Source organism: Dipodomys merriami, unplaced genomic scaffold (assembly GCF_024711535.1).
Source record: "Dipodomys merriami isolate MVZ:Mamm:240054 unplaced genomic scaffold, mDipMer1.0.p SCAF_490, whole genome shotgun sequence".
Lineage (NCBI taxonomy): Eukaryota > Metazoa > Chordata > Mammalia > Rodentia > Heteromyidae > Dipodomys > Dipodomys merriami.
In genome coordinates, this window is record NW_027206058.1 from 259,548 (window position 1) to 403,726 (window position 144,179).

Genomic DNA, 144,179 nt, shown 5'->3' on the forward strand with positions numbered 1-144,179 from the left:
TGGTCTGAGGCATCCAGTCTCTCTCCCAGGGAGCCTGGTGAGTCAGAGAGTAGCCCTGAGCTTGGGCAGGGGGTTGTGACCTTCAGCAGATCCTCAGGATGCTCCGGGACAGAGCCATTTGGAAGGCCATCCAGGTAAGCCCAAGGCCCTGTATGCATTGCCAGTGGAAGGGCAGACCGTGGTGTGAACTTCCTGGGAAGCTCTGCACAGAGCTGGGGGCCTGTGAGCTGGGTCCAAAGGGGCAGACTGGACGTCTTAGTAGGGGTTACTTACAGAGCAGGAGACAGCTATGAGCCCCTAGCCTGTACCACCCAGTGAGTCATCACGAGGACCCTGGAAGACAGACACACATATACTACTACCCCTAAATTCTCCTGTGACTCTGTCTTTAACAGAATCTAGGTCAGAGCACCACCTAGTGTCAAGCCCGCAGAGTAGCTGCAGGTGGAATATGGGATGGCCTGCTTGCACCCTGCTTGCTGTCACCCAGGATCCAGCCAAGGGAAGGAGGTCTTGTGTGCTGCAGTTCACCTGGTCCAACAGCTAAGTAATGACTTGCTACAAGATGGTGTTACTCCAACTCCAGCAAGGACAGGACCTATACACCTAGAGATCAGTGCTGTGACCTGGAGCTCAGCACTCCTCATGGATAAACAAACCCCTAAGGGTTCACCTAGCCTCACCGAACAACCTCTCTGGGAAGAGAAGGCTGGATGGTGAACCCAAATTCAGAGGTGCAAGATAAGCAGAGCTTAGTTAAGGTCATGCCAAGGACATGACTGCAGTGAGTCTAGATTCCTTCCTGAAACCCATCTGCAAAAGGGGAGAGGGGCTGAGCACATCAGGGCACACCTTTCATCCCATTTACAGAGAAGACATAGGTAGAAGGATCTCAGTCGGAGGCTGACACTGGGCAAAATTGCAAGGACTTTCTGAAAAAGTATCTATAGCAGCTGGGCACTGGTGGTTCAAGCTTTTCATTCTAGCCAATCAGGAAGCTGAGATCTGAGGATCACGTTTCAAAGCCAGCCCGGGCAGGAAAGTCCGTGAGCTCTTAACTCCAATGAAACAACAGGAAGCCAGAAGTGGTGCTGTGGCTCAAGTGGTAGAGTGCTCACCTTGAGCTGAATAGCTGAAGGACAGTCCCCACGCCCAGAGTTCAAGCCCCACAACTGACAAAAAAAAAAAACTTAATTAAAACTGTTGCTGGTGTGCCAGTGCTTCCCGCCACCATCCCCAGACTTCACCCCACCAGTCCCTAGAGAGATACCAATTATCTCCCCGGGGGATATGAAGTGTTCAACACGCTCTCTCCTAAATGACACGAATCTTTAACATATTATACCTAAAAAATAAATTCATATAGCACTTTTCTGAGAAAAAGAAATGCTCCAAGTTTGGATGGATGGATGGATGGATGGATGGATGGATGGATGGATGGATGGATGGATGGATGGATTGTGGACAGATGGAGGATGAATTGATGGATGAACGGATGGTAAAGAGGAGGATCAGGGATGGAGGGTAGAAAGATGGATGATAGATGAATTGATGAGTGGGTGAATGGATGGATGGGTGGATTGTGGATGGATGAGCATGGATGATAGATGGATAGATTGAGTGGGTGGATGGATGATGTGTAGATAGTGGATGGGTGAATGGATTTTGGATGACTGATGAGTAATTGGGATTGGATTAATGATGGATGGATGGGTGGATGGACAGATGGTGGAGAGATGGATGAGGGATGGATGGGTAGATATATGGATGATGGATGGATGAATTGACGGGTGGTAGGTGGAAATATATTTGGTCTTTGCTCCTCTTAGCACAGAACTTCAAAAATCTTCTTTAAGAAGATATTAAAGTGAATCATGTTTTGAGGGTGAGATTCTTGCTAAGCCATCTTGACAGGATTCTTGCTAAATCTGGGTGATGTAAAGATGAGCGAGCCACCTGGAGAGACTTCAGAAAAGCCCCTAAACTTTGGTGCCATTGGGTTATTATGGGGGAAGACTGCCCCCTAGTGTCCAAAGAGCTGAACAGCAGGAGCCTGAAGAGACCATGAAATGGTCAAAGCAGATTGGTTGCCCCCAAAAAAATCTAATGAAATCTAATGATACACTTCTTGCCATGTTGTGTGTGTGTGTGTGTGTGTGTGTGTGTGTGTGTGTGTGTGTGTGTGTGTGTGTGTGTGTGTGTGTGTGTGTGAGTTCTGAACCTTGAATTCAGGGCATGTTCCTGAGCTTTTGTGTTCAAGACTAGTGCTCTACTACTCAGGCCACAGCTCCACTTTCAGCTTCTTTGGGTGGCTAATTGCAGAAGAGTCTCACAGACGTTCCTGCCCAGGCTGGCTTTGAAAAGTGATCCTCAGATCTCAGCATCCTGAGTAGCAAGGATGACAGAAATGAACCTTGCTTTTGCCACCTTTTAATATTTGCAACTGGTTATATTTTTTATTTACTTTGTTAATTTAGAGATGATATACAGTGGGATTACATTTACATTCGCCAGGTAATAAATACATTTCCTTTCATAGAGTATCATCTGTTTCCCTCAGCCTCTCCCATTCCCTCCCTTCTATCTGCACCCATGAGTTGCATAGTTGGCTTTCATCCATGTTTAGGACACTCCACTGCCGCACTTTTTCACCCTTTTCCCTCAGATTCTATGCTCTCCCCTCCCTTTCCACAGATGTTCATGTGAATACACTATCTATAAGGTAAAGAACACAGAGTCATCATATAAATAAAAAAACTAAGAAAAAAGTTAGTTATTTCCATATCTTTGGAGTTCATTTCAGTATGTGTATTATATAAATAAAAAGGGGTGCTTGGGTATTACACCTTTGTGATTCTCTCCTAAGACGATCCTCTTTTGGTCTCACTGTATGTGAGTATCTAGATTTCTGTATAATTTGTCATATACCAGTGTGTTTCAGATCTAACCCACATATCAGGGAGAATATGCGCTATTTGTCTCTGTAATCTTGGCTTACCTCACTTAACATAATTTGTTCTAGTTCCATCCAATTCCCTGCAAATGATATTTTCTTCTTTCTAATGGTTATGTAAAATTCCATTGTACACACTTTCATTGTTGTTGGTGGTGGTGGTGGTGGTGGTGGTGGTGGTCATGGGGCTTGAACTCTGGGCATGGATGCTCTTCAGCTCAAGGCTAGCACTCTTACCACTTGAGCCACTTGAGCCAAAGCATCACTTCCAGTTTTCTGGTGGTTTATTGGAGATAAGAGTCTCATGGACTTTCTCATGGGCTGGCTTTGAACCATGATCCTCAGATCTCCGCCTCTTGCATAGCTAGGATTACAGGCATGAGCCACTGGCACCCGGCACCACATTGTTTTGATCCATTCATCTATTGTGGGGCATCTGGGCTGTTCCCATATCTTAGCTATTGTGACTAGTGCGACAATAAACATGGATATGCAGGTGTCCTAATCATGATGTTCAGGGTAGATGCTGGGTATGGCTGGGTCATAGGGAAGGTCTACATTTCGTTTTTTGAGGAACCTGCAGATAGTTTTCCAGAGTGGTTGTATTAATTTACATTCCCACAAGAAATACAGTAAGGTTCCTTTTTCCCCACATTCCCCCCACCCCCGCCCCAGCATTATTTGTTGTCCAAATTCAGAATATTGGCCAGTATAACCAGGGGTGAGATGGTATCTTGTTTTTTGTTTTTGTTTTTGTTTTTTGTTTTTTGGTCAGTCATGGGCTTGAACTCTGGGCCTGGGACTGTACCTCAGCTCTTCAGCTCAAGCCACAGTGCCACTTCTGGCTTTTTCTGCTTATGTGGTGCTGAGGAATTGAACCCAGAGCCTCATGCATGCAAGGCAAACACTGCCACTGATCCACCTTCCCAGCCTTTAGGGTTGTTTTGATTTGCATTTCCTTTATGGAGGGGGATGATGAGCATTTTATCTATGGACAGAGATGATAAGCATTCCTCCTGTATTTCTTTTTATTCTTACCTCTTCTGAAATTCCCTCTTTTGCTTCCTTGCCCATTTAGTGATTGGTATATTAGGTTTAACAGAGGTTGGTTTCTTGAGCTCCTTGTATTTTTTTGGCTATTAAGCCTTTGTCTGATGTATTTGGGGTAAAGATCTTCTCTCAGTCTGCTAGCTGCTAGTTGTCTTTCTAGGTGAATAACTATGTGCAGAAACTTTTTTATTTTGATGTAGTCCCACTTATCAAGTCTCTCTCCTCTCTGTTGTGCCCCTGGGACTTTATCCAGGAAGTTTCTGCTGTACCTGTAAGTTCTAATCTGTTACATTTCTTTAAAGACCCAAGCAAAAGGCTTTTAAAAATACATACCTTGTCCTTATTTTCATTTTGTATTTTGAGAGGATGTTTTGTTATGTAGTCCAGGCAGGCCTCAAACTCATGATCCTCCTGCCTCAACCTCCCAAGTGTTAGAATTTCAGACGTGCCCACATCCAGCTCCCCAGATCTTCCTAGGCAGTACAAGTCAGTTGTTTAGAAGGAGGTCTCTTGATTTGGGTTTGTTTGGTGGTTTCACAAAATATGAAACCAGGCATGGTGGTGCATGCCCATAATCCCAGGAACACAGAGGTGGTGGGAGGAATTTAAAGCCAGCCTGGGGGCTGGTAATGTAGCTCAGTAGGAGAGCACCTGCCTAGCATGCCTGGAGTTCTGGGTTCAATTTCCAGCACCACAAAAAAATAGATAAAAAAGAGATCTAAGTGTTTGCAATTAGAATGTGTCTTAAAGTTTTAAAGTGCTGGCCTTGTGCACAAAAGCTCAGGGACAGCACCAGGCCTCAAGTTCAAGCCCCACAACTGACTAAAAAATAAATAAAAACAAATCAAGCCAGCCTGGACTAACATTTCAATCCAGTTTCTATACCCCAGTTGGGACCAAAAGGTTTGTTGGGTTTTTTGTTTGTTTTCTTTGTTTGTTTGTCTTTGCCAGTCCTAGGGCTGGAACTCTGGACCTGAGTTCTGTCCATGAGCCTCTTTGTGCTCAAGGCTAACACTCTACCACTTGAGCCACAGCACCACTTCTGGCTTTTTCTGAGTGGTTTATTAGAGATAAGACTGTCAAGGACTTTCCTGCCCAAGCTGGCTTCCAAACATGATCCTCAGATCTCAGCCTCCTAGAGTAGCTAGGATTACAGGATTGAGCCACTGGCACCTGGATTCAAGGATTTTTTGTTTTGTTCAATGAGATTGCATAATATCCAGAGTGGTAGTACATGCCTGTAGTACCAGCAACTCAGGAGACCAAGGAATAGTAATATTTAAGCTCAAGAATTCCACGACCTAGCCTAGACAGCATAGGAAGACCCCTTCTCAAAAGAAAGAGCTTGTGCAGGGTGTACCCATGTCTGACACTGGGTGTGGAATGAGCCAGGCTGGTTAGCTGCATGGATGGTGTGTGCCTGCTCTTCTAGACTCACTGCCCCTTCCCCTTCATTTCATCCTGGAATGCAGGACAGCATCCAAAGAGGAGTTCCAAATGCTCAACATCAGAAAGTCCTTTTTTGTGCCAATCCTGGGGCTTGAACTCAGGGCCTGAGTGCTGTCTCTGAACATTTTTTTTTTTTGCTGGGGCGCTACCACTTCTGGCTTTTTGGTGGTTGATTGAAGGGAAGAGTCTCACTTTGGTGCCCCAGCTGGCTTCGGGCCATGATCCTCAGATCTCAGCCTCCAAAGTTGTTGGAATTCCAGGAGTGAGCCACCAGCTCCGGACTGAGACACTTCCTCTCCTAGGGGACTCCCTCACCAGATATTAGCTGTACCCCAAACCAAGCAAGCAACCCCCATTCATCCCCCTGTATGCGCCTCATAAAGATTTTAGGGAGCTGTTCAATTGCAGAACGATGCAGGCAATTAACCTCCATCCTGGTTTTATTAAGAAAAGATGTTGCAATTGCAAGAACAGAGCCAGCATCCTTGGTTCAGAAGGCAGGGCCACCGAGCCCAGGGGCCAGGCTGAATGGGTACACACAGGCCGGAGGCTCGTGGCTAATGGGCTGCTGGCATATGGCCCTCAGAAGGCTGGCACGCAGCCCTGGGGAAGGTTCTGGACAAGCTGGACTGAGCCAGCTCCCCATGTATGATGGGTGAAGGCGAGTTCACCCCGAGTGGGGTTTGAGTCATAAAAGTCTGCCTTGTTGCCTTTCTGGCATAAACTCGTCCTGGCACACATGGCTTCCACCCATGCACATGCAACTTCATGTCAGATGTATCTACAAGGAAGGGGAGGGAGAGGGAGAGAGAGGAGGGGGGAGAAAGGTGGAGAAGTGGAAGGAAGGAGGAGAGAGGAGAAGGGAGGGGAGGGAGAGGAGAGGAAGAGAGGAAAAGAGGGAGAGGGAGAAAGGAAAAGAGGGAGAGGGGAGAGAGGCAGAGGAGGGAGAGGGAAAAAGGAAAAGAGGGAGAGAGGGGAGAGAGGCAGAGGAGGGAGAGGGAAAAAGAAGGAGTGAGAAAGACAAGAGGGAGGGAGATAAAAAAGAAACAGAGAGAGGGCGAGGGAGATAGAGGAGAGGGAGAGAAGAGAGAGGGAAAGAGGGAGGGAGAAAGAAGAGAGAAAGGGAAAAAGAGAGGGAGAGAGGAAGAGAGAAGAGAGGGAGAGAGGAAAAGAGGGAGGGAGGAAGAGAGGGAGGGAGGGAGAGAGAGGGAGGGAGAGAGAGGGAGGGAGAGAGGGAGAGGGAGAGAACGGGAGAGGGAGGGAGAGGAGGGGGGAGGGACAGAGGGAGAGAAGGAGAGGGAGAGGAGGAGAGAGGGAGGAAGAGAGAGGTAGATGAGTCCCTGGAAAGCTGAGCTCTGACGTAGGCCAGCTGGGAACCCTGCCCCTCTAGCTGTAAATTGCATAGGTCTCCGGTTTCCTAGCAATGGTCTCTGATTGGCCCCAGCCCTGTCTGTCTGCCCACTGCCCGCCCCTTCCCTAGGGCGGGGCTAGTAAGGGTGATTGACACCGAAGCTGGGAGGCCCAACCCCGCCCCAGCGTCCTGGACGCAATCACCATGAATCCTGCCAATTCTGAAGGGTGCAGCACCTCCTCCCAGCTGCCTCCTTTTGGTGAAGCAAGGGTCTGGATGTGGGGGGAGGGAGGCGCCTCCCATCTAGCGGGGCCCAGGTTGGAGTGAGGCTGAGTTTGGGAGGCCCAGCAGGGAGGCTCGGCCAGGGAGGCCTGGTGAGGGGGAGGGGGGAGGAAGGGGAAGGGAAATTTGCTGGGGTTCCAGAGGGAGAAGTCCAGGGCTGGACTCCCACCACACCCCCGACCTGGGAGGAGCTTGTGAGGCAGTGACAAGCAGAACCAGGACCACCAGAACAGGGGCAGTGGACAAGGAAGGTCCATGTCAAAGCCCCTCTTGACCACCTCTTCCCATCAAGCCAAGGGCACGTTGGAAGTAAGGGTGGGAGCTCAGCATGAGACACTTCCCCCAGTCCAAGACAACTAGATGCCTATCTGCTATTAGAAGTGTGTGTGTGTGGGGGTGGAATTCCCGGGCCGAGCTTGGTAACACATGCATTTAATCCCAGTTACCATTGAAGAAAAGGGTCCTAAGGCTCCCCAGGAAAAAGCATGAGACCCTATCTGAGAAAGAATCTCAAATAAAAAAAAGGGCTGGAAGCATGGCTCAAGTGGCAGAGCACCTGCCTAATAAGCAAGACATCCTGAGTTCAAACCAGCAAAGCAAAAAATAAAAGTCTTTCAAACATGCTCTCCTGGCTCCACTGACTTCTTACTCTGCCAACCCTTCCCTGATGCAGCTATATAGTCCTGGAGTCCAAGAACACAGCTTCAGCACCCAGAGAAGACACAAAGACACTGGCTGTGTTCAAGGCCAGCTGCCAGGTGCTCATCTAAATCCACAGTTTGGAAAGATGACCACAAGCCATCCTTCCTCCCTGAAAGTGGCTGTGGGGTTGCTGTCTGCTCAGAACTGTCTGCAGTTGAACAGACCCATGCCACACTTAAGACACAGACCACTGCTTTCCCTTCAGGACTTGCTGGCACCTGGCACTGCTTTTTATTTACCTTGTCCAGGACCCAAGTCCCAGGCTGGGAATTTAGTCTCTTCCCATCTCTTCCTCAAAAATTGGTCTGACCTGAAGCTTTGAAACTATTAGAGGAAACACTTCAAGACCACCAGGTAGGTGTGGTGGCTCCTGCCTGGAATCCTAGATACTTGGAGGCTACGAACAGGAGGACTAGACAGAAAAGTTCAAGATATCCTACCTTAACCCATAGCTGGGCACAGTGGCATATGCCTGTCATCTCAAGCTACATGAAAGGCTGAGATTGGGAGGATCATGGTTCCAGGCCAGCCAAGGCAAAAATAAATAAATAAATAATATAAATATCCTCAAAACTTCATCTGTACAGAGGGAAGTGGAATGGGGCAACCTGTTCCTGTGGTTCCAACAACAGAGCACCTAAAGCAGCCAGGACATGGGGAATGGAAAGCCTGCCCTAAAAACAATAAGCAAGGAATAAGGATGGAGGTGTAGCTCAGCAGTATTATGCCAGCTTAGTAAGTATGGGACCCTGAGCTCAAACACAAGCACAGAGGAGGAAGGGGAAGATGTAGGCACAGGCAATAATTTCCTAAGAAGGACTCTAATAGCTCAGGAAATAACTAGCAAGAACTAGCTAGGTACCCGGTGGCTCACACCTGTAATCCTAGCTACTCAGGAGGCTGAGATCTGAGGATCACGGTTCAAAGCCAGCCCAGGCAGGAAAGTCCCTGGGACTCTTATCTCCAACTAACCACCAGAAAACCAGAAGTGGTGCTGTGGCCCAAGTGGTAGAACGCTTGCCTTAAGCTGAAAAGCTCAGGGACTGTGCTCAGGCCCAGAGTTCAAGCCCCACCACCTACAGACCCCCCTTCCCCCAAAAAATCAAGGACTAACAATTGGGATTGCATCAAATTATGAAGCCATAGAGCTGGTTTGTTGTTGTACACCTGTAATCCCAGTACTCAGGAGACTAAGGAAGGATTGGGTAACCTAGTAAGATCCTGCCTCTAGAAAGAGGTAAACCTTCAGAGCAAGCAAGGCCTGCTGACACCTGGTTTGAACAAAGAATAAATCTCTGTTATTTAAAGTCACCAAGCCCATGAGAATTGGCTGTGGCAGGCTAGAAAAGTAGTACCATCCCCATACCGTCTCCCTCTCCTCAGGTGTCATGCCTTGGTTGATTCTCTGTGTCACCTTGACTGGGCCACAGGGTGCCCAGATATGTGGTTTCTGGCCTCCCTGTGAGTTTCTGGATGGCATTGGCATTTAACTTGGTGGGCAGAGTCCAGCCAGGTTGGGCTATGCAGGTGGACGTCATCCAACCCAAGAATAGAGCACAAAGGTGGAGGAAGCTTGATTCTCTCAGCCTGCCAGCTGGAGCTGACACCTTGCTCTTCTCCCCTTGGACTGGGACTGTCACCTCTGGCTCTTCCAAGTCTCAGAGAATCTGAACTCAGGCTGGAATTCACACTCTGCCTTTCCCAGGTCTCCAACTGACAGATGGCAGACTAGATTTCCATAACTCAGAAGCAAATTGCTGACGATAACTCTTACTATATACAGATGCTCCATGCACAGCCTAAGCCCCGACTTCCCATAGGGTTACATCCTAAGTCTCCTGTCAAACATTTTGACAGACTGTAAGTCAAAGATGCCCTTCATCCACCTACCCTCCCAGCCATTGTTGCTTAGCAACACAGCACACCACAGAGGGTCCCGGGGACGTGTAAGCTCACTGTCACCACACAATGTCATGGACATCACTAGCCAGGGGACCAAGCAAGACCTGCTGAAAGTGAACTGTTCTTGTGTTTGTCCCATGGTAGGATATGCCATTGAGAGTTCAGCCATCATAAATCAAGGACTGTCCACTCACCTACAGATCCATCCCTTGCATCACCAAGGAAGATGCCATAGATCTCATCTAAACAACAAACACAACTGCTCCAGCAGGGAGAGGGCCTGCTCTGTTCCCCAGGAGGATGGCTGTGGCGGAGCCAGTTCATGAGGGTAGAGGCAAATGAGAACTTGCGGGCCCCTGGAACAGAGGCCCATGCCATTACTTAAGGCTCCTCCTAGTGGCTCACTCCCTAATATCACCATTCTGGATTCAATGTCAACAGATAAATTGGGGGAAAGAGCATGTGGAGGCCCTGCCTGTGCCTGTCACACTAGCCAGTGGCTCTGAACACTGAGGTCAAGGTGGATCTGCAGACACCAGGAAGGTAGGGCTGGATGGAGGTGACCTAGAGCTACTTGCTCTTTGTATTTGAGGGACAGCTTATAGCCGAAGACCTGTGCTTTTATTATTGGTGTGTGTGTGTGTGTGTGTGTGTGTGTGTGTGTGTGTGTGTGTGTGTGTGTGTTTGTGTGTGTGTGTGTGTGATTAGTGCATGCACACACACTGGTTCCAGAAGCTTGAACTCAGGGCCCCACTCAGCTGCTTGGCTTTCTTGCTCAAGGCTGGCACTGTAGCACTTGGAACACACCAGGCCCACAGGCGACCCACCAGGCCACACATGGATGGATCCTTTTCCACTGCAGAGATGGGCCTGCGCAAGAGGCAGAGGCCCGTTTACTCCTTCACCCCAAGACAAGGAATGTCTGTTCTGTTTCTTGCACCAGTCACCTAAGACTTGAGGAACACAAAATTGCCTGTGGGGGCTATAAATCCTTTGATGTTCCTCTCCCATCAACATGTAGTGAGACAAGGCCCCTCCTCTTCTCTCTCTCTCTCTCCTCTCTCTCTCTCTCTCTCTCTGTCTCTCTGTCTCTCTGTCTCTCTGTCTCTCTCTCTTTCTCTCTCTCTCTCTCTCTCTCTCTCTCTCTCTCTCTCTCTCTCTCTCTCTCTCTCTCTCTCTCTCTGCCTCTCGGTCTCTCACTCTCTTTCTCTCTCTCTTGTTGGTCATGTGGCTTGAACTCAGGGCCTGGGCACTGTTCCTGACCTCTTGCTCAAGGCTACCACTCGGCCATTTTCAGCCACGAGATCCACTTACACTTTTCTGGTGGTTTATTGGAGATAAGATACAAAGGGACTTTCCTGTCCAGTCTGGCTTTGAACTGTGATCTTCAGATCCCAGCCTTCTGAGGATTACAGGTGTGAGCCAACTATACCCAGCTATGTCCCATCCTTTTGAGCCTAGGCTAGCTGCAGCGCCAGGTCTGTGCAGGGCAAAGCCATGCTGTGATGCACTGCTAACTCCAAGTCTCCTCAGAACATGCGTACTGCAGCCCTGTGCTGCCCTGAAGACCACGTGCTGGAAAGAAACACACACACACACACACACACACACACACACACACACACACACACACACACACACACACACACACTGCGTATGACCTGAGCCAGCACAGCATGGCAGATGGCTCCAGCGGTTCCACATGCCTCCACCTCCACCCCCAGCCAGTTCCAGCCCCTTGGGGCCTGAAGCAGGTGGCAGAACTACGTGAAAAAGCACCTCTGGGATCCTGGCCCACACAAGTAAATTGGGGTTACACCACTCAAGTTTGGGGCTGCTCTATGGGAGCAATGATGCTCTCTTTGAGTTCCCTCAGTAATCAAAATTTCAACTTGACCTTCTCAGGGTCACAAGCAAGGCAGGAGTTTGCCTCTGGAAAATTCTAGAACCTTTTATATCATCATGGATCATGGGATCAATGGGACCATGTGACAGAGAGAGAGAGAGAGAGAGAGAGAGAGAGAGAGAGAGAGAGAGAACCAGTTAAACACAAAGAGAATAAAAAGAAGAGCCAGGCACTAGTGGCACATGCCTCTCATACTAGCTGCAACTCAGGAGGCTAAGATCTGAGGATCAAAGTTTGAAGCCAGCCAAGGCAGGAAAGTCCATGAGACTCTTATCTCCAATGAACCAACAAAAAATGGAAGTAAGGGATGTGACTCAAGTGGTAGAATAACAGTAGAATACCAGTGTAAAAGCTAAAAGACAGTGCCCAGGCCCTTAGTTCAAGCTCTAGGACTGACAAGAAGGGGTAAAAGTAAGAGGGAGAAGGAAGGAGAGGAGAGTGGAGGGGAGGGGAGGGGTGGAGGTGAGGAGGGGGAGGGAAGAGAAGGGAAGGGAAGGGAAGGGAAGCTGCAGCTCTGCGGGACAGGGGCAAATGCATTATGCTGACCACAAAGGGCAAGCCCTGGAGGCCAGAGGCAGCCAGAGAACTCTGTGAAGCCTGTCCCAGGAGGGAAGGAGAGGGGAAGGGAGGGAGGGGGAAGGGAGGGAGAAAGGAGAGGAGGGGAGAGAAGGGAGAGGAGGAGAGAGGAGAAGAAAGGAAAAGAGAGAGGGGGAGGAAAGAAGGGGAAGAAGGAAGAAAAGGGAAGGGGAGAAAGAAGGGTTATAGGAGAGGAGAAGGGAGGAAAAGTGGGGAAGAGTGTAAAGGGGGAGCAAAAGGGAGAGAAGAAAAGAATGTAGGACAGAAGGACTGAGTGGCATGAAGGGAGCAGATAAGAGGAAGGAGAGGGTGGGGCTGCAATGATGGAGTCAGTGGCCTTAGAAGAAGAGACACAGTTCAGGCATGGTGGCTAGTACCTGTAATCACAGCTGTGTGAGAAGTGTAGGTTTAGAAGATCTCAATCAAGCAAAAGGGTGAAACACTATCGGAAAGAAAATAAGAAAGGAAGGAAGGAAGGAAGGAAGGAAGGAAGGAAGGAAGGAAGGAAGGAAGGAAGGAAGGAAGGAAGGAAGGAGAGAGAGAGAGAGAGAGTGGGAGGGAGGGAGGAAGGAAGGGAGGGAGGAAGGAAGGAAGGAAGGAAGGAAGAAAGAAAGAAAGAAAGAAAGAAAGAAAGAAAGAAAGAAAGAAAGAAAGAAAGAAAGAAAGAAAGAAAGAAAGAAAGAAAGAAAGAAAGAAAGAAAGAAAGAAAGAAAGAAAGAATATCCCCCTCCATCCATCTCCCCCATCACTGAGCCCTTCTTAAAGAAATCTCAGGCCCCAGGGTTGTGAGTTTCATCTGTAATTCCCGCTACTCCGGAGACTGAAATCTGAGGATAGATGTTGGAAGCCAGCTGAGGCAGGAAACGCAAGAGTTTCTTGTGTCCCATTATCTTAACAATAGAGCTCCATCCTTAAGCAGAAAAAACAGAGTTACAGGCCCTGAGTTCAAGCACCAGTATATACAAAAAAAAAAAATAAATGTGGTCTAGGCTAGCGAAAATCACAATCCTATCTCAAAAATAACTATAGCAAAAGTCAGTATACACTGTGGAAATTGAACTGTGTAACTTGAAGGCAGGCTGGGAGGGAGAAACTGAGGGAAAGCAAAGAAAAGATTGAAATGTATTCATTGCCTGACTTATGAAATAGTAATTTCTTTGTATAACACCTTAATAACTGAAAAAAATAACCACAAGCTGGGCACTGGTGCCTCATGCCTGTAATCCTAGCTACTCAGGAGGCTGAGATCTGTTGATCATGGTTCAAAGCCAGCCTGGGCAGGAAAGTTTGTGAGGCTCCTATCTCCAATTGACCACCAGAAACCCAAAGTGGCATTGTGGTCAAGTGGTAGAGCACTTGCCTTGAGCTGAAGATCTGAGGGACAGCACCCAGGCCCAGAGTTCAAACCTCACGAAGACCATCCCCCCCCCCAAAACAAAAAGGGTTTCCTAGGGGCAGGGAATGTGGCTCAGTGGTAAAGTGCTTGCCTAGCATGCATGGGGCCCTAGGTTCGATTCCTTGGTACCACATAAGATTAATGAAGAAAAAGAATCATTAAAAAATGTTTTTCCTAGAGTTACAAGGATTTTCTCTTATGTTTCTCTCTGGATATATGTATTTGATCCTAGGGCTTGAACTGGGCCTGAGTGCTGTCCCTGAGCTCCTTTTCTGCAAGGCTAACACTCTACACTTGAGCCACAGTGCCATCTCCAGCATTTACTGTGATAAATTGGAGGTAAGAGTCTTATCTCCAAAGTCCAGCTTGGCTTTGAACTGCAATCCTCAGCTCTCAGCCTCCTGAGTGGCTAGGATTACGGGAGTGAGCTACCAGCACCCGGTTATATTTTATTTTTAGTTTGCCTTTAATTCTGTGATCCATTTTAAGATCACTGGTCCAATTATGTAAGCTTGGTTACTGTTGTTGTTGATGATGATTAAGCAGATGTTTCAATGAAGTGTTTATCTTCTCTTCTGAATTTCCTCTGTCCCTACAGCCACACAGCTGTGCATTTATTTCTAATTTACTAACTTCTAATGCATGAACAGCAGGATAAAGATTTACCTGCTAAGAAGAAAGGAAGGAGAATTTAGATACAGAAAATTGTTGAATTTTTTAAACAAATATTCCTTGGGTGCCAGTGTCCAAAAAGAAATATAGTCATTACCTGACTTACATAACTGTGACCCCTCTGTACATCACCTTTATAATAATAGAACAATTTGTAGGCACCATGACTCATACCTGTAATCCTAGCTATTCAGGAGGCTAAGATCTCAGGATTGCAGTTCGAAGCTAGCCTGGGCAGGAAAGTCTGTGAGACCCTTATCTCTGATAAACTACTCAAAAAAAGCTAGAAGTGGAAGTGGCACTGTGGCTCAAGTGGTAGAGGTCTAGCCTTGAGCTCGAGCTGAGCAATAGTGCCCAGGCCCAGAATTCAAGCCCCACAACCAATAACAACAGCAACAAAAAATCCAATTGTAGACTCCTTATGGGTCTGAGACGGTGGCTCAGTGATAGAGTGTTTTGCCTTGCATGCTTGAGGCCCTGGGTTCAATTCTTCAGCACCAAATAAGCAGAAAAAGCTGAAAGGGTTCTATGGCTCAAGTGGTAGAGTGCCACCCTTGAGCTGAAGAGCTCAAGGGACAGTGCCCAGACCCAGAGTTCAGGCCCTAAAACTGACCAAAAAAAAAAAAAAGCCAGAAGTGGCACAGTGGCTCAAGTGGTAGAATGCTCACCTTGAACAAAAGACACCTGGAGGCGACAGCACCCAGGGCTTGTCTCCAAGCCTGTGGGCAGACAAAAAAAAAGCAAAAGAGTAAAAAAGAATAATTTTTAAAATCCACGTATTTCAATCATGCTGCTATTGTGGTCATGGGACAGAGATAGGACATTTATCAAGAAATGCCCTCCAAACAAGTCCATGGAGAATTATTGAAAAAACTTGGCCAGATGCTGGTGGCTCACACCTGTAATCCTAACTACTCAGGAGGTTGAGATCTGAGGATCACACGTCAAAGACAGCTTAGGCAGAAAAACCCTGAAAGACACTTATCCACAATTAATCAGCAAACTACTGGAAGCAGAGCTGTGGATCAAGTGGTAGAGCAACAGCCTTGAGCAAAAAGGCTCAGTAAGAGCACAAGGCCCCAAGTTAAAGGAGATGGAGGGAAAGAAGAAAGGAAGAAAGGTAGGAAGGAAGGAAGGAAGGAAGGAAGGAAGGAAGGAAGGAAGGAAGGAAGAAAGGAAGGAAGGAAGGAAGGAAAGAATGAAGGAAGGCAGGCTTATCAAATGTCTTCCTGAACAGAGAGCCAGGCAAGGTGGTGTGTGTCTGTAATCCCAGCAATCAGAAGGCAGGGGCAAGAGAATTATAAGTTCCAGGCCACCTGGAATGCCATAGCAAAACTTGTTTCAAAGAACAGGAGAGGAAGCCAAGTCCTGGTGGCTCCCATCTATAATCCTTGCTACTCAGGAGACTGAGATCTGAGGATCACAGTTCAAAGCCAGCCAAGGAACAAAAGTCTGTGACACTCATTTCCAATTAACCAAAAAGCCAAAATGGAGCTCAAGTTGTAAAGTAACAGCCTTGAGTGAAAAAACTCAGGGACAGCACCCACTCTCTGTTCAAGCCCCAGGACTGGCATGAGTGTGCGCATGCATGCACACATGCATGCATACACACACACACACCACCACCACCACCACCATGACCACCACCATGACTACTACCATCCAAGCTCCTCGCCAGGCAGACAATTCAGACAGCAAAATGAAGCGGCCATCACTATTGCTTTCTCTGAAATCCACATTGCTAAGTGGCTGGCTGTATTTTCCAAAGATGGCTAAAAGAAAAGTTTCACCTATATACTTTTCCTTAGTTTGTTTTGATTTTGAAACAGTGTCTCACTATATAGCCCAGACTGGCCTGGAACTTCTGTTTCTCCTGATTGCCAGCACATACCACCATACTTGGCTTTGAATATTTTTTAACCAAGACCCATATTAAGAAATGGTTAGGCCAGGCACACACCTGTAATCTTAGCTACTCAAGAGGGTGAGATCTGAGGATCATGATTCAAAACCACCCCAGGCAAGGAAAGTCCAAGAGACTCTTATCTCCAATTAATCAGCAAAAAGCCAGAAGTAGCACTGTGGCCCAAATGGTAGAGAATTTGCCTTGAGCTGAAGAGCTCAGGGACAGAGTCCAGGCCCAGAGTTCAAGCCCCATGACCACCACCAACAAAAACACATTTAAGCTAGGCAATGGTGGCTCCCACCACCTATAATCCTAGTTAGTCAGAAAACTAAGGATCTGAGGATTGGGGTTGGAAACCAGCCCAGGCATGAAAATCTATGAGACTCTTATCTCCAATTAACCACTAGAAAACTGGAAGTGGAGCTGTGGCTGACAAAAAAGAAAGAAAAAGAAAGATGGATGTTTAGGCCAGGTGCTGCTGGCTCACACCTGTAAATCCTAGCTACTTAGGAAGCTGAGGTCTGAGGATCATGGTTCAAAACCAGCCCTGGCAGACAAATCTGAGATTCTTCTTTCTTTCTTTCTTTCTTTCTTTCTTTTTCTTTCTTTCTTTCTTTCTTTCTTTCTTTCTTTCTTTCTTTCTTTCTTTCTTTCTTTCTTTCTTTCTTTCTTTCTTTCTTTCTTTCTTTCTTTCTTTCTTTTGCTGGTCAGGGGTCTTTCTTTCGTGTATGTGTGTGCATGTGTGTGTGTGCTGGTAATAGGACTTGAACTCAGAGAATGAGCTTTTGCTTGAATTTTCTGCTCAAGGCTGGCATAGCACAACTCAAGCCAGAGCTGTACTTCTGGCTTTTTGGTGATTAATTGGAGATAAAAGTCTCAAGGCCTTTTCTTCCCTGGCTAGCTTGGAACTACGAGTCTTACTTCTTACCCTCCTGAGTAGCTCAGAAAACAGGCATGAGCCACAGGCACCCAACTAGCTCCATGATATATTTATCTATTTGGACAGTTTATGATGTTTCCAGGTTGGTTTTTGTTATTTTATTTTTTTGCCTTTTAAAAGAATCTGAAATAGCACAGTTGTAGCTCAGTAATGAAAGCACATGTGATTCTTTCTACAGGGTGATTTCTTAGTGGTAGAATTTCTAGGCTAAAGGAGCAAATGCTTTTCTTTTTTTTTTTGGGGGGGGGGCGTCCAGTCGTGGGCCTGAACTCTGGGCCTGGGCGCTGTCCCTCAGCTCTTCAGCTCAAGGCTAGCACTCTACCATTTGAGCCACAGTGCCACTTCCGGCTTTTTTCTTTTTGCTTATGTGGTGCTGAGGAATCGAAACGAGGGCCTCATGCATGCAAGGCAAGCGCTCTACCACTGAGCCACCTTCCCAGCCCCAGCAAATGCTTTTCTTAAACAAACAAACAAATTTATTTTCTGCCAGGCACCACTATAATCCTAGCTACTCAGGAGGCTGAGATCTGAGGATCACAGTTTGAAGCCAGCCAAAGCAAAAATGTCCGTGACTCTTGTCTCCAATTAACCACCAGAAAACCCGGAGTGGTGCTGTGGCTCAAGTGGTAGAGTGCTAGCCTTGAACTGAAGAGCTGAGGGACAGCACCCAGGCCCAGAGTTCAAGCCCCATGTCTGACAAAAAAATTAATAATTCTATACTCTTCAGAAACACACACATATACATATAACCTTACAATTTCAAAAGGGTGTTCTCATACTGTCAGTCACTAGTTCGTTCAATGCTCATGACTCCTCCAGAGGGAGGAGACCATTATGAATTGCAACTTTTCAGAGAAAGCAAAGAGGTTTCATTAAGTGAAGCCATTCGCTTAGTGTGACACACACAACCAGCCAGTGGCTGAACCTGCCTGCCCTTCATGTCACCTGTTCCACACCCCTCCATTCCACCACCTCATGTCCACTCCTCACTTCATAACATTCCTGTGATAGAGACCTTCTAGACCCTTCTAGATCCACAATGGATGGCTGACCTTGCCACCACCATGAATGAAGCAAGAACGGTTTCTGTAAGAGCAAGTGGATCTTGGCCAATTTAGTTTTGTAGGATGATGTTCAGGGGCTCCATTCAGCAAGAAGTAGATAATTTCTGGGGCACAGATGGTTCTAGCACTGCTTTCAAGGAGCCCAGAGAGATCCCTTTGGGCAATAGATCCTTGTCAGTTCACTAGTATAAATTAAAAATTCCACCATAAGATTTATTTACTTATTTATTTATTTTTCCCCAAAGACAATCATTGTGATTCTGGTTAAAATGCAAACCTGCAAAAAAAGTCAGAGTCTGAACACTTGCTTACATGCCTCGATCTCCTAGCTGTCTTGGTTTCCTGACTGTCAATGCTACAGCATTGCAGTGCAGGTGTAGCCCTCAGCAAGGTGCTCACGACAGTCCCTAAGTGCTAAGTAAAACCAGGTCTTCTGGGTGCTGCTTGGTTTTGGTAGCTGCTGGGGAAAGGAGCTGCAGAGGGTCAGGACCGAAGAAATAGCAGTGCACCTGGGAGGAGCAGCTCATGGGCAGAGGAGGCCCTGGCCATGTGAGAAGGGATGTGGCCCTGGTGGGAGGTGGGGGCTGGTAGAGAGGATAGATGGATGGTTGAGAATTCCAAGTACTCTTGTCCTGTTGTCTGGGAAACCCATAAAGGTGACAGACCAAGGCTGCTTTCCTCTTTCCTTCCCATCTCAGCAGGTGGGGCCCACCCTGGGTGGCTGGGGAAGAGGGGGAGGAGGAGGAGGAGAAAGGCAATCAGGTTCTGGATAAGGGTGGGTTCACACTCTCCAGGGAACTATAACATTGGCTCTAGAACAGTCTGGTTCAGAATTTGGAGCAATGTGGCCAGACGGGGCGCATGGCTGTGTATGATGGCAGGCGTGGGTGTTTTATGGCTGTGGTGATGCAGGTTTGCCGGTTTATATGACTTGCCTTTTAATGTTCTGCATCTCAGGCATTGTTTTTGCAGTGCTCTCTCTCTCTCTCTCTCTCTCTCTCTCTCTCTCTCTCTCTCTCTCTCTCTCTCTCTCTCTCTCTCTCTCTCTCTCTCTCTCTCCCTGCTCCTGTCATCTTTCCTTTGTTTCTGATCTTTTGCAGAGACATCACATAGAAGGGCAGAAGCAATGCAGTTCCTATGGCGTGCACCACACGTCTGTACACACAGGTGACCATTGTGGCCCACTTCATCCTGCAGCTCAAGGATATCCACACACATAGGACCAAGGATCAGGCTTTGTTAAAGCAGGAAGCAGGCAACTTGCAACTCAGACTTTGCCCTTCACCCTTCTCTCCACCAAAGATCTATTAAATGTGCAGACACAGAAATATGCTTATGCTGGCAATGAGGCTTGAACTCTGGACCTCATGCTCTTGCTTAGCATGTTTTGCTCCAGACTAGTGCTTTACACACCATTCGACTGACCTCTCCAATTTTGACCTTTTTCTGGTTAATTGGAGAGAAATTTTCCATGGATTTGTCTGCCCTGGCTGGTTTTCAACCTTGATCCTCAGATCTCAGCCTCTTGAGTGGCTAGGATTAGAGACATGAGCTATTAGCACTAATGTGAGAAAAAGTCTTTTCTATCAAAGGAGTTTTCTTCATTTTTGTTAATATTGAGAGATTTTCTTTTCTTTTTCCATTTTGTCCACTATGGGTCTTTAACTCTGAGCCTGGGAACTGTCTCTGAGCTCTTCAGCTCAAGGTGAGAGCTCTACCAATTGGGCCACAGTGCTTCTGGTTTTCTAGTGGTTTATTGGAGATAAAGAGTCTCATGGACTTTACTGCCCAGGCTGGCTTTGAACTGTGATCCTCAGATCTCAGCCTCCTGAGTAGCTAGGATTACAGGTGTGAGCCACCGGTGCCTGGTGAGAATTGTTTTTCTGAAGGGTTCCTGCTTTGGCCAGGTGGCTTGGCCCTCGTTAAGTACACTTTACTTACAAACTTCCTTTTCCTGAGCACCTGAGAAGCTCTTTGAATATTAATTACATCTACATCCCTTTCCACATTGTGAGCCTGAGCTCAGCCAATGGGAGCAGAGGGGTGGTGCCTGCTGGATCATGGATAGAAAGGGAACAGCCAGCCTGCCTGCTCTGTGTAGTTGCTTGCCAGCTTTTTGACTGATGGTGCATTCTTCTGTAGAAATAAACTTAGTCTTGATGAGTTCCGTTTGAGATACCCAGGAACTGAAAATCCACTTTACTGTACAAGTCCTTAACCTACACAACCTGGAAGTCTGCATGCATACAGAAGAGGTAGGGCTTGCTGCCTGTCCTGAGCACACCAAGGTTGCTCTATAATTGACCATAATGCACTTGTACTGAGACAGGAGACAGCATGGGCTAGACTAGAATCTCCATCAGCTCTGTGACCTTGTCTCTATCTCCTGGCTGTTCATTTGCCCATTCAAACAATGGAGTTCCTGCTTAGCAATCTCTATGTTCTTCTCCAGTCCCGTTGGCCTTGTCCTCTTGCTTTTCCCAGGCTCCTTCTTCTCTACTATATATTTAAGACATTTTTTTTTTAATTGTATTTTATTTTATTTGAGAACATACTGTACAGAGGGGTTACAATTACATGAGCAGGATAATGCATATATTTCTTACCAAGCATTGCAGCCTCCTCCTTTGTTTACCCTTCACTTCCCTTCCCCGCCTCCCCCCTCCCCCCACCCAATTTTACCCCCCTCCCCCCACCCAATTATACCCCCCTCCCCCCCCACACCGAAATTGTAAAGCTGGTTTTGACATGACATTTTGTACTTCTCATTGTTGCAACAGGTCCCCCTGAATCCTTAAACGACTTGTTTGTCCCCATCTCCTCCACATGTTATACTGACCTCAAATATAGTGAAAGCGGGGGTTACACTGTGGGGGAGGGACATACAAAGCAACAAAGAAATAATCTTATAAATGCATTAGAAACACATGCATGAAAGAAACAAAAACATTAAAATACATATTTAAGGGTTCATTTTCCTAACATCACAATATCTGGCCTTTTCCGCTTGACTCATACCTATACTAGATATTGCAAATAAGGGAAACCATGGGACCTATGCTTCTTTGGGCCTGGCTTACTTCACTTAATATAGTTTTTTCCAAACCTTTCCATTTCCTAACAAATTATTTAAGACATTTTTAAAATTTGTTTATTCCTGGTGCCAGTTATGGGACTTGAACTCAGGACCTGGGCACTGTCGTTTATCTTTTACTCACAAGGCTGGTGCTCTACCACTTGAGCCACAGCCTCACTTTTGGCCTTTTGTTACTCATTAATTGGAGATAAGAATTGCACAATCTTTTCTGTCCAGACTGGCTTTGGATAGCAAGCCTCAGGTCTCAGCCTCTTGAGTAGCTAGGATTACAGATATGAGGTATTAGTGCCCAACAACCAATTATATCTCTAAATGAAGTGAAACATACATAAAATATTAATTTCAATGTTGGACAATAAAGTGCTATAATGAATCCTCCATCTTAGACTGTCTCTTTGTCAATCATATAACTTTCTACTCTGTCAAGTCCCTTAATAATGGCAGCCCTTATGGCCAAATGGTTCCTAACAGGTGACAGCCCCCTCCCCACACACCAGGGAGGGACTCGAGGGAGAAACATATTTTGTAAGACAGACATTCAGACAATGGCACTCAATCATCCCCCTAAACTCATGTCTTTTCTACTTTCAAAACACATTAACTCACCTGGCACCAGTGGCTCACACTTGTAATCTTAGCTGTTCAGAATGAGATCTGAGGTTCGTGGTTCAAAGCCAGCCCAGACAGGAAAGTCCATGAGACTCTTATCTCCAATTAACCACCAGAAAACCAAAAGTGGTGCTGTGGCTCAAGTGATAAAGTGCTTGCCTTGAGCTGAAGAGCTGAGGGACAGTGCCTGGACCTAGAGTTCATGTGCCATGACCACCAAAAACCCCCAAGAAAACAAAATAGACACATTAACTTCATCGTAGTATTCCCCATCCCTCCATCCACAAAAAAGTAAACTTTGTCATTTATTCCAGCATCAACTTTAAAGTCTAAAATCCCCAGTATGACCAAAGTCACATACAGACAGCTTTAAATAATGCTTCCTTCTGAGTTTGTACACCAGTGGAATCCAATGTATAGTTCTAAAACACAATGGCGAATTGGCATAGAATGGACATCCCCATTTCTAGAGGGCTACATAGAACAGAAGAAAGGAATAGCCATTAAGTCTCCCAAATCCAACAGAGTAAGCAACATTAAATCTCAAGGATGGAGATGTGTCATCTTAATGAAATTCCATTTCATGGACACTTAAGGCCTCAGGAAGACTTTCCTAGGTGATGCTCAAGTTTCTGCTCATGCTGAAATTTCATGCCTATGACTTCTTTAGGTTGAGGCTGTACATTGTGGCTTTGTGCTTGTGTGTGTGTGTGTGTGTGTGTGTGTGTGTGTGTGTGTGTGTGTGTGTGTGTGTGTGTGTGTGTGTGTATAGCCTGGTCTTCCATCAGTCCTCTCAATATTGTCGTAGCAGAGATCTTGATAAGACTCCAGTGTCACAGCCTGCTCTCTATAGCAGTTCTATGATAAAGTGCTTGCCTTCAGCTGAAGAGCTAAGGGACAGTGTCTGGACCTAGAGTTCAAGCCCCATGACCACAAAAAACCCCCAAGAAAACAAAATAGACACATTAACTTCATCCTAGTATTCCCCATCCCTGCACCCACAAAAAAGTCAACTTTGCCACTTATTCCAGCATCAACTTTGTCTAAAATCCCCATTGTGACCTAAGTCACATACAGACCAGTTTTAAATCATGCTTCCTTTTGAGGCTGTATGCCAGCAGAACCCAATGTATAGTTATAAAATACAATGGCAGACTGGCATAGAATGCACATCCTCAGGCTGGGAAGGTGGTTCAGTGGTAGAGAGCTTGCCTTGCATGCCTGAGGCCCTGGGTTTGATTCCTTAGGACTACAAAAGCAAAAAGAAAAAAGCCAGAAGTGGCACTGTGGCTCAAGTGGTAGAGCACTAGCCTTGAGCTGAAGAGCTGAGGGACAGCACCCAGGCCCAGAGTTCAGGCCCCATAAATGGACCCCCCCCAAAAAATAATGCACATCCTCATTTCTAGAGGGTTACATAGAACAGAAGAAAGGAATAGCCATTAAGTCTCCAAAATCCAACAGAGTAAGCAACATTAAATCTCAAGGCTGGAGATGGGTCATCTTTATGAGATTCCATTTCGTGGACACTCAAGGCCTCAGGAAGACTTTCCTAGGTGATGCTCAAGGTTTCGCTCATGCTGAAATTTCATGCCTATGACTTGTTTAGGCTGAGGCTGTACATTGTAGCTCTGTGCTTGTGTGTGTGTGTGTGTGTGTGTGTGTGTGTGTGTGTGTGTGTGTGTAGCCAGGTCTTCCATCAGTCCTTTCAATATTGTCGTAGCAGAGATCTTGATAAGACTCCAGTGTCACAGCCTGCTCTCTATAGCAGCTCTGTCCCTGAAGTAGGACCCTGCCTGGTCATCAAGGCTTTTGCAAGCATCCTTTGAAATCTGGCAGGAGGAAGCCATGCCTCCATAACTCCCACCTTCAAATTGCCTGTGGAATTCACTGTATGTGGACACTATACAAACAAGGCTTGCATTGTGCTGGCCTGAGGCAAATCTTGGCCCTTGGAGCCACAGCTGGGGGTGTGGCAGAGGAGTGCTGTGGTAGAATGTAGGTATCAGACACAAGAACACCTCTGGGCAAGGAGCCCCGTAGGTCCCACAGGTACTCTGGGCCTGTGAGGGGATGGGTAACCCTAGAAATCTCAGACATGCCTTCTAGAAGCTTCTTTCTAGCCTTTGCTAATCTCCATATGATTACTTGTTCACAACTTTGCTTTTCTGTCCTCAGCACACTTTGTGTATGTGTGTGTATGTGTTTGTGTGTACATGCACACTTACTTGTATGCATGCATGTGTGCATCCTGGTCTTGGGGTTTGAACTCAAGACTTTGTGCTCTCCCTTAGCTATTTTGCTCAAGGCTGGTGCACTGGAGCCACACCTCCATTTTTGGCTCTTTGCATGGGTACTAGGACTTGAACTGAGGACTTTGAACTCTTGCTTAGCTTTTATGCTCAGGGCTGGTGCTCTAACACTTGGGCCACATCTCCACTTCTGGCTTTGCTTTTTGGCTTATTAGATGAAGATAAGAGTCTCATAGATTTGTATATAACCAGCCTTGCTTTGAATCGTGATCCTCAGATCTCAGCCTCCCTGAGTAGCTAGGATTACAGGTATGAGCCACTAGTGCTCAGCTTGAACATTCTTTTTTGACTCTTTACATAGACCGTCTCAGAACTTTCCAGATCTTTCCATGCTCATTCCCTCCTGAGTGTAAATACTGGGCTTCAGATCATTTGATAATTCCTCTTTTCTTGCATTTTACAAGAAGCTATTCAGAGAAGCCACATAGATTCATGAACCTTTGCTGCCTGGAGAGATTTCTCCTGCCTGATTCCAGAGCATCACCCCACACATTCTGCCTTCTATAGCTTCTGAGGAGAGGGACAGAATTCACCCAGCATCTTTGCAAGGTCACAGCAAGGCTGGCCTTTCCTCTTGTTTCTTTCTCACACTTTGCTCAGCACGTCTAACTGAGGGTCCATTTCAGCTGATTCTAAGTCCTGACTGCAACTGCTGAGAACACAGTTGTTTTCCCTCCCTACCACTTTATTCTCACAGAACCCATTGCCTAATGCTTCCTTTACAAAAAAGCAAGACTCCTCATGGCATTCATCTCCAAACCCTTCTAGCTTGGGCCCTGTATCCAGCTCCAAACCCACTTCCACATTGTTAGATATTTAGGAGAGCCACCACAGTGTACCCCATGGCTCTGGGCTCCATCTTTTGTTGTTTTAGTCCATTGTTATGACTATAACAAAATACCAGAGGCTATTAACAAGAGAAACTTGTGTTTTATTGCCTTGAAAATGGAGACAAGTTCATGGCCCAGCTGTCAGAGGCTCAATTGTCAGATGATGCTACACTTGGCTTCCAACATGGTGCTTGGAACACAGCATCTTTGGATGGGGACAGACACATGCTGAACATGGACACCAACGGTCAGACTCCCCTTAGATTCCTTTCTGCTAGCATTAATCTCTCCACAAGGTCAGAGCCTTCCTGGCCTAAACACCTTCCCAAGTCACCACCTTCTAACACTGAGAGAATGGGGATTAATTGTTCAGCATGTGAACTCGTGTGTGTGTGTGTGTGTGTGTGTGTGTGTGTGTGTGTGTGTGTGTATGTGTGTGTGTGTATGTGTGTGCACTCAGATCACAGTGATCTCACTTTCTGCATCTCTGATATAAAACATTCTGAGTGCTAAACAAGTATATTCAGGACTTCCATGTGAAATCATATGAGCACCAGGAAACATGCCAGGAACTTTAGATAGAGGGAGAAGGGATGATGGTTAGGATTTTTTTTTTTTTGCCAGTCATGGGGCCTGAACTCTGGGCTTGGGCGTTGTCCTTGTACTTTTCAACTCAAGGCTAGTGCTCTACCACTTGAGCCACAGCACCACTTCCTGTTTTTCTAGTAGTTTTTTGGAGACAAGACTCTCACAGACTTTCCAGCCTGGGCTTGTTTTGAATCGTGATCCTCAGATCTCAGCCTCCTGAGTATCTAGGGTTACAGAAGTGAGCCACCAGCGCCCGCCTTTTCTAGGATTTTTATCCCTTTTTGCTGAATAGAATTAAACACACTGTGAACAAAAGTGTCAGTTTGTCCTCTGTATCTTGGTATTATTTCCAGGCCACCATTGTGATTTCTGAGAACTGGGATAAAAAGATTCATGAAGCCAGCTTTCCAAATATATAGCTTGGAGCTATATTTGGTGATGTCCATTCAAACAGCATAAGCTCGTTTATGAATTCTAATTTGTATTTCACTCAGGAATCACATAGAATTAGACACCAGACTAAGGTGAGCTATATGGAAATGAAATGGACAGAACTCGAGACTTCAAAATTCTGTTGGTCAGCCAGGCCCTGGGGGCTTATGCTTGTAATCCTAGCTACTGAGGGGGCTGAGATCTGAGGATTGCAGTTCAAAGCCAGCCCTGGTAAGAAAGTCGATGAGACTCATGAACCACCACAAAACTGGAAGTGGTGCTGTGGCACAAAGTGGTAGAGCACTAGCCTTGAGCAAAAAGAGCTCAGAGACAGCATCTAGTCCCTGAGTTCAAGCTCCACAATAGACCAAAAAGAAAAGAAAAAAAAAACAAGACCAAGGATACTAGCCAGGCCCTGAGTTCAAGCCCCAGGACAAGCACAAAATAATAATAAAAATAGATGCAATCATGGTTCTAATGTCTGAATTAGCTCTTACTTGTTTGAATTCTCTTTATGAAGGGATTGAGCTACTAGGGGATACTGTGAGGAGGTGAGGAGTACAGAAGTCAGGCCATTCTCAACGTTTTTGTGTGACCCAACACTCAGTTCCATAACCTTGATGGCTGAGTTGTGGGGTGAGTTTTATAGTCCTTGCCTTCCCTCTCAGGGGTGCAAAGCATTCATTGAGTTCTTCAGGTAATGATGGTAGTGTGCATGCTCTTAGGAGGTCTCCTCATCTCTATCATCATGTGAATTAGAAATGGGGTTTACACAGCCATGCAAAACCACCTCCACCAGCACATTGACCCTATGGGAAGGTAAATATATGGGCATACTAACACTCAGGCTGAGTCTGAAGCAGTGAGACAGATGGCTTGCACCATGAACAGCTCCTCTAGGGTGGAAACCTGCAAGCTGGATTTCTATCTCTATCAACAAAATACTTGACGTCCTACAGGGTCTTCTCATGACAGACAGGGTTGCACCTGGCACCTGTAGGATCACAGATCAGCTCCACAACACTGATTGATGGTTTATAGTGGGTCTAGTAAAAAAAAGAAAAAAAGGAGACAAAGCATTCTCCTCCCTTTCTTCCTTTCTTCCATTTCTCCCTTCCCCTTTCATCGCTCCCTCCCTTCCTCTTTCTTCCTTCCTTTCCTCCCTCCCTCCCTTCCTAGCTTTTCTCCCTTCCCTTCCCTCCCTTCTGCTATCCCTCCTTCATTCTTTCCTTCCTTCTTTGTTTTTCCTCTTCCTCCTCCTCCTTCCTCTTCCTGTTTCCTTTCTCTTTTTCCTTATTTCTCCTTCCTCCTTCTTCCTTCTCCTCCTCCTTCTTTTTCCTCCTCCCACCTTTCTCTCCTTCCTCTTCTCTCTTACTCCCTGCTCCTTCTTCCCCTCTTTTGTCTTCTCCTCCTCCTCTTCCTCCTCATTTTCTTCTCCTTCTCTTGTTCTTCCTCGTCATCTTTCTTTCTGTGTGCCAGTCTCAAGGCTTGAACTCAAAACCTGGGCCTTGTCCCTTCATTTTTTTAACTCAAGGCTAGTGCTTGCCACAGCTCCCCTTCTTGTCTTTTGGGTTGTTAATCTGTGATAAGTGAGTCTCACAAACTTTCTTGCCAGAACTAGCTTGGAACCATGATCCTCAGGTCTCAGTCTCCTGAGTAGCTAGGATTACAGGTGTGAGCCACCAGTGCCTAATTCTCACATTAACTTTTAGCCCACTTAAAAAAAATTGAATAAAGAATTTGGAATTCTCTCACATCTATTTTCCCCCTCTGTTTTCTCCCAACAGTGGCAGCTATGTGCTGCCTTAAATCAACGCCTTGTTACAGAGTCCTGGGAGAGAAGATGAGGTAACCTCCTGCCTGCTTCTATGCCTCTGGTCTCCATGCACCTTCCAGTCATAAGCTGAGCATGATTGCCAGACTCCAGTTTCTACAGCTCCCTCCCATCCTTCCTCCAAAGTATTCAATAACTCCCTATTGCCAGAATGAAGAGTGAACTGCAAAGGAAGTGCATGCCAGGTTCCAATGTCTATCTCTAATTTTCAATTTTTCATCTATCTATCTATCTATCTATCTATCTATCTATCTATCTATCTATCTATCTATCTATCTATCTATCTATCTATCTATCTATCTATCTATCTATCTATCTATCTATCTATCTATTTATCTATCTATCTATCTATCTATCTAATCTATCTATCTATATTGGTTCTGGTATGAGGACTTGAACTCACGCCCTAGACACTGACTCTGAGCTTTTTCACTCAAGACTTGCATTCTACCACTTGAACCACAGTTCCACTTCTGGCTCTTTTGGTGGTTCAATGGACATAAGAATCTCACAGACTTTCCTGCCTGGTCTGGTTTTGAACCAGGATCCTCAGACCTCATCTTCCTGAGTATCTAGGATGACAGACATAAGCCACGGTTCCCAGTAGATAGTATTCATTTCCATTCTTACCTATAAATAGATTTATTGACTGTAAGATGGGACATAGAGCATTGTCTTCAGAGTAATGGCTTTGCCAAGATCTAGGAAATGATGGAAGCATGGCCTCTGCTAGCCAGCCTCTAAAGAAAGCCCTTCTTCTGGCTTGCTCACACTAGAGATGAGAGTAGAGGAGCTCGGAATGCTGCTCCAGGAAGGACGCCATCATGTTCTTCTGTGAGGGGAGAGATGTGGCCCTCCATTGGGCTGTGTCTTCATGGGAGGAGAAGATTGTCTGGCCCAAAGCCCAGGTAAACATCTACTTCTCCCACCATGCATCATTCTTGACTGACAGCAGCTTTTATGAGTGAATAGCTAGGTGTGGTGATAGTCATGGGAAAGCCTGGGAGAGCAAGTGAGGGCCTTTGGCCTTGTGTAGTCTAACCCCCATCCCCTTCTGATGGGGAAACTGAGCTCCTGAGAGGTGCCTCTGTTCTCTCATCTTCTCTTTTCTTAATCTGAGGCACTGAGGGGTTGAGATCACCTTGAAAAAGCAGAGGGCTGTGTTGATCTGCTCAGCCAGGGGCAGAGAACATTCCAGATATACTCCTAAATCCAAGGAGAGCAGAGGCAGAGAAGAGAATAGGAGAGGAGAGAATAGACATGCCTCTGTTTCAGAGAAATAGAATGCAATCCCAGAGCAGAGACAAGAACAGGAGAGACTTCAGAACCTATGTGGAAACTTCCTCGCTTGCTTGCTTGCTTCCTTGCTTTCCTTCCTTCCTTCCTTCCTTCCTCCCTCCCACCCTCCCTCCCTCACTCCCTTCCGTTCCCTACCTTTCCCTTCCTTTCTGTTCCTTTCACTCCCTTCCTTCCTTCCTTCAATCTTTCTTTCTTTCTTTCTTTCTTTCTTTCTTTCTTTCTTTCTTTCTTTCTTTCTTTCTTTCTTTTTTTCTTTCTTTCTTTCTTTCTTTCTTTCTTTCTTTCTTTCTTTCTTTCTTTCTTTCTTTCTTTCTTTCTTTCTTTCTCTTTTTCTCTTTCTTCTTTTTTTTTTGGGTCAGTGATGGGGCTTGAACTCAAGGCCCAGGCTCTGTCTCTAAACTCTTTTGTTCAAGGCTAATTAGCACTCTACCACTTAGAGCCACAGCACCACTCTGGTTTTTTGCTGGTTCATTGAAGATAAGAGTCTCAAGGACTTTCCTTCCCTGGCTGGTTCTAAACCACAATTCTCATATCTCAGCCTCCTGAGTAGCTAGGATTACAGGTGTGAGCTGCCAGCGTCCAGCTTAGAATTTCTTACTATAAGAACAGAGTCAGTGGCTGGGAAGGTGGCTCAGTGGTAGAGCGCTTGCCTTGCATGCATGAAGCCCTGGGTTCAATTCCTCAGCACCACATAAGCAAAAAGAAAAAAGATGGAAGTGGCGCTGTGGCTCAAGTGGTAGAGCGCTAACCTTGAGCTGAAGAGCTGAGGGACAGCACAAAGGCCCAGAGTCAGGCCCCACAGCCAGACCCACCCCAAAAAAAAGAGAAAAAAGAAAAGAACAGAGTCAGGGGCTGGGAAGGTGGCTCAGTGGTAGAGTGCTTGCCTTGCATGCATGAGGCCCTGGGTTCAATTCCTCAGTGCCACATAAGCAAAAAGAAAAAAGCTGGAAGTGGCACTGTGGCTCAAGTGTTAGTGTTAGCCTTGAGCTGAGGGACAGCATCCAGCCCAGAGTTCAGGACCCACAAGCGGACCCCCCACACACAAAAAAGAAAAACAGAGTCAAGCACCAGTAGCTCACACCTGTAATCCTAGCTGTTCAGGAGACTGAGATTTGATGATCATAGTTTGAAAACATCCCAGGCAGGAAAGTCCATGAGACTCTTTTCTCTAATGAATCAGAAGAAAACTGGTTGCGGAGATTTAGCTCAAATGTTAGCATGCCAACTTTGAACAACAACAACATAGAACTCCTCAGATACAGTGCTCAAGTTTCAAGTTCAAGCCCCAATAGTTGCACACACAAATGAAAAAAAAAAGAATATATTAAGAAGCAGTGATTGCTTTCTACCGAAAACCTGAAAAGGATGAAGAGGTGAACCTGTTAGGAATCTGTGTACCAGAGCTGGAAGTGTGGCTCTAGTGATACAGTACCTGCCTGTCAAATGTAAGACCCTGAGTTCAAATCTCAGTTCTGCCAAAAAAAAAAAAAAACATCTAAGCATTTCTATGGGCAGTATTAAGTTGATCAGAGTGTTTGTCAAGGGGAGTGTTTGTGCCTTGAATCACAATGGGGGCAGGCATTCTCTGTCATTAAAATTTGAAGATAGATAAACAGTAAATATTGCTGGGGGTAATTCTTGCAGTGAGGAAAGACATGGAAGTTCCAACTCTGGCTGGCCCAAAGCCATAGTGCCAGGGGTATTTATCTAAAGCTTAACCAAACCATCTGAGCTGCAGAGGTGAGGTACAATTTGGAAGGCACTCTTTTTACACAGTTATGTTTGAGAGGTGTAATAATAACAGTTTGGCTGGATGCTTGTGTCTCATGCTTATCATCCTAGCTACTCAGAAGCCTGAGATCTGAGAATCGAGGTTCAAAGACAGCCCAGGCAAGATAGCCCGTAAGACTCTTATCTCCAATGAACCACCAGCAAAAGGAAGTGTATCTGTGGCTTAAAGCGGTAGAGTACTAACCTTGACCTAAAGAGCTCAAGGGCAGCACCTAGGCCCTTAGTTTAATACCTGAGACTGACAAAAGAAAAGAGAAAGTGGGGGAAGGGAGAAAGAAAGGAAAAAAGGAAGGAAGGAAGGAAGGAAGGAAGGAAGGAAGGAAGGAAGGAAGGAAGGAAGGAAGGAAGGAAGGGAGGAAGGGAGGGAGGGAGGGAGGAAGAAAGGAAGAAAGAAAGGAAGGAAGGAAGAGAGGAAGGAAAGGAGGAAGAAAGGAAGGGAGGAAAGAAAGAAGGAAGAGAACTATAAGAAGAGTTATTTTCATTCATGGAGGAAAGTGGCTTGAATGACAGAATGCTCATCGGATGCAGTCTTAACCACTGACTTTGGGAAATTACTTAATATCTCTGACTTTGAACGTCACCTTTACAGTGTGTGAATGAGCCTGGTGCATATCAGGATCATTGTGTGGATGGGCAGCACACAGTAGGATTTCAGTTGATGGCTGTTCCTCCTCTCCAAGTATCTGTTGTCCACAACATTCCACCAGAACCTCTCTGAGATGTCTGTCTGTTGAGGAGCTGGCAGAGAGGCCTCTCTGCCAACTTCCACAATGCTATATTATGGGATGCAGAAACAGCTTTCTGCCATTAAACCTGTGAGGAATGAACACTTGCTCATTAGAACTGCTCAGTGTGACTCTCCCAAAGGTCATCTCAGTTCTGCAATCCAGACTTTTAGGTTCTTGACATAGACCACTTTGTGCCTCTTGACCTATAGAAATGAAAACCTGATACAAACATCTAAATCAAGATCATGGCTGCAGAAATAATTTTCCTTTCTGGATGGATGGCACAGTCCCAGGTCTTTTGCAATTACAAACAAATGGAAAGCAGCAGGATTAATCAAGAATGGGGAACTTTTAAACCCACAGAAGTTAAAAGCAGGGGAAGTTGACTGACACATGTAATGATAAAATCTAGACTATTTTGGCTTCAAGTATGGCTTGATCCAGGTACTCAATATCATGATTTCTTAGCATTAAAAGTCTTATTGTACTTTTGATCACCCAAGGTAAATACAACTACTGGAATTGACCCATGAGTTATTAGGCTGTTGAAATTCTTCTGTGACCACCTGCCTAGATGATCATTGTCTTCCTAATTGATGGCTTTGATGAGACCGCCTCCAGGTCTCATTAGAATTTTAGAGGAATCTCACTGTACAGAACCATTAAAGAATATGATACTAGGGTAGAAAAATGTCAGTGTACTACACACCCCCACTCCAAACTCCAATGGTTTCATAGAGGATTAAATCGAGACTTAAAAAGTAGTGATTGCCTCTCCCACCCAAATATACAGAAATTCTATGACATATCTGGTGTTGTAATGTAGATTTCTTGATCTTAATGGAATCAGCTTTTTTTTACTTCTATATTTTTGCTGCAACTGGGGTGGAAATAGGGTTGATAATAATAGCCTCTTGAAGATGAAACTAGCTGTCTTTTTTTTTGCCAGTTTTGGGGCTTGAACTTAGGGCCTGGGAGCTGTCTTTGAACCTGTGTGTGCTCAAGGCTAGTGCTCTACCACTTGAGCCACAGCTCTACATCTGAGCATTTTTTGGAGTAGTTTATTGGAGATAAGAATCTCATGGGCTTTCCTGCCCAGGATTGGCTTCAAACTGAGATCCTCACATCTCAGCCTCCTGAGTTGCTAGGAATACAGACTAGCTGTCCCATTCGGTTCCTTTGCTGAGAATTAGGACTCTTCTGGAAACTCTCAGCAAACAGGAGTCAGCTGTGGAGGGTAGTGTTGGCAGATGGCAGCAGGTGGATGTCAAGCTGCAGAGCACAGGGCCCTGTCCATGTTTGCTGACCCCTCTCCCCTGTGAGCCAGAGGCTCCTGGATCTGGTGTGACTCGTTCCTACTTACACTCTCCAACACGTCTTCCATTAAATGATAACATTGTCCCCACATCATCCACGGTGGTTTTGAACACTCAGATCTCGGTTCTGCTGTGCAGAAAGACCTACTGGGCTAGAATCTCAAATGTTGCTTCCATCTTTGTTTTGTTAGCATCAGGACTGAACCTCTTTGAGGGCTCACTTGGTCCTTTTAAGGGATCTTTTAATCAACATCACCAGACAAGTGAGACAGACCTTCCTTCCTTCTTTCAATAAATTATCTTCCAGCCTTCCTTATCTTCTTGGGGCTCACACCTGTCATCCTAGCTACTCAGGAATCTGAGACTTGAGGATCATGGTTTCCAAACCAGCTTGGGCAGAAAAGTCCGTAAGACTCATCTCCAATAAACCACTCAAAAGCTAGCAGTGGAGGTGTGTCTCAAGCAGTAGAATGACAGCCTGGAGCAAAACAGCCAAATGAGAGTTTGAGGTCTTGAGTTCAAGCCCCATTACTGGCACATACACACAAGAAAATTTGTCTTGTAGACTTGGCCACATATGTCTGAAAATTGGTTCTTCATGGGAACCTAGTGTCAAGTCTGTCTAGCCTTGGGTTTGCCTCAGGTTTGGCCTTTTGTTTTCAACATTTTGACTCTTAGATCTTAGATCTGTCATTCCTTCAGAGAGAGAGAGATCGTATTCCATTCCATTGCAACCTCTAAAATACTACACAGAATGCCACATTCATCTCAGTCACAACATCTTATCACATCTTCACAGGAAAAATGACTTCATGAAGTCTAATTTGCTTCAAGTTCTATTTGAACTGTGTGTGTTTGTGTGTATGACTCCTGGGGCTTGAACTAAGGGCCTAGGCACTGTCCCTTAGCTTTTTCACTCAAAGCTCAGTACTCTACAACTTGAGCCATATGCCTCACATCTGCAGGAGTATTTTGGAGTATTTTTGGTGATTCATTGAGAAATAAAATTCTTACAGACTCTCCTACCTGGGCTGGCTTTGAACTGTGATCTTCAGATCTAAGCCTCCTGAGTAGCTAGGATTACAGGTGTGAGCCACTAGCACCTGGCTCTGGCCCCATTTGAACTAATTCTGTCTAAGAGAGAGAGAGAGAGAGAGAGAGAGAGACAGAGAGAGAGAGAGAGAGACAGAGACAGAGACAGAGACAGAGACAGAGACAGAGACAGAGACAGAGAGACAGAGAGACAGAGAGACAGAGAGACAGAGAGACAGAGAGAGACAGAGAGAGACAGAGAGAGACAGAGAGACAGAGAGAGGGACGGACAGACAGACAGACAGACAGACAGACAGAGATAGAAGGAAAGACAGAGATAGAGACAAAGATAAAGAGAGAGAGAATGACTTCTCTTTGGCTCCACTGAGCCTTCTTGGGTTAGAAGCAAAGTTTTCCCTTTTTGTTTTGATTTTGGTTTCTGAGGAGTTAGCAGTAGGTCTAATTAATGTCATCAAAAGGAGAGCATTTAATTAACTAAATAACATATTGAGTCTAATGAGAACATACTTCAGCACCCACTAGGTGGTAATGGTCTCTGAGACTAATTCCCAGGAGGCCTGTGATTGGATACAGAGAAATCTCTGTCCACCAATGTCAGCGATCCCCCTAGAGTTGCCAGAAATGGGGCAGCCATGGTGCCATGCAGGCAGAAGAGGTCTTGGCTTTGCAGTCTCCATCTGGAGAGGGCAGTAGGGGTGATGGTGGCTTCACTTGGAAACCCACAGGCATGTGAAAATGAGCTTTGCTTTTCAAAAGCTCTTTCTATTCCTTGGTGTTTTCCAGTCCCCACTGAAGTCTGACCATGACCTGGTAAGGATGGGGCTGTCTGTCTGAAAGCTGTGATTGCCCACTTCATTCCCTTTGTTGCTGCTGAGTGTGTGGATGTGGGTGCCCTCTGCTGGACACTAGCGGATCAACACCCACGTTTCTTCAGACCCCAAAGCCCTTTTACCAGCTGGGATTAAACCTTCTGAATGAGAACTTTTAGGGGGCTTAAATAGGAACTACCATGATTCATTCATTAAAAGAAAAAAAAGAACAAATGATAAGGAACCTCAGATCTTTTCAGTCACAAACAGACCCCCTGAAAGGATATCCCAAAGAAATGAACTCTGTGTCTGGGGAATGATATGCATCTGTTCTCCCTGCGTTCACGTGTTTACTGAGAACTCCATCTTGGTCTCTCATTTTGTTTCCCCACAGATGTGAGAATATTTTCCTATAAAGTGATCCTGACCCATACTTTGGAGTCCTGGGTCCTGGGTTTGACTTTGTTATGTAAAAGCTGTGTATAGGGTTGTTGTTGTTACTATTATTTGCAAAAGAAGAAAGGGGTTTGTTTGGGATCTTCAGAATTGCAATTCAGGACACTAACATCTGCATATCTCTACAGCCATTTTCTGCAGAAAGCAGGAATGTGGGGGTGGAGCCTCTATTGAGCAGCTGGTGTTGGTTTCTTGCTAGGTGAGGGAAGCTGGTTCATGGGAAATCTTCTATAGGAGTTGGGTGGAGAGACTGTGTGACAGGAGCCATATTACTAATTGGAAGGAAACTCAAGAATGCAGATACATAGTCCAAGGGCCAGAAAAGTACGTAAAAAGAAAGCCTTGGAAGGCATTTTGAGTCATCTTGGCAGCCAGTCTTGTTCTAGATGAGAACGCAGAGGTGGCCCGAATTTACCTTCCCATCAGTGGCTGGTGTTCTGCCTAAGACCTGCTTCACAATGGTCTCCTGATTCCCTTTGGAAAAATCCTCTTCCAATGACATCTTCTCCATGAGCCCATGACTCGTGTCTGTCATCTGAGCTACTCAGGAGGCTGAGATGTGAGGATTGTAGTTCAAAGCCAGTGTAGGGCAAGAAAGTCTGAGAGACTTAAAAATCTCTAATGAATCACCCAGAAAGCCAGAAGTGGAGCTGTGTGGCTCGTGGAGCTAGTGGTAGAGCACAAGCTTTGAGTGAAAAAGCTGAGACACAACATCCAGGTCCTGAGTTCAAGCCTCAGTACTGACACCAAAAAAATTTTAAGGTGATTTTATCATGATTTTTTTTCCTATTTTCCTCAAATTGAAGCATCTCTCTGAACACCTGTTTCCTTTTCTCAAGTGTCTCAGGGGAGGAACTCTGCTGATGATTTACTTTTCCCAGATTTCCCCGTTATGATGGTGCCATAAAAGCAGCCTTGGTGCTAGCCATCTTCTCAAGCATCTCACATCGAATAGTTCACTGTTGTTATCTCAGGCCCAACTTCTAGCCAATGTGAGGTGGAGGAGCAGAGGGAGGAAAGCCAGGGCTCTCCACCTGTCTGTGTCAGTGTCTTTGGTTGACAACATGCTGGTTTGAGAGATCTCAAGCATTTGAAGTAGGGAAAAAGTTCAGCATCATGTCTGACTGATAGAAGGTGCTCAGTCAGTAAAATGTCTTATTCCTTCTAGGACTGGCCATGTGGATTCACTGGAAGGCATTGCCAGCGGTTCTGTCAAGAGTTCTAGAATAAAGTTCATTTTCAACAGTGTCTTGCACAAATAGACACTGTAGAACATCCAAAGTCTTCTAATTAAATATGGAAGTGTGCCCTCCTTCCAGGGAAGGGGATTCTGAGTGAGAGGGAGGGGTGCAGAGAGTTCTGGGAGATTGTTTGAGTGACTGATGCTTAGGCTTCAAGCTATGGCACACAGGTGGCAAGGAGTCTGGTGCTAGCAGATGGGCAGCTTTCAGTGCAGGGTGTAGCTGATTCCTGCATGGACTGAGGGGGCCCTGACTGGATACAGAACGAGGCCATTTTCTCCTTCCAGTTCTCTGTATGGCGTGTTTCTTTATAACTGGGATGCAAAGGCTGACAATTCTGCCCGCCCCACCAGTGATAGCTGTTCCTAGCATGCATGTGCACACAGACATGCCCACCGTCAACATTTTCAGTATTCCATTCACCTTAGTATTGTCACCAGGGAACACAGTGTGGCTCCCAGCCATGGCAAAAATGAACATTGAGGGCTGGGAAGGTGGCTCAGTGATAGAGTGCTTGCCTGAGGCCCTGGGTTTGATTCCTCAGCACCACATAAGCAAAAAGAAAAAAGCTGGAAGTGGTGCTGTGGGGCAAGTGGTAAAGTGCTAGCCTTGAGCTGAAGAGCTAAGGGACAGTGCCCAGGCCCAGAGTTCAGGTCCCACGACAGGACTTCCCCCCCCTAAAAAATGAACATTGAGCCTGGTTGTCAGGGTCGCCTGGAGGAGGGATGTGTGGCTTTTAAATGGAAGGTTGGGGTGGGGGAAATCACTTGGGGAAAAAATGGCAAGATGTTGGTTATGGGGACTGAAAGGAGGTACCCATCGCCTGGACAGGGGGGATGGGGAAAGAGAGCTACCTCTCCACATCAGGGAATTGTCTGTGGGCAAGGAAAGCTTCTGTCCCTTCTGCTCCCTGAGGGTACAAAGAGGCTCCCGATGACTTCCCTCTTCCTCCTTTTGTGGGTGCCCCAGTATTGGGGCTTGAACTCAGTGCCTAGGTGTTATCCTTTAGATTTTCCTGTGCTCCAGGCAGCTGGTGCCTTACCATTTGAGCCAAAGCTCCGCTTTCAGATATATATATACACATATGTATTTATATCTGTATATATGTGTATATACATATGTACAAATACATGTATATGTATATATACAGATATATATTCAAATATATATTATGAAAACTTTATTTATTTAATATATTTTTGTAAAGATACTGTACAGAGGGTTACAGTTACATGAGTAAGGTAATGAGTACATTTCCCATGGAAGCATTGTTACTTCCTCCTCTGTTTTTCCCATACCATCCCTTCCCTCCCTACCTGCCCACTCCTCCCACCCCCCCAGAAGTTGTAAACTTCATTTTCAACACAATTTCTTGTACACCTCATTGTCACAATGGGTCAACCTGTATCTTTATTTCAGCATTTTGTTATTTCCCTTCCCTTCCCCAAATTAGAAAATTGTATATACAAGATGCAGGGCACTACAATCAATGAACCAGGGGTTATACCAATGGGGAAAGAACAGACAAAACAAACAAAAAAATCACATAGTACATTATACATACATTAAAATAACAGCAAGAAAGATAAAACCTCTTGTTTCCCTATCTTGGGGGGGGGAGGCGGAGTTAATTTCACTTAGCATCATATTATATGGTCATATGACAGGCTTTTTTCTAACCTGGGCTTTGAACTAAGATCATCAGATCTCAGCTCAGATTAAAAGTGTGAGCCACCCATGCTTGGCTTTGCTCAGAATTTTTATCCCAAGGGTCTTCTGCCAGCTCTCATTTGTCTGGGGGAGGAGGAGACACCAGTGGGAAAAGGAATGTGAGCTTTTGGTGGAGGGGGCTAGTGAAGCTAGAACTTTCTGGAAGATGGAGTTCTTTATCTCCATCAGGGCTTCAATGCTTTGGACTTCCAGTATCCACAATCACTTTTTGGGGGGGCTGTAAGTGGGGATTGAACTCAGGGCCTGGATATTGATCTTTAGGCTAGCACTCTACTACATGAGCCATAGCTCCACTCCCATCATTTTGGTGTAAATTGGAGATAAGAGTCTTATAAATTTTCCTGCCTAGGCTAGCTTTGAACCTTGAGCCTCAGATCTCAGTTTCCTGAGTAGCTTGGATTACAGGCCTGAGCCACCAGTGCCCAGCTTACAATGACTGTTTAGTGAGAGGTAGCTATAGGCAGCCTGTAGGTAGATGACTTGTTAGATGGGTTTGGTTTAGTACCAGCGAATTGTTCCTGGAACTTAAGCTTGGAGCTTGGGTGCTGTCCCTGAGTTTTTGTGCTCCGGGCTGCTGCTCTATCACTTGAGCCTCAAGTCTACCTCCAGCCTTTTGGTTAATTGGAGATGAGAGTCTCATGAATTTTCAGGATGGCTTTGAATCATGGTCCTCAGATCTCAGCCTCCTGAGTAGCTAGGATTACAGGCATGAGCCACTGGTGCCTGACTTAAAAATGAGATATTTTCACATGCAATTCACATGTGTTTCTGGCTCCTCTGGGACACCAGATTTTTTTGATAACATTGGTCTTTTTTTGCCAGTCCTGGGGCTTGAACTTAGGACACTGTCCCTGAGCTTCTTTTGATCAAGGCTAGCATGCTACCACTTGAGCCATGGCACCACTTCCGGCTTTTCTATTTATGTGGTACTGAGGAATTGAACCCAGGACTTCATGCATGATAGGCAAGCACTCTATCATTAAGTCACATTTCAAGCCAATATTGATCCTTATACGTCTTCAGTAGTATACTATGAGAAATTGGTTTGTGTGTGTGTGTGTTTGTGCATGCATGCATGTGTGTGCATATGTGTGTGTACATATGAATGAGTATACACCTTGCTTTGCACTTGCCCAGAGCTCTCTAGTTCCAGACCTCTTGACCTGTCTAGCCATTTTAATACTTGATGGCCCAATCATTTATGACACCTGATCCAGGCAATCATTTAACCTTAGAAGTAAGTACATGAGGCCCAGATAAGGTGTGTGACTTTATCAGAGTCACACAGCCTCCTCCACAGACAGAGTAGGCATTGTTTACATAATATGAAGTGGCCCTGTGGCTCAAGTGGTAGAGTGCCAACTTTGAGCAAAAGAAACAAAAAGTGCAAGATCCTGAGTTCAAATCCTAGTACTGACACAAAAGACAAGGCTTTCTCTGCATCTCTATGTTATGGCATCTCATTTACCTCAGAGATGATCGTTGTTAAGATTCCTGAGTGCTTACTTCAACATTTTATTTGGATGAATCTAATAAATTCTTTCTCCCCCAGTATTTTAACACAACAGTAATTAGGCCACTCATGGTGTGTGCAGACCTCTTCAATTTTTGCTTAACATTTTTGCTTTCATTTCAGCACACAGGACTCTTTCATTTATCTCTTTTTTTGGCCGGTTGTGGGGCTTGAACTCTGGGCCTGAACACTGTCCCTCAGCATTTCAGCTCAAGCCAAGTGCTCTACCACTTGAGCCACAGTGCCACTTCTGGTTTTCTGGTGGTTTATGGAAGATATGCCAGCCTAGGCTGGCTCTGAACTGTGACCCTCAGATCTCAGCTTCCTGAGTAGCTAGGATTACAGGTGTGAGGCACTGGCACCTGGCTTTATTTATCTTTGATGGTTGCTTATGACAGATGAACGTAGGCTATTAGTCAGGACCAACAAAGTTAATCCACTAAGAAGCACAGACAAGAAACTTCTTAGATTTTGTGGATCCTAGGATCTCTGGACCTACTCTTCTTCCTTCCTCTTCTTTTGAACACTGCTTTAACAATGCAAGGATTATCACTAGCTCACACCAACAGTCTGATGGGGCTACTACCTCTGGTCTCAAATCACAGCTCATTTACTCAGGCCTAAGGTAGAAAAAACAAAATGTATCTACCAGACACTTTGGGGACACATTTCAAGCAAAATCGTGACCAGTCTTGCCTCAACCTTTGCATCTATGAGTAAGAGAAGAAATCATGTGGAGACAGTGATTCACAGACTCCGGGCTATTCAGTGGGTACAGCAGAGCTGCTGGAAGCTCTTCAGTCATTCCTTCAGAGAGCTCTGTCCATTGTGATGAAGATTTGTCCCCTGCTAGAGGCTTACCTGGAACTTGTCTTGGAATACAAAATTGGAAAGACTCACCATTTTCTCAATTTGAGAGAGAGGCTCAGAGCATAGCCGCACCCCTCCCCCCAATGCTGCTTTATCACTTTCCTCCTTTTTTTTTTTGGTACCACTTCTGTTGTTCACAGTCTTTGGTGATAGCCCTGCTACCCACACTTTTAGGGCCAGTGAGTGGATCCATGTGGAATGGAGGGGAAAGGAGTTGTTTCATCACTTTGGAGGCTTCTGGCTACCATGAACAGAACCCTGTGGCACAAATGAATTTAAATAAACAACATCAGATATATACCACGTGCAGGTACAGAAGGAGGGATGTGTCAAGATAAGACGCAGACAGTAGCTGGGTGGGGATGCATCATGGTTTATTTTGGCATATCTATTCAACATATTAAGTCCATCTTTGGGAATAAGATGGTGGCCTTGCTCTAGGAGACATTGTCTGCTGTTGCTTCACAGAGACAGGAAACTTCTCCCCTCCTCCCTTACACCCTTGACATGCATTCCCTCATTCGCCAGAACTGCATCACCTGGCCAATTGCTGAGCCAATCATTGATAAGAGGAATTTAGAAAACAAGCCCTGGCTGAGAAAAATTCTCTGGGGTTGAACAGATAGCTGTTTGGGCTGCCACTGCCCTTTTTAAAAATTCACTGTGTATTTTTGTTTGTCAAGCAGATCACATCTGGGACACTGGCAGAGAGGAAAGTGGGTAGAACTTTTCTTCTTCAGGGGAGAGATAGGGAGAGTTCTTTCTCTGCAAATCCCTTATCTGAGCAAACCTAGGTCCTGGGAATGAATGGACTCGGAGGAAGGCATTAGAGTGACAGGGAGGAAGAGGAAGAGGTGTAGCTTCAGAGTGAAGCCCGCCTCCTACTTCCTTTTCCATCTTTCTTTACTTTTTCTTCTTCTAAAGTTTCTGTTCTCTGCAGAGACCCAAGCATCCAGAATAGAAGCTCCCAATAGATTTATCTACTCATTTATCCTTCTCTGGGAACAATTGCTTTGTTAGCAGTGAAAAGATTTTTTCACCCAATCTTTGTTTTCACCCTTGTGGGCTTTCTGCTTATTATTGGTTGTTTTTTTTTTTGTTTTGTTTTGTTTTCTTGCTTTTCCTTTTTGTACCAGTCCTGGACACTGTCTCTGAATTATTTTTTGCTCAAGGCTGGCACTCTACCACTTGAGTCACAGCTCCAATTCTGGTGGTTTCTTTTGTTAAATTTTTTGGGGGGGTCCGGTCATGGGGCCTGAACTCTGGGCCTGGGTGCTGTCCCTCAGCTCTTCAGCTCAAGGCTAGCGCTCTACCACTTGAGCCACAGTGCCACTTTCTGGCTTTTTTTCTTTTTGCTTATGTTGTGCTTAGGAATTGAACCCAGAGCCTCAGGCATGCAAGGCAAGCGCTCTACCACTGAACCACCTTCCCAGCCCTGGTGGTTTCTTTTGGTAGTTAATTAAAAAGAAGAGTCTCACAGGCTTTCCTACCCAAGCTGGCTTTGAACTGCGATCCTTAGATCTCAGCCTCCTGAGTAGTTAGGATGACAGCGGTGAGCCACAGGCTCCTGGCTCTGCTGATTATATTTTAAGCTTAAAATGGAAAAGCTTCTCTTTGAAATCTTCGCTTATGTGTCAAATGTCACTGGAGAGTTGGAACCAATTTACCATGTGTTTATATCATTTCATTCATTCCCTAATGCATTAATTCATTCATAATCCTGTAATATCATAAGCACAAGTCCAATGCTGGCCCTTCTTTCTTGCCATAGGGGGGATTTGGGCATGCCCTTTGAGGCCAGACTCCCAGGAGAGTCAAATGAAGAAATACCAAGGACTGAGGCAAGTACTGAGAAATATAGTCCCCAAATTCCTTCCATGGAATTTTGCTCCAGAATCCATGCTGCCTAAATCCTGGAATAGGTCACCTGCCTAATCTTTGGTAGTTAATTAAAAAGAAGAGTCTCACAGGCTTTCCTACCCAAGCTGGCTTTGAACTGCGATCCTTAGATCTCAGCCTCCTGAGTAGTTAGGATGACAGCGGTGAGCCACAGGCTCCTGGCTCTGCTGATTATATTTTAAGCTTAAAATGGAAAAGCTTCTCTTTGAAATCTTCGCTTATGTGTCAAATGTCACTGGAGAGTTGGAACCAATTTACCATGTGTTTATATCATTTCATTCATTCCCTAATGCATTAATTCATTCATAATCCTGTAATATCATAAGCACAAGTCCAATGCTGGCCCTTCTTTCTTGCCATAGGGGGGATTTGGGCATGCCCTTTGAGGCCAGACTCCCAGGAGAGTCAAATGAAGAAATACCAAGGACTGAGGCAAGTACTGAGAAATATAGTCCCCAAATTCCTTCCATGGAATTTTGCTCCAGAATCCATGCTGCCTAAATCCTGGAATAGGTCACCTGCCTAATCTTGTTTCACAGACAAAGTTGGCACAAGTCAGCTGATGCTTTCTGTTGATCTCTCCTCCACATCTTCAGGAAGGAGACCACATAATTACATGACCAGAAGATCATGTGACCGTGTGACCACACGTCTCTTTCGCTGCTCCAAAGATAGCAGACACGTGGGATGGGGAACCACATTGGTTTCTGCATCAGGCTGACTCATTCCTTCTGTCTCTACTCCTTTCCAGCATCACAAATCTTGAGATAATGTTTGCTTGTTCTTCAGTTTTCTGGTCTACCTAATGGGAACAAAGATAATGTTTACCTCACAGGGTGATTGCAAAGCTAACTCATGGGAAGTCTCTGGTCTAGGCCCTGCCTCTAACAGTGCTCAATACACTGTATTCTTTTTCCTATCTGAAAGTGTATTTTGGTCCCAAACAGTACTATTTTCATAAGCAGAGAAGCATGATCATATGCTGTTGCTGTTTAGAAGGAGGTCATCAGCAAAAGGTTGTTGCTCAGACTGGGTCTCTCTCCTGCTTGGGGGCTCGAGTTGTTTGGTCACCCCATGCCTGTCGCTCCCTCAACATGTTAGAATTGAGCTGCATGTCTCACTTTGAACTATGATTATTGCCAGTAAACACTGGGCATAAACTGCATTGGAAATGATTCTTGAAGAGTTTAGTGGGACAGAAAATACACAAATGCAGAACATAGGCAACTAGACTAAGAGCCTTGACCATTGCCAAATGTAGAGTAGCAAAGAGATCAAGGAGAAAACTCCATGATTATTTCATCCACATGAGTCTCTCTGCCTTCGCTTGTGTGTGTGTGTGTGTGTGTGTGTGTGTGTGTGTGTGTGTGTGTGTGTTTAAAAGAGACAATATTATGATGATATTATATTGTGCTATAGATCCCCCAGATTAGTACCCACAGACGGTTTTGCTTGACCCACAGAAGATTTTAGACTTTCAAATTAGTTTGTCAGGTCTGGTGCCTGTGGCTCACACATGTCATCCCAGATACTCAAGAGGCTGAGATCTGAGGATCAAGGTTCAAAGCAAGCCTGAGCAGACCAACTGGAGAGGCTCTTATCTCCAATTAATCAGCAAAAAAGACAGAGGAAGAGGTGTGGTTCAAGTTGGTAGAGCACCAATCTTGAATTTTTTAAAAAGCTAAATCAGAGCATGAAAACCTGAGTTCAAGTTTCAGTGCCCACTACCACACACAAATTAGTTTTCAACATTTAAAGAATAGATGGTTTCATTCTGCATCTGGAGGAATAGATAGCTGGAGTTGAAAATTGCTACCATTAAAAAATGTCATTCTAGCTGGGAGCTGGTGGCTCACATCTGTAATCCTAGCTACTCAGGGGGCTGAGATCTGAGGATCTCGGTTCAAAGCAAGCCGGGGCAGTAAAGTCTGTGAGATTCCTATCTCCAATAAACCACCCGAAAACCGGAAGTGGCGCTGTAGCTCAAGTGGTAGAGCGCTAGCCTTGAGCTGAAGAGCTGAGGGACAGCGCCCAGGGCCAGAGTTCAAGCCCCATGACTGACAAAAAAAGAAAAAACATCCTTGTAATTATAAAATAAATGATGCACAGAGGGGTTACAGTTCCATAAGTCAAGTCATGAGGACAATTCTTCTTAGCCAGTGGTCACCCCTTCCCATGCTCTCTTGCAGTGTTTCCTCCACTCCCATCTCCACCAGTAAGTTGGATAGTTCATTTAAAAGTGTCCATTGAGTACTGTTACAGCATTGGTTCACCCTTTGTCCCTCCATTTCTATGCCTCCAACTTCCCACCATTTGAAAGGCCAGAAAGGTGATTGGGGGGGGGCAGGGGAAAGGGGGCGCTACATTTCCTGGAACTTCATCTCCACTCACCCATATGGCTCAGTGGAGTTTGCTGCCTGCATCCCTGAGCAGATCATCTGCTTAGCATGATCCGGATTCTTCTGAGGGTTCTAACTACAGCAAGGCTTGCTCCATTCTTCCAGCCAAAAGGGGAAATAAAGGCAGATTGATATTTTCCTGTCTGTCTGACATTTCACCCCCTGTCCCAGAAAGAATGTGTATCATTAACTTTATTGATCATAACAGCCATTATTTAGTAGAATTTAGGATGATTTCAGCACCTTCTCTCAATGGATTCTTTTGAATTGTAGGCATTAACTTCTCCCACTTGGTAGAAGAGGAGACAGAAGTTCAAAGAAGCTAAGGAATTTACTGGGCCAACCTCTGATGCAGATTGACTGACAAAACACAACCCCCTGCCCTGGAACATTAAGTAAATATGATAAACTGTACTTCTCCTCTTCTGTTCTTTATCATATCTAAACTGCTACAGGCAAAAGAAATAATAATCCTTGGAGAAGTATAAGATGTTATAGTTGTCTAAAATGGTTCTCATATGGGGCTGGGAAGGTGGCTCAGTGGTAGAGTGCTTGCCTGCATGCATGAGACCCTGTGTTCTATTCCTCAGCACCACATAAGCAAAAAGAAAAAAATCTGGAAGTGGTGCTGTGGCTTAAGTGGTAGAGCGCTATCCTTGAGCTGAAGAGCTGAGGGACAGCGCCCCGGCCCAGAGTTCAGGCCCAACGACCAGACCCAAAATTTAAAAAAATGGTTCTCATACAACAAAAAGAGATGACTATAAGGTCAACAATTAAATTAAAACAATCCTTTGAAAGACTCATATTACTTAAAGAATAACCTAGATAATCATGTATTTACTACTGAAATTAAGTTTTGAATGTATAAAAATGGCACTGAAGCAATAGAGAATGGCCCTAGTTCTCTCTAACCAAATAGACTTAGGGTCCCATATGCAGTTCCCCCAAGAGATAGACAATAACGAATAAACAAACATGCAGAGAATCACAGGAATTTGCACACACAAAGATGGAAAATCTCAAAGTCCACCCCCTGACCCCTCATGGCAGTGCTGTTAAGCATTGAAAGGGGCCCACTGCTTGTGTCTTCAGGAACACCAGCCAATCTCAAAAGGCAGACACAGAAAACTCCCATAGCACTGGACACAGACCGGGCAGAGACCAAGACCAGAGACCAGGCACAGCAACACCCAGTCAGAGACAGCTCCCACTGCCCCACTGCTCAGCCCACAATTGATATGAAGGAACATAGTGGCCTACCAACCTGAAATCTGCAACAATAGATACAGAAATCTGCCACAGCACTGACAGTCATCCAAAACCAGTTCTAGGATCAGTAAGTATCAGGCTGGAGCCACTCACCCCACACAGGAGACCAGTACTGCAGCACTGGTTAGTGACCCACAGAGGTTGATCTGGACCTCTCTCCCTGCTAAGAAGGAACAACACACTTGAAGCACACAAAGAGGCCTGAGCCCTTCCATATTCCCACCACCCCAACTGCTGGCTTCCAGTGGAAGGCTACAGGAACTCCAACTAGACAGGTGCTAGGACCCTGTATCCCCCATAGCACTGGCTATCCAGAGAAAGGTCAGTGTGAGAACCAACGTTCACTCACCCACAGGGACATGCCCCCTCATCCCAGAGTAGTCCAAATCTCGGCCCTCCCTAACAGACAAGTCAGGCACTGGTAGAGGGCTCTCCTGTCAGAAAACACAAACATGTGTGCTAACCAGCCACCTGTAGAGCATTTCCACCAGGAACAGCCAAGTGAATGCATGCACCAGCCCTATACAGGAGTGCAAGCTGCCTAGGTGCCAAACCCTGACGAGAACTGCAGGCCCATTAAACATTTGCAGGTCAAATCACAGGTACATGCTGTCCACCAACAGAGCACACCCTTGTTGGTAGCTGCAGCACTGAACCCTGCCAGGACCCACTGGTCCCTGTCTGGAACTGCAAAAAGAGTAAATGTATGAGTAACAGGCAGAGCACATGTAAACACATACAAGATGCACCAGACCAACTGCTGGTCACTTGTTGGAAGAGAACCAACCCAGGGCCAAGGCACAAAAAAAGCCCTGTGCACAGTGAGGACCCCAATCCTTCTGAAGCCAATGCCTAACCCAGACTCCTGAAGCTAACTTCAGTCCCCGCTGCAGACCAGACCAAGCTCCTTTCAGTTATCCCAGGGCTGATTATGCACACAGGTGCTAGCCAGCTTGGGGACCCTGCTTCAGTTACCCTACCCAGTGTAAACCAGCCCAGGCAAAGTGAAGGCTGTTGGTACCTGACAGGCAAAAATTGGGCCAACAGACAAAGATTAGACTACAGCACTGACAATCCCTGAACCCAAATGCATATACCAAAAGGAAAGATTACAAGAGTCATGGACAGTCAAGAAAACAAACCAAATCCAAAAGCCAGCAGCAATCCAGGAAAGAACTACAGTAACAAGGAAGAAGAAATGGAGGACAAAGGAACCAGTAAAGAAATGATGGCCAAATTGGCCAATGAAATAAAAGGGAAGATGGAAAAGCAATTTCAAGAACACAAAAAGAAATATCAAAGAAATTCCAACACTTCAAAAAAGATACAGACAAAAATAGACACAGTATATACCTCATTAAAAGATAGAATTAACAATGAGACCTGATATAGGAACCATAAGTTGTCAATTTCCACAATGCAAACCATAATGGAAGCTATAGGTAACATAATAAGTGAGATGGAAAATAGAATATCAGGAGTTGAGGATAAAACAGAGAATCTGGAACAGCAATTAATAGGTATGGAAAAAAGAACTCAAAAATTACCAAAAGGAAATCCAAGAATTGGCAGAAAAAGCCAAGAACTCAAATCAACATATAAACTGGGATAGGTGAGATGGAAAAATTTCAAAAGAGTAATGGAACACCTATTCAATAAGATCATTACAGAAAATTTCCCCAATCTTAAGAGAGAAAATCTCACCTGCATAACAGAAGCATATAGAACACCTAGTAGACACGATCCTAGAACACTTCTATACATATCATAGTAAAACCATTAGACCTGAGTAGCAAGGAACTGATTTTAAATGCCACAAAATCAAAGAAGGAATTACATTACAATGGAAAAATCAAAATCGCTGAGGACCTTTCCACATAAACCCTCAATGCAAAGAGCCTGATAATGTAGTTTCCAACAACTGCCTACTCAAATTGGTGTACCCAGAGAAGCTATCGAAATGAAAACCTTTCATGACAAAAATTAAAGAAATTCATGAACACTAAACCCACACTGCAAAAAATAATAAAAGAAGAATAAAATCTGAAGAAAACAATTAAGATCAGGGAATCATATCAGACAGAAATCACTAGAAGATCAATTTAGTAAGTGCAGGGAAAGGAAAGAAGCAACAAGAAAACAAGAAAATGGCAGATAACATAACACATCTCTCTCTAATAATCCTAAACATTAACACACTCAAATTCTCCAATCAAAAGAAAAAGAACTACAGACTGGCTCAGAAAAGAAGATCCATGGGGGAGTTAGGGGGTGAGGGGAGATGGGAAGGAATGGGAAGGGATGGGAAGGGGAAACAAAGGAGGAGGCAACAATACTTGATAATAAATGTACTCATTACTTTGCCCATGTAATTGTAACCCCTCTGTACAGTATTTTCACAATATAAATAAATAAATAGCAAAAAAAGAAAGAAAACAAGATCTATTAATTTATTGTCTCCAAGAGACCCATCTCACAGCCAAAGTAAAAACAAACTCCAAGTCATGTTATGGAAAAGATCTTCCACCCAAATGTACCCTGTAAGAAGGCAGTAGTCACCATATGGATATCTGATAAAAAACAGACTTCTCATTAAAATCAGTACAAAAAGACAATGTAGGTCCCTACATATTAATAAAGGGAATGATCCATAAAGAGAAAATCATAGTGGTCAATGTCTGTGCACCAAACAATAGCGCATCTAAATGTGTTAAACAAAAACTCTTGGATTTACAGAACAAGAAAGACCCAAACAAAATAATAGTGGGAGAGTTTCACACTCCATTCTCACCAAAGGACAGGTCAATCAAACAAAACAAGCCAAGAAGCCTCTGAACTAAATGACACCATAACCTCTTCTCAGTAGCTTGTGGAACATTCTCCAAAATAGATAATTTTATAGTTCACATAAAGAACCTAAACAAATAAAGAGAATTGACATAATCCCTTGCATCCTATTAGACCATAGTGGAATTAAACTAGTTTGTAAGAACAAAGCATACTGTAGAAATTAGTCAAATACAGGGAGGCTGAACAGCACACTACTGAGTAAGACCTGGGTCACAGAAGAAATTAGAAAGTTCTTCCAATTCAATGAAAATGGAAACACATCACAACAGCACCTCTGGGATACGGCAATAACAGTGCTGAAGGGAAAGACCTAAGCATAAAGAAAACAGAAGCAGCTCAAGTAAATAATCTCATGATATAATTAAAATTGCTAGAAAAGGAAGAAAAAAGTTAAATCTAAAGGGAGAGAGATGTTAAAAAAGGTTATGGCAGAAATCGAGATAGAAATTTTTAAATATACCTGAAATTAATACAACAAAAAGCTTCTTCTTTAAAAAGTGATTAAATTGACAGACCACTTGTGAGGTTACCAAAAATGAAGAAGGAGGAGGAGGAGGAGGAGGAGGAGGAGGAGGAGGAGGAGGAGGAGGAGGAGGAGGAGGAGGAGGGGAGACAAAACAACAAGATCTGGGATGCCACATGGAAAATTACAAAGTAGGCTTCATCCCACAGATGCAAGAAACATACACAAGATATATACATACATACCTACATGCCACATATGCAAATCCATAAATGCAATTCAGCACATCAACAGAGCCAAGATCAAGAACCACATGATCATCTCAACCGATGTACAAACAGCCTTTGACAAAATCCATCCACTCCTATTCAAAGAATATAAGGCACTTATATTCAAAGAACAGAAGGAAAATTCTTTAAAGCAACAAAAGTAATATATCATAGACCAACAGCCAAAAGAATACTACATGGGGAAAAACTAAAACCATTTTCCCTAAAATCAGAAACAATGCATAGATGCCCACTTTCTCCATTCTGCTTCAATATGGTTACAGGATCCTTAGCCAGAGAAGTAAGGCAAGAAAAGCACATTCAAGGGATCCACATAAGGACAGAAGAAATGAAACTATCCTTATTTGCAGATGACATGCTGTTATACCTGAAGGACCCCAAATACTCCACTCCCAAACTCATAATAGACCACTTCAGCAAAGTAGCAGGATACAAAATTAATCCACAAAAATGAGCAACCTTTGTGTATGCCAACAATGCTCAAGCAGAAAGGGAAATCATGAAAACAACACAATTTGCAATAGCCTCAAATATATATATATAGGAATTAACCTAACCAAAGATGTAAAAGATCTATTTAGTAAAAACTATATACATCTAAAAAAGAAATCAGACACTAGGAAAGTGAAAGACCTCTCATGTTCTTGGAGAGGTACAATCAATATTGTGAAAAAGGCTATACTGCCAAGCACCAGTAGCTCACACTTGTAATCCTAGCTACTCAGGAGGCTGAGATCTGAGGATCACAGTTCAAAGCCAGCTCAGGCAGGACCAAGGCCCCGAGTTCAAGCCCCATGACCAACCAAAAAAAAAATGAAAAAAAAATGGCCCAATAATATAAACATTCAATGAAATCCCCACCAAAATCCCAATGGTGTTCTTTACTGAAATAGAGAAAACAAATAAAAAAATTCATGTGGAACAACAAAAGACCTAAAATAGGCAAAGAAATTCAAGTTCTACAAGGAGCCATGGTAATAAAAACAGCTTGGTATTAGTACCAAAATAGAACCAAAGACCAATGAGATTAGAAGACCTAGAAATAACACCACATACTTTCAGTTATCTGATATTCAACAATGGATCCAAATACATACAGTAGGGAAAACATAGCCTCTTCAACTATTGGTGCTGGAAAAACCAGGAAGCCACATGCATGTTTGTCAACATGCACTAACATCAATTCAAAATGGATTAAAGACCTCAACCTCAGACTCAAAACTCTGAAACTACTGTAAGACAGTGTAGGAGAGACTTTAGAACTTATAGGCTCAGGCAGGAATTTCCTAAATCAAATCCCAGGGGAACTACAGATTGGAGAAAGACTGGACAAATGAAAAGACATAGGTACTAAAAAAGGAAGACAGCCAATCAATTGGGAAAAATCTCTACCAGCAATACATCAGACAAGGCCTAATATTCCATATAAACAGGGAACTCAAGAAACTAAGCCCCTCCCAAGTCTAATAAACCAATCACTAAATGGGCAATGGACCTCAAAGGAGGTTTCTTAGAATACAAGGTAAAAATGGCAAAGAAACTGTCATCCCTGGCCATAAAGGAGATTTAAATCAAAACAGTCCTGAGATACCATCTCACCCCAGTTAGACTGGTCAATATTCTGAATTCAGACAAAAACAAATGCTGGCGGGGATGTGGAGAAAAAGGAACCTATTGCACTACTGGAGGGTGTAAACTAATACAACCACTCTGGAAAGCAGTCTGGAGGTTCCTCAAAAAACTAAACATAGACCTTCCCAAAATCCAGCCATACCACTCCTAGGCATTTACTCTGAGCATCATGAACCAGAATATGAACAGGATACCTGCACATCCAAATTCATTGCTGCAATATTCACAACCTCCCACAAGAAGCACTCAGATGTCCCACAACAGATGAATGGATACAAAAAATGTGGTACCTATAGCCAATGGAATTTTAAACAGCCATTACAAAGGATAAAATAATGGCATTTGTAGGGGAATGGATGTAACTAGAACAAATCATGTTGAGCAAGGTAAGCCAAGATTATGGAGACAAAAGGTGCATGAGCTGGGCGTCAGTGGCTCACGCCTGTAATCCTAGCTACTCAGGAGGATCACAGTTCAAAGCCAGCCCGGGCAGGAAAGACTGTGAGACTCCTATCTCCAATAAACCACTAGAAAAATGGAAGTGGCGCTGTAGCTCAAGTGGTAGAGCACTCGCCTTGAGCTGAAGAGCTGAGGGACAGCGACCAAGCCCAAAGTTCAAGCCTCATGACCAACAACAACAACAAAAAAGGTGCATGTTCTCTCTGATATGCAGATGTTAGATTTAAAGCACAACAAGATATGATCAAGTATACAGGGTTCTAGACACAGATATATAGTGAGACCAAAGAGGATAGCCTTAGGAGAAAAGCACCAAAATGTAATACACAAGCAGCTCTTCATATATATATATATATATGTATATATATATATATATATATAAATCATAGACATATATATAAAATCATACACATATTGAAAAGAACTCCAAAGAAAACAAAGGACCTTTTCTTAATTTGTCTTATCATTTTTAGATGACTCTATTTTTTTACCTCATATATGGTGTATTCACATGCATATGTGAAAGAAGGTGGGGACAGAGCACAGAATCAGTGGAAGACAAGTAAAAATAGATAGCAGTGGGGCTCATCAACTGCATTGGACATTGATGTAAGTGAACCAAGCAACTAGTGGAGGAGATGGAAAGAAAGGAAAGAGAGAATGAGGGAACAGATGATACTAAGGAAAAGGAAAGAAATGTACTTATCACCTGACATATGTAAATGTAACCTCACTGTATATCACATCTAAAACATCAATAAAGTAATTTTTTAAAGCTATGTATAATGGGGAATGGTAATACTCAGCACTGTGGAGGCAGAAGCAAGGGGACTGCAAGTTCAAAGCCATCTCTACAGTAAAATTTTTTGTCTCAAAAAAACAAAAAAAGGATATGGATGTTACAGGTCTTGATAGACCATGTGAGGTTCTGGGTTAGATCTCTAGCACAAAACAAAACAAAACAACAACAACAAGAACTAGTCTTTGTATAATTAATTTACAGTGATAATTACTGAAAGAAATGGCCTATATAGGGCTGGGAAGGTGGCTCAGTGGTAGAGCGCTTGCCTTGCATGCATGAGGCCCTGGGTTCGATTCCTCAGCACCACATAAGCAAAAAGAAAAAAAACCCGGAAGTGGCACTGTGGCTCAAGTGGTAGAGTGCTAGCCTTGAGCTGAAGAGCTGAGGGACAGCGCCCAGGCCCAGAGTTCAGGCCCCACGACTGGACCCAAAAATAAATAAATTAATTAAAATGCCAAAAAATATTAAAAAAAAAGAAATGGCCTATATAAATAAAAACCAAGAAAGAAACCAACTAAAATGGTGCACAATAGAATCTGGCAGGGGGGAAAACTACAAAGGAAACATCACATCTGCAAAATCTGGTTTCAAGAAACATTAGTATGTATAAAAATCTTCAATATATAATTAATTTTTTAAAAAAGTTTTTAATTCCTCCTAAAACCTCTAGACCAAATTTTTTTTTCACTGAAGAATTCTGTCAGGTGATTTTGACACAGTAAATAATTTTACAATAAATGATGTCCTAGGAGTTGGCACTTGTAGTTATAAAATGTGGCTTGGGAAAATTGGGAGGGAGCAGAGGAAGGGGTGATATTGTCCAAAAGAAATGGACTCATTAATTGCCTTATGAAATTGTAACCATTCTGTACATCAACTATATAATTATAAAAATATTTTTAAATATGCCAAGTTAAAAAAAAACCTCATAGGTCTAAACATAACCCACAAACTACAACACTTTAAATGAAAGCACATGAAACTTCATGTATTTGTGTTGCTTTGAAAATGACCTCTGTGTACACTTTAGTGGGGTTTTTTTGTTTGTGGTTTTAGTTTTGTCTTTGGATTGTTGTTCTTCATCACTGATGTCATGAAGCTTGGACTCAGCCTGGGTGCTGTCACTGAGCTCTTTAGTTCGAGGATAGTGGTCTACCATTTTGAGCCACATCTCTAATTCCAGGTTTTGAGGACTGTTCATGAGTGCGCCACTAGCACCCGGCTACACTTCGGATTTTATTATTTTTTGTCGGTTGTGGGGCTTGAACTTTGGGCTTGGGTGTTGTCTCTTCAAAATTCTACCACTAGAAACAGGATCAATTCCGGTCTTCTGAAGATTATAGTCTTACGGACTTTCTTGCTGGCCAATACTAATACTGTGTCTTTGAGAAATCATTAACGACAGCCCGAGATTTCTATAGGTAACAAAGGCCTGGATATTTTTTCATGACAAGTTGATTAAAGACAAAGCATTGGGGAAGCTTTACAGATATTTAAGAAAAGGACACAAAACACCATCTCTAGAAAGATGGCTTACATTTACATTTTCATTCTAAGAAGGCACCCTCTAAAACTTCCTTTCTATTCATAAAGTACAAGTAATTCCATCAAAAGATAGCAGCAGCACATAAATAGTCTGCAATATGATACAAAAACAGCAAAGATGTAAGCCATAACATATTATGTAAAGAACTGAAAATATTCAAACAAGACCAAGAAAAATGATCCCATTTACACTATGTATCTCCTATAAGCTTACTTATAGTACAGCATTATATGGGCCAACCTTGTCTATCTGCTTGTTTTCATTGCCAATTAGGCAGAAAATAGCCACAAGTGAAGGTGTGATACAAGAGGTAGACCTCAAGCCTTTAACAAAAAGCCAAGTAAGAAAAGCAAGTTCCTGACTTCAAACCCCAGTACTAGCACAAAAAATAAAATAAAACTATTATTATCTCGATGAAAATAATAGGGAAGGTAGTGCCATTACATCAGCATTTTAGAGCTTAAATATAAATAAATTGATGTTATTTAAATGAAATTATGAATGTATATGGAGGAAACAGAGATTATGTTTTCTAACTGTGGAGTCAGGGAGGAACTTTAAAGCAAAATGTAAATATCAGAAACAAGAAAAAAAGATGGACTAATTTTGGCATAAAATAGTATGTTGGTATATATCACTAACAAAAACTAGAATAACATATTTGAAAAAAAATAATCTGCAACATATTTGATAGGTAATATATGTTGTAAAAATATTTTTAAGCTTTCAGATGCAGAGTGGTAGCTCAACAAAATGAAGCTGGAAATTGAAATATAACAGGGGAAAGTAAAGGGGAGGAGTGTAAATGAATGAAGAGTGGGTAGTAATGGCAGTATGCAGTGATAATATTCAATGCATATCCTATGAAATGAGGAAAGTTGAAGAAATGGCTTGGGTTGGTGAGAGGGAGGTGGTAGAATGATGATAGGATTGATATTGAGTAAGATACTTTGTACTTATAAACTGGTACATTGACAGATAAACCCTTTGTACAACTACTTGAAGATAATCAAAATATAAAAAACAAAAAAAATTTAGCTGGGTGCCAGTGGCTACAACTGTAACTCTAGCTTCTTAGGAGGATTTGAGTATTGAAGCCAATCTGGGCAGGAAAATCCATGAGATTTTCACCTCTAATTAATCACCAAAATGTCAGAAATAAAAGTTCTGGCTCAAGTGGTAGAGCACTAGCCCCAAGCAAAAAGAGTTCAAAAATAGTGCCCAGACCCCATTGTTCAAGCCCTGTACCAACAGACACACACACACACACACACACACACACACACACACACACACACACACACACACACACACACACACACACACACACACACACACAAATGTCTCAAAACTCACTAAAAAGAAATCTTCCTAGGCTGGTAGTAGTGACTCACACCTCTAATCCGAGCTACTCAGCTTGATATCTGAGGCACTTAGTTCAAAGACAATCCAAGCAAGAAGATCCTTGAGCCTTATATGTAAATAAATAATAAAAAACCAGAAGAGGGGCTGTGGCAATACACAATACAGGCACAAAAGGCAAAACAAAACTTGTTTCAGTCAAATAACATCATATATTATACTCAGAGTAATATAAATTGTCAAAAAGACCTTTTGAAAATATATACAAAAAGCACTAAAAGTACTAGTACCCTTTAACCCACTGGCTGTAACAAAACAATAAAAGAGAGGCAATTGATAAGCTAAGATGATGTTTACCATGCTAATTCATAACTTAAAAAGTGAAGAAACATAAACTAGCTAGTAGGTGATTGAATAATACAATACTTTTTATCATGACATTCAGACATACAATGTTAGTCTACGTATATATTTATGTAGATAGATGATAAATAGCTAGATAGGTAGATATATGAGCAGAAATATATTTGCTGCAAATTATTCAATATTAAAAGCCTCCACAAGCATTTATATATTCCTATTCTAAGTTGTCTCCTGCCTCAACATAAAAGGAAAATAAACATCCATAACTAGCATTTTACTTTTACAGGAACTGAGCACAATCTTCTCAAACAGGTCACTCCATCTTTCACCACACAGTCAAGCCCTCTACTTTTTAAATTTACATATCTCCTTTTTAAATTTGAGGCTAGAATTCTTACACTTCTCCCCCCTCCTCTCTCGTGACAACTAAAAGTGTAAATGGTCATCATGTTTTTTAAATACGCTCATTGAAGCCAGGACCCAATCACCTTCTTAGTCTTACTTTATTTCCATTCTTTTTGTTGTTGTTGTTGGTCATGGGGCTTGGATGCTGTCCCTCAGCTCTTCAGTTCAAGGTTAGCACTCTTAACACTTGATGCACAGTGCCACTTCCAGTTTTCTGAGTGGTTTATTGGAGATAAGAGTCTTATGGCCTTTCCTGCCTGGGTTGGCTTTGAACCGTGATCCTCAGATCTCAGCCTCCTGAGTAACTAGGATTACAGGTGTGAGCCACCAGTGCCCAGCCTCACTTTATTTCCAAAAGAAAGCTTCCAGCTCTCAAAGCAGAGCCTTATACAAAACATGTACCAAATAAATTTATTCCATTAACATTTTCTATGTACTTACTGCATGACAGCAGGACAATACAATACTGTGTTTGGATCTCAAAGATCATGAAATATGTTCATGTATAAATATGACTAGTGCTTGGGAAAATTGGGAAGTGGAGTAGAAGTATCAATAGGTTATTGATATATTATTATCCTCACAATAGTATGTATATTAGCTCAAATTCCCAAAAATAGCTCAACAATGTCTTATGCATGTTTTAAATATTTGATAACAATATGTCTATATAAATATATCAAGTATCAATAGATATTTGGGAATAAGAGAGGTAAAATAGAGAAAAAAGGCTTTGATTAACCTAGACATAAACAATAAACAAGTACTACTATACTGAAGCCTGTATCTTGAGAGGTGGAGATTAACACTGTCAAATTCAGATTCACCATACATCTTCCAAGAATACAATTCTGAAGATATATAAGCAAAAGTTATGGTTATAGTTTGGAAAGAATCCAATGATAGATCTGAAGTTTGTCTTCCTTTCTTAGGGAAATAGAAATGTAAGAGGAAGATATCAAAACATTCCCAACACAACAGTTGATTTCCTCCTGGTATCATTTAGTGCATTTTTAATCTAACTTGACTCATTTTCTAAATTGTTACAGTTCCTCAAACTATGGTGCAGAATGACAATATGAAAAGAATGCAAATGCAGTGAGACAAAGGTAATCTCTACAAATTAGTTCATTTAAACTTGCTTGCTATTTTCTCATTCAAAAATGCTATACTGATGCATTTCACTCAAAGTGGATTTCACTCAGTATTCTTTTGCTTGCTTGCATTTTGAGTTCTGCTGCCTACTTTGTTAGCATAGGGTTGAGTAAGGGCAGTTCATGCTGCAAAACACAAGAAAAAAAACAGAATGTCTGTAATCTTAATGCAAAATGTTGCCATCTATTGTTATAGGAAATGATATTGAAATTTCAAAACCTAAATGAGTAAGATGAATCAGTAACTGAATAGAATTTGTCACATAATGTTTCCAATGGGAATAATAAAACAGTACAATCATCAAGGCATTTTTAAAAAGAAAAGAAAAGGTAGGCATGGTGATTCACATCTGCAATCCCTACTCATTAGACTGAGGAAGATCATTGTTCAAGGTCAATATGAGACAGAACTTTACAAGACCCTATTCTCAACCAGAAAGAGTGTAGAGGTGTACACCTATCATCTCAGCTAGGGCACGTAGACACAAACACACACACACACACACACACACACACACACACACACACACACACACACACACACACACACAAAGAACAAGAGGATTACAGCCTATGCTGGCTCATGCCAAAACCAGAGATTTTTATCTCAAAACTCACAAGCACTTCTGTGCTCATAAGAGAGTAATTGAGGGGGCTGGGAAGGTGGCTCAGTGGTAAAGCGCTTGCCTTGCATGCCTGAGGCCCTGGGTTCGATTCCTCAGCACCACATAAGCAAAAAGAAAAAAATCCGGAAGTGGCACTGTGGCTCAAGTGGTAAAGCGCTAGCCTTGAGCTGAAGAGCTGAGGAACAGCTCCCAGGCCCAGAGTTCAGGCCGCACAACCGGACCAAAAAAAAAAAGAGAGAGTAATTGACTACCATGTCAAAGACTTGATTTCAAATCCTAGTATTTCCAGAGAAAAAATACTTTAAATGATGATAATATAGCAACTTTCAATTGACTATCCTTTGAAAAAGGGGACTTAAAGTTAGATATTTGAGGCATCTGAACACTGGTTTTAAGGTGAAAGTTTCCAAGAGTTGGCTGGGAAGGAATTCTGGACATGGGTTCTCTGCAGTTTTTCAGTGCATGAAAATACCATGGCAATTCAGAAAATTTCGGCATGAGCCAAGGAGACCTAGGGTTTCTCCTATTCCATCCTGTAATGTTTTCAGAGTGTCTGCTTTGACTTCGAGGTCTTTGGTCCATTTGGAATTGATTCTGGTGTAGGGTGATATATAAGGATCTTGCTTTAGTTTTCTACAAGTAGTTAACCAATTTTGCCAGCAACATTTACTGAAGAGGCTGTCTTTCTTCCATTCTATTTTTTTAGCTCCCTTTTCAAAGATTAGATGGCTATAGGTCTGTAGGTTCATTTCTGGGTTTTCAATTCTATTTTATTGGTCCTGAGGTCTGTTCTTATGCCAATACCAAGCTGTTTTGATTACTATGTCTTTATAGTAGAGTTTGAAATTTAGTATTGATATTCCTCCAGCAGTGTTCTTTCCGTTGAGGAGCATTTTTTCTACTCGGGGTCTTTTATTGTTCCATATGAATTTTTGGATTGCCTCTTCTATTTCCTTGAAGAAAGCAGGCCAAAATTTTCTGAATAGAGACCTCGAAACACAACAAATCAAAGAAAGTTTGGACAAATGGGATTGCATGAAGTTGCAGAGCTTCTGCATGGCAAAGGACATAGCTAGCAAGATCAATAGAAAGCCCACGGATTGGGAGAAGGTCTTCACTAGCCATACAACAGACAAGGGTCTCATATCTAAAATATACTTGGAACTCAACAAATTAAACCCCCACAACAAATCCTCAAAGAAACAACTGTCCAATAAATAAGTGGGCTAAAGACTTAAAGAGAAACTTCTCTGAAGAAGAAAGAAGGATGGCCAATAGATACATGAAGAAATGCTCAACATCCCTAGCCATAAAAGAAATGCACATCAAACAACATTGAGATACCACCTCACTCCAGTTAGAATGGCAAAAATCAAGAACTCTAACAACAACAGATGCTAGAAGGGATGTGGACAGAAGGGATCCTTACTTCATTGTTGGTGGGAATGTAAACTTGTTCAACCACTTTGGAAAGCAGTATGGAGGTTCCTCAAAAGACTTCACATAGAGCTCCCCTATGATCCAGCAATCCCACTTTTGGGCATTTACCCAAATGTTTACAAACAAGACCACACTAAAGCTACCAGCACAACTATGTTTATTGCAGCATTATTTACCATAGCTCAGATATGGAACCAACCCAGATGTCTCTCAGTAGATGAAAAGATCAAGAAAATGTGGTATATATAAACAATGGAATTCTATGCCTCCATCAGAAAGAATGACATTGCCCCATTTGTTAGGAAATGGAAAAACTTGGGAAAATTATATTAAGTGAAGCAAGCCAGGCACAAAGAAACATAGGTCCCATGGTTTCCCTTATTTGCAATATCTAGTATATATATGAGTCAAGCGGAAAAGGTCAGATAATGTGATGTTAGGAAAATGAACCCTTAGATATGTATTTTAATGTTTTTTTTCTTTCATGCATTTGTTTCTAATGCATTTGTAAGATTATTTCTTTGTTGCTTTGTATGTCCCTCCCCCACAGGATAACCCCTGCTTTCACTATATTTGATGTCAGTATAACTTGTGGAGGAGATGGAGAAAAACAAGTCGTTTAAGGATACAGGTGGACCTGTTGCAACAATGAGAAGTACAAGTTGTCATGTCGAAAATGAGCTTTACAACGTTGGTGTGGGGGTGGGAGGTGGGAGGATTGGGTTGGGGGGTGGGGAGGAGGCTGGGAAGGGATGTGAAGTGTAAACAAAGGAGGAGGCTGCAATGCTTGATAAGAAATGGACGAATTATCCTGCGCATGTAATTGTAACCCCTCTGTACAGTATGTTCACAAAAATAAAAAAAAATAAAAAAAAATACCATGGCAAGGGCACTGAAAACCAGTGAAATAGAAATCTCCCTTTTATTTTACTGCAAGTCTTCAGAAATACAAGAGAAGCCTCATTGGTCTAAAGACTGTAACAAGAGTATTGTTTCATTAGGAGATAATGGTGTTTTTCAGCCACTGTCTTCTTCTAATACATGGAACAGATTTTAGTAAATATTGCGCAATTGATTCTGTACAACTTAAAATTTTGAGGCATGGAGTAAAACCAGATCTTTGGAATCAAGAATCAAAAATAGAGCAGTATAACTTGGCAGAGTTAAAGAGGGAACAAGAAACAAAGGAAGTAAACAAGAACGAATAAGGGAAGGGCTAAGAAAATATTATAAGTAAAAGAATCAACACATTAAAAAACTGAAGCCTATCAAAATACATCGAAGTATCCTATTGACTTGGTCAACCCTTCTACATTTAGTTCTATCCTAGTTATTATGGCTGCTCAGTCTCTGAAAGCTCAGATCTACAATGTTTAGAATTAAGAAGTAAATTGATACAATATAAAAAATAGGAAAGTAGCACATTTTTTTTCATTTGCAACTTATTCACATCCTTCAAATTTAAAATACATAATGGGAAAATACAGTTAAATAATTACCTGGTAGAGCCAATAAAATTTGACTCAGTTTGGGGGAAAAGATTAAGGTGGTTATGGATTTAGAATTTCTTACAATGACATTATGTACAAGACATTATGTCGAAAAATGAATCTTACAACTTTGGCGGGGGTGCGAGAGCACGGGATGGGAGGGCAGGGATGGTAAGGTGGAGGCAACAATGCTTAATAAGAATTGTACTCATGGGCTGAGAAGGTGGCTTAGTGGTAGAGAGCTTGCCTTGCATGCATGAGGCCCTGGGTTTGATTACTCAGCACCACATAAACAAAAAGAATAAAGCCGGAAGTGGTGCAGTGGCTCAAGTGGTAGAGCACTAGCCGTGAGCTGAAGAGCTGAGGGACACTGCCAGGCCCAGAGTTCAGGCCCCATGACCGGACCACCCACCCAAAAAAAAGAATTGTACTCATTACCTTGCTCATGTAATTGTAACCCCTCTGTATGGTATTTTCACAATAATAAAAACTTATTACTAGTAAGTTTTAGCAATGTTTATCTTACATCTCTAATTTTGATGATCATCAAAAGAAGTCTGACTCTTAAAAGAACTTATGTTCTTATACAAATAGAATATTTATCTGAAAAGTAAAGCTTTCCTTTAAATGCTAATTTCTTCAATTGGCTACTTCATCATGAGATTTGAAGTTTATTGTCTTTCTTCTAGAGTTGATTTTTTTGTTATCAGCAGTTATAAGAATAAGTCAAATGCATGATTTCAAAAGAACATCTGGATAGTAGAACATTTGCCTAGCACAAGTGAGAGGTCCTGAGTTTGATCCTCAGTAGCCCAAGAGAAGGTGGAGGAGGAAGAGGTAGGCAGAAAGGGTGTAATGGGTGTGCAGAAGGATAAAAAGGAAGAGAAAGCAGAAGTAAAGCATCATATTATTCACTGTGAAACTGGTAGAAAAGCATGACCTTATTCTGTTATTTCTGCTGACACTATAAGCAGGAGGATTCATAGATTTCTCATAAGGAACAAAAGTGCTGAGCCATACCCAGGATTGGAAAAAGCAATTGTTCCTGTTTCCATCATGTTAAATGTTTGTATGTTGGTTACCCTGAGGATAATTTCTTTCAAAATTATCTCTATTTTTCCTGCAATTAACTTCATGTCTACGTATCTATAGGTTTAACTTACCTAGGTTTTAGTTTGATGTGTTTTCTCTCTTGAGTTGAAGAGGTAACTGTGAAGAGTATGGGGCTCTGAAATGGAATTAACTTTGTCCAGAATGTTATCTTGTGCTGTCAAAATAGTTACAATAAATATTTAAAGATCTGTGATGTATCATGCATCATAAAGCAAGCAGCTAATGTATTAATGACATACTTCTGGTGTACATTAATGACTGAGATTTCTGATGTACTTATTAGTAAAGTTTTTTAATCTCTCTTGTATACTTACTTGTAAAGTTTTTTTTACTGTCTTCAAGTATAGCTACATATGCATTTGTCTGACCATATATCATTGCAAGTATGGCTAATTTCTTAGGGTTCCTCATTACATGGTCATTTTATGGTACCTCCAAATTTTTTGGTTGTCAGAGCCAAGGGTGTTTTATTTCCCGTCTAACTGCCATGAATTCCCACAATGATGAAAACTCATTGGGTGGTTAGTTGAGATCCTCAGTAATCCGTGGCTTATATTTACATTTTTCTCTTAAGAAGAATTTTTTATTAATATCAGAACTTAATATTAATATTACAATATAATATAATCATATTATAATAACATTATTAGTATTGAGGCTTTTCTTGGCCATTCCTTGAGGATTTTCCTTGGAAATCTATTGTCTTTTTCTAGGTATAATTGTGTATCCTACCCCCAAGGATTTTGAGATCCAAGGTTTCAGAGATCCAAATTTCAAGCAAATCATTCAGAACTCTGTTTATATTGCCTACTTTTATATTAATTTACAGCACTATGCCTTCAAAATACTTTATAAATTTGCCCATTCTTCTGTCCTCAAGAATTTGGACAGGCTTTTAAACAATATCTTAGAAATCTATTCTCTTGGTGCTTTATGTACTACTTCACTTACCTTATTAGGATCTGTTAAACATAATCTTCTGGTACTATTGCTCTTATCTTTTTTCTAATCTTCTCTGTGGGGTATCATGTATCCCCTGAGGTGAGCCCAATTTTAGGCCATATATGGTTCCCTCATCTGTCTCATCTTTCTTCCCAGACATAAGTATTAAGAACTAACTTAGCTAGTTTTCTTGCTCACCTGAATGATTTCTCAGTACAATGTAATTCAATAGTACATCTTACAGATGAATAATCAGAGATGTGTGATCTTAGATTTCCTTTTCTTCTTTCTGTTAAGTCAAATATATGCCTTCCCAGTTCTCCAAACCTCAAAACAATCTGTATAAAAAAATAAGGCATCAAAGGTATATGATAATTGGTTATTATTTTTCATGAAGTTTTTTTTTAATGACTGGTAGACAGGACAGACAGAAATGGCTGCCTTGCTTTTGAAGTTTGTTTTTTTTTTTTTTTAATGACTGGTAGACAGGACAGACAGAAATGGCTGCCTTGCTTTCCCTTCATCTGGTTCACCTAATTCCATTTTGGACATTTTGAGATGTGTTATCACCTCAACCTACAGCTACATTCAGAAATCACTAATCATGGAAGTTATTTTGCTACTCTTATTCTGAATGATTATTCAATTATTTTACTGAATATCAATATAAGTTATGATATGCCACTTTCAAAATAAAGAACATAAAACAATTATCACTCATACAATGCTATTCATTCATTAATCATTTAACAAATATATTTTGAACAGTTTTGTGGGTTGGGGGACATGGGTATATCTGCTGTACTGGAGCTTGAATTCCAGGCCTGGGTGCTGTCCCTGAGCTATTTTGCTTAAAGCTAAAGCTCTACTACTTGAGCCACTTCTGACTTTTACATAAGTTAATTAGATATAAGGGTCTCACAGGCTTTCCTGCTCAGTCTGGCTTTAAATTGTAATTCTTGGATCTCAGACTCCAGAGTGGCTAGGATTGCAAGAATGAACTATTGGGCCGAGCTGAGAGCTAGAGATATAGTGTTGAGCAAAAACATTATATCTAGTCTTATAAACTGTAAGTCTTCTACAGAAAAGGGTCATTAGACAATTACCACACAAAACAAGTAAAGAATAGCATTAATTCCACAAGGTGCAAAGCAATTGTACTCACCTATTCAAGTCCACAATTGAAGGGCAAGCTGATACAAAAAGTTTTCCCAACAGACAAGGAAAGTTTACAGGAACCCAGGAAGCCTGTGAATAACAACTTCCTTTAGATAGGTAGAGTTGAATATCAGCACTTTCCTGTTTCCTCTAAAGATGCTTTTGGTCTAAACCCTTTATCTCTGAGGAGTTAGGTGAGTCACAAAGGAATGGATTGGTCTCAGAGAGCCTTGTTTCCTAGTAGTGATCAAGAACCCTGAGTATCCCATGTTATAACCTCAGGTGAGGGATGTCTTTTTTATACTGTCCTGGAGCAGCTGGAGGTCTATAGACATAATGAGATAAGACAATATTCAGTAAGCTAGAAGACATTTATCTGCACTTGCTGTTAGCAAGGAAGCTTCTCCCCATAGTTTTCAAAGGTCTAGCCTCTCTAGAGTAGGTTCAGTTTTGGACAAGTGGGTGGAAGAGCCATGAAACCGGAGAATCAGCAGGAATTTTGCCAAAAAGAAATTGCCCATTCACTTTAGGGTGAAAAATGTATTTTAGTAAGACTTAGAAGAGTGTGGCTTCTCATCAGTGGCACAAGCTCAGCAGCATCATGGGACAAGCCACTGATACATGCTGCACTGCAGGAACTCCAAAACATGACAAGAAATGTTACAAATGCTATCATACATCATATCTTTTTTGTAATGTGTACAGAAAAGCTATATGCATATATAGAACCAGTAAGTAGTCTCTCTTGGGGCCAAGTATCAGAATGGGGTTTGCCACATTGACCCCAAGATGGGATGCATCATAATTGCATGGGGTATGGCATGGTAGGGTATGTCTGTAATCTAGGCAGAAAGAATTACTTGAGCCCAGGAACATAAGCCTAGCCAAATATAACATAAGCCAGACAAACAGCAAACAAAAAAGCATTAGTAGCTCCCCAACTGGCAGGGTAAAGAGGCTTCATGGAGGCAGTACAGGTACCAGTCCTTGTCTTTAATTGTTCCAGTCCAGTGACCACACATGAGAGTAATGAAGCCTTTCGATCTGTGAAGATTTGGCCTGAATTATCACAGCATGTAGCACCTAAAATGCATGACCAGTAATAAAACTGCACCATTATATACATCTAATCCAGATAAGCTTTCAGAGAGCAAAAATATTTTTAAAAATACAGAAAAGAAATTCAAATAAACACATGCTCCACTTTTGTATTCTTATTTATTATCTCAGTAGCAAGTTCATAAATAGATGAGGGAGCCATCTGGGGTAGAAATGATAAAGGAATGAAATAGAAGGAAAAAGTTGTTTTTTCTGACTACATTGCCTTATATTTTGTAACGAAAGATCTTCTCAGTCTATGTACTCTCTCAGAAGTTCGTATACAGAACCTTCTATAGAGGAGAAAGAAGATCAACTGACTTATCTGGATGGGATCCTTACAGATCCCATTTCTCCTAAGCTGGTGGGTCTTAGGATTCTTGCACTGCATATGGAAAAGTCAGACCCATAAAAATACATACTTATATCTATTTTTTTCCAAAAACTTCCATGTATTTATTACTCAGTTCATTCTTAGAGCAAAGTAAAAGAAAAAGGGAAATCAGACTTTTAATTTAAACTACAAATCTTTCTGGGTAGTATTAAATATTTCAGTCTGAATTATGTAGAGCATAAATATTTATGAATTATCTTGATTCTTCTCCAATGTAGGAGTTGTGCATAACTTTGTTATGAGCTTTGTATTTTTTTTCTAAAACCATTGGAAAATGGGCCATGTTTGCTTTTGTTTCTTGAATGACTACACTCACTTCATCCTGACAGTCTTTGTAAAAAGACCTGGTAAACAGCCCTTTTAAATATATACATCATGTTGAAGGCATAGAAAAACATATCTATTGAAAGTTAAAAATCCATTGTTGTTCTATGTTAAGCAAATCAAACAAATTTGTCACACAATACCCAGTCTTTATAAATTGGTTCTAAATTGATTCACTAAAAAAAATCTAGTGATTTTTCATTGTTTATATGGTGAATTTGTCTAAGTTGTCAAATCCCTTTGATTTCTTTTAATTTTATGTCCAAGACTGGAACTCTAAATCAGTATATTCTGCTTTCGCTCATTGGCTCTACCAACTAATCCAAGCTTCCAACCTCAATTTAATCCCCTTTAAAATAAGAATAACTGATTTAGGAGTTACTCTTTTGCTTACTTCTGTTTTTTTCTATAATGTTAAATAATTTTTGATGCAGTTAAATCATATTTCCATTGTTAAAAATGTTTTAGGATGTTGTTCCATTACATAATCCCTGTACCTGGTTTTCTAGAATGATTCTTAAATAACTCTAGTCATTTTAGTTGGACAGAAAGCTCTACAAACTGAGATTTTAACATATATCAAGTATGACTCTATAATCCACAAATCAAACTAATAGATTGAAAGCCAATAAGAGTCAAATTGTAGGTTACTGTCTAAGAACTTGGAAAAATCACCAGGATTGTTATGATGTTGAAAAGATTACGTTACTGCATTGTTGGTGGGATTGTAAACTTGTTCAACCACTTTGGCAAGTAGTATGGAGGTTCCTCAAAAGACTCCACATAGAGCTCCCCTATGACCCAGCAATCTCACTTTTGGGCATTTAACCAAATGTTTACAAACAAGACCACACTAAAGCTACCAGCACAACTATGTTTATTGCAGCATTATTTACTATAGCTAAGATATGGAACCAACCCAGATGCACCACAGTAGATGAATGGATCAAGAAAATGTGGTATATATACACAATGGAATTCTATGCCTCCAGCAGAAAGAACAACATTGCCCCATTTGTTAGGAAATGGAAAAACTTGGAAAAAAATTATATTATGTGAAGTAAGCCAGGCCCAAAGAAACATAGGTCCCATGGTATCCCTTATTTGCAATACCTAGTATATGTCTGAGTCACGCAGAAAAGGTCGATTAAGGTGATGTTAGGGAAATGAACCCTAAGATATGTATTCAAATGTTTTTTTTCTTTCATGCGATTGTTTCTAACACATTTATAAGATTATTTCTTTGTTGCTTTGTATGTCCCCCTCCCCCATAGTATAACCCCTGCTTTCACTGTATTTGATGTCGGTATAATTTGTGGAGGGAAAGGATAAAAACAAATCATTTAAATAGGGATACAGGTGGACCCATTGCAACAGTGAGATGTACAAGTAATTATGTCGAAAAGGAACTTTACAACTTTGGTGCAGGGGGGTAGCAGGGAGCATTGGGTGGGGGATGGGGGGAGGATGGGAAGGGATGGGAAGGGGAAACAAAGGAGGAGGCTACAATACTTGATAAGAAATGTACTCATTGTCTTGCCCATGTAATTGTAACCCCTCTGTACAGTATTTTCACAGTAAAAAGAAAAGATTAGATGATAAAAATGTATTTCAAGTTGTTTAGCATGATTTGTCTAGGCACCAGAGTTCTGTGAGGGGGAAAAAAGGAAATCTATGTTGAAGTTCACATAGATATATAAAAAGTGCTTCAAGTTTATTAGGCATAAAGCCAATAGGCCCCAAAATAAAGTTTAATTATAAAGCCAAGCTGGATATGAAAAACAATGAGGTAAAGTAGAAAATTCTTGAAGGAAATTAATATATAACTGAAATGGCTTCTGGAGCTTTTAAAAAATTATAACTGGCAGACTAAACTAGAAATCAATCATCTTATAAATATGTTAGAAACAATAGCAAGAAAGAAAAACAATTTAAGTCCTTATCTTGAGGTAAATGCTTGATAAGAAATGTACTCATTACCATGCTCATGTAATTGTAACCCCTCTGGTATGGTATTTTCACAGTAAAAACAAAACTTATTAATAAAAAATCAATCAATTGCCTTTAAATCAAACATTGGTTATTCTTCATCAGAAGTTCTTAAAACATGACTGGTGCATATTGTAGAAGGCATGAAATTTTTGTTTTGCTGTTTTCTGGCCCTTCTATACCATTAGGGATACTGTATTATTCTTTGTGTAATCACCTCAAATCCAGATTACTTTAGAATTATTCAACTTGGAAGTTCCTTTGCTATACTCATATCCTGACACACTCTTTAACTATTCTATACTGAGTATTGATATAGTGAAAAATATTCCAGTGTTAAAATAATAAAACAAATAAGCTACCACTAAATGAGAGCTATTCATTCACAATTCAATTAACAAATTATTTTAGGCAGTTTTATATACATAGCCTCTGCTAAGGGCTAAAGAAACAATGATGACCAAGACAAAGGTTATTTCTAGTCTTGTGAGCTGTAAAGTTTTGTATGGAAAAGAGACACTATGCTGGTAGCTCATGCCTATGGTCCTAGCTACTCAAAGCCTCATGTGGTAGAGAACTAGACATCACACACACACACACACACACACACACACACACACACACACACACACACACACACACACAACCTCAGGGACACTTTTCCAATCCTTAGTTCAAGCCCCAATAATGGTACTAAAGAAAGAAAGAAATAAGAGGCACAAAAAAATATCACACAACCCACATGACTGACATTGTTACACAGCAAGGAAGGAAAAGAAGGTACTCACCTATTCAGATCCACAGTCTAAGGACAAGTTGGTGAAAAAGTGTTCCCAGAAGACCAAACAGGAGACCCAAGAAACTTCCCAATAGCAACCTCTTATGGGTAGGCACAGTTAAGTATCACATCTTCCTTCTTGCTCTGAAGAATGCTATGACTAATTACAGAAAACCTAATGGGTTAGGTGATTCACAAAGGAATAGAATGTTCACAGATACCTTCTATAGTTTTCCAGTAGTGTTATCAAGTACCTTGAATAGGTCTGGGAAGTTGACTCAGTGGTAGAGTGTTTGCCTTGCATGCATGAGTCCCTGGTTTCATCTCATCAGCACCACATAAGCAGAAAAAAGCTGGAAGTGGTGCTGTGGCTCAAGCCACTCAAGCTGAAGAGCTGAAGGACAACACCCAGGCCCAGAGTTCAGGCCCCACAACCAACAACAAATAAAAAAGAAACGTCAGTAGTCCAATGTAATACCTTCAGATCAGAAATATCTTTTTCAGTTATCCTCAACACTGAACAACTCTACAGCCAGGGAATGTGTGGAGGCTGAGCAGGCAGTATTTGAAGGAGGAAGGACCATGCCTCCTGCATCTTTTACAGCAATTATATTCAAAACATAATAAAACTTCAGTAACAAAAAAAGAAATACCTTTTCTCATGATACTTGCATAGCTGGAGGACAGCTACACAAAATCCAACACAAAACATAAGTAAGAAATCCTTTCCTTGTTGTGCTTCACTATCCAGGCTTCTCTAAGGTGAACTCAGTTTTGCCTATTCCCCAGTCGATAGAGAAGCCATGAGTCAGGAGCAAGGGCACGACTTTTGCCAGAAAAAGGACTGCCAGTTTCCTTTAAGGAGAGAGGACAAAATAGGTCAGAGGAAAAGTGTGTTAAGAAATAATGTGAAGTCCCATGGTTTCCCTTATTTGCAATATATAATATATATATGAGTCAAGCAGAAAAGATCAGATAAAGTGATGTTAGGAAAATGAACCCTTAGATATGTATTTTAATGTTTTTTTTCTTTCATGCATGTGTTTCTAACGCATTTATAATATTATTTCCTTGTTGCTTTGTATGTCCCTCCCCCACAGTATAACCCCTGCTTTCACTATATTTGATGTCAGTATAACTTGTGAAGGAGATGGGGAAAAACAAGTCGTTTAAGGATACAGGTTTACCTGTTGCAACAATGAGAAGTACAAATTGTCATGTCGAAAATGAGCTTTACAATGTCGGTGCAGGGGTGGGGGGAGGGGAGGGGAAGAATTGGGAATGGGGGGAGGGGGAGGCTGGGAAGGGATGTGAAGGGTAAACAAAGGAGGAGGCTGCAATGCTTGGTAAGAAATGTGCGCATTATCCTGCCCATGTAATTGTAACCCCTCTGTATAGTATGTTCACAAATAAAATTAAATTAAATTAAAAAAAAAGAAATAAGGTGAAGACTGGTTTCTCATCAGTGGAATGTGCTTACAGCCATGAAGTACAACCCTGTATAAATGCTGTACTATGGAGGAACCAATAGACAGCTGTCTATTTGCCTATGTGCAAATGGGGATTGGCTACAATGAACATAAGATCATATTATAGAATGATTAAAAAGAATTCTTTTATTAATTTTTTTTTGTCAGTCGTGGGGCTTGAACTCTGGGCCTGGGCGCTGTCCCTCAGCTCTTCAGCTCAAGGCGAGCACTCTACCACTTGAGCTACAGAGCCACTTCTGGTTTTCTGGTGGTTTATTGGAGATAGGAGTCTCACGGTCCCTCTTGCCCGGGCTGGCTTTGAACCGCGATCCTCAGATCTCAGCCTCCTGAGTAGCTAGGATTACAGGTCTGAGCCACCAGCACCCGGCTATTAATAAGTTTTTTTTTTGTGAAAATACTGTACAGAGGGGTTACAATTACATGAGCAAGGTAAAGGTAATGAGTATGTTTCTTATCAAGCATTGTTGCCTCCTCCTTTGTTTCCCCTTACCATCCTTGCCCTCCTACTCCCCTGCCTCACCCCACTCTACACCCCCTTCCACTAATGCCCCACACAAACATGCCAAAGGGAACCAGGCACCAGTAGCTCAAACTTGTAATCTTAGCTACTTAGGAGACTGAAATCTAAGGATCAACATTCTAAACCAGCCCAGTCTGTAAGAACCTGATCTCCAATTAACCACCAAATGGCTGGATGTAGAGCTGTGATTCAAGTGGTAGAGCACTAGTCCTGACCAAAATAGTTGAGGGACAGTGCCCAAGGTCTGAGATTAATCTCTAAGACCAACATACCCACCCACCCACACACACACACACACACACACACACACACACACACACACACACACACAAACACATAAACACACACACACACACACACCAAAAAACTGGATTGAGCCTAACATGGTAGGGGTGTTCCTATAGTCCCAGGTGCACAAAAAGCTGAGAAACTAGAAATAATTGAGACCTTGTACTAAAATGAACAGCAAACAAAAGGCATTAGTTGTTCCCCACCTCAGCTGGAGGGCCCCTATGGTAATAGTTTAGATAAAAGAATGATCTCTGTCTAGTTCAGCACAGATACTACACTGTGAGTAAATAAGTCTTTAGATGATTACACATAGGGCTTTCAGTCATCACAGTGTGTATCAGCCAGCATTAGTGATCCAGAACCTCAAACGCTCCATTATGTACATCTATGCTGACAAAGCTTTCAGATGATGTAGCCCAGAAAATATCTGATAGCCATTGTCTAGAAACTCACTAAAGTATTAAATAATACCTGTCTTGAATTTCTGATTCATAAAATTATGAGCTAATAGTTGTTTTAAACTGCTAGGATTTGGGTAATTTGTTACATGGCAGAAGCCAGGTGAAGGGAAGTGATAGGGTAGAGAGGAAGGTTAACCAAGAGTTAAGTCCTAAAAGATAGTTAAGTCTTCATGTTAGCTGAGAGATGTGGTTCATTATACTACTTCACTACTTCTGTTAATACCTTAATTTTGGCTTTGTAAAACACACTGACATAACCATATTATATACAGCATATTACAATATAGTACAAAATTATAATCACCCCATTTTGTTTATAATCAAAACTATTATCAGCCTATATTAGAATGTTGCAAATTCTACCAACATTTCACAGATTTTTTCAAGTAAAAGATTTTAAAAAGGGGGATTGTCCCCCAACAAAAAATCTTCAAAGAAACAACTGTCCAATAAATAAGTGGGCTAAAGATTTAAAGAGAGATGTTAAGGGAAGATGGCGGAGGAGAAGCTGGAATCTGAACAAGCTCTCGCATAGAAAGGAGTTTTAGAGTTCCAGTGAACAGTCCTAAGCCAGAGAATCACACCAAGTGTGTCATCACAGGACAGAGAGTTAGACAAGAGAGGGGAAACCAAGGAAACGCAGCAGCTGCCGCTCCGGCGGCGGGGCCGCGGCGGCGGCGACCACCGCCGCGGAGACATACCTGAGACACAGAGAGTCGGGGACGAAGGAGCCAGACGCAGCGGACGAGCGGATTCTACTCAACACCAACAAGAACCGACAAGGAGCGAACATCTTCATCCTGCTGTTTGCAGACCAGAGACGACCCAGGATCCAAGACTCGGCGTGAGTACAAGCCCGACATCCTCACTCCTCAGGGAGCAGAGGAGGGAAGGCCACCCCTCCCCCCCCAGCACCGGTGATCTCCATCTTGGATACCGACAAAGTTCGGAGGAGCTGCTAGCTCCACCTCAGGCCTTGGAATAAAATGAGTCATTTAGCAGGTCACAAGAACTTAACGGCGAAGTGACCTGCCAGACTCAGCTCCATCCAGGGAAAAGTCACCCAGCTCAGGCTCCAGCCATCGGAGTGCCTTGCTTCACTGGGTAACCAGAGCCAGAGGCTGCCCCTCCCTCTAGCAGCCTCGACAATCAATTGAAAAACAGAAACCCTGAGAATGGCTCCAGGCTGGGCGCTGTGAGCTTTATCACAAAATAGCCCCAGGGAAAAGCTACTGTTTATTGAAAGGCCTCAACTCTACCCAGAACCTAGCCTCATCACCACATCCCCCTCTTTTGTGACTCTCAAAGCAGACCACCCTCCCAGAAAACTAACCTGGGAGGGGGATCTCAAAATCTTGGGTAAAGCAGAGCATTTTTCTGCCTCTTCCAACCAACCGACTTAAGAAACCAATCAAGCCACAGGACCTCAAGCTGACCAGAGACTCCAACAAGAGACTGGTTGCAGACAAAAGGGAGATACAGGATTCTTCCCACTCCTCCCCCCCCCCCAAAAAAAAATCAAAAGACTTTTTTTTCTTTTTCTTTTTCTTTTTTTTTTCTTTTTCTTTCTTTTTTCTTTTTTTCTTCTTCTTCTTCTTTTCTTTTTTTTTTGCTTGTTTTTTGGTTTTTGTTACCTTATATATATATATATATATATATATATATATATATATATATATATATATATATATATATACATTTTTTTCCCTTCTAAAACTTTTATTAATCTTTAATCTTTGCCTCTTCTGAAAAAATAATTGTTTTCCAGTAACCTTTTTTTTTTTCTCATCTTATAATTTTTATTTTAGGAATACGTGAATAAGAGTTTTCCTTTCTTTTCTTGTCTTCTTTCTCTTTTTCTTTCTTTCTTAATTATCTTTTTGTTTTTTATCTAGCTCTACTGAACTTCTGATATATTCTTCTCCCGTTCCCATCCTTAAAGCTTTTCACAACTCCTCTATGTCCCTCCCCTTCTCTGAACATATTCACATTCCTCTCTAAATAGACGGTCTTTTAACCTCTATAATAACATTAATTTTTACATTTCTATTCTTTTTCTAGTCTCTCTTTATTCCCCTTTCCGTCTCTTCTTTTTCTCTCTCTCTCTACTTGCATCCTACCCAACTCATTTCCTGCACTGTGATTAGGACATAGTTAACTCTCCCTGTGCCTCCCCACACCAATCTATTCCTATTTTTTACCCACATCTCTCCCTAATCCTAATAATTTCTGGTTTTCCAAATTCTTTTCTGCGGTTCGAAGTTCTTTAACATATAGTCGTTTGATGTTGAATAGATGTATCTGTTGAACTAGATTGTATCTGTAGACTATTGACTGTACAAATGCAAACTTTGGTTGATGGTTGCCTTAAGATAGTGTTCTAGCACAAAACTGGTGCAATCTTTATCTCAAATGGGCCGAGTAAGCCGGAAAAACACAAGAAAAATGGCAAATTCGGGTATCTCAATTCCCAACCTTGATAATCAGGGATTAGAACAGATAAAGAATAATCCAGAGGAGAGTTCCCAAATAGCTCTACAAACACTAAGAGCAAACATGATAAATGAGAAGTTTGACAATGTACAAAGGACTCTGTATGAGCGTGATAGGGAGAGAGAGGAGGCATCCCAGAAGATTATACAGGAATATCATAAGCGTGAGGAAGCTTCTCAAAAACTGATACAGGATTTGCGTGAACAACTTGAGAATACTCAAAGAGAAAGGGAGGAATGGCGTGAGCAGGCAGAGAACACTCAAAGAGAACTGCAGGAATCCCACAGAAGGGAGGAAACTAATCAAAGAGTAATTCACGAATTAAGAGACCAGGTAGAGAATACACAAAGATCACTAAAGACATTCATGGAATCCATTAACAAAGAGCTGAAGGAAGTCAGGGAGACCACAAAGGGAATGCTGAATGGAACCCAACAGAAGGAATGGGAGTCCAAAGAAACCATAACCAATCAACTAAGTGATTTGAGAACAAACACTGAACACCAAATTAAGGAAGTAAAGAAATTCATACAAGACCTAAAACAGAGCTTCAACAAAGAACTTGAAGCCATCAAAGCTGACCAATTAGAAGGAAAAGAGATAAAAAACAAAGTAGAGAGTCTTGACAACAGGTTAGACCATGCACAAGATCGAATCTCAGGGATTGAAGACAGCCTAGATATTATAGAGAAAGAACATACAACCATCCAAGACAAGTCCAAGAAATATGATAGGTCTATCCAACACCTGGAAGACACCATCAGGAGGCCCAATCTAAGGATAATGGGTGTAGAGGAGCACCTAGAAACAGAAGTTAATGGTCTAGTAAATTTGTTTAACAGGATCCTAGCAGAGAACTTCCCAAACATACAAAAAGAGAGGCCTATTCAGATACAAGAAGCTTTTAGAACCCCAAATAGACCAGACCAGAATAGGACATCCCACCGTCACATTATAATCCACACAGGATCAACCCAGACCAAGGAAAAGATCCTTAAAGCTGTCAAGGAGAAAAGGTTAATCACCTATAAAGGGAAACGAATTAGAATTACCTCAGATTTCTCAGCAGAGACAATCAAAGCAAGAAGAGCCTGGAATGACGTATGCCATGCCCTAAAAACAAACAACTATCAACCAAGAATACTGTACCCAGCTAAACTCTCCTTCATAACTGAAGGCCAAATAAAAACCTTCCATAGCAAAGAAAAATTGAAACAATACATCTCCACCAAACCAGCCCTGCAAAAGATTCTTAAAGATGTCCTACACATAGAAAACCAACAAGAACGCAACAAAGGCCAAGAAACTGCACCCAAACTGAGAATCCAAGAACCTTAGGAAGAACCCAGATTTCACAGCCCCCAAGAAGGTGGATAACATGGCAGGAACTCCCAAATACCTCTCAGTCCTATCTCTTCACGTTAACGGACTGAACTCTCCAATTAAGCGACATAGACTGTCTAGTTGGATTAAAAAACAAGACCCTTCTATCTGCTGCCTGCAGGAGTCACATCTTGCCCGTAAAAACAAATACATTTTCAAGGTTAAAGGCTGGAACAAAATCTACCAAGCAAACGGCCCTCATAAACAGGCGGGAGTTGCAATCCTAATATCAGATAAAATAGACTTCAAATTAAAATTCGTGAGAAGAGATAAAGAAGGTCGCTACATACTAATTAAAGGATCTCTCCTTCAGGAGGATATTACAATTCTAAATATCTATTCGCCAAACAATGGAGCACCCAAATTTATCAAAGAAACACTACTTTCCCTCAAATCCAATATAGATCCAAAGACATTAATTGTTGGGGATTTTAACACACCACTCTCCCCACTAGATAGATCAACTCGGCAAAAACTCAACAGAGAAACCGCAGATCTAAACAGCTGCATAGATCAACTAGACTTAACAGACATTTACCGAACATTTCACCCAGCAGCATCAGAATACACGTTCTTCTCAGCAGCACATGGAACGTTTTCTAAAATAGACCACATTTTAGGCCACAAAGCAAACTTGTCTAAATTCAGAAACATTGAAGTTATACCTTGCATTCTCTCTGACCACAAGGGAATAAAATTAGAACTCAACACCAAAAGCCACCAAAGAAAGTCCGGTATCACATGGAGGCTGAACAACACACTGCTGAATCATGAGTGGGTCATGGAAGAGATTAGAAAGGAAATTCAAATGTTCATGCTATTCAACAAAAATGAACACACAAATTACCAGCTCCTCTGGGACACAGCAAAGGCAGTACTCAGAGGCAAGTTTATAGCTCTGAGCTCCTACATCAACAAATTGGAGAGATCGGAAACTAACAATTTAATGACACATCTAAACCTCCTTGAAAAAGAGCAGCAAGATAAACCCCAATCCAGTAGACGGAAAGAAATAATCAAAATTAAATCAGAATTAAATGAATTAGAATCCAAAAAAACTATAGAAAGAATCAACAAAACAAAGAGTTGGTTCTTCGAAAAACTTAACAAAATTGATAGACCCTTAGCAAACCTTATCAGAAAAAGGAGAGAACACACCCAAATTAATAAACTCAGAGATGAGAATGGAAACATCACCACGGAAACAACCAAGATTCAGAACATTATAAGGGAATACTTCTCAAAACTTTATGCTAATAAGTTTGAGAACTTGACAGAAATGGACCTTTTCCTAGCAAATATTGACATGCCAAAACTAAACCAAGATGAGTTAAACCAGCTTAACAGGCCCATATCAAGCATTGAAATAGAAACAGCAATAAGAGACCTCCCAGCTAAGAAAAGTCCAGGACCAGATGGTTTTACAGCGGAATTTTACAAGGCCTTCAAAGCAGAGCTCACACCAATACTCCTCCAACTCTTCAATGAAATTGAAAGAGAAAGCTCACTACCGAACACATTCTATGAAGCCATCATAACCCTCATCCCAAAACCAGGCAGGGACTCATCAAAGAAAGAGAACTATAGATCCATTTCTTTGATGAACATTGATGCAAAACTTCTCAACAAAATTTTGGCCAATCGACTTCAACAATTCATCCAAAAAGTCATACACCATGATCAAACAGGATTCATTTCAGGGATGCAAAGCTGGTTCAATATATGCAAATCAATTAATATTATTCATCACATCAACAGGAGCAAGAATAAGAACCACATGGTTATCTCAATAGATGCAGAAAAAGCATTTGACAAGATCCAACACCCCTTTATGATGAAGGTTCTGGAAAAATTAGGAATCCATGGAACATTCCTCAATACAATAAAGGCTGTATATGACAAACCTACAGCCAGCATTATACTCAATGGTGAAAAACTAAAGCCATTTCCTCTTAACTCAGGAACAAGACAAGGATGCCCACTCTCTCCACTTCTCTTCAATCTAGTATTAGAATGCCTAGCTACAGCAATAAGACAAGATGCAGACATAAAGGGGATCCAAATAGGGAAAGAAGAAATAAAACTCTCCCTCTTTGCATATGACATGATCTTGTATTTAAAGAATCCCATAGACTCCACTCCCAAATTACTCAAGCTGATTCAAAACTTTGGCAAAGTAGCAGGTTATAAAATTAACCCCCCAAAATCAATGGCTTTTCTATATGCCAACAATGAGAAAAGTGTGGCTGAAATTAGGAAAGCAACTCCATTCGTAATAGCCCCACAAAAAATAAAATACCTAGGAATTAACTTAACCAAAGAAGTGAAGGACCTCTATGATGAAAACTTTAAAATCTTGAAAAAGGAAATCAACACAGAACTTAAAAAATGGCAAAACCTCCCATGCTCCTGGATTGGCAAGATTAACATCGTGAAAATGGCAATACTTCCCAAGGCTATCTACAAATTCAATGCGATACCTATCAAAATTCCACCCTCATTCTTCAAGGAAATAGAAGAGGCAATCCAAAAATTCATATGGAACAATAAAAGACCCCGAATAGCAAAAACGCTCCTCAACGGAAAGAACACTGCTGGAGGAATATCAATACCAAATTTCAAACTCTACTATAAAGCCATAGTAATCAAAACAGCTTGGTATTGGCATAAGAACAGACCTCAGGACCAATGGAATAGAATTGAAAACCCAGAAATGAACCTACAGACCTATAGCCATCTAATCTTCGATAAGGAAGCTAAAACAATAGAATGGAAGAAAGACAGCCTCTTCAGTAAATGGTGCTGGCAAAATTGGTTAACTACATGTAGAAAACTAAAGCTAGATCCTTATATATCACCCTGCACCAGAATCAACTCCAAATGGATCAAAGACCTTGAACTCAAAGCAGACACTCTGAAAACATTACAGGATGGAATAGGAGAAACCTTAGGTCTCCTTGGCTCAGGCCGAAATTTTCTGAATAGAGACCCGGAAGCACAACAAATCAAAGAAAGATTGGACAAATGGGATTGTATACGGTTGCAGAGCTTCTGCAGGGCAAATGACATAGCTAGCAAGATCATTAGAAAGCCCACCGATTGGGAGAAGATCTTTACTAGCCATACAACGGACAAGGGTCTCATATCTAAAATATACTTGGAACTCAAAAAATTAAACCACCCAACAACAAATCCTCAAAGAAACAACTGCCCAATAAATAAGTGGGCGAAAGACTTAAAGAGAAGCTTCTCTGAAGAAGAAACAAGGATGGCCAATAGACACATGAAGAAATGTTCAACATCCCTAGCCATAAAAGAAATGCAAATCAAAACAACATTGAGATATCACCTCACTCCAGTTAGAACAGCAAAAATCAAGAACTCTAACAACAACAGATGCTGGAGGGGATGTGGACAGAAAGGAACCTTACTTCATTGTTGGTGGGAATGTAAACTTGTTCAACCACTTTGGAAAGCAGTATGGAGGTTCCTCAAAAGACTTCACATAGATCTCCCCTATGATCCAGCAATCCCACTTTTGGGCATTTACCCAAATGTTTACAAACAAGACCACACTAAAGCTACCAGCACAACTATGTTTATTGCAGCATTATTTACCATAGCTAAGTTATGGAACCAACCCAGATGCCCCTCAGTAGATGAATGGATCAAGAAAATGTGGTATATATACACAATGGAATTCTATGCCTCCATCAGAAAGAATGACATTTCCCCATTTGTTAGGAAATTGAAAGGTTTGGAAAAAATTATATTAAGTGAAGTAAGCCAGGCCCAAAGAAGCATAGGTCCCATGGTTTCCCTTATTTGCAATATCTAGTATAGGTATGAGTCAAGCGGAAAAGGTCAGATAATGTGATGTTAGGAAAATGAACCCTTAAATATGTATTTTAATGTTTTCGTTTCTTTCATGCATGTGTTTCTAACGCATTTATAAGATTATTTCTTTGTTGCTTTGTATGTCCCTCCCCCACAGTGTAACCCCCGCTTTCACTATATTTGATGTCAGTATAACATGTGGAGGAGATGGGGACAAACAAGTCGTTTAAGGATTCAGGTGGACCTGTTGCAACAATGAGAAGTACAAAATGTCATGTCAAAACCAGCTTTACAATGTCGGTGTGGGGGGGGAGGGGGGTATAATTGGGTGGGGGGAGGGGGGTATAATTGGGTGGGGGGAGGGGGGAGGCGGGGAAGGGAGGTGAAGTGTAAACAAAGGAGGAGGCTGCAATGCTTGGTAAGAAATGTATGCATTATCCTGCCCATGTAATTGTAGCCCCTCTGTACAGTATGTTCTCAAATAAAATAAAATAAAAATAAAAAAAAAAAGAGAAGAAACAGGAACTAAGTGACATAGGGTTGACTGTATTGGTTTATAGAATATGCAAAGTGAGAACTTCACATAAACAGAGGAAAGAGTTTCCATCCAGATATATCTTTGTCAGCTGGAGACTTGACAGGTTAAGATAAACTTAACAGATCAATGTCTCTTCATCCTAATTGGAACTGAAAAAAACCCAGTAATAAATGTTTACCTATCTACCAGGTCAGCACAGGCTACACACAGGAACTCAGAGTTGCCTATATCATAAAACAGTGAAAAAGCTATTTACTACAGTTTGGGGAGGTCCTTTATCAATTTTATGCTATTCTAGTAATGGCTTAATCTTTTAGCTTTGCATAAAAGATTTAAAACTGCCTTTTGAATGACCATCTATTTCACAAAGATTCCAGAGTTTAAACTTTTCACCTCTGGCTGCACAGAATGAATCAGTAGTACCTGAAATTTACTAACCACTTATAAACTAGGTATATGGAATGAAAGGGTACAGAATGTAATGCAACACTGGCAGGTTTCAGCAGCTCAGCGTGACATTTAGCCAGTGATACAAATGAAACAGCTAGGTGACATGGAAAGACCTAAACGAATCTAGCAAGGTGCTTATTCTTAAACCAAACAGAAGGAAGTTTGTCAGGTGAACGAACACAGCAACACTGTTATTTCAGAGGTCAGAAGGCTTGCTGTCCAAGCACCAGCTATGTCTGTACTTTCTAACATGCTTAATGCATGATACACACCACTATGTGCACAAGTACACACACTTACACACACAATTGAAAAACCAGTTGCTTTCATTCTAGTAATTTTTATCTTTAGATGTTCTCTCACTTATTCAGAGTATTCTGAACTGTAAGAGACTTGAAAGCTACTATATTATCTAACAGAAGAAAGAAGAAAACTAAATTCCCATATCTTGGTTCTTTCACTATATTCTCAGAAGGGGATTTCGATATATATAAACATAAACTGCAGACTGTGAGTGTCCTGTAAATGTACAAGTCATTTTTACTTTCTTTCTGTTTTTTTTGGTCGGTCGTGGGGCTTGAACTCTGGGCCTGGGCATTGTCCCTCAGCTCTTCAGCTCAAGGCTAGCACTCTACCACTTGAGCTACAGCACCACTTCCATATATATACATACATATACATATACATGTATACATATACAACATATGCATGTATATACATGTTATATATTATGTATGTATATCTACATATATGTTGCATATGTTATATACATGTATATATGTTATACATACATGGATATATGTTATATACATATATACATGCATGCATAAACGTGTGTATATGTGCATACATACATAAACATGTGTGTATATATACATATATACATGTATACACACATATATACATATACATATATTTATACATCTATATCTTCTCCTGAAGTTGCTTTTTAATCAAAAAAAATGTTTAGACTTCAATTTTGTTAATTTTTTTGAAGAACCAACTCTTTGTTTTGTTGATTCTTTCTATAGTTTTTTTGGATTCTAATTCATTTAATTCTAATTTAATTTTAATTATTTCTTTCTGTCTACTGGATTGGGGATTATCTTGCTGCTCTTTTTCAAGGAGGTTCAGATGTCTCATTAAATTGTTGGTTTCAGATCTCTCCAATTTGTTGATGTAGGAACTCAGAGCTATAAACTTGCCTCTGAGTACTGCCTTTCCTGTGTTCCAGAAGAGCTGGTAATTTGTGTGCTCATTTTTGTTGAATAGCATTAACCTGTGAATTTCCTTTCTAATCTCTTCCATGACCCACTCATGATTCAGCAGTGTGTTGTTCAACATCCATGTGTTACCGGACTTTCTTTGGTGGCTTTTGGTGTTGAGTTCTAATTTTATTCCCTTGTGGTCTGAGAGAATGCAAGGAATAACTTCAATGTTTCTGAATTTAGACAAGTTTGCTTTGTAGCCTAAAATGTGGTCTATTTTAGAAAACGTTCCATGTGCTGCTGAGAAAAACGTGTATTCTGATGCGGTTGGGTGAAATATTTGTTAGATGTCTGTTAAATCTAGTTGATCTATGCAGTTGTTTAGATCTGTGGTTTCTCTGTTGAGTGTTTGCCAAGTTGATCTATCTAGTGAGGAGAGTGGTGTGTTAAAATCCCCAACAATTAATGTCTTTGGATCTATGTGGGATTTGAGGGAAAGTAGTGTTTCTTGGATAAATTTGGGTGCTCCGTTGTTTGGCATATAGATATTTAAAATTGTAATATCCTCCTGAAGGAGAGATCCCTTAATTAGTATGTGGCAACCTTCTTTATCTCTTCTCACAAATTTTAATTTTAAGTCTATTTTATCTGATATTAGGATTGCAACTCCCGCCTGTTTATGGGGGCCGTTTGCTTGGTAGATTTTTTTCCAGCCTTTAACATTGAAAATGTGTTTGTTTTTATGGGCAAGATGTGACTCCTGAAGGCAGCAGATAGAAGGATCTTGTTTTTTAATCCAACTAGACAGTCTATGTCACTTAATTGGATCGTTAAGTCCGTTAATGTTGATAGATAGGACGGAGAGGTATTTGGGAGTTCCTGCCATGTTATCCACCTTCTTGGGGGCTGCAAAAACTGGGTTCTTCCTATGGTTCTTGGATTCTCAGTTTGGGTGCAGTGTCTTGGCCTTTTTTGTGGTCTTGCTGGTTTTCTCCTCACTCCAGTTAAAATGGCAAAAATCAAGAACTCTAACAACAACAGATGCTAGAGGGGATGTGGACAGAAGCGAACCATACTGCATTGTTGGTGGGAGTGTAAGCTTGTTCAACCACTTTGAAAAGCAGTATGGAGGTTCCTCAAAAGACTTCACATAGAGCTCCCCTATGACCCAGCAATCCCACATTTGGGCATTTACCCAAATGCTCACAAACAAGACCACACTAAAGCTACCAGCACAACTATGTTTATTGCAACATTATTTACCATAGCTAAGATATGGAACCAACCCAGATGCCCCTCAGCAGAGGAATGGATCAAGAAAATGTGGTATATATACACAATGGAATTCTATGCCTCCATCGGAAAGAATGGCATTGCCCCATTTGTTAGGAAATGGAAAGACTTGGAAAAAACTTATATTAAGTGAAGTAAGCCAAGCCCAAAAAAACATAGGTCCCATGGTTTCCCTTATTTGTAATATCTAGTATATGTATGAGTGAAGCAGAAAAGGTCAGATAATATGATGTGAGGAAAATGAACCCTTAGATATGTATTTTAATGTTTTTTTCTTTCATCCATTTGTTTCTAATGCATATATAAGATTATTTCTTTGTTGCTTTGTATGTCCCTCCCCCACAGTATAAACCCTGCTTTCACTGTATTTGATGTCGGTATAGTTTGTGGAGGGGAAGGGGAAAAACAAGTTGTTTAAATAAGGATACAGGTGGACCTGTTGCAACAATGAGAAGTACAAGTTGTCATGTAGAAAACGAACTTTACAACTTGGGGGGGGGAGAATTGGGGGGGGAGAGAGGATGGGTATGGATGGGAAAGGTAAACAAAGGAGGAGGCTACAATGATTGATAAGAAATGTACTCACTATCTTACCCATGTAATTGTAACCCCTCTGTACAGTATTTTCACAATAAAAAAAATTAAAAAAAATTTGGACTTCAAAGATTGCAGAGGCGCACCTAGGAGCTAACTGAGATATCATGAAGAAACCAGTTTTAGTGTTCCAGTGAAAAATCCAAGGCTCAGAGGCACCCAAGTGAGCCATCATAGTACAGAGAGTTTGGCCAGAGAGGAAAATTTCAGGCAGCCTGTTTAAGGAGGCAGATTTGAGCATACACCAGTGACCGAGGTGGCAGTGGCTGTGGCTGCTAACATAACAGTAGACCGAGCCTGAGGAAAAGGTGACAGAAACAGAGTGCAAGCAGCTTCTATTCACTACCAGTCTGAATTTACCAGGAGCAAAAATCTTCATCCTGCTGACCACAGATGGACGCAGATCACAGATAGCCTGAAAAACCAAGGGAAGGTAAGTACCCAAAAAGGCATTCCCATTCCTTCTCACAAAACAGAGTTTGGAAGGTAGCTCTTCCCCTATCATCCCAGAAGAATGTCATCTTTCATATTGGCAAAGACGGAGCCAGGGCAGCCAGTAGATACCTCAGGCCTTAGAATTAGACACTGCTGAGCCATTCAACAGTGCAAAGCAACCCAACCACTGGCACTCAGCTCCATACTGGGGAAAGTTGACCTTTCCAGATGGGGGAAGGACCATCCAAGGCAGGGCAACTTTCTTCACAGAGTAAACAGAGCCAGAGGTGGCCCCACCCTCTGCGGCATGGCAGCAGCAGCTCTCCATGCTGCAGGATGTTAAAAATAAATAAATTCAAAACTGGAGAGTAAGAGAAAAGTCCAGGACTAGATGCATTCACAGCTGAATTCTACAAGGCCTTTGAAGCAGAACTCAATTGATACTACTCCAACTCTTCAATGCAAATGAAAGTTCACTACTAATCTCATTCTAGGAAGCCTGCACAACCCTCATCCTCAAAACAGACAGGGAATCATCAAAGAAACAGAACTCAAGACCCATTTCTCAGATGACCATTAATGCAAAACTACAAAATCCTGGCCAATCAACTTCAACAATTCATCAAAAAAATCATACACTATGATCAAACAGGATTCATTCCATGGATGCAAAGTTGGTTCAATATACACAAAACAATAAATGTAATACATCACATCAACAGGAGCAAGGATAAGAATTACATAGTAATCTCAATAGATGCAGAAAAAAGATTTGACAAGATCCAACACCACTTTATTAAGAAAGCTCTGCAGAAACTAGGAATCCATGGAATGAACATTCCTCAATATAAGAAAAGCTGTGTATGACAAACTTACATTATAACTTATACTATAACTAGTATTATACTTAATGGCAAAAGTAAAGCCATTTCCTCAAATTTCAGGAAGGAGACAGATTGTCCACTCTCTCCATTCCTCTTCAGTATAATATTAGAATACCTAGCTAGAACAATAAAACAAGATGCAAACTTTAAGGGGATCTAAATAGAAAAACTCTTCCTCTTAGTAGATGACATGATCTTGTATTTAAATAATCCCCTAGACTCCACCCTCAAGTTATTCGAGCTGATCTGAAACTTTGGCAAAATGGAAAGGTATATAAATTAACCCTCAAAATTCCGTGGCTTTTCTGTATGCCAACAATGAGAGTAACCCTATATCCTCAAATAGTTATACTTTCTTTCTGTTAAAGCAATCAAACTCCTCTCATTGCTCTTTTGGAAACATGTATATATTTCCGTAGTCAGTCTACCATGAACACTACAAGTTACTTCTACTGAATTATAACTCTCTACATACGGAGCAATATTTTTCCATCTCTCCATTCCCATTCCTAACTTCTATTTCTTATAAAATCACTGTTCTATTCTCAATTTCTGAACATTTAAGTCCTACCACGAGTGAGATTATGCAGCATTTGCTTTTTTGTTCTTGCCTTACCTCACTTAACATGATTTCCAAAGGTCACAGTAATGTCAGCATCAAAGGCCAACACTGTTCCAACCACAATAGAAAACAGTTCTATTCGACGTTCTAAGTAGGTGAGTGACTAGTGTCCCTCCATAGAAAACAGTCACAGCTTCTGGTTCTAAACCTTTGAAAGGCAACTGTAGCCAGAGAATAGGATGAATTAAGCAGTTAATAAAATTTAAAATCCCTACCTAAGTCCTAAGTAACATATTAACCTCAGATTCCTAATTAGAAAATGCATGGCTTGCAATAAAAGCATTTGCTATTAATGAATGTAAATTAATGCAACCAGTTTAATAATGTTTAACTATTGAAACTAATATTGAAACATTTGTTTGCCCTCTTTCTTCACAAGTTAATAAAAAACCAAGTAAATTAGAGCACTGTGACATATCTCAATTGAAGAAAGAAAATCCTTCCTTTTAGAATGACGGATTAATGAAACTTGAATTAAAATCAACCTCAAAGAAATTATGAGTGAAGGGGCTGGGAAGGTGGCTCAGTGGTAGAGCACTTGCCTTGCATTCATGAGGCCCTGTGTTCGATTCCTCAGCACCACATAAGCAAAAAGAAAAAAGCCGGAAGTGGCACTGTGGCTCAAGTGGTAGAGCAGTAGCCTTGAGCTGAAGAGTTGAGGGACAGCGTCCAGGCCCAGAGTTCAGGTCCCATGACCGGACCCTCTCCTCCCCCCCAAAAGAAATTATGAGTGAAAACTATTGTCTACACTACTCTAGAAGACAAAGCCAATTTCAGTGTAGAACTTTTCTGGCATACAAGAAATTCTTACAGTCTCACTGAATTATTTCACTACTATAATATCCTAGGTGTTACATATAGAAGGCACATAGGATGCGTATACAAATAAGAGATGGTGTTAATAGTCCTGTAGTTAGACTTTTCTTCATGTATCCCATTTCAAACACATCTATCCTCAAAACCTTACCCATGGCTGCACATTGGTGGATATCCATAAAGTAGGCAAATAGCTCTCAAGAAAATTCCACAGCAAGGTCAGACTATGCTCAAGAAAACTCTTAAAACTCATTTTAATAATATTTTGTTTCATTTCTCCTCAGTACTATTTCCAAGTTCCTTCCAAAATTTTCCCTTGTCCTTTGATTGTCACCTAATTAAAACTATTAGTTAATGCACCTAATTCTACGTTTACGAGCCTATAATCATAAATTTAGAAGAGATGTTATAGATGTTCAATACATTTTCCTAAAATTGAACTACACACTATGGAAGCAATAATATCAGGGAAATCTCTAATCTTTTGCCAACCTAATTACTTCCTCAATGTTCTAGTGTCAGACTATTTTGAAAGAGCTATATAATCCATTCCCTGAGAGCTTCTATCTACTGATTGAATCTTGCCATTTGAAGCATATATCGTGTTCTATAACTTTGTTTTCCTAGAGTTTCAGAAAACATAAAATTTTAGCTTCGTTTCCTATAGCACAATAGGAAATTTCTTCCTATCTTGATTTCATTCCTCTGAATATTCTGAGACAACCTTATACTTCTTCACTAAAAGCTATTGTTGGGTTGAACCTGATGCCATCCCTTTCACCTATTAGACTCATTTTTGTAACTTGAGTGCACATTTACTGTATGGGTAAGCCCAGGATATTTTTGATACTTGGTGCTAAGTAAAATTATTCTGCTCCACAGTGAGTGAGATAGTTAACAGTTCTAAATAGAGAATATAACATTTACCTCTACAAAATTTAGTCATTTCATCCTGTTCAAATTTCTTGAAATTCAAATTCCGTAATCCAGCATTAAAAATATAAGTAAGTCACTATTTAAACTTACGGAGTTAGATTTGCATAAATAGGTAAAACATTCGTGTGTGTGTGTGTGTGTGTGTGTGTGTGTGTGTGTGTGTGTGTGTGTGTGTTTTAGAAAACATTGGTTTTCTGTGGTTTTTGCCTTTTCTAAAAGTCCATTATATATGTCTAAAAATACTATTTTTAAAAATACAATAATAAGTAGCTTTCAACTGCTATGGATCTTAATATTAAGACTCTATTAGCCTTTGAAATTCTAAATTTAGTCACATATTGTTAATCTAACAAAACTATGTACACCTTCTTTGGAATTAATCTATGAATTAGCAGAGTATGTCAACATATATAGAAATAAAATTAGTTCTATTATTAACTTCATCATGTAAATCATATTAATGATTACAATGTCATGTTCAATTTCAGAAGACACATATGATTTTTGGTAAGATTCTAGAAGTCGTTGATAAATACTCAACAACCAGCATAAAGTCTTCATGCTCTGTGCCAAGCAAGTAAGGTCTAGTTAAAGTGTGATGGGAAGAGTCAGAGTACAATATATCCTAAAGCCATCCACAGCAATTCAGAGCCAGTAAGTCCCCCAAGATTATTCATTTTTTTTGGTGGGGGGAATCCGGTCATGGGGCCTGAACTCTAGGCCTGGGCACGGTCCCTCAGCTCTTCAGCTCAAGGCTAGCACTCTACCACTTGAGCCACAGCGCCACTTCTGGCTTTTTTCTTTTTGCTTATGTAGTGCTGAGGAATCGAACCCAGGGCCTCATGCATGCAAGGCAAGTGCTCTACCACTGAGCCACCTTCCCAGCCCAAGAATATTCATTTTTTATGTCTTAAAAATAACCTGAATTTCAATGGCTTTGCAGTATCCCACTGTATTTGATTTCAACTAGAATTTATGCCTGAAAACTCTTAACTTCTAATGTTAAAACATGTTAGTTTTATGTACCCAAACATTTTCTTAGTGCTCCAAATGAGGAGTTCTGGTCCTCTGACCTACCCCATGAAAAACATTGTGTGGTCAAATAAGCAGAAAATCTATTCCTTTTGGGTATCTATAATCCTCTTTGTCTATAATCCTCATTAGCTTTCTGTTTAAGATGGGTAGAACATTCCTTAACTCACCTAACCATATTAACTTTCCACAGGCTACCCTCAACATTTATTAACATTTCACTGACCTACAGAAACGTGGGGAAATTTTTACTTCTTTTCTTTAGTTATACATTTATCCCAGTAATATTCCATAGAGCTTTGTATTTCGTATTTTAAATTTGTCCAGATTTGTGAAGAAATCCCTCCTATTCCTTTAAGACCCTCTAAAGGTTAGATGCACATACTATTTCTTTTCTAAAAGAAGTTGGCAATATAGGTGGGAAAAAGAAAGTTTAGTGATAATCCTTATCATCTGAGACACTGAAGATCTTTAATTACTTGGATCTTTCTAACATATTCAGAGAGACTCAGAAAAGACATCAAAACGAAGAGGAGTCACCAATACTTTCTGGAAGTCCCTTAAAAGCACTAAAACCCTCATTTCTGTTTGGCTAAGAAAAATTCCCTTTCTCATTACCTAAAATGCTTGACCAACCTTACCTCTCTGAAATGAGGTTTCCCCCCCCTTTTATTAAAAAAAAAACAGTCTGTTACAGATTATTTTGTTTTATTATTTGTAGTTTTTTCCTAGCTGTTCTGAAAGAAAAGGAATTTCTAAAACCATAGAGAGCTAATGCTATTTTTTCAGAAGTACACAGCAAAGAAAAATGAGTTTATAAATAAAAAAAATGTTTTGACAGGACATGTAACTTCAAATTCCAGACTTGTTTAGAGCTTGTACAAAGTTTTTGATAGACTGATAGAATCAAAAGATGGTAAAATTCTTTAAATGACTCTATGTGTGAAAGGATCCATTTGAGAAAATAATCATAGGTTAGCTGAAGAGGGGGGGAAGGAACAAATATCGAGAGTTCTTTTGGACTTTACCCTGAAGCAAGCCAAGTAAAACGAAATGTTTAATGAAATCTGTCTAAATCCAACCAACACATGCAGAAAAATGCCAAGAGGTCACTCACCCGGAGATACTACTAATGGTGGGACAAGTAAAGCAAAGGATGGACTTAATTCTGGGGTGATTTGAATCATAGCCACAATTAAAGCTTCAGTACCATGTCAAATACATTTCAACACTTTAAAATCCTTTGCTTGCATAAAGGTTTTCAAGTCAACTAATGACTAATGACTACGTGGAACAAAAGCAATGTATGAGAATTGCAATTATCACCACAACAAAGGAAAGAAAGCATAGGTGATATTAATGACCCACTGTATAGAACTCACATTAATTTATCTCCATGAGTAAATGAAATAACTCCTTAAATGTGACTCCCTGCCAACATTCAAGCTCAATGCAATCGATCTTTCACACTGTAACCAGAGGAACCTTACAAACCTCATCATGGTTATTTCCCTACCTAAATAATGTCACTAGCATCCTGCTTCTCCAGAACTAAACTACAAATCACTGGTTTAACCTGAAAATCCTTCCCAGTTTCCCTTTGTCCCACCCTCTTCAGCTACATCATTTGCCCTAACTTCTCCATCCTCACCCCATTTCCACAATTTATCCAGAGCTCCACACATAATACACTTCTTAAATTTTTCATACCTGAACCATTTCATCAGCTTTCTCTCTTCTTGGATTGCCTTCCCTTCATTGCATCCCTTAGGAAATGATCTGTTGATCAAATTTATGTTCAAAGATCATTATCTCTTTAGAGGTCTTCTTTGCTCCCCTAGGTCAAATTAATGTTGATCTTCTTGTACCCACAGGAACCCCTTACAATAGATAATAAATTCTAACACATTAACATTATTAAGAAATGATTTTCTAGACATAGTTTTACTCAATTAAATCCTAACAATAACCTCATGAGGCTGGTACTATGATTATTATAATCAATTTTCAAATAAGACAGTCTGAGATATACAGACACTGAGTGTTCTAGATGAGGTCATTCAAGCATTCGCTGACAAACACAAATTTGGATACAGTTGGTCTGTCCCATTTAAAGATTATCCCACAGTTCCATCGCTTGAGGTTCTCCTGGGATCAAGCTAAAAAGAGAATCCAGGGCTTTGTTTGACTAGAGGTTCCATGAGGCAGGAGTCAACTTCCATAGGAAGCCTCAAAATCAGGGGGAAAAAGCAGATCCATGTTCTAAAATGGGCGATTAAGTCAAGCAAACCAAAGAGATAAGATTTCACAAGCCCTCAAATAAAGAGCAAATACAAATGTCAGAAACTGGGCTCTGAAATAAATAAAAAGTGAGAATAAGTCTGGTTCCATAAGCAGGGTAATTTCTAACTCCTTATGTCCTGAAAAATGAGTTAGGAGAAGTTCTCCCTTAGAGGAAGTAGAAATAAATCTATCCATGTGCTTCAAAGTGTCAGGAAACTATAAACTCCCCCTTCAAAGCTTCTTCACTTCCCTGTTCAGGATAGAGGAGGTCAAATTTTGAACAGCTCCTCACTGGCCTGGGCAAGGTTCTCTCCCATCTGAACAGCACATTCCCCATACAGCAAAACAAGAACCACAGTCATTTATTTATAAATCATAGACTACTCAATTTTAAGATTTCTGTGCATGATGCTGGAATTAACTTCTTGTAATTGCTAAACAAGCACTCAATACTGAGCCAAGTCCCTAGCCCTCATTTATAACTTTTATCAGCTTGCTATTTGTCTTAATTGGCACTGCATTTCAGGTCAAATTTCACCAAATTTCTTCAGCAATATCCTTGTTCCCTCTGGCACCCTATTCTGCAAATTGCATTTTTCTTCACAGATTTAGTGGAAAAGGAACACATTTTTTAGGACCCTACTCAAATGCATTTTTCTTCATGAATTGTTACTTTTTCAACTTTACTGAAAGTAAGCTGATTCTCTCAAATTCCTATACACATTCTTTGTACCAATTAAAGGTATTCTCTGTATTTTTCATGTCAATAGCCATGATTGATGATTCTATTCCCAGTGCAACTACCACTAATACTAGAATCTATCTCTTTTTTTCCTGTGCTAGAACTGAGTTTCAACTCATGGCTTGGAATTCTCAAGTTCTCAGTTGACCATACCTTCACTTCCAACATTTTTCTGATTAGTTGAAGGTAAGAATCTCACTGATTTTCCTACTCCAAACCCCTCTTGAACAGCTAAGCTTATACATGTGAGCCCCCAGAACCTGGGTTCACTTCTTAAGAATATGCTATGGGGGCTGGGACGGTGGCTCAGTGGTAGAGCGCTTGCCTTCCATGCATGAGGCGCTGGATTCGACTCCTAAGCACCACATAAGCAAAAAGAAAAAAGCTGGAAGTGGTGCTGTGGCTCAAATGGTAGAGCACTAGCCTTGAGCTGAAGAGCTGAGGGACAGCAATCCAGGCCCCAAGTTCAGGCCCCACAATCAGAACACCCCCCATCCCCCCAAAAAAAGAATGTGCTATGTGCCTTTACATATAGTCACTTATTCAGCAACCTGAAATGCAGTTGTTGTTTCATGTCAGTAAATAAGAATAACTTTGAAAAACTATGAAATAATCTTTTGCTGAAAAGACATATTCTTTTTTTTGGGGGGGGGTCCGGTCATGGGCCTGAACTCTGGGCCTGGACGCTGTCCCTTAGCTCTTCAGGTCAAGGCTAGCGCTCTACCACTTGAGCCACAGCTCCACTTCAAGCCTTTTTCTTTTTGCTTATGTGGTGCTGAGGAATTGAGCCCAAGGCCTCAAGCATGCAAGGCAAGCGCTCTACCACTGAGCCACCTTCCTAGGCCTGAAAAGTCATATTCTTATCCTTATTTTATAAACAAGAAAACTAAGATACTAAATTATTGACAATCTTGTCAAGTTGACACAGCAGTTAGCCGTAGAGATGTGAAGTGACTCCAGGCCTGATTTCTACATACAGTTATACTTACTGTGTGCTGACTCACTTTTCTTGTCTCCATGTAATAAGGCTAATATCATGTGAACATGGACTGAAAGCAGAACAAATTATAATCAGTAGAAAATGAGTCTCTCTTCTAAGCTGAGGCATTTTAGAGTACAACCCTGGAAACCACAAAAGAAAGAGCCTGGATCTAAAAAACACATTACACAATGCAGATGTGTTTTACATCAGACCTTCAGAAAGCAAAAGACAAACCAGCGATGATCCCTTAGTTCTCTAATTTGTTTTTCTTGTTGTCAATGCTGCTATAATAGAGACTCTCAAACCTAGTTTCTCAACTCTAACTCTACTCCAACTTCTCATTCAACATTTCAGAGTATTTTTCAGCTAACACAGGCAGAAGAAAGAAGAGAAGGAAATGAATACAGTAAAGGCTACTAGCTTCTTCACATGGAAATAAAACAACAGTGAAGCAATCAGATAGAATATGTGAGGAACTCATGGAGAACCTCACAAATCCTATAGTACCTCAAGTGTAATCTCAGATTCCACAAGATCATCTCAGAGTAAGAGAAGAGGACTGAATGCAAACAAGTTATGCAGTTGTCTTACTCCAACAAAAATCTTTTCTAGTCTTTCTACCTATACTACATTTACATATTAGTTTCATTTCCTGTGTATCAAGAAATCTTGTCTAACATTGGAATACAGAGACTAACATTGGAATACAGACTCTAACATTGGAATACAGGAGTCAGAATAGCTTTTAGAAACAGCACAAATTCATTCATGGACTTCTTTATTTCAGTTTCTATAATAGTAGGCATTATCCTCTCTACTGCCTTTCCTATGCATTGGTCATAATAGATACACTCTTTCCAATACTATTAAATTTAGAAATATTAAATGTGTTTTCCTCCCTCCAAGCAAATTCACCATAGCAATTTACACTACTCACAAAAACCCAAATATATACACATTAGTTAATGGCAGTATTTCTCACAATGGTGAAAAACTAGAAACCTCAGTGTTCCACACTAGTTATATTATTGTATTTTCTATAAAAGATTATTTCATAGTGTTTTTAAAGTGATTCTTCTTTACAGACATGAGACAACCACATTTCAGGCTTGTGAGTAAAATTGTAAATTACAAACATCTGTATTTTGATTCTATTTATGTGTGTGTTTGTATATATGTCTGAGGACTATTTTGTGTATGGAAATAAAGAAGGCATAAAAATCTGCTTCAGAATTTTAACAGTTCTTTATTATTGATAGGTTTTGAGATGCACTTCACTTCTATACACTTCTGTGTTGCTTCTGTTTTAAATGTTCATATATCTTTGTGTATATATATATATATATATATATATAAAGGATTTTATATATATATATATATATATATATATATATATATATATATATAGGATTAGAGATATAGCTTAATGACAGTGCTTATCTACCATGCTTAAGATACCAGGTTCAATATCCACTAGCACAAAAATCACAAATGTAATACAGATTCATATTGGGAAAATGTTTAAGCTGTATCTTAACTGCCACTTTCCAGCACACCAAAATTTCATTCAATGGATACACTAAGTGAAATAAACTAAGGTTAGCAATTTAGTTTACAGAGATCATTTCTACCTAGTTTCTATAATCAGAATGTTGCCTGTTATTACTCAATCTATGATGAAAATAATGAGGTTTCAAAAGTACATTCAGAGTTAATTCTTTCACTTCAGATTTCAACATTAAACCATCAAGGTAGATTCTACATATAGACCATAATTCCAATGAAATCTTGGGTAAAAATCTTGTTGCAGAATGAGTTCCTAAGTGATAATGGTTTTCTCTTTCTGACCACATTTCCAATTTATGAAGTCATAAATGTAACAGTACCAGAAATCTTACTGGCTGTCAAATAAAGAAAAAATAAGAGAGGCTCTAAACTATATTTGTTAACACACCAAGCAGTATATCAGACAAGATATTGTAAAATAAGATCTATACTTTAAGCCTCTTTTACCAGTTAAAGGATTTTTTTCAAATAAGAAAGTAATAGACAAAATACACCATCAAGTTTTCTATTTTAAAATCTAACCACCAGAATTTACCAACTAAGATTGAAAAATAGGAGAATAAACAGGAAAAGGTTCTAAAATCCTATTGGAACAATAACCTGTGATATCACGGGTTATTCCACCAGAGTATGAATGAAGTTTGATTTTAGGGCTAGCCCATCCATTAAACAGATGCTACATTAAACTTAAAGTTGCTTAATAACAAAGTATTTGTGTCATTGGCTATTCTGGTTAAATACACACTATGTTCATTATGGTTAAAACAATAAATATTAATTTGTACTTTAAGTCATAGTTCAGTTGGTTGCATAGCTATTCAGGAAACTCTCATTCATCTAAATGGTGACTTACAGAGACAGGATTCTTCCATATTGCAGTTTAACATTTGGAATATGTAGTTTCCAAGGTTGCCACAGAACAGATGCTGGGGAATAAAATACAGGATTTTATGGATTGAGCTGGAAATTGCATATACCATTTACAACTATGTGCTGTTGTCTAGAATTTAACCATATTATTTTACCTTGCTCCAAGAAAGGATTGAAAATATAGTTTATGTACCTAGGAAGACAAAATGGATTTGTGAACATGAGGAATGCTGCTGTAGTTTGATGTTAACTGTTCTTTTTATCTTTGTAGAACATATTAGATACTATGGTAATTTCTTTCCTTTTCTGTATGCCTCAAACTCATGTGGCAAAGGAACACTCACTGCTCTAAAGTATAGACCTAAAAGTTATCTCCAGCTTCTCCCTTTCCTCAGTGCTCCCACAGTCATCAACATTCCCATGGCTCATTTTTTTCAGCCTATTCCTTTATCACCAGCACCACCAGCTCACGTGTTCAACTAGCCTCTCCTGGAAAGAAATCTCTGCCTCCACTCTGACCTCAACCACAATTTTCCCACCCCATCCATTGTCACTTCCACCAATGCAGAAACAATAACAAATCTTTCTTATCCTAAGACATATTACCACTCTCCTTACCTTTACACTTCAGTAGGTTTACTTCAGGCTCTATAAACTGAGACAACTAACTTTTTGATCCTTTTGCTCAATATTATAGTTTAACCAGTTGTATTATATTCTGACTCCAGGACGTCTTTACTGTCTATATTTTGCTGCACCCTACTTTCCAGACTCTTGTTCTCTATTACTTAAACATATGCTTCTGTGGCAGAAAAACAAACATTTTATTCTGCTGAAAATTTTCAGACTATTTTCTTCTAGTTTCAGGGAATAACCAATAAATTCTCATCATCTAAATCACCTATCTCCATAATGGCACATCAGAATTTCTTGATCCTAACTGTAAGTTGGTACTTACTGTTGAGCCTTCCTCTATGGTCACATTCTCCTTATTCTCCCCAACTTCTAGTAACTACAATTCTATTCTCAACTATGACATCAGCTTGGATAAGGTGGGGAAGTGAGGGTGGGGACGTTTTTTCTTTTCATCTTCTCATGACAGTTAACATGATATACTGAGTTTTATTTTAGAAAGGTATATTGTTTTGACTAATAAACCAAAATTAATAAAAAGATAATAATGATAATAACAGTGATTTGAAGAACAAAACTAAAAAATCAGTGGCTTGACAAAAGTTTGTTTCTTCTCTCCTAAAGTCCAAATTAGGTATTCATGATAGTCAAGCAGCTCTTCTCTTGATGTAGGAATACAGATTCTGCCACGGATTCTGCTTAACTTTGATATTTGGCTTCCAGTGTCACTAGTGCAAGAAGAGAAAGGATAATGATTAGGAGAGTTTTGTAGATGAGGCCTGAAAATAGCACACATCATGGGACTGACAATATTACATGGCTAGAACTCTTTTACATGGCTACACATAAAAATCAAAGTAAGGTGTGAACTCAAAGGATACTGGATCTGAAAAATAGCTTTCCTTTAGCTATTTTCCTATCACTCCAGCTCCTTCCTCCTCTGCATATTTCTAGTATTTTCTAGAACCTTCCTGATATGCTGCATCAAACTCTGAACTGGACTCTGTTAAATATCTCACAATATCTCCTACAACTACAAAACTGCTCTGCACACTAAATGAGTTCCTTACATATGGACTAAGGAGACAAACAATAATCTCTTAGGAGCTATTAAAGTATATATAGGCATTTCTTCATATTCTAAGTGGTCCCAGACTTCTAGAAATAGAGAGTTTGGCTCTACACATTTTATTATTCCTTTCCTTGCCATATAGATATACACTTGCAATATTTTAAAATATGAAATGCTTTAGCAATTTGTTTGTCATCCTTATACAGGAGACATGCTAATCTCTGCATCATTTTGATCTTAGTATACAGTATATGTTGCTGTAGCAAGTAGTTGATATTGCTTTCTATTGCCTTCAGCATGTTGATGCTCTAGTCAGCCCTTCTTTACTGTTTCTACAATATGCAGCAATGGATTCTACAACATATACAATCAAATAAATACAATCTCTAACAAATGTAATTATTCCATATTATATATTACATTGTTATATATTAATGTAATTACTAACATATATTTGATTATAGTTTACAAGAGAATAAATAAATGCGAAATTGTTCATGCTGTGGCCCCTGGGAGCACTTGTTCACTTTGCTGATGCCCATCCCTAAAATAATATAAACTTGTCTTCTTTCCTCTCTTCCTACCATTACCATGTGTTCATTGAAGAGTATTTAATAAATGAAGTCATCTAAGAATTCTAACCAAATCTACAATTTTATCAGCAATTCACCTTTATATTATCCCAATAAATCAAGACAGAAAGAGATGAAGAAGAAGAAATTAGAGAGCTAAAGAAGTCTTAAAAGTGTGGTGGATATTAAAGCAGATAGTTGTGACAGAGCTATGATAGACTTTTCAATAGCATCCTAGTTAAACCATGACAAGTCTATACATCCCAAGAATTTCATAATGCCTCTTCTTTAAACACAACATAAATATGGAAACATACATATAATTGCATCAAATCAACTTCATGAAGAAATAATATGGCTTGTCAGAGGTGTCTATCTGAATAGCATTGAATAGAGGCACAAATCTATTTCTAAAAGGAAACTAGAAGAATAATTCATGTATTTTTTAAACAAAAGTGGTAACAATTTCCATGATAAAGGGAAAAATACTTCAAATATTTCCAAGAATATTAAAGTCCATGGGCTCAGTCAAAATTTCTATGTACCAAAATCAATATCATTGTATAAGATAATGTTTGTAGAAGTTGTCATTTTAATTGACTTCTGTTCCCTTGGCCATTATTTTTATCATCACAGTGATTAAGGTGCTTTGAACTAAATGTTAATTCAATGTAGTCTGAAATGAAGCAGAACAAAATTTCTTTAAGCCACACTGACCGCTAGAGACACAAGATTATAAATATGCTGGAGTAAAATAAAAATGCATCTCAACAACATCAACATGAGTAAAATGGGTTTATATTTTGTCACAAGTAAGCACAATAAACTGAACTGTATGTAATACTCAACTAAATATACAGCATTGCAAGTTATTAAAATTTCACTGCAAAGACAAAAAGACAGAGGCAAAGAGAAATAATCTAGACCAAAAAAGACTTTGCAACAACTGAAAATGCCCAACTTTGCAAACAATTGAAATGTATGTACCGATTCAAGCCAGCCCAGGCAGGAAAGACCGTGAGACTCCTATCTCCAATAACCACCAGAAAACTGGAGAAGGTGCTGTAGCTCAAGTGGTAGAGCGCTCACCTTGAGCTGAAGAGCTGAGGGACAGCACCCAGGCCCAGATTTTAAGCCCCACGACTGACCAAAAAAAACAAAAACAAAAAACTATTTTCCAATTTGAAAAGCAACAACAAAATCAAAAAGAAATCTACATTAAATTTACCTTTTAAAAATCCTCTATTAGCCAGGTGCTGGTGGCTCTTGTCTGTAATCCTAGCTACGTCTGTAATCCTAGCTACTCAGGAGGCTGAGATCTGAGATTCATGGTTCAAAACCAGTCCAGACAGGAAAGTCTGTGATACTCTTATCTCCAATTAACCACCAGAGAACCAAAGTGGTGCTGTGGTTCAACTGATAGAGCACTAGCCTTGAGCTGAAAAGCTCAAGGACAGCATCCAAGCCCAGAGTTCAAGACTCATGACCAAAAAAAAATCCTCTATTATTATATAATTAAACTGGTTCATAGAGTACATCACTGGTAAAGATGGTTATATTTGGTGTTGAATGTCACTGTAACAAAGGATAACAAAGTGAGCAGCTTGCAGCACACACACAGAAAAATGAACACTCTCACAGTTTTGGAGATTAGAAGGCTGAAGTCAAAGGTGTCAGCAGAACTTTGCTCCTCCTGCTTATTTCTAGCTTTTGTGGTGGCCATGAACTTTTCACATTCCTTGTCTTGCACTTTACCACTCTGATATCTTCTTCTAGTATCTTCTCTCTGCATGTATCACTTTATTTGTCTCTTTCCTTTTAAGGATGCTGATCATTTCTGATAAATGTACCACTCTACTCTCATGTTAATTTTAAGTAATACTACTTCCAAAGAAGGACATAGTCTGAGATACTAGGTTAGCACTTTATCATACTTTTGAGAAGCATACATTTAAAAATGATGATATCAGGCAGGCACTGGTGGCTCACACCTGTAATCCTGGCTACTCAAGGGGCTGATATCTGAGGATCATGGTTCAAAGCCAGCATGAGCAGGAAAGCCTGTGAGATTTTAATTTCCAATTAACTACCGGAATTGGTGCTATGTGCCGGAACTAGCCGGCAACGAAAGGAACTCCTGATTTAGGGGGCGAGGACGGAAAAATAAAGACATAAGACAAAGGATGGGGTTGGGAGGTCTGCAGCTCAAGACTGCAGCCCCGTTTATTTTTAACTCTCCTTATTTATACTATTAGAAGTCAAGAGGTAACCTAAGGTCACCATAGTGCAGAAAAGCAAGAAAAGTCTTTAATAAAAACAAGGGTGCAGAAAGAAACAAGACAAGGTCAACTGATAGAAAGTAAAGAAAATTCTACAGACATAGCAAGGCAAACCCGGACACCTGGTGTTATTCATGAAAGCCAGGTCCTTGTATGTGCCTTCAAGTGAGCACAAGGGTCAAGATGACCTTGGAGTTTTACTGTCGGCTCCCAACAGCTATGGGTCCAAATGATGTAGTGCTAGCCTCAAGTAAAAAAATCTCAGGGAAAGCACCCAGGTCCTACGTTAAAGCCCAAGACCAGCAAAACTAATGATGATACCTATCACTGATTATGGGAAAATACATGTGCAGAGAAACCTGACAGATCTACTCTAATAACAACAGAGGCTGGAGGGGATGTGGACAGAAGGGAACCTTACTACATTTTTGGTGGGGGTGTAAACTTGTTCAACCACTTTGGAAAGCAGTATGGAGGTTCCTCAAAAGACTCCACATAGAGCTCCCCTATGACCCAGCAATCCCACTTTTGGGCATTTACCCAAATATTTACAAACAAGACCACACTAAAGCTACCAGCACGACTATGTTTATTGCAGCATTATTTACCATAGCTGACATATGGAACAAACCCAGATGCCTCTCAGTAGATGAATAGATCAAGAAAATGCGGTGTATATATACACAATGGAATTCTATGCCTCCATCAGAAAGAATGACATTGCCCAATTTGTTAGGAAATGAAAAGACTTGGAAAAAGTTATATTAAGTGAAGTAAGCCAAGCCCAAAGAAACATAGGTTCCATGGTTTACCTTATTTCCAATATCTAGTATATGTATGAGTCAAGCAGAAAAGGTCAGATAAGGTGATGTTAGGAAAATGAACCCTAAGATATGTATTCAAATTTTTTTCTTTCATGTGATTGTTACTAACACATTCATAAGATTATTTCTTTGTTGCTTTGTATGTCCGTCCCCCACAGTATAATCCCTGCTTTCACTGTATTTGCTGTTGGTATAATTAGTGGAGGGGAAGGGGAAAAACAAATCATTTAAATAGGGATACAGGTGGACCCATTGCAACAATGAGATGTACAAGTCGTTATGTCGAAAACGAACTTTACAACTTTGGTGGGGGGGCAGCGTGGGGAGGATTGCGGGGGCGGGAGGAGGATGGGAAGGGCTGGGAAGGGGAAACAAAGGAGGAGGCTACAATGCTTGATAAGAAATGTACTCATTAATTGTAACCCTTCTGTACAATATTTTCACAATAAAAAAAAGAAGAAAAAAGAAACCTGACAGTTCTAAAATAGGAAACAATTTGGGCATGATGGCACTCACCTGAAATCCCAACTCTGGAGGTAGAGGCAGGAAGATGAACACCCATAGACCAGCCTGTTATTAGTAGTTGGACATCATCAATAATACAGATAATAACAGATTCTAGTATGGATGTGAGTGAATAGTAACTCTAGTACAATGTTAGTAAGAGTGTAAACTTTTTCAACTACACTGGAAAACAATATGGAAGATCCTCAAAGAACTACAGTAAAATCCAGCAATTCTATTCTTAAAGATTACAAACTAGGATACAGTAAAGTCACTTGCACAACCATGTTTATTGCAGCACTGTTCACCACAGCCAAGGTATGGAATCAGCCCAGGTGGCCCTCAATAGATGAATGGGTAAAGAAATTTATATAACTAAATTTTACTTATCCTTTAGAAAGAATAATATTGTATCATTTGCAAAAAAATGGAAAGACCTAGAAAATATCATACTAAAAGAAATCAGGCTCAGGGAGTCAAAGATGTATGTTTTCTCTCATATATGAAAGCTAGAATTCATTTATAAATATAAGTAAACATCTTCAATGTTATGCAAATATACACAAATGTATCAGCCAAAATCTGGTAGAATCAGGAATGAACTCAGAGTGTAATTGCTAAGAAAGGCTGACTCACAGTCCAACAAAATAAACAACAGGAAACGAGTATTCAAAAGTGAAAAGGATCAAAGAAAGGGAGCTAGACAAATGAAGAACAGGGAAGAATGCAGTCATAAAATTCAATGTTTATCTTACAAAACTGAGAAAGGGGTGAAATTGGGAGGGATGGGGGAAATGATGAAATGGATAATATTAATCAAGATGCATTGTACTCATATATTGCTTTGTTGAACGGCAATTCCTTAACACAACTACTTTAACATACTAAAAATACACTAAAAATAAAATATAAAATAAACATAAACATAAAAAGAAAAGTAATGTCATTTGTCAAAGTGGCATTTATAGGACAGAATCTATGTACTGAGTTTATCTCTTGCAGAGAGTAGAGTTGCACTACAATGTATTACAATAAAAATTATAACACTTAAGGTTGGTCAAGTGGCTTAAACCAGCTCCTTAAATATTGCTAGTGAAGGTGGATATGGCCCAAGGTAGATATGTTCCTGTGTAGTACAGACTGGGATCCAGAACCAGTGCTTTTTGAAGTCCTGTAGTTAATAATAATGAAGAAACTCAAGTTCACATTCTAACCTAAAAAAAAATCAGTATTTTTATTTTCCCCTTAAGTCTGGTGACGAGAAGGAAACATAAAAACTAAACCTGGAAGATATTTTCTTGCCAAATAGCAAAGAAGTTATCAAAGATTACTGACATCAAACCTGACTGAAGTAGCTCATGTCTGTAACCCTTACTACTCATCAAGTTGAGATCCAAGGATCATGGTTATAAGCTAGCCCACCCAGACAGAAAATATCCATTACATACACACACACACACACACACACACACACACACACACACACACACACACACACACACACACACACACACACTCTCACACACACACACACCAGAAAAATCCATGTCACATTTACCTCCAATTAACATCACCAAAAAACAAGAAATGGTGCTGTGGCTCAAGTGGTAGAGTGCTAGCCTTGAGCAAAAATGCTCAAGGACAATGCTCAGGCCCTGAGTTCACGCCCTCGGACCAGCTCAAGAAGTAAAAAAGTACTAACATTGTGTCATGGGGATTCAGGAGCAAGTAAAGGACGTGAAGTGTGCAAAGACTACAAAATAAGCACATCAATAAATATAAATGGATTAAGATACATCAAATTCATTTAAATCTCAAGAGATCCTGTGATATTCAAAGTTATTATAGCTAAGGGTCTCTGCAGAAACAAGTGATAGATGATACATAGATAGCTAGATAATTAGATAGACAGACAGACAGACAGACAGATAGATAGATAGATACATAGATAGAATTTAAAAATTACTATAAAAGTTCAGATAATCATGGAATCTTAGGAAAATGAAACCTAAGATATGTATTTAAATGTTTTTTTCTTTCATGCTTTTGTTTCAAACGCATTTATAAGATTATTTCTATGTTGTTTTTATGTCCCTCCCCCACAGTATAACCCCTGCTTTTACTGTATTTGATGTCGATATAATTTGTGGAGGGGAAGGGGAAAAACAAGTCGTTTAAATAAGGATACAGGTGAACCCGTTGCCACAATAAGAAGTACAAGTTGTCATGTCGAAAACGAACTTTACAACTTTGGTGGGGAGGGAGGATTGGGTGGGGGACGGCAGGGGGAGGCTGGGAAGGGATGGGAAGGGGAAACAAAGGAGGAGGATACAATGCTTGATAAGAAATGTACCTTGCCACAAATAAAATAAAATAAAATAAAATAAAATGAAAAAAAAAGAAAGCAGGAAGTAGAACTGTGGCTCCAGGTAGATGTCTAGCCTTGAGAGAAAGAGCCAAGCCAGCATGCAAGCCCTGAGTTCAAACCATAATACCAGCAAAATAACAAATAACGAAAAATATTGTTTTTCCTAGTCTTTCTTTCTTTTGATATATTTTTTGTCAGTCATGGGGCCCTAAACTCTGGGCCTGGGCCCTGTCCCTCAGCTCTTCAACTCATGAGACTCTTTTTTTAAAAATACTTTTTTATTTTAAAAATACTGCACAGAAGGGTTACAGTTACATGAGCAAGGTAATGAGTACATTTCCTATCAAGCATTGTTACCTCCTCCTTTGTCTTTCCCCTATACTCTCTTCCCTCCCCACCTCTACAACTACACTCTCCCCTTCTCTACTCCCCCCACTCCCTGCCTAAATTGTAAAGTTCACTTTTCAACAAAGTGTCTTGTGCATCTCATTGTTACAATGGGTCTACCTGTATCCCTACTTAAGCATTTTGTTTTTCCCCTTCCCCTGCCCAAGCTAGAGAAGTGTATAATCAAGATGCAGAGCACGGACAACAAATACTGTGGGGGAGGAACATACAAAGAAACAAAAAGATAATATGGTACATTATAAATATGTTAGAAACAATAGCAAGAAATAAAAAACCACTTTTGTCCCAATCTTGGGGTTCATTTCATTTAACATCGTCTTATCTGGTCATATTTACAGAGGGGATGAGGCCAGAAGGGAATCCTACTGCATTGTTGGTAGGAGTGTAAACTTGTTCAACCACTTTGGAAGTAGTATGGAGATTGCTCAAAAGACTCCACATAAGCTTCCCTATGACCCAGCAGTCCCACTTTTGGGCATTTACCCAAATGATCACAAACAAGACCATACTAAAGCTACCAGCACAACTATGTTTATTACAGCATTATTTCCCATAGCTAAGATATGGAACCAACCCAGATGCCTCTCATTAGATGACTGGATCAAGAAAATGTGCCTCCATCAGAAAGAATGACATCACCCCATTTGTTAGGAAATGGAAAGTCTTTGAAAAAATTATATTAAGTGAAGTAAGCCAGGCCCAAAGAAACATAGGTCCTAGGGTTTCCCTTATTTGCAGTAACTAGTATATGTCTGGGACAAGCAGAAAAGTTCCAAAGCTATGTACATATGACCAGATAAGATGATGTTAAGCAAAATGGACTCCAAGGTAGGGACACAAATGTTTTTATTTTTCTTTCTTGCTAATGTTTCGTGAGACTCTTAACTGCAATTAATCATAGAACAATCTGGAAGTGGCACTGTGGTTCAACTGGTAGAGTGCTAATCTTGAGCAAAAAATCTCAGAGACAATGCTTAGGCCTTGAGTTCAAGCTCTATACCCAATAAAAAAAAAGAGGAGGGATATGATAAGATTGGGGTTTGAATGCAAGACCCTGTTTGTGTTTTCTTTTTTATAATTTTTTATTGTAAAAATAGTGTACAGAGTAGTCACAGTTACACGAGTAATATAATGAGTACATTTCCTGTTGAGCATTGTTACCTCCTCTTTTGTTTTTGCCCTACCATCCCTTCCTTCCTCACCTCCCCAAATTCCCCTTTTTCCCCCTCTAGTTGTAAAGTTCATTTTCAACATAATATCTTGTACATCTCATTGTTACAATGGGTCAACCCGTATCCTTGTTTCAACATTTTGTTATTTGTCTAGAGAACACAAACAGGATAACAAAATCCTGTTTGTGTTTTCTAGACAAGTATTCCAATATATGAGCCACCAGCACCCACAACCTGTTCTGCTTTAGTTATTTTTCTAGATAAAGTCTTTCATTTTTGCCCATGAAAAAGAAAAGAAAAGAAAAGAAATGTACCTTGCCCATGTAATTGTAACCCCTCTGTACGGTATTTTCACAATAAAAAAAAGGTGATCTTTACTCAATCTACATATCAAAATACTAATCTCTCATGTGAACATCCTCATATTCACCCAAAAATAGCTTTGTCAGCTATCTGGAAATCTTTAGCCCACTCAACTTGATGCATACAATTAGCCATCATAATTAAGGCGATGTGGTGAGCCTTTTCTTTTTTTTCCTTTTGAAGAATAATAGAGAAGTACATCATTTTGAAAACTTGCCAATAAAAGTCAAAAATAAAATATCTGTCCTCCCTTTTTTTTCTGTTGGTCATGATCTGTTGGGCCTGGAAACTGTCCCTGAGCTCTTCAGCTCAAGGCTAGTGCTCTACCCACATAAGCCACAGCTCCACTTCAGTTTTCTGGTGGTTTATTAGAGATTAGAGTCTGACAGACTTTTCTTCCCAGGCTGGCTTTAAACTGCGATCATCAGATCTCAGCCTCCTGAGTAGCTAGCATTACAGGCGTGAGGCACCAGTGCCTAGCTTGGTCTTTCTTTAACTACACAAATTACAACCGTGTTTTTAAGCAAACAGTGCATGTTTCTCTTTATAAATGTATTCTGGACACTCAGCAAATGAAAGAGATCATAGAATTATAACATCACCATTGGGCAGCCCTTAGTGATTTAATGTATCTATGCACTGACCACCATTTTTCTCATGTTAGAAAGACACAGAGAGAGAGAGAGTCAGAAAGGCAGAGGCAGAACCAGACCTTGTAAGTCTGTATCTTTCTTATACTGAGGATGGAGGGCCACCTCCTAACCTATGAGGTAGATATAACCAAAATAGTCTAACCATAATTGGATAAAACCTTGAAAACTTAATTATCAATTTGCAGAAAATAAACAAGGCAGAAGAATTTATTAAACTATACCATGAAACACTAAGAGAACAATCATAGAGAAAATCTGGGCATGGAAAATTCTAAAGGGCAAACAAAAACTAGGAAGAAAAAAGATGCAGGGGGTGAACCTACAAAGATTAAAAGGTGTCAAACAATTATTGGGGTGTATTTATGTCATTTATAAAAATGTCAGCATGTTAAATGGCATTAAGATGCTGCTGTTAGCTGCTAAGAGTAATAACTATTCTGTTTTTTGTAGAGTCCTGTCATTTTTGGTTGCACCATGAAGGTTTCCAGGTAAAGTCATATGTCTGAGATTTGATTCAGTATCAATTAGTGTGAAAGGTAGAGGACAGAACAGAATTTGCCACATTTGATTGAAGATAGATATAGAGAGGTCACTAAAGAATTCTGTTTACTTTTGTATGAATGTTTAACTTTTTCATAAAAACTTGCAATTCACTGACATAGCTCTTCCTTAGCCTGGGTAAGGCCCTATGTTGAATCTCCAGCACCGCCAAAGACAATAAATGAGAGAAAAAAAATCACTTCAATTTTTTTTCATATGTAGAATAAAAAGGAAACTAAGAACTAAATTTCTTCTATGACTTTGTGATCTGGGAAAGTCATACAAGGATAAAATTTCCTCTTCTGCTATCAAACCATAAACTCTGTGAGTACAAAATCTGTTTTCTTCCTTTTCTGTATTCTTGAGAGATAATTCAGTGCCTTGTATACCATGGACATACAATACATATATGTTGAATTATGTTGAAAAACCTGCTAATATATTAGCTGCTTCAACGAAAAATCCTTTTGAAATTCTCTTTCAGATGTGATCTCTAAACCTGTATAGGAAATATTGTTACCCAATGATAATTCTACCGGAGACCTTGATTCCCACCAAATGTAATCATAAATGAATGAACTCATATAACATATGCACTACTCAGGTAATATTCTATTTTTAGCAAGGTCTAAAAGTGAAGAATTTTACTGCAGTTAGTAGAGACTCTCAACATACATTTTACATATATATTTTTTCAGTGTTTTAAATATGTTGTACTAAAATGAAGCCAGGGAATCCAGGATTGGGGGAGAGTCATTATAGGCAGCCCAAGCAAGTCAGGCCTGACCTCTCCACTACCATGATACATACCACAGCAAACAACTTTACTTTTTCCACCTATATTATTATGATAGTTTCATATAATGGTGTCAATTTTTTAAAGTTTCCTTATTTTAAAAAGATTTTTAAAAAAAAACATTTGTTTTCAAAGAAGTTAGAAACCCTGAGCAGGGTACTGGTGGCTCATACCTATAATCATAGCTACTCAGGAGGCTGAGATCTGAGAATCTTGGTTTGAAGCCAGTCCAGGGAGGAAAGTCGATGAGCCTCTTACCTCCAATAAACTACCAAAAAAGCTGAAAGTGAAGCTGTGACTCTCAAGTGGTAGAATGATAGCCTTGAGCAAAAGAATCTAAGGGACAGTGCCTCTGGGCCTGAGCTTAAGCCACAGGACCAGCCCCCCCCCCAAAAAAGGAGTTAGCAACCTTATTTCAGAGTATCATTATTATAAATTTTTCTTCCCCATAACTGTATAGAACTATAACAGAGCAATGGGGTAACTAGCATATTAAAGAACAAAACCTTTGGGGCTGGGAAGGTGGCTCAGTGGTGGAGTGCTTGCCTTACATGCATGAGGCCCTGGGTTCAATTCCTCAGCACCACATAAGCAGAAAAAGCCGAAAGTGGGGCTGATGCTCAAGTAGTAGAGTGCTAACCTTCACCTGAAGAACTAAGGGACAGCGCCCAGGCCCACCTTTCAGGCCCCACAACCGACCAAAAAAAAAAAAACATTTGTTAAAAATATTTTTATATAATGTAAAGTTTTCTGACAATCAAAAATGCCCACTTATTTTACCTTCTTTAATATTCTTGTTATTCTGTATTCTAATTAACACAAATACATAAATCGTGTTCACAGTCTGTAATTAGGCAGTGCTTCTGACATATCCAAACTATGTGAAATTAATAACACAGGGAAAAAGTTCTCAGAGCAAAGCTGATTCTGTTGAGTATTGAAAACCATTCTTCTGCTGTGAAATATAGCCCAAAACAGTACTGGGAATTCAGTATCTGTAAGGATGAACAGTATTTTTTATTATTCAAAACTATTTCAGCGTTTGAATTATTATTATTCTAACTCCAGAGAACTAGAAACTTTAAGATGTCAAATGTAAAACCTACATAAAACCATGTATTTTTTTTGTTTAAAAGGAGATCCAATAGCTTTTCACTGAAGAAAAACAAAGTATTAACATATCAAGGCAGAAAATGAAAAAGAAGACAAAAATTGGGAAGAGATCATAGTGAAATACAGAAAGAGGTAGAGAATATCTAAGAAACCAGATCAGCTGAATCTTAGTTACAAGTATATCCACACAAGCATTTCAGAACTCATTGTCAGTGGGAGTCTTATCTCTGCTTCCTTGATTTGATCTCCATCTGGTATTATTTTCAGAACATATCACTGTGATCTCATAACTCTTAGTAAGCCATTATAAAGTTGAAGATTTGCTTTTCTGCTTTAAATAAATGTCAGGATTATTAAATATACTATAAAATATTATGTCAAAAATCTGCCAGTCAAGAAGAGAGGACTGCACTGCACTTGCAAAATCAATAATGGCTCTGTGTGTGTGTGTGTGTTTAGTGTGTGTGTGTTTATGTACAAACGTGTGCATGTGCCATTAATGAGGCTTAAAATCAGGGCCTGGGAACTGCCTCTCAGCTTTTTTTTTTTTTTTTTTTTTTTTTGGGTCCGGTTGTGGGGCCTGAACTCTGGGCCTGGGCACTGTCCCTCAGCTCTTCAGCTCAAGGCTAGCGCTCTACCACTTGAGCCCTAGTGCCACTTCCGGCTTTTTTCTTTTTGCTTATGTGGTGCTGAGGAATCGAACCCAGGGCCTCATGCATGCAAGGCAAGCACTCTACCACTGAGCCACCTTCCCAGCCCATGCCTCTCAGCTTTTTTGCTCAAACCTAATGCTCTCCCACTTGAGCCAGAGCCCCACTTTCAACTTTTTCATAGTTAATTGGAGATAAGAGTTTCATGGATCTTCCTGTCCATGCTAGCTTTGAACTGTGGTCTTCAGATTTCAGCCACCTGAGTAGCTAGGATTAAAGCATAAACCCTAGTGTCTGGGTAATAACAGACTCTTAATCAGAACACCGGTTAAATGGTCTCACCACCCACTCTATGACATTAATGTTTGGATCAACTTTTTAAGAAGAGAAGACCTTAAGTCAGTCCTACATTTCCATATAATATTAATAGACACAAAATGTAGAAACTCAAAGCCTAAATCTAAACCTATATACCAGAATAAATCATAGCTTCCAGCATTAAAGTACTCAGTTCTGTTTTTTGAAAACTATTTCTCTTAGGGTGAGATTGTGATTGGGACACATTGTATACATGTACAGAAATGTCACACCAAAATTCTTCTTGTGTAACTAATGGATACTAATAAATTAAAAAACAAAACAAAACAAACCTCTCTTGAGCCAGGCATGGGTGGCTCACAAATTCTAACTACTCATGATCTAGGATCCCAGTTCAAAGCCAGCCAGGGCAGCCATGAGACTCTTTTCTCCAATTAAACACCAGAAAAACGGAAGTGAAGCTGTGCTCAAAGTTTAGAGTGCTAGCCTGGAGCAAAGAAGGTCAGAGACATTGCCCAGGCCCTAAATTCATACCTCATGACTCACAAAAATAAAAAACAAAACAAAACCCCTCTCTAATTTTTTTTCTGGAATCCTAAATACGCTTACCAAAGCAAAAATTACACTGAACAAGAGATAGTCAAAATGGCATCATTGAACATTCTAGATCACCACAATAATCAACAGAACCATCATCTTAACCATAATAAGCACAAGGTTCTAGTGTCAGATCTACACTGAAGGCCAGTCACAGGGCCTTAGGCCTCTTATCTATCTCTAATTTCTCATCTCTACAATATATAAATTTGATACAGCCCTATATAACACTAAAATACTCTGTACAGTTATGTTTCTGCAACTTCCTATGAAGTGCAAAAAAAGTATTCAAACATAAATATCTAAAGTTTACTGACTTTATGACTTACAGTGACCTTACAAACAGTTTTACCTAATATAAGTTTTTGAAAAGCTATAGAAAATGTTATCACAAACATACATTCTCTATTAATAGGGGTTAAGTTATTTCTTTCTTGAATTAAGAAACTATAACAAAGGGACTTAGAAAGTTATAATATTGGTAAAAGCTAATTTGTGATAAGGTATGAACCTGAGCAACCAATGTCCCTTCATATATAAAATTACAACTGGATATCTGTTGCTACTGATCTATCAAAACATCCTATCAACTTAAACTCTCAGAAGAAAACTATAAATTCACTTCTTTTATGATTCTATGATGGTTTAATTATTATTTATATTTATTCAGCATTTTGTAACTACTGAAAATGAGAATTCATAATTAGGAACTGAAGTCCAAAAACTCTGGATATGAGTAAATTCAACTCTTTCACATTAGAGGCCATCTATGTTTCTATATACACATTTATGCAAACAAATATCTACATATACAAATAAACACACCACCCTCCAACTAATTAACTGAATTTCCCAATATTCCATAGCTATATATCCCAAGGCTATTGCTACTATAAGCATAATAGATCAATATATGCAGTTGACAAGGTTATCGTCAAAATTCTTTCGGGGCTGGGAAGGTGGCTCAGTAGTAGAGTGCTTGCCTTGCATACATAAGGTCCTGGGTTCGATTCCTCAGCACCACATAGGCAAAAAGAAAAAAAGCCGGAAGTGGCGCTGTGACTCAAGTGGTAGAGCACTAGCATTGAGCTGAAGAGGTGAGGGACAGCGCCCAGGACCAGAGTTCAGGCCCCAAGACCGGACCACCCCCAAAAAAATTCTTTCTTGACTAAAATCCTAGGCTCCTTGGAAATACTCACTGTCCTGAGAGAAATTAGATATTCCATTTTCTAAAGAAATGAGCTGAGAAGTTTCCTAGCCTTTGTAGTTTCTTAGTGTGTGTGTGGGGGGGGGGCCGGAGGGGGATGATCCCAGACAGTTTAAAAAAGAAAGGAACATTTTGAAGGATTATTTGGTAGCTTCCAAAATAACAGGATACTGACTGTGAAGTATAAATATGAAGATAATTGCTAGCAAAATACCCATTATAAAGGAAGCTAGGCAGCTTCTAAGGCCAAAACAGAAATGAGGTCATAGAGCAATAGGTGGGCACCCCAGCACTGTAAACCATGCACACCGGACTTTGGGTAGGACTATAAAGCAAGATGAAGAACATCTAGAACTTTCAGCTCTGTCCATAGAAGGCAGGTTTTGCACGGGACTTCCCAAAACAAAGGGTCCAAATCCAGTGAAGTCCGGCACAAAGAAAATTGATATAGGATAGATAGGTGACAGAAACTGACATTATTATGAATAAGAAGACTTCATTAGCCTTTCAGGAGAAGAGGGGGAAGGAGATGAAATGAGGACAGGAAGCAGGGGAGGGACAGGGGGTGGAGCAGGATAGAGGGAAGAGAGGAGGGGGAAGAGAGGCAGGGAAGGGAAGAGGAGGGAGGCAGCCATGGGCTGTAGTGGCTATGCCAGGCCAGAAGAGAGAACAGCAGCGTGAAAGCTGAGCACAGAGCGCAGAACTGAGGGCTAGTGGGAGAGCAAGCTGCCTGCCAAGCCGGCCTCTGCTGCCTTCTCTTGCAGGTAGCAGCTCCAGCCAGGGCACCGGCCGCCTTGCAGCTCTGCAACAGGCATCCAGGTCCAGGTTGAGGGAGCCTAAGAGCCAGGGAGTGGGCGAGCAATTGAGCCTGGGTATTGAGCACTGCAGCAGGAGGCAGCCAAACCCAGCAGGCACAGTGCTGGTGGCCTTGGGAGTGGGAGCCCATCCCTTGGCCTGCTTGGCCCCTTCTTCGCCTTCCCTGCACTCCCGCCCACAGCACCTGCACGGCCCTACACATCTTACATAGAGCCAAAAATAGTGATTTAATTCATAACTGATCACATGATTGGATATTAGAAATAATCATCTTTATTTTACACTCATTTACAGTGAAACAATGTTCCAGTTAGCTTTAAAAGGCATATGGTGCCAATTAGTAAAATACTGAAAGCAATATTTTACTGCTAGCTTGCAAAATCATAAATGTTTAAAAAAATGAAAACATTTTTTAAAAAATAGCAAAAGTAAGCCTAAATTTTTAAGAAGAATGTTACAGGTATCAGGAAAACACACTTCAAATTATGCTACAGAAACACAGTATACAACCAGATTGGTACTGGCACAAAAATATACCCAAATACTAATAAACCTTAATAAGAAGACCAGGAACAAAACCACACAGCTACAATCACCTAATTTTCAACAAGGAAAATAAAAACGTGCAGTAGAAAGCAATAGCATCCTCAACAAATAGTGCTAAGAAAACTGGTTATCCACTTGAAGGACACTGAAAGTTGACATCTCTCACTTTCTCCAAAAATTAATTCCACATAGACTGAAAATCTCAAAAATATGACCTAAAACTCTCAATCTACTACAGGAAAGTCTAGAGATTTCCCCAGAAGATAAGCGGCACATCTAATTATTTTCTGAGTAAGATTCCACTTACCCAGAAAACAAGAACAGTAACAAGTGGGACTGCACCAAATTAAAAAGTTTAAGTACAGTAGAAGCAACAATCCACTGAAAACAAACAATCCACTGAATGAGAGAAAATATTCACTAGCTATTCAGGTAAATGAGTAAATGTCCAGAATATACAAAGCTCTGAAAAAAATAAACAGAAAATGAATAAATAATTCAACGAATTAATGGGTAAGAAAACTGAACAGTTTCCAGATTAAGAAATCTAAAAAGTATTTTAACATCCTTAGCTATAAAGGAAACATGAGTTAAAAGTCCTAAGGAAACCTCAAAGGTTCCATCTCACCACAGTCACAATGACAATCATCAAAAAAGCAAACAACAAATGCTGGTAAGAAGTCAGGGGGAAAAGACCCTCAAACATTGATGGTGGGAATATAAACTAGTGTAACCAAAATTATTATGAAGCTTCCTCAAGAAAGTAAAACTAGAACTATCTCTTAACTCTGCCAACCCACTACTAGGCATATATCCAAATTAGTGTGAATCAAGAAAACCATCTGCATGCCAGATACTGTTTATTATAGTCCTATTTGCAATAGCCAAATGACTAAATCCTCTGAATTAATACAACAGATATTGTACATATACCATCAAATATTATACATCCATAAAAAATATGAAATGCCCTTTGGAAGGGAAAATGAATGGAATTGGAAAACATCATTGTGAGCCAGGTAAGTCAAGCGAAAAAAGACAGCATTATGTGTTTTTGTCTATATACATATGTCTATATTCCCATATATATATGTATATATATATACATATATATACATATATATATATATACATACACTTATAACATGATTCTAATTACGTAGAAGGATAAGGGGAAAGGGAGGTAAAAGAAAAAAATGATGGCGAATAATTTTTGGTTATGTTTATTCCCCCTCTCCAAGTTGTATAGTTCATTCCAATATAGCATCTACTGGGTTTCACTGCTGAATTGGTTCATCTTATGTCCCATCATTTCTGTCTTTCCCCTTCCCCTCACCAAGTCAGGTAAACTTTACATAAGAAAAAGGGTACAGAAATCAAAAACAGCAGCAGAAGGGAATAAACCAACAGGGGAAAAAAAGGACAAAAAGAAAAAATAGAACACCAAACAGTACAATAAAAATCTCTTGCTTCCATTTCTTGGAGTTCATTTCTATAAGTATCATTTTATATAATCACACATAGCCATTGAGCTTTTGCAATCCTCTCCTAATAATATCCTCCTTTGTGAATGTCCAAGTGCAATTACCAGTCTTTTACTATGCATTGGGATTCCTTGTAGATTTATAGGCACATTCTAATTACCACATGCAACCTGTTAACTTTGGGTTAGTTTGTTACTTTGCTTAGTATAATTTTTCATAAGAAAATGAAAAGATGGAAAAAGTACAACTGTTTATAATAACGACATAAAGAACTTCAATGAAAGCTGTTCATCACTAGGAGATTGAGAAAGCAATTGAGGCTTATTCTGTGTAAAGCACATCTGAAATAACACAAAAAGAAATTACCTTAACAAAAGCTAAATACAACAAAGCTGAAGCCAAGATCATACTAAATGAGGAAAACAAATCATTTCCCCTAAAAATCAGATGAGAAAAGGCAACTTCTCTAAGTACTCTTATTCAATACAGTGTTGGAATTCCTAGATGAAGCAATAAAACAAGAGAAATTAAAAAAAATAACTCAAATAGGAAATGAAGAACTCAAATTATCTCTATTAGCAAGTAATAGCCTATATTTAAAAGGCCATAAATATTCTACCAATATTCCCCCACATCTTATAACTATTTTTGGCAACCATAGCAGGATATAACACCAGCACTCAAAAAGTCAATAGCTTCTTTATGTACCAAGGAAGAGCAGGGTGAGATGGATCAGGACAGAGGGACTGTGCCAGACCTGCTCCCATGGGGCCCTTGGCAGCATGTTTCTCTGGCCTCTGGATAAGCCTGGGAATGCAGGATAAATACAGGAACAGGAACAAAGGCCTGCAGCGGTGAACCAGCGATCCTGGGATGTGAGCTATGGACCCTGGGAAAGGCCACAGCAGAGTGACTAAGGACAAGCATTCAGCAGAGCTCCCCAGGGATCCTTGGTCAGGCCCTCCACAGGATAACCCATGGACAGGCCTTTGTAGGGTGACTGGAGACACAGGGACAGACCTCAACCTCTATCCTGGAGCCCTCTATTCCTTGCCTAGCCCAGGGGAGGGCCCTCCAGACTGCTGACAACATGGCGTCCATGGGCTGCCGAGGGCTGGCAAGGTGAGAAGAACAGCAGAGGCCTTCCGGAGATGGAGGACAGAGAAGGCGGATGACCTAGAAAACTCACCGGCATTCTTGGCTTGGGAGCTCGCTGATGCATTGCCTGGGGTGTTCTCCTTGTCCCAGAGAAGAAGATTTCAGCCCATAACAAGGGCAGATGAAGGTCTTAACAGTCCTGGAAGGTCAGCCAAGTCCCAGATGATGTCAGGTGCCACGTGAGGCCCTGATGGTGGCAGAAAAGAAATCCCTGATGATGGCAGATACACCACAAAACCCGGGCATCATAAGAAGGCCCTGATGGTGGTGGGTACAAGGAGAAGCCCCGGATGATGGTGGATGCATCACAAAGACCCGGATGACTAGGGTGCAGTGAGAAGCCCTAGAGGATGGCAGTTGCAACAACAAGCCCGATGTTGGCAGGTGCAACCATGAGATCCCCGTTGATGGATGATGCCTGTCTGATGCAAGAGGTAGGGAATATACCACGAAGCTCCAGATAACTGGAGTTCAATGAGAAGCCCTTGATGACAGCAGAACAACTCGAAGTCCCAGATAACTAGTGTTAGAAATAGCTCTGGATGTCAGAGTGTCGCATAGGAAAGAAAGGAAATCTGCAAAGCAAAGTTTACTTCTGCAAAAGGGTAAGTCATAGACAGGCATCTGGCAAGCAAGCACACAGAGCTAACCAAGCAAGCCCTGCCCCTCTGCTCACATTGGCTGAGTTCAGGTTCACAATCTGCAAAAGCATGTGGCCTAATTAACAGGATGTAATTACACTTCAAGGAGCTTTAAACAGGATGTCTTAAAGTGCTCAGGAAAACTAAAATATGATTAACAAGACCCAAGCCACCTAGGCAAAATCAAAACCCTTCAAAAACAAAAAAATTCTCCTAAGATTAACAAAGGAAACAAACTACTGTACTTGTATAGAAAACACTTTTTCTTACACTGGGTGCAACATTAAACTCTGGATGGAGCTGGGACTAGTGAATCAGGCTTTGATCCTAGCTATTCGGGAGACTAAGATTTGAGGATCACAATTGCACGCTAGTCAGGGCAAGAGAGTCCTTAAGATTCTTAACTTTAATGAACTATGTGGAAAAAGTCAGAAGTGGAACTGTAGCTCAAGTGGTAGAGTGCTAACCTTGGGCAAAATGAAGCCCAGAGAGAGCACCCAGGATTGGCACCAAAAAAAAAAAAAAAAAGGAGGAGGAGGGGGAAGAGGAGGAGGGGTAGAAGGGAGGAAGAGAGGAAGAGAAGGAGGGATGGAAGAAAGGAAGGAAGGAAGGAAGGAAGGAAGGAAGGAAGGAAGGAAGGAAGGAAGGAAGGAAGGAAGGAAGGTAGAGAAAAAGAGAGAAAGACTGAGGTGCAGTGAGAACTGCTGGCCCTAGACAACTGGGGTGAAACTAGAAGTCCTGGATGACAGCCTGTGCAATATTTCATGGCCAAGACAGTAGTGCTGGTGCCATCCAAGGAATACTAGAGTGACAGCCACATATGCCCACCAGAATCCCCTGAAGATTCACTGTGGATTTGATATGAAAAGCCTTCTCTCAAGTTCTCCAAACCTTTTCAAAGACCACATTTAGTCCATCTAGACATACCAGATATGAAGAAGTTGTCATTCTGTGACAAAGTAGAGGGACAAAAATCAAACTTGCAAATACTCACTCATTTGTTTGTAGAAAACAGAAATGTCTGCTGGAAGTGATTTTGAATGAATATGTTATACCACTGCTGGACATGTCAGCCAGAGCAACATTCCTGTTTGCTCTGTGGGCTAGAGGATGAGGAAAAGAATACCTTGTGAAGGAACAGGAGGGGCCATGCCACTCATGGAGGGGGGAAGATTTGAGAGAAAGAGTGAGAGAGAGAGAGAGAGAGAGAGATTTTTACACTTTTTTTCAAAGGTAGATTAATTAAATTAAAAATCTTACTACCTATGAATTTTATGGTTATGCGCAAATCACTTACTGCTTCTGATATCAAATGTGTATAGCAACGGTATGCTTTTTATGGAGTCATAGGTAAAATTAGTGCTCAGAGCGATATGTATTAGTATGAGAAGAAATATGTTTGATCTTTGTCCTTGATTCCTGGAACAGAGTTCCTAAAAATCTCAGAATTTCCTGAGTGATATGAATGTCTTTTTATTTATAATGAATTTATTTCAACAACACCTGAATTTATGCTAGTGCAATTGCTTAGAGTAGAAACCCTAGATAGCTAAGTGATTAAAAAAACATTGGGGGATTGAAATCTTTAGCCTTTACCCACCAACCTCCAGGAAATGGAGAGTAGAAAACAACACCATTCCATGCCCTTCCCTATCCCTTTAATCTAATTGTTCCTGAGCAATCATATGATCAGTATTGCATTGAATGTGGGATTCCTAGATGATGGGAGCTAGAGAATAATTGCTTGGTGTATGTAGAATAAGACAGGACTAGGGAAAACTTTACATCAGGTCAAAATGTATTATTTTTTTTTGAAAGTATAACCTTTTCGTTTGTGTGGTTCCCAGCCTGGAAAGTAGTAAAGATGTGTTCACTGTAGTTATTATTGGAAAAGTGGTTGCCACAAACACTGTCAAATGTTAAAGAAATTAAAAACTACACTTTGTGAAAATATCTACTCAGAATACAGCAGAAACACTCTTGTAGTTGTGCTTATACACTTCAAAGCAGAACACGACACTATTTAATAAATTAAATTAATGTAGACAGTTAATCGGCCTAAAAAATCCAGGTCGAATTTAGACCTGCATTGGATCTTGTAATATCCAAATATCTGTATCAGCTCTCCATGCTACCCACTTGGCCTGAATATTTCTAATTAAATAATTATTTGAAAACAAAAACAAATATGCAATAACAAAGTATTCCATTTATGGCTCTTCATATACTGTGGTCAATCTTAGTTTAAACAGCCTTCTCTACCTGGGTCCTCTTGTGTGTGTGTGTGTGTGTGTGTGTGTGTGTGTGTGTGTGTGTGTGTGTGTGTGTGTGTAGTTTAAACAGCCTTCTCTACCTGGAACCTCGTGTGTGTTTGTGTGTGTGTGTGTGTGTGTGTGTGTGTGTGTGTGTGTGTGTGTTACCAGGGCTTGAACTTATGGCCTACACACTATCCTTTAGCTTTTTTTTTCCCCAACCCTGGGCTTAATCTCTGGGCTTGGTGCTGTCCCTGAGCCTCTTTGTGCTCAAGCCTAGCACTCTACCACTTGAGCCACAGTGCAACTTCCAGCTTTTTCTGAGTAGCTTATTGGCAATAAGAGTCTTCTGAACTTTCCTGAATGGGCTGGCTTTGAACACCTATCCTTAGCTCTCAGCCTCCTGAGTAGCTAGAATTACATGTGTGAGCCACGAGTGTCCAACCTACAAATATCAGTTGTAATTTATAAAGATGAGAGTATACACAAACATTAGATTATAATATATGCATTCCATAAATTCAGTAATGAGGAAATACATTGCATGAATGCCACTGAATAAAGTAGAGTGAGGCTTAGCTATCTGTCTTGGAAGTACCCTAAACATTGTCCAAGAGAACAGAAATCCTAGCCCATTGGCTCTAATTAGAACATGGAATCTGTATCCAAAAGAAGAGCTTGTCTCTAGGCTTTTCTGGTTCCAAAAGGCTCTGTTAACTCCATAATAGTTATTAATACAATTCTTGGAGACTCCCAGGACACAGAAAGACAATGTATTGTTAGATCTGATAAATCTAATAAACTGGCCACTTCACAATATGTAAGGCTTTTTAAACTGCCAGTAGTGTAATTTACAAACTTTTTGGTCTGCCAGTTCTAGGACTTGAACTCAGAGCCACCCCCATTCTTGCGAACCTTTTTGTTCAAGGCTAATGCTCTACCATTTGAGCCATATCTCCACTTCTGGCTTTGTAGCCATAATTATAGTAGCTGGAATTACAAACATAAGCCACTTGCACCCAACTAAATATTCCAAATCTTTTCAAAATGTAATCTTCAGAATTGAGGTATTTCATGAAGCAAGGAGGCTTTCCAACTATGGTTCTTTTAAAATGACCAGCTTAAAAAAATAATTTGAAAAATGACCAACTTTTATGTTCTAGATATTCCCATAGAAAGAGATTGGTATTACAAAAGATCATTTTCAAGTTTCAAATGGGGTTACAAAGGAGACAGTAATAAAATAGTCAAGATCAAAATTTTGCCATACAATAAAAAGTATCCAAAACCTAGAGGTCAAATTGGGAGCTAAGTTTCTTCATTATCCTGTTCAAAAACCGGTTCTTCCTTATTTCCAAATTGGCTTCCATTAACTAAATTTATCCTTTAATAAGGTAAACTTATTCTTTAGTAAGGTATAACAACTTGAAAAGGATTTTTTTTTCTATTTAAATGTTCACTTCAAAGATAAAACTGAGGCCGGGCGCCGGTGGCTCACGCCTGTAATCCTAGTACTTAGGAGGCTGTGATCTGAGGATTGTGATTCAAAGCCAGCCTGGGTAGGAAAGTCCGTGAAACTCTTATCTCCAACAAATCACCAGAAAACCAGAAGTGGTGCCCTTAGCTCAAGTGGTAGAGCCTTGAGCTGAAGAGCTGAGGGACAGCGCTCAGGCCCAGAGATCATGATCGACAAAAAAATAAATAAATAAAGCTGAGCACAAAACTATAATGCATAAGCAGAGCAATATATAATGTCATCTATTTTGGGACCAATGGAAGCATTAAACTGAGAAATATTCTCAGAGAAAATAGTGGATTAAAAGTTAAAAGTGTACTCTATAATCCTGAACGCTGATGGTCACTGACTACAAAACTCTGGGCAAACACTACTTCTCTTTAAAACTACAGTAATGTATGATCAGATTGGATCAGACTGAAAAGTTCCTTTGATTCTAAAACTTTTTTTTCACCAATCTTTTTTACTTTCTCTCTTCTCTTTTCCCTTTCTTTTTTCTTTGCCAGTCCTGGAGCTTGAATTCAGGACCAGGGCACTGTCCCTGAGACTCTTTGTGCTCAAGACTAATGCTCTATACCATTTGAGCCACAGGGCAATTTCTGGCTTTTTCTAAGTAACTTGTTGGAGATAAGAGTCTCATGAACTTTCCTGCCTGAGTTGGCTGAGAACCACGATGTTCAGGACTTAGCTTCCTGACTAGTTAGGATTAAAGGTTGGAGCCACCTATGCCAGGCTTCCTTTCTCCCTTCTTTTCTTCATTCCTTTCTTTTCATTCTTTCATTTTTTTACTTTGGCTAATCTCCAAATCCTGGACACAAATGACATTCCTAACTCATTCTCTCAAGTAGCTACTATTTCTACTGCCTAGAATGCTCTTCCCCAGACACCCAGCTGCTCACTCCCACATACTGTCCCATCCTCACCCCCCCACCAAAAAGGTCTACTTTATGATACCCTGCTCAAAAATACAACCTTATGCACATGCATGCACACACACACAAGCATACAAACACACAGTATTCCCACTACTCATCCTACTCATTCTTTCTTCCTTACATCTTCCTTCTGATGTATTCTGTTTATTACTTTTGTAAATCTGGGTAATGTCATTCTCCATGCTTGAGTTAAAACTCACAAGGAGAGATACTTTTGTGCTATTCCCAGCATTGTGTAAGTCTTCAGCATGATGTCTCTCACCCTGTGGTCACTCAGTAAATATCCATTGAATGAAGGCCTACTGATTCCCTCACACACTTATTTGACAAGTATCTTGCTGCACATGGTCAAAGCTCTTTCCCACTACTTTCTCAAGATTCCCCTCCACAGCCCTTCTCACCCTTGCCTCATGGTCTCCTCACCTGTGTTTCCTTATCCTTTGCCTGAAGCCTTTTGTGCCTCAATCTCACACATGGAGATGGAATGCACACACCAGCTCCCCTGCTCCTCCTCTGGGAAGCCTTTCCATCCCACATTGGCTCCTCCCTCTTCAGTTCTTCCAAGTCTTTCCTCCACCAGCTCCCCTGCTCCTCCTCTGGGAAGCCTTTCCATCCCACATTGGCTCCTCCCTCTTCAGTTCTTCCAAGTCTTTCCTCCAGCCCTGATCCAGTCCTGCTGGCTAGAAGCCTTCATAATGGTCTGTGTGATATTCTGGCTAAGCGGTGGTAGCCTCATTCTCTGGGCCAACTTTTGGTCCTGTCTCCTTCACCTGCTGAGCCAAATGAACTGCAGCTGTTCCATAAAGGTGTTCTAGCATGCCTGTGCATCAGACCATCCATTGAAAAGTCAAAGGTAGACCTGAGTTTTGGACAGAAAACTCATCTTGCCCCTTAAGACAAGGCTGGCATGGAATCATAAAATGACTTGCCTCCTGCTTGGCATACTGCCCCTCTCCCCAATCTCCACAATGCAACCCAACACTGAAATCACAGCGGCAATGAGGCACACTCTCTACTGCACTAGGAATACAAGACACTAGCCTCATAAGCCAAACCCACAGATGTGAATTGAAGTCCACTCCCTCACTCTGAGCCTCAGCTGCACTTATTGGGGCAGCAAGGCCTTGTCTCCTGGAAGTCTCTACATCACTAAGAGGAGATCATTTCTGACACATCTAGCTCTGCATTGAGAGCTGAACTTGAAGGAAGAAAAGAGCACATTTTCCTTCCTAATTCCCTCTCGACGTGCACATCAGGTTGGGTTTGAAGGAGGCTGATTTCCAGAGGAATTCCTGAGCAGCCATCTGCTTGTGTGCTTCTGAGACATCTTGGTAAAGATAGAAGGAAGCTGCTATTCAATCATGCTGTTTCACTAGGAAATGGGGGTGCACATGTCCTTGAGTGTGCACATGTTCTGATATTCTAAGGGTGTTGATAGTTGATACACTTACACTATACATGTCCTCTCCCTGTCCATTCTGCACAGCAGACTAACACCACCTAACTTCCACACCCATTTTTAATGTGTCACTGACAAAGCTGTGTGTCAGTGACAGATAAGTACACAAATCCCTTTCATAACAACAGAGACACCAACCTGTGCCACAGGAGATGAGCAAAGTCAAGTGCATTGCCTGATGCTGGAGGCTCTGTAATCCTAACTATCCTAGAAGCTGATACCTGGATTGCAGTTACAGCCAGTCTGAGAAGACTCCATCTTCAATTAACTAGAAAAATACAGACATGGAGGTGTGACTCAAGTGAAGATCACCAGGCATGAACATGCAAATTGAAAGAGAGAAAGAAAAAGAAAGACTGAGACAGAGAAATGGACAGAGTTAGAGACAGATTTAAGAACAGGAAGAAAAAGTGAGGTAAGAAAAGAGGAAGATGAGGGGAAGGAAAAGTAGACTAAGAGACAGTATGAGGTAGAGGAAGAGGAGGAATGAGAGATGGTAGAGAGGGGGAAAGGTGGGGAAAGATGAAAGAGAAAATTGAGGGAAAAGGAAACAGAAAGAGAATTAAGGAAAAAAGCACTGAGATAAAGCCTTGGTACCAGCACACACTCACAAACACATACACACAACCAAGAAACAAAAGGAAAAAAATATAAGGCATGGAAACATCATGGAATTTAACATTACTTCCCTCCCCACGTACCCTCTTCACTGAACACTGGACCATGAGTAGTTCAGGATTCCTCAGCTCCCTTCATGACCTTCCGCCTCTCAGTTCTCCTCCAGCATTAATGTTAACCCTGTCATTCACCAGGTGCCTATCCTTTACCCTCTTTAGGCCTCACTGCTTCTATCATCAGAATCCCACCACATTCTTTGAGGAGCTCCCCAAATAACCCTGAACTGCACTTGTCCACCAGGAGACCCAGCCCTCCTCTTGCTACAAATATCATCAGTCAGCTCTGCAGGCTCAGCCTCCTGACCCCAGTGTCCACAGAGCAAAATCCAGCTGTGCCCAAGTCCTTCCCATCACACACTTGTCACCCAAGACAGCATCAGCCCTCAGCACTTCCTCTGTGTGAAAATCTAATGGCCCTGGATGAACCAACACAAATAACCCAGTGGTGGAGGGTCACATCCTATCTTATTGAATCGCCACTCATGTCCAGAAGTAGTCATCCCAGGCAGGGTCCATCCTCAGACCAAGTCCACAGAGGCCTGTTCCATCCACAGGCACCACTATACCTCCATGTTCTCTTAGGTCTCCTGCTCTTTCAGAGGTTTCTCCAGCTCTCACTGAAAGGAAGAGGAAATATTTTAATTAATATACTTTGTGATTCCAAAAATAGGCTGTACATGTTCACAGTGGTCTCATATGTGAAACTCAGCACTCACAACACTCTGTTTACTTGAGGAGAAAAATTGGGCTAACAGAGGAAGTTGCAATAATGACTTCAGGGTGTATGCATTAGGGTCTTTCAAATATATGTTTTATCTTTTACCACTGTGAGCCAATAAGTGTGAAATCGGGTCCTCCTGGATGATGGATGTTGGGATACTGATGAGTGGAGGATTATAGCGAAAACAAACACAGAAGAAACTGCATTGAAATGGAGGAAAGTGGGGCAGAAAACCACTGACATGGTACATGGAGACAGGTCCCTCTTCTTTCCCAATGAAGACTTGCTCTTATGCTCCAACCTAACCAGTATAACGAGTGTGCTCAAGAAAAGTTGGACCCAGTCATCTAGAGCCCACAGTAGGAGAAGCAGAGTCCAGGATGCCTCCTGACCCTCAGATCTATGGGCTTCAGCTCAAATGTAAAAAAAAAACAAATAAGTATATAAACAGACAAGAAACATACATGGAAGGTAATGTGATTACCTGCTGTAGCATTTGGAACAAAAACACCTCAAAGGACAAAGGTAAAAGGTTGTCGGATGAAGTCACCATGTGATCAAGCTGCAACCCCTACCACCTCTGAAGGTAAAGATACCTTCAGGCTATTTTTCCACTTGTCTTTCAGCCTGGGAAGGCCAGCTCAGTGTCAGATTTACTTTGACCAGAAACTCGGCTGCAGAATCCTTTAGCACCAGGCACTTGGCCTGAGTGTGTTACACGGAGACTATGCCAGGTATGCTGGGCTCACAGCACTAGTCATGCCTCCTGAAATGAATGAACTAGTGTGTAAGGGACTGATAAATATTCACAAGAATCAAGTCTCTGTGAGAGCTTGGTGGACTCTACTACTACTCTTCCATGAGGCCTAGCGGACCATTGCCAAGGACACTGGGCACATGGGAGGATGCTGCTACTGGTACCTTGGAAACCATGTGGTAACCATGAGAACATCGACCAGAGACAGGGAGAGAGAGACAGACAGACAGACACAGAGACAGGGGGACAGAGAGACAGAAAGACACAGACAGAGAGACAGACAGATAGAGACAGAGCAATAGAGAGAGAATGGGCTGATCAGGCAAGTTTGAATCTCTTGGCAAGTATAAATTTAACAGACATAACAAAATTTCATGAAACCAAAAAACAAATTTGGAGCTAATCCCCAAATAATGTACCTATTAAATCTGATTTTTTAAAAGATGGTTTTACTGTAGCCCAAGCCTGCCTTGAACTCAAGACCCTTCTGCATTATCCTTCTAAATGCTGGGATTAAAGGTTTGCACTACCAGTCCATCATAAAAAGATCATCTCCCATCCTGAGCCTATCCAGGTGTACATCAAGGGTTGCACCTCTTAGAACATGCTTTTGTGACAGGAAATTCCAAAGGATTCATAGCTCTGGGTCAGATGCTACTACAACTCAGGAAATTACTAAGGTCTTAGGAGCTCTGATTGAGCACCCAGGGTCAATGACCAAGTAGTAGAACAAAAGATCGTACTACCACCCCTGTTACTCCGGAAAGCATGAGTGTTTTTGGATTTCTATGTCAGGAACCATGGAAAAATGCCAAATACATTATTTTACAACATCACAGGCAATCACAGGAGATTGTTTACAAACAGAATAAATGACTCAGTAAGTCATCCTATCAAGGGTAATGGGTTTCTTGGTAGTTACAAATATGGAAAAGAAAAAAAATCCTGGAAGAATATTTGGGGTGAGATTGCAATTGGAGGTGTCAGTGTGAACTCATGATTTTGAGTATACATAGATTGGTGTACCAATAAGAAGTTGAGAAACTCAGGAGGTTAAGAGCTTGAACACTGAAGTTTGAGACTAGTCCAGGCAGGAAAGTTTATTAGACTTCACCTCCAAACCAACCAGCAAAAAGCAGGGCTTAAAGGGTGGCTCAATTACTAGGAAACAAGCGAAGCAAGCAAGAGGCTCTGAGTTTACATTTCTGTACTACTAAAAGAAATTAATATAAATTTAAATGTGTGTATGTGTAAATATACATGTATGTAGTTGTATATATCAATGCACACCCACATACATGCATACATGTATTTTGTATATTAATTTTATATATTTTCCAGTTGTCTTCTCCAAAAGGGCCTAGGAACAATAATATCTCAAAAGAAAAGATGTTGGTTTCTAAATGCCAACCAGCCACAGCTCCTGAGATAATAGTTTATTCAAAGGCCAGAGCATGGAAGGTACTAAATAAACATCAATCTTGAGTATTAGTGAAGAACAAAAGAACTTATGAGGGCTTAGGGGTAGAGTGCTTGCCTAGCATCCATGAAGCCCTGGGTTCTTCAATGCATAAAGAGGAAAAGCTGGAAGTGGCACTGTGGCTCAAGAGGTAAAGTGCTAGCCTTAAGCAAAAGAAGCTCAAGGATAGTGCCCCCAGGCCCTGAGTTCAAGCCCCAGGATTGGCAAAAAAAATTAAATTAAAGCACTAATAAAAGTCTTTTAGAAGGAGCTCCCACTGGCCAAGTCTGGAACCATTTGCACATCAAAACCATGACAGGAGTGGAATTACAACCCAATGCATTCAACAGGAATCCCTTAGCCAGTTCAGATATGAATAAATATGTAAATACATAAGTAAACTGTCAGTGGTGTGAGGAATGGTATATTTCCACAGCCTTATGTGTTTTCCCACACATCACTCAGTCACAAAGGGAGAGGAGAATTTTTACAGTAGAAAAACAGGCAAATTTGGCTCTCTTCAAGTGATCAAAATTACCGACTTCAGGGGCTGGGAAGGTGGCTCAGTGGTAGAGCGCTTGCCTTGCATGCTCAAGGCCCTGGGTTCGATTCCTCAGCACCACATAAGAAAAAGCCGGAAGTGGCACTGTGGCTCAAGTGGTAGAGTGCTAGCCTTAAGCTGAAGAGCTGAGGGACAGCACCCAGGCCCAGAGTTCAGGCTCCACGACTGGACCCCCCCCCAAAAAAAATTACCTACTTCACTGCTGGGACAAACTGATGTCCCCAGCCACCTGGTGGGATGCAGTGGGAGGCACACAGTGTCACTTCACGACAGCTTTTCAACCATGCAAGACCCAAGTCAACTCATGATAAAACTTCAGACAAGACTAAGTAGAAAAACAATCGATAAAATAGAAGTGGCATATAATTTTGAAAACAGTCAAGAAAATCTTGAAAAATTTTCAAGATTGAAGAAGACGGCAGAGCCAGGACCAGTGAAGGCCATCTTGACTTCTGGACAGGATCTTTTCACTATCAAAACTATATCATGAGCCAGGCATTGGTGGTTCACGCCGGTAATCCTAACTACTCAGAAAGCAGAGATCTGAGGATCATGGTTCAAAGCCAGCACAGGCAGGAATGTCCATGAGAATCTTATCTTTAATAAACTACCAGAGAACCAGAAGTGGTACAATGGCTCAAGTGGAGAGCCCTCGCCTTGAGGAAAAAGAGTTCAGGGACAGAGTCTAGGGTATACAACTGACAAGTAAACAAACAAACAAACAAAACCCCATAATTTGAGCTGGGCTACTCAGGAGACTGAGATCTGAGGATCATAGTTCAAAGACAGCCTGGACAGGAAAGTCCTTACCACTCAATAAACAGCCAGTATCACACTCATCTCCAAACTAGGCAAAGATCCAACAAAAAAAGAGAACTACAAAATAATCTCTTTGATGACCACATATACAAAGCTACTCAATAAAATTTAAGTCAAGTTTGTAGAGACCATAAACCTTATAGACCATGATAATGAGAATGCGCCTCATGAAGGTTAAAAAGTGTTTGTGACTTTAAGTATCTCTATCCCACAATACTGTGGATTTTATGAAATGTATGTAATCACTTAATCTCAATTAAAAAATTAAAAACTTGAAAAAAAAGGTGTTAAAATGTTTGACAAATAATGACCTCATGGGCTGGGAAAGTGGCTCAGTGGTAGAGCGCTTGCCCTGCATGCTCAAGGCCCTGGGTTCGACTCCTCAGCACCACATAAGCAGAAAGAAAAAAGCTGGAAGTGGCACTGTGGCTCAAGTGGTAGAGCACTAGCCTTGAGCTGAAGAGCTGAGGGACAGCGTCGAGGCCCAGAGTTCAGGCCCCACGAACGGACCAAAATTAATTTAAAAAATTAAAAAAAAAAGAAATGAACTCATTACCTTACTCATGTAACTCTAACTCCTCTGTATAGCCTCTTTACAATAAAAGTTAAAAAAAATAAGTGAAGGGACAGAGTTCACACTTTGAGTTCAAACCACAACATTGACTAACACACACACAGAAAATCCTGGTGCAGGAAAACAGCATAGATATGGTAGAATAGAAGTAGTGATGGGCTAGGAATGTGGCTTAGTGGTAGAGTGCTTGCCTAGCCTGCATGAAGCTCTGGATTCAACTCTTCAGTACCACATCAACAGTAAAAGCTGGAAGTGGCACTGTGGCTCAAGAGGTAGAGTGCTAGCCTTAAGCAAAAGAAGCTCAGTGACATTGCTCAAGCCATGAGTTCAAACCCCAGGAAGAAGAAGAAGAAGGAGGAGGAGGAGGAGGAGGAGGAGCAGGAGGAGGATGAGGAGGAGGACGAGGAGGACGAGGAGGACGAGGAGGACGAGGAGGACGAGGAGGAGGAGGGTGGTAATAAAACTCGTTCCCCCACCCTGCCCCCTCTCACTGAGTAGGTTGAAACCAACTAGTTTTTCATGGCATTGGCAGACTTGTATATTCAGAATAAAGTGAGACTTCTGATGGAATGCCTGGAAAGGAAAATACCACCTCTAAGAAATTTTCAGGGATGTTTCCAGTGGCAGTTTAGGCTGTGATCAGATTCTAGAAAAATTGCGCTTAAAACTCAAACTTTCTATCACCAATAGAATAATGTTTTCATTCATTCAGTACAGTGTTTAGGATAACTACAAATTGCTAGAAATTTTCTCAAGAAATACCAAAGCCACTTAGGGCCAAAGCTTTTACATTCTAGCAAATAGCTACAAGAAAGGGGATGCTAGTGAATGGGAATGCTAGCTAGTGCTTTGGAAAATTGAGAGAGGACCTAATAATTAGATTTAGGTGACTTTGAAGAAAGGTACAAAAAAGAAGAGGAGAATGTTGCATGAGAGAAAGAGGAATGTGGAATGTTGAATGGAAGTGTGACGGAAAAGCACTCCTGTGTTGCAGTTCATGTGCAGGAGGTCAGGATTGAACCAAAAGTTCACCTCTGGCTGGGTTCTGGTGGCCCACATCTGAAATCTTAGCGACTCAGGAGGATGAGCTCTGAGGACCTGGTTCAAAGCCAGCCCTGGCAGGAAAGTGAGACATTTCTAATTAACCATCAGAAAACCAAGTGGAACTGTGGCTCTAAGTAGTGGAGTTCTAGCCTTTTGTGAACAAACAGTCTTAGAGAGATTCATGAACAGGAAGAGAGAAAGAGAGGTAATGGAAAGGAGAGAGGAGAGGAAGATGAGAAGAAGGGGAAGTAGAGGAGGAGATGGTATAGGTTAGAAGAGGAGGGAAGAGAGATGATGGGGGGAAAGGAGGAAAAAGGGGAGAGAGTGAAGTGAAAGAAACAGAAAGAGAATAAGAAAAATTACACAGACATCAAGCCCCAGCTCTAGCACGTACTCACATACACACACACAAACAAAGAAAAAGGGAAAATAGTGAAATCAAGAGTACTTCTCTTCCACCCATCCTCTTCACTGAACACTGGTCCACATGGAATTTAAGATTCTTCAGCTCTCTTCATAACCTGGATCTCATCATTTCTCCTTTATTATTGCTGTCTACCCTATCATTCACCATGTACCCATCTTTGCCCTCTTGTGGCCCTCATTGCTTCGTTCACTAGAATCCCATCCATTCTTTGAGGGAATCACTGCTACTCAAATTTCCCTGAGCTGGATCAATGACAGCCCAGCCTTCCTCATGCTGAAAATCGCATCAGTCTGCTCTACAGTCTCAGCCTGCTATTCCCAGTGTACACATAGCAAAGGCCAGGTCTGCCCAATTCCTCCCCGTCATATGCTTGTCACCTAAAGGCAGCATCAGTCTCCACATAGCCTCTCTGGGCAAAGCTAATGTCCTGCCTAAACCAACACAAATATCGCAGTGGTGAAGGCTCATATCTAATCTTCCTGAATTTCTGTTCATGTGGGAATACAGTTAGCCCAGGCAGGATGTGTCTATAGGCAGAGTCCATCCAGGCCCCGTCCATCCACAGGTACCACTATATCTCCATGCCTTCTCAGGTCTCCTTTTCCTTCATATATTTCACCATGTTTAGCTGAAACAAAGGGGTTATATTTTAACGTATACACTTTGTGATTCCAAAAATGCACTCTTGGTGTTCAGAATGATTGACTATTGAACATCAGCTCCCCCAGCACAGTGGTTCACCCAGCATAAAAATTAGGGTATACTCTTCCATGAGGCCAATAGTCTTTCCCTTGGAACTGCCAAGGGAAAGCACCATACCCAAAGCCTGGTGCTCTGGGGAAAGGGTGTCAGCTGGCGGCCACTCTGGGGACTCATTGTGTCTCTACCAAGATAAGCTAACACTCAGTGCTGATCCACTTGTACAGTGCACATGTCCCTCCCTCCCTGTCAATTTGTCTACCAGCCCACCACCCCCTTTCTCCCACAACCATTTCTGAGGTCTCACTCACACAGCTGTGCCTCACATAAGCACACAAATCCCTTTCATAACAACACAGAAAACAAGGTATGCCACAGCAGACTAACAAAGTCAAATGCACTGCCTGATGCTGGAGGAGCTGCCTGTCATCCTAACTATCCCAGCAGCCTGTCTGGGAACACTCCATCTTCACTTAACTAGAAAAATGCAGGCCGGGAGCTATCATGTAATGGTAGTGTAATAAACAGCATGGCCAAAGGCATCCTCCTCCCCCCCACATGCTGAGCTCATTGTTCCCCTGGGCCTAGCTGTAGGGGGGGGTCAAGAAGGGATGGAACAGTGGGCTTCGTGGGGGCAGGGCAATTAGTGGAGGTTGAAACTTTTATAGCTGTTGGAGTGGGGGAGGGGCCCAGCCTATATATAGGCTGTCTGTTCTGAGGAGTAGGGGCTGGGGAGAGACAGACAGCAAGAGGCTCCATCCAGAGCAGAGCAGAGCAGAGCAGAGCAGAGCAGAGCAGGGACACCCTGTGAAGAGCTCTGAGGCCTGAGGATAGGCCACTGGAGAGGCAAGCAGAGGAGGAAGGAAGCAAAAGGAAAAGCCTTCCCCTTTGGAGGTTTGCAGACTATTTGGAGGTTTGCAAGTCTGGAGGTGTAACTCAAATGATAGTAAACAAGACATGACCATGCCAGCTGAAAAGGAGAAAGCGTGAAAGAGGGAGGAAAAACCAGAGAGAGTCAGAGTCAAATTCATGAGCAGGAAGTGAAGGAGAGAGAATGGAAGTGTGCATGAAAGGAACAAGAAGTGGGATAGGGGAAATAGAATAGTAGAAGTTATGGGAGAAAGAAAAGGGAAGAAGATGGTAGAGGAGGGAATGTGGGAAAAGGGAAGATAGGAAGGAGAAAAAAAGGAAACAGAATAAGAAAACAGCACTGAGGTCAAGCGTCCAAGTACCAGCATAAGCATACACACAAAAAGAAAAAGGGGAAAAAAGCATGGAGGAATCATGGAAATCAAAAGTACTTCCTTCCACCTACCCTCTTCACTGACCACTGGTCCATGTGGAATTCAGTATTCCTCAGCTCCTTTCATAACCTAGCTCCTGTCATTTCTCATTTAGGTTTAGTGTGCATCCTGTCATTTACCAGGTACTCATCTTTGTCCTCTTGTGGCCCTCAGTGCTTCTCTTACCAGAATCCCATCTCATTCTGCACCCCAAATAGCCCTGACCTGGACTCCTCATCCACCAGGAGGCCCAAGCCCAGCTCTAGCTGCAAATTTCAAGTCTTCTCTTCAGGTTCAGCCTCCTGATCCCAGTGCACACATAGCAAAGGCCTAACTCCTCCATTACACACTTGTCACCAAAGGCAGCATCAGCCTCAGCAACTGCCTCTGTGTGCAGATCTAATGTCCCTGGCTGAATCAACACTAATAGCCCAGGGGTGGAGGATCACATCCAATCTTACCCAACTTCTGCTCATGTACAGATGCACTCATCCCAGGCAGGGTCCATCCAATATCTTCATGCTTTCTTAGGCTTCTTGCTCCTTCACAGATTTCTCCACCTCTAGCTGAGAGGATGGAAAAGTATTTTAATTCATACATTTATGTGATTCAAATTTGGTGGGGGGGGAGGATTGGGAATGAGGGTGGGGGGAGGATGGAAGGGATGGGGAGGGGAAACAAAGGAGGAGGCTACAATGCTTGATAAGAAATGTACTCATCTTGCCCATGTAATTGTAAAACCTCTGTACAGTATTTTCCCAATAAAAATTTTAAAAATAAATAAATAAAAAGAAAAAAATGAGCTCTGGATGTTCAGAATTCTGCTCACCAGCACTCTGATACCCTAAGAACAAAAACAGGGCTCTGCTATTCTTCCATGAGGCTTAGAGCCTTCTCATGGGAACTGAAGGGGAGAGGAAGAACAATGCCCAAATTCTGGGTGTTAGCTGGGGGACTCTGGGAACTCACAGAATCTCTACCCAGATATGACATCACTCAGTGTTCAAACCCTTCAATTTTGCACCTACTTCTCAACCTGTGCATTTGGCATAGCAGCCTACCACACCTGTCCTTCCCCCAACCATTTTCAAGGTGTTCCTCACACACCTGTCCCTCAGATAACTACACATCAGAGAAGCCATCCTGTGCTACACCAGTTTAACAAGATCAAAAGCATTGCTGATGGTGGTGGATCATGCCTGTAATCCTAACTCTTCCAGAAGCTAACACCCCGAAGATCACAGTTAAAGCCAACCTGGGCAGACTTCATCTTCAATTAACTAGAAAAATCCTGGCTTGGAGGTGTGACTCAAGTGGTACAGCACTGGTTATGAACATTCAAACTCAAAGAGAAGATCTAGAGAGGTGTAGGGAGCCGAGGCGAGACTCCGCCCACTCCCTTGCAGCTTTGAGGTAACCACCCCAGACAGTGCTTGGCGGGATGCCTGGGCTGTGCGCGTGCGCGAGCCAGGTAGAGTCCCCAGCCAATCCCATGACACCTGGTGACGGTGAAAGGCAGGCGACCAACAATAGAAAGACCCGCGTTCCGATTCTCCTATATAAGCGGCTGTGTTTCGGGTGCACGCTCTCTCGCGCCCAAGCTCTCCTACAACTAAAAGGCTCTCCAATAAAGCATGATCTGAGAAGACTCCTGGTGTGGTGGTCGTTTTTCCTCGCTGGTCGAGTAGACGGTCGCTACAACTGGTGCTGAAACCCGGGAACGAACCTGGGACGGGACCCGCGCGAGAGGCCGAATTGGAGCCAGAACTCAACACGCAGAGAGGAGACATCGGTAAATATCCCCCGGTATGCTGTTCACTGTAGATTTAGATATTTATTGGTTGCTTGCATTGCTTCTTCCCTTGTGGCTTGTCTTTTTGATGGTGCGCACTTGCCTCGACGAGGGAGGGTTTGATTTAATCCAGGAAGGATGCAAAGTACTAACACGGCATCAGGATAGTCTATCAGAGTCAGCATACAGTAAGGGGGAGGAAAATAGGCCTAAAAGAAAAAGGGAAAAAAGACAAAAGGATCCTAAAGAATTAAAGCAAGAGGGGCTGCAGCCCTCACAAAAGGAGAAGGGTTTCAGAGAGGAGGAGGTCTCAAGGAGATCCCCGTGCCCTTCTTTAAAAGCAAACCGGTTCTCAGCCCTACATGTGGAAGGGCGGGACCAAGAATATAGTAATCTTGTGAGTGACTCAGAGGAAGAAATGTTAGAGGAGGAGGGAGAGCAGCTCGATCCAGCTGATAGTGAAGAGTTAGAAGAGGCTGCGGTGTAGCACGAGGCAGACAGATATGGAGGGTGGCGCCCCCTAGGGGTGGGAGTACTGCAGCAGCCAGGAAGAGGAAACAGAGCTGGCCCTCACCCGTAGGCCCCCCGGGCGTGCCCGCCGGCGGGGCGGAGTCACTTTATAAAAGGCTGGTCGCCGTTAGCGGCCGCCTTTCCAGTTTTTGAAAATCCCATTACTAATGAGAGAATTCTTGAGCCGGTTTCCTACTTCCAGCTTAAGGATTTAGTTGAGGCAGTCCGGACTTATGGAGTGACGGCCAATTATACCACTGCCTTGCTTCAAAGGCTAACTTATTAATGCTATGATTCTGTGGGAGCAAAAACTGTTCAATATTTTCCTGAATTAGTGGCTAAACAGGCAATTTTGATCTGAGAAAAAAAATAAAAATAAAAAAAATAATAAATAAAAATAGAGGCAATTTTGGGTATAAAGTATTGTTTGATGCACTTTGCAAAAATTCCAGATAAATTAATTATTCCATACACCCGTGAGCAAGTTGAAATTTTAGCAGCCACAGTGGATATGTGGGCAATTCTTGTTTGCTCATTTCCAAATGTAATTGATAATCATTATCCTAAGCATCCTCTGCTTGCCATAGTTAACAAAAATTTAGTGTATTTTCCTGTTGTCACATCAAAGGAGCCCTTGGCTGATGCTCTAACCATCTTTACGGATGGATCAAAATCTGGACAAGGTGCCTTTTTTGTTCAAGGACACAAACAGCCGGTAGTCTTTAATTTTCGGCCGAATGTCCCACAGGCTGTTGAATGTTTAATTGTGCTTGAAGTTTTTAAAAGATTTGATCAACCTTTTAACTTATTTTCTGATTCATTATATGTTGTAAATGCCGTTGCTTCTCTTGAAGTTGCTGCTTCAGTTAAGCAGGCCAGTACAATTTCTAATGTTTTGTTACAGATTCAATCCCTTATCTTAAACAGAAAACATCCTTTTTATATTGGACATATTCGCACCCACTCTATGCTGCCGGGCCCGATGGCAAAGTGTAATGATTTGGTGGACCAGGCAACTCGGGCTGTGGCTCTGGTCGCTGCTGATCCTGTAGAATTGGCAAAAGACTTTCATAGATTGTATCATGTACCTGCTAATACCCTTAGGAAAAGATATAATTTGTCCAGGCATGTGGCAAGAGATATTGTTAAAGCCTGTAAATCTTGTGTTACCTTTCTTCATTCTCCCCATGTGGGGGTAAACCCCAGGGGGTTGAGACCAAACGCCCTATGGCAAATGGATGTTACTCATCTGACGGAATTTGGTAAGTTGAAATATTTACATGTGTCTGTGGACACCTTTTCTGGTGTCATTCATGCCACACCTTTGGCAGGAGAAAAGGTGTCTCACGTCAGAATACACTGCTTAGAAGCTTGGGCAGCTTGGGGAAAGCCCCTTAGACTTAAGACGGATAATGGTCCTGCTTATACTTCCCATGGTTTTCGCGCCTTTTGCGCACAAATGCAGGTTGCCCACACCACCGGATTGCCCTACAATCCTCAAGGACAAGGTATAGTGGAAAGTGCTAATAGAAGCATAAAAGAAATGCTTCAAAAACAAAAAGGGGGAATTGCTGAGTCCGCGTCCCCCAGGGAAAGACTTTCTCTTGCGCTCTTTACCCTTAATTTTTTAATTCTAAATGACAATGATCAGTCTGCCGCAGATCGGCATATGACAAGAGACTCCATGGATACTAAAGACATGGTTATGTGGAAGGATGTTATTAATAATAAATGGTATGGACCGGATCCGGTAATAACGAGATCCAGGGGAGCTGTTTATGTTTTTCCACAGAGTCAAGAAGTACCTCACTGGGTGCCAACGAGACTGACCAGGCCGGTGGAGACTGCAACAGAACCCCCTCTTGAAGATGCAGCTGATCTTCCTGCTGTTAGCAACAGTGCTAATAGCAATCCCTGTGATAGCTAAACCGATGATGCTGTGGGCTGTTACAATTTACTGACTGGATTGCCTCTGCGGTGTCCTTTTCCAAAGAGCGGGTGGGAGTCGGAATGTTTTTAGCCTGCTGCTTGGGAGGATGCGTGGTCTGCCTATGGTTGGTCTGTCGCCTTCGAGCCCAAACCAGAAGGGACAAGGTTGTTATCTTGCAAGCATTAGCCGCTTTGGAGAGTGGATCCTCACCCCAGATTTGGCTGTCGGCCCTAAGAGGCAGTTAAGCCTTACCATTCTGCATAGCCTTAGCACCCCGAGGGATCAGGGGATCCCATTGCACCGGGACAGGTATGCAATTTGCAATTTGGGACAGGGTGCAAGGCAAGTGCACTGCACTTGAGGAGATGGTTCTCATCTCCTCAAGAAGAGCATGCTGGGTTGCAAGTGGGTTGATGCCCAAGATCCCACCTCTGCAAAAAAGGCATCGGACGGGCCTGGTCATCACTGGGGAAGGCGCGCCCCTCAGGCGAAGGCCAGTGCAAGGTCCTAATGTCTTAGACAGAGGCCCAACCTCTACTCTTACCTGTTGCCATAAAACAAAGAAGGGGGAACTGTAGGGAGCCGAGGCGAGACTCCGCCCACTCCCTTGCAGCTTTGAGGTAACCACCCCAGACGGTGCTTGGCGGGACGCCTGGGCTGTGCGCGTGCGCGAGCCAGGTAGAGTCCCCAGCCAATCCCATGACACCTGGTGACGGTGAAAGGCAGGCGACCAACAATAGAAAGACCCGCGTTCCGATTCTCCTATATAAGCGGCTGTGTTTCGGGTGCACGCTCTCTCGCGCCCAAGCTCTCCTACAACTAAAAGGCTCTCCAATAAAGCGTGATCTGAGAAGACTCCTGGTGTGGTGGTCGTTTTTCCTCGCTGGTCGAGTAGACGGTCGCTACAGAGAGGCAGGAAAGAAAAAGACAGATTTATGAGGACAGAGGAAGGGAGAAGGGAAGAGAAGATGAAGAGAAGAAGAAAGAGAATAGGAAAAGAGGAAGAAGAGGAAGAGATGAATAGTCTGGAGGGAAGTTACCTGGAAAAGGGGAGAGAGGAAATGGGGAGAAAGAAGAGAGAGAAAAGGAGACACAGAGAAAATCACCCAGTTCAAGTGCCAGTACCAGCACACACTCACAAATACATACCCACAACAAAAAGAAAGGAATGGAAAGGACTGAGAAAATAAGGAAAATAACACTATTTCCCTTCCCATCCACCCTCTTCACTGGAGACTGGTCCATGTGGAATTCAGGAGTCCTTAGCTTCATCTTCTCAGCTGTCTTTCAGCATCAGTGTCAACCTTGCCTATCAGGAAGGTGCCCATCCTTTGCCCTCTTTTGTTCTGCATTGCTTCTTCTCAATGGAATACATTCTCAACCTGTTAGCTGTGCTCTATTCCCCAAATAATCCTGAGCTGGATCATTGATCCAACAGAAGTCACAGCCCACCTTCTGCTGCAAATCTCATCAGCTGCTTTGCAGGCTCAGCCTCCTGACCCTTGTGCACACATAGCAAAATCAGGTGTGCCGAAATCCTCCCTATTACATGCTTGTCAGCTGAGGCAGCATCAGACAAAAGCACTTGCTATGTGGAAATCTAATGCCGCTGGAGAAGCGAACACAAATAACCCAGTGATGGATCATATCCAAACATACTGAATTTCTGCTCATGTCCCAATACAGTCATATCAAGCAGGGCCTATCCATAGGCAAAGTCCATCCAGGCCCCGTCCATCCACAGGCACCAATATATCTCCATGCTCTCTCATGTATCTTGCTGCTCCTTCCTAGGATTCTCCACCTGGTGCTGAAAGGAAGGGTAATGTTTTAATTCATAAAGTTTGTGGAGCTAAAACTGGGCTCTGGATGTTCAGAAGGTTCTAATATTTTAGACTCAGGTCTCCCAGTAATCTTTTTTCCCTAGGGGAACAAAATGTACTTTGCTATTTCTCATGAGGCCTAGAGACTTCAACAGAGAAAAGCCAAGAGAAAGGAAGCACTGTGCTGAAGCATGGTGCCCTGCAGAAGGGGTGACACCTGGGGGCCTCTGAGGGGACTCCCAGAATCTCTATCAAGATATCCCAATTCTCAGTGCAGACAGTCTTGAACAGTATACATGCCTTGCCTCTCTATTGATTGTACACACTATCCCACAACCCCCTTCAACATCCATTTGTAACTTGTCCCTCACACAGCTGTCCCCCAGACAAGTACACAAATCCCTTTTTCCACATTAGAAAAGCCAACCTGTGTCTCACCAGATGAACAAGGTCAAAAGTACTGCCATGTATGTATGGTTCTAGACGGAAATCCTAACTATTCCAGAACTTCACACCCAGAACAGAGTACTTAAAGCCAGCAAAAACACAGCATAGAAATGTAGGCTTGGCATCTAATCTTCAATAATGGAGCTAAAAAGATAGAATTGAAGAAAGACAGCCTCTTCAGTAAATGGTGCTGGCAAAATTGGTTAACTACTTGTAGAAAACTAAAGCTAGATCCTTATATATCATGCTGCACAGAATCAACTCCAAATGCATCAAAGACCTCAGAGTCAAAGCAGACACTCTGAAAACATTACAGGATAGAATAGGAGAAACCCTAGGTCTCCTTGGCACGGGTCCAAATTTTTTTAATAGAGACCCAGAAACTCAACAAATCAAAGAAAGGTTGGACAAATGGGAGTGCATGAAATTGCAGAGCTTCTGCATGGCAAAGGACATAGCTAGCAAGATCAATAGAAAGCCCACGGATTGGGAGAATGTCTTCATACAACGGACAAGGGTCACATAACTAAAATATACCTGGAACTCAAAAAATTAAATCCCCGGGGCTGAGAAGGTGGCTCAGTGGTTAAAGCGCTTGCCTTGCATACCTGAGGCCCTGGGTTCGATTCCTCAGCACCACATAAGCAAAAAGAAAAAAGCCGGAAGTGGCGCTGTGGCTCAAGTGGTAGAGCGCTAGCTTTGAGCTGAAGAGCTGAGGGACAGCGCCCAGGCCCAGAGTTCAGGCCCCATGACCGGACCCAAAAAAAAAAAATTAAATCCCCCAACAACAAATCTTCAAAGAAACAACTGCCCAACAATTAAGTCGGCTAATGACTTAAAGAGAAACTTCTCTGAAGAGGAAAGAAGTATGGCCAATAGACACATGGCCAATAGACACATGACCAATTGACACACCTCCCTAGCCATAAATGAAATGCAAATCAAAACAACATTGAGATACCACCTCACCCCAGTTAGGATGGCTAAAATCAAGAACTCTAATAACAACAGATGCTGGAGTGGAACTTTACTGCATTGTTTTTGGGAGTGTAAACTTGTCCAACCACTTTGGATAGTAGTATGGAGGTTCCTCAAAAGACTCCACATAGACCTCTCCTATAACCCAGCATTCCCACTTTTGGGCATTTACCCAAATGCTCACAAACAATACCACACTAAAGCTACTAGCGAAACTATGTTTACTGTAGCATTATTTACCATAGCTAAGATATGGAACCAACCCAGATGCCCCTCAGCAGATGAATGGATCAAGAAAATGTGGTATATATACACAATGGAATTCTATGCCTCCATCAGAAAGAATGACATTGCCCCATTTGTTAGGATATGGTAAGACTTGGAAAAGATTATATTAAATGAAGTAAGCCAGGCCCAAAGAAACATAGGTCCCATGGTTTCCTTTATTTGCAATAACTAGTATATATCTGAGTCAAGCAGAAACAGTCAGATAAGTTGATGTAATGAGGAAATGAACCCTAAGGTATGTATTCAAATGTTTTTTTTTTCTTTCATGGGATTGTTTCTAACACATAAGATTATTTCTTTGTTGCTTTGTATGTCCCTCCCCAACAGTATAACCCGTGCTTTCACTGTATTTGATGTTGGTATAATTTGTGGAGGGGAAGGAAAAAAACAAATCTTTTAAATAGGGAATACAGGTGGACTTATTGCAACAATGCGATGTACAAGTCGTTATGTTGAAAACAAACTTTACAACTTTGGCAGAGTAGGGGTGAGGGGAGAGGAGGATTGGAGGAGGTAGGATTGACTGGGGGGGCGGAGGAAGGATGGGAAGGGATGTGAGGGGAGACAAAGGAGGAGACTACAATGCTTGATAAGAAATGTACTCATTATCTTGCCCATGTAATTTTAACCCCTCTGTACAGTATTTTCACACACAAAAAAAGAAATGCAGGCTTGGAGGTTGGAATCAAGTGGTAGAGCACCTGTGATGTACATGCAAACTGAAAGAGAAAGAGAGGAGAGATAGAGACAGAGACAGAGGCAGAGAGACAGATTCATTCAAATATCTGCTCATGTGTAGACACAGTCATCCCAGGCCTGGTCCATCCACAGATATCACTATATATCCATGCTTTTTCAGGTCTCTTGTTTTTTAACATGTTTATACACCTCTACCTGAAAGGAAAGAAAATTAGCTTAATTCATACACTTTTCCAGTGTAACCAGGGACTCTGTTTGCTCAGAATGTTCTCAAATTTGAAACTCAGCTCCCTCAGCACTCTGATTCCCATTAGAGAAATTTGGACTCCCAGGGCAGTTGCAATTGTAAGTAACCTGTGTAGGAAATCGGGTCTTTAAAATTTACTATTTTTTTTTTTTACTGTGAGTAAATAAGTCTGAAATAAGGGACTTTTGGATGATGGCATAATGTTAGAATGGTGATTAGGTATAGACAGAACACACAAGAAACTGCATTAAAATGGAGGAAAGTTGGGGCAGAAACTACTCTCATGGTCCATGGAGACAGTTCTATTTTCCCAATGAAGATGTGCCCTTGAGTTTCGACCCAGCCAGAGTAAATAGTGTTCTCAGGAGTTGTACACAGTCACCTAGAGACTGCCAAAGGAGAAACGAGTCCAGGATGCCACCTTCCCCTAAGATCCCCCTGAAGCCCAAGGGCCTCACTTTAAACCTAAGTAAACAAACTAGGTAAATAAGTAGGAAAATATGCAACATATCTGGAAGGTGAGATGATGACCTACTGCAGCATTTGGGACACAAACACCTTAGTGTTCGGAGACAAATGGGAAAAGTTGTTTAATAAAGTGACATTACTTGAAAGTAAGGGATTGAGGTGTATTCACCAAGCTCAGAAGGTACAGACAGCTTGAGGCCACATTTCAGCCTACTTTTCAAAATTTAAAAGTCAGCTCCTTGTCAGCTGTCCTTTCACTAGAAAGAATGCTAGCTGGAGAACCCCCTAGCTATGCTAGGACTATGCCTGGCTATGCTGGATTGAGACCTTTGCTGAGGATTCTGGGCACACAGCAGTGTGAACTTCCTGTATGACTCCCTCCCCTCCTGCAGCTCTTCAATTCCACATCTCTCTGATTTTCCACACCCTAGTGCTGTGGCAGAGTTCTGCACATCTTTCTCTGGAACAGCTTTGTTCTTAAGCTGTGGACATTAGTTTTTGGGCTTCACACAGTACCAGAGTTTGTGAAAAATGGTGACTATCCTGTGAGCCACACTCTTCTAGCCCCATCACTTATTCCATCTGGAGGCTATGGATTCCCCGTGTGGCTGCCAAGAGGGAAGGGCATTTTCAACCAAGTGTCAACTCTCTAGTCTGCTCAGCCAGCTAAAAGAATCCTGGCCCCAGATTAAGCTAGTACTGGAGCTTTGTGGGGAGCAGAGTGGAAGGACAGGCAGACTAGGACCTTGGCCTCTCTTCAGAGGCAACTGTTTGTTATCATCTGGCAATTGAAATTCTGAGGGCAAACTGAAGGTGTTAAGTTGTGCAGCGAAGCTGACTCCCCTTCATTGAGAGAGGGCTAGTGCAAAGTTCCTGAGGAGTTGTACACAGTGGAATAGCTAAAGTCATCATTTTCCACTCCACACTTCTGGCACTCTCTTTTTAGTTTTCTTGGATGACCAGATAAGTACTCATGGCTTCATTGAATGCCCTGTCCTGGATTGCCTTTTCAATGTCAGCTATATTGTACCCCATGTCACACAGAACTGTGACACTAATGGAGTCCAGCTTGCTGGGCAGTGGCTCATCAGGAAGCAGGCCAAACCCCACATCTACAGCCAGCCATGGGTTTCTCAGTGACATCCACAGTCAGCAGTTTGGAAAGTAGATTGTGTCTCTTCGCAGATAGATAAAAGGGAGCTGTGTACATGGCCTCAAGGATGTGTAGCCATGTCTGCCATCTTCCTCCCTTCAAATGGGAACTTTCCTGTTGTCCTCACATACAGAAGCATACCTGGGATCTAAATGTCCTGTTTATAGACATCATACATTTTACGAGGTCTGAATATCAAGGCTCCACAAAACCCCTTTAGCAACTGCCCCAGCAACACCGTGATGCTCAGCCCCAAATCACTGACTTTGGCATTGCATTTGCCATCCAACAGGATGTTCCTGGGCTTCAGGTATCTGTGTGTGATTTCGTTCTTGTGAAGGTATTGCATAGCACTCACCATCTGCTTGAACAGCCTCCTGGCTTCATAATTGACTAGGTGGTGGCAGGAGGATTTGCCAGTCAACCCTATCCTGTACTGGCTGTTGTTACTACATTTTGTCACAACTCACTTTCAAGGCCTTTTGAGTCAGGGTGGGTGGAGTTCCTGCCTCTTGTCTCTTGAAGGGTTATTCATTTGCTTTGAAATTAAAATGTCATCAATTTGAAATTATTTACATTGTTTCAAAACCAAACAAATTGATGTTCGTATGTTTTTTGGTCATGTGCGGGCTTGAACTCAGGGCCTGGGCACTATTCCTGAGCTCTAATGCTCAACCACTTTGAGCCACAATGCCACTTACAGTTTCCTGGTGGTTAACTGAAGATAAGTGTCTCATGGGCTTTCTACTCAGGGTGGCTTTGAACCTAGAACCTCAGATCTCAGTCCCCCAAGGAACTAGGATTACAGGTGTGAGCCACCAGTACCTGGCACAAATAGGATTTTAAAAAGATGCCAAGTTTAACCTTAGGATAAGACCATGAGGTCCGAAGGGCTGAGACCTTACCATAACTGTTGCTGAGTAGTTCAAGTTCTTGTCTGCCATTGCTCTGTAAAGGACTCTCTGTTTATCTGAGTTTGCCCATAGCAATGTTTTTATTTTGTATTTTATTTCATTTTTAAAAGGTTTCAGTGACATTATTTTCCAAATATGTTTATGGAACAGCCACCATTGTCAATTGCCGGAAGTGGAAAAGTTCCCAAGGTGTTATTCTTAATAAGTCATTACTAACTATTATGATGCAGGATGGAACTCTTAATGGCTCTTGAAGGAAGATAGAATCTTTCCTAATTAGGTTTTTATATTCTATAAGTAATTGTACAGGACTCAGAATGTGCGTTAGTGGTAGAGTGCTCACCTAGCATGCACAAAGCTCTGCTTTTGCTTCCTCAGTTCCACATACATAGAAAAGCCAGAAATGGAGCTGTGGCTCAAGTGGTAGAGTGCCTCAAGCAAAAGAAGCTCAGAGACAGTGCCAAGGCCAAGTTCAAGACCCAGGACTGGCAAAAAAAAAAGAGACAGGGGTAAATGATCTGAATAGAAATTTCCAAAAAGAAGAAATGCAAATAGGCAAAAATATATGAAAAAATGTCCAGTGTCTATAGCCATGCTGGAAAACTTTTAAAAAATCAAAATGATAGAAAGATAACACATGCTGGCCAGGATGAAGAGAGAACTCCTGTCAGACAGATTGTAAATTGATACAAGCATTATGGCAAACAGTTTGAAGGTCTCTAAATAAATACATGAACTCAAGTACAATTATAATATGTCTATTTCTAGATTATTTATAGCAGCTCAGGTATAGATTCAGTCTAAATGTCTATCAATGGAGAAATTGGTAATGGTCTCTCTCTTTCACACACATATATACATGCACACACACATACATACTCACACACACATACACACACACATACACACACACACACACACACACAAACACACACAAAGGAGAATTTTCCAAGCATAACAGTGACTGGAAAGCTATCATTTCGTGACAAATGGAAGCAAAGATTAAGTAAAGTTATCGAGACAAATGGCCCAGGATCGCTCAGATATGTAGAGAATAATGTTGACCATGGACTAGTGCTGGCCAGAGGTTGGGAAGGAGGGATGAAAAGGGGGAAGGTGAGGTTTGTTTGATCAGTGTGTGTCATGTCCTGTGTACGATTACTACTTGCTTATAAAAAGCATCAATATTAAGATAGTCATCTTCCATTTCCAGAAGAGAACCATTTCTCTATGCCTAGATGACACCACTGCAGCCTAGGCCCCTGCCCCTGTCCCTAGCTGGTCTTCCCATTCCCCCTTCCCTGTCCCTCCCAAAATCATCCTTGTAAACACAACCCACAGCATACTATTCTCTGTCTGTTTATGAGTGTGGGTGGGTGCAAGCACAGGCCAATACGTGGGCTTGAAGTCCATGTTCAAGGTGAGTGCTCTACTCCTTAAGCCACAGCTCCACTTCCAAGTTTTCTGGGGTCATGCACTTTCCTACACAGGATAGATTTTAATAATGACCTGGCAGCAGCCAGCCATAGAATACTTTTTTATCTGCATGCATGTTGTTTTTACTGTAGCACCATTCACAATAATATAGGGTATCATTCAAGTGTCAATCACTGGACCAATAAAAAGACAGTACATACATATTGTAGTACATTATTCAGCCTAAAAAAATAAACAATAAATTTTCCTGGCTCTGGTGGTTGCTGCCTGTCATCCTAACTATACATGAGATAGGATGATTGAAGTCAAAGCCAGCCCAGGCAGGAAAGTCCATGAGACTCTTACTTCAAATATCCATCAGAAAACCAGGAATGGAGCTGTGCCTCAAAGAGGTAAAGTGTTAGCCTTGAGCTAAATGCTCAGGGACCACTTACTGGCCCTAATTCAAGCACCAAAAAGGAACCAGAAAAAAGAAACCAACACTCAGACACTATGGATGGAACTGGAGGACACTCAGTTTCATGAAGTAATACAGGCAGAGGAACACCAATATCAAACATACCCTTTCATATTGGAAGAAATGTGGCTTTAGAATAGACAGGAGAACTACAGGACATTGTTGAAGCATGATGGGTCACCCCTCTGCCCACAGCCTCCTTTGGTGAAGGAGGCTTCTCTGATCCTGTCTCTCTCCACTGAGCCCAGGCTTCCTTGCTGCAGCCACACTGGCATTTGTACTGTACCAGCTGGGGGCCACTGCTATTCCAACTGCCTGGAATGCTTTTCCCAACACCCAGCTGCTCAATCCCCTATCCTTCCCCAAAACCCCCTTGCCAAAAAGGTCTCCTCTGATACTTAAAAATAAAACCTTGTGCACATGTGTACACAACACACATCTGCAAACGCACAAAAACATAGAGTATTTCGAACACTCATCCTGAATTTTTCTGCCTTAATCTTCATTTTCAT

General features: G+C 41.3%; 2 long non-coding RNA genes and 1 pseudogene across 9 annotated transcripts; 1 reads left to right on the top strand and 2 right to left on the bottom strand.

Annotated features, from left to right (window-relative positions):
- Nucleotides 1-41,012: 41,012 nt before the first annotated feature.
- On the bottom strand, nucleotides 41,013-85,567 carry LOC138809316 (uncharacterized). 8 transcript variants are annotated; one of them, XR_011366794.1, is made up of 9 exons: nucleotides 85,394-85,567; nucleotides 72,364-72,465; nucleotides 69,554-69,755; nucleotides 69,155-69,294; nucleotides 68,911-69,060; nucleotides 64,325-64,407; nucleotides 63,358-63,497; nucleotides 62,268-62,371; nucleotides 41,013-43,356 (listed from the first exon to the last, which is right to left on the bottom strand). It is a non-coding gene; the product is annotated as an uncharacterized lncRNA (long non-coding RNA). The 8 variants fall into 8 exon arrangements; XR_011366793.1 differs by lacking the exon at nucleotides 72,364-72,465 and adding an exon at nucleotides 83,819-83,873; XR_011366791.1 differs by lacking the exon at nucleotides 72,364-72,465 and having other exon boundaries at nucleotides 69,155-69,286.
- LOC138809317 (uncharacterized) lies at nucleotides 83,750-92,810 on the top strand. The gene is made up of 3 exons (XR_011366798.1): nucleotides 83,750-83,891; nucleotides 91,310-91,394; nucleotides 92,545-92,810. It is a non-coding gene; the product is annotated as an uncharacterized lncRNA (long non-coding RNA).
- A 3,682-nt stretch (nucleotides 92,811-96,492) lies between these two features.
- Nucleotides 96,493-96,590, bottom strand: LOC138809325 (U6 spliceosomal RNA; annotated as a pseudogene).
- Between the last annotated feature and the right edge of the window lie 47,589 nt (nucleotides 96,591-144,179).